We start from the raw sequence: 144,179 nt of genomic DNA, 5'->3' as shown, positions 1-144,179 counted from the left end.
GGGACCTGAACAAGCTTGAGAAGTGAATGAACCTAATAAGGTTCAATAATGTTGAGTCTAAGGTGTTGCTCTTGGATTGAGGCAACCCCCAATATGTGTATAGAATGGGAGAAGAACTCCTTGACAGCAGCCCTGAGGAGAAGAACTTGGAGATCCCAGTGGACAAAAAGCTGAACATGAGCCAGCAGTGTGCTCTTGCAGCCCAGAAGGCCAACAGTATCCTGGGCTGCATCAAAAGAGGGGTGGCAGCAGGGAGATGGAGGGGATTGTCATCCTCTGCTCTTGTAAGGCCCCATTTGGAGTACTGTGTCCAGGTCTGGGACTGCCATTACAGGAAGGATGCAAAGCTGTTGGAGCAGGTCCAGAGGAGGGCCATGAAAATGATCAGAGGGCTGGAGCACCTTGAAAGTTAGCTTAGTGAGTAGCTTAGGTTTGCAAAATGAAATTTTTGTGCTGAAAAGACAGACAAGGAGAAAGTCTGAGGCATGTAGTCCTTGTAAAAGACAGTGGTATACAGTACTAGGTGAAACAGTTAGGGGATGGCTCCCCCCAGAGATTACTGATTGCAGATGCTTTTTTATATGTAAGCAATTATTCTACAGACAGCAGGTCTTTTATTTCTCCAAATAAACCTGACAGCTGCCCCGTCTCTGGAATGCAAGGCAATCAGCTAGAACAGTACACCAAAAGAAATAACAGAGAAGCAGTGGATTGGTGGACAGAGTTGCAGCTGGTGAGACGGCTGGCTAGAGCTAGTCAGCATCTTCCAACTCATACCAGGTCAGGAGTACACTGCGAGGGACACTGCAACCTTTCATCAGAAAAAGACCCCAAATGACCACTGAGAAATACCATGCATGTGTAACAGGACTGGGACCGAGGGTGGAGATCTCATTGTAATAATCCAACCTTTTCTTGGAAATCTAATGCATATGTAAGCCGCTTGTTCTTTAAATATCTGCCTTTCTTGTCATCTGGTGTGCAAGTTAGGAGGAGCGATCCCCCTTGCACCCAGCGTGTGCACAGCGCTGAATAAACATACCTGCTTCGTAACCTTACGTGGGTTATAGAGTTTGATTCTGCACATCAACCTCTCCTACAAAGGCAGGCTGAGGGAGCTGGGATCGTTCAGCCTGAAAAAGAGAAGGCTCTGGGCCTTCCAGTACTTTAATGGAGCTTATAAATCAGAAGGAGACCTACTTTTTATGTGGGAAGATAGTGACATGATAAGGGGAATGGTTTTAAACTAAAACAAGGGAGATTTAGATTAGGTGTCAGGGAGAAAATATTTATTCAGAGGGTGGTAGGATACTGGCATAGTTTGCCCAGAGAAGCTGTGAATGCCCTATCCCTGGAGACATATAAGACCAGGTTGGGTAAGCCCTAAGCAACTTGATCTAGTGCACAGTTCAGTAGTTTGCATCCCTGCTCATGGCATGGAGGCTGGAACTAGATGATCTTTGAGGTCCCTTTCAACCCAAGCCATTCTATGATTATCAGTGGATTCATTACAGAGGGTTTGCATGTTTATCAGTAAACTGTTCTGAATCAGTGAATTGAAAAGTCTGAATCTCACAGACTTAGAAACTTTAGGTGACTTTTGAAATATACATTTGACACACTATATAAAAACAACTTAATCTTAGCATGCTGGGCTTAAATTCTGTAACCATCAGCAATGTAAAAAATCCGGCTATTTCTGGGAACAAAATATTTAAAAGTATAGAAAACTAAGATGTTTTATAGGAATCTGGCTGAGTATTTATTCAGAAAGGTGAAAGGTGCCTTGAAAAAACATTTAACTGCACAGTTCAAACTAAAATTACTTAGAGATGCTAATAAGAAGGAAGGCTGCTGCTACCTGCTGCTTCCTACCCTTAAGATAAGAACATTATTGGTGGAACACTTATAAACGTACCTATAAACATACTAAAATCTTACTGGCCATGATTTTCACCTATGTTTTGCTTTTTAAATAAATTACTTTAAAAACCTCACAGTGGTAGGAACAGATGTGCAGAGAAAATTACTTAGTGATACACTTTAAATTCTTTGTCAATATTTATAAATAACCATAAATAATACTTTTGTGTTCAGGGACATACGTAAGTATTTAGTTCCAAATCAAAATGAATCTTAAAATGAAACTAATAATTATTCAAGTATTACTGTGATGATTTATTATAATGAGCCATACATTTGCAAGGCAAACTCTAGAAAGGTTAATAAGCTACTGCGTATATTATATAAATTTAGTGACGTTAAAGAAGCAAAAATATTAATATAAGTGACTTCTAAAATTTGTTTACCAGACATGTCTTTCATACCTGCTTTGCAATACTGACACATCCCTGAGTTTAAGACCAGAACCCAGATACTGTAAATCTGACCAGAGTCTCAGTATAGTTCCACTATGTTTGATACGTGTGAATATTAAGGATATCTAGATCAGCAATTCTAAAATATTTTAAATCAGCTGCTTTCTTTTTCTTGTAATAACTTGTGAGCCCTCCCTGCTTCTTTAGATTTACTTTGCTTATGACTTCCCTGGCCTCTCTCCCCTGTCCATGTTTTCTTCTCCCCCTGCAGTCAAGATGCAGTCCCACTAAGTGCAGCTCTCCATGGCTTTCCATCTGTCAAGTTTTGGCACTGCTAGCACTAGAAATTTGATTCAGGCTCTAGCCAGTCTATCCCCTACCTGCAGACATCAGCTTTTAAGATTTTTCTGTGCAGCACTTTTCCCATTGCAGGTATATAACAGTACACTTCATTCAGGTTCCTATTAGGGCTAGCTCTTCCCTCTTTAGTCTTCCTCTCCAGTTACCTCTCAGACATTGCCATAAAACCACCTCTCCTTTCTGCAGTCCTATATCCCAAGACCTGGCTCCATGGGCTGTCCGTGAGCAGAAGTGCCCCAGCACCCACTCTGCACAGAGATGGAGAGCAGTCCCTCCAGCTCTTGCAGTGACATTGCATATACAATGGTAAGCCACTTGATCCACAATCTTTGGCTGTATTCCCACACCCTCAAAGGGCTTCTCGCATGGTTGTTCAAGAGCAGAGAGTGTTTGGAAGAAGGAGCAGTGGGGAGAAATGAGGGAGAGAGGAGTGTGAGCAGAGACCTGGAGAGGGGGAAAAAAAGTGAAAATTCCTTACCTAAGAGTGTTTTCCTGGGAAGAGAAGACCTAGTTACAAAAGCTCCTAATGCTAACACCATAAAGTTGCAGCTTGCTAGTAAGATTATACAGAGACATAGACTCTTCTGTGTTTGCATCTAGAAAGCACAGTTTTGTCACTGTATGTGAAAGATCGTCCTGAATTGATAAACATGTTAAAACTGTCTAACATACATAGTAATGACAAAAACAAGGAACTAGAATACATTGTGAGATCAACTTAACATAATTGGGGAAACACCAACACAAAGTCTTGGCCCTGATTTTAATCTTAGTATAGCGTGAACTTTACCATGACTTACAATTGAAATGAGATCCAACTCATTGAAACACAGGAGGTGATCTGTACTCTTAGTTTGCAAAAGTTGCTCAGCACTCAAGAGTTCTAGTCTCGTATAAATACAACATGCACAGAGATTGCTCCTAGGGTAAGAGCTGTATACATACAGCTGAGGTATGGAGGGAACAGAAAGCCAGGATGGAGGCCCATAGGCAGAACTGAATGTGAACCAGAAAAAATGCAGTGCTGAAGTTCAAACCTGAGGCACGCCAGCAGGCTTGGCAGACAGAAGTGGTGATGAACACAGGATGCCTACTCATATGACACTTGACTCAAGCCAAAGCAATTAGTGCTTTCCTTCCATAAACACTAAATTTTCTTATAAGAAGTTCTGTAGAAAAACAAATGTTTTTAAAATTAAACTGTATATTTAAGTTTAAATTGGGGTTAAAAAAAAAAGATTATTTACATAAAACTGTACTCTATGAAAACTCCATGTAAAATTGAACCTGTGAAAGCTAAGCTCTGTGAAATGACTTATTTTCAAAACTGTTAGTACTTCAAACTTCTTTAAAACAACCTATGACAATCTTTATCCAGCAATAATAACTTGAAAATAACTATGTAAGTGGAGAACATTAAACAAATGCACAGCACAACATAACATTTATCCCTGAATAATCTTGTTGTTTGGGAAGTAAATTAAACCCAGCAAAAAAAAAAGCGTTAACGTATCAGACTAGTTAGGGAAGCAATTTAGAAAAAAATAGTGAAATCTATAAATAGCTTTCTCTTCTAACTTATATGCATCTGCCTTGTTTGCCAGATGTCTGGGTATTCTCTGATTAAATAATGTGCGTGTCTTACATCTAAACAGATTTTTAAAAGTGTGTATGTGCTTTTGAGTAGTAGAGATAGTACTTCATGGACTAGCAGATATTTGGGTTTTGCCTATAGCTTCTGTGAGTAAAGAGTTCCAGGGTCTTGTTTTGAGAAGTAGTTCTGATTCTTTCATAGGAAAACAGAAAAATTATAACTTGCTTGTCTATTTGTATTTTCTGTGTGGTAGTTCCTTGTGAGAAATATAAGGGGTCCTCCATTAAACCTAAATAACCAGAGTGAAAACCTCTCCCCACTATGCCCTCCTGAAGAGCCTGTGCCATATGTGCAGTAGGTGTAGATGCCATTGAGCTCCACTGACTCCTACACAGGCTGCAGAATGGCATGTGCAGATCGTGGAGCTGACCTGGATGTGATAATGTGGTGGTATCAAACCTTGTTGGTGTGCTCTGGTCTGACTTTTGGAAGAGAGGGAGAAGCTGTGACACGGAAGAGTACAGATGGCATGACACACCACAATGTACCAAAACAACCTAATGGGTCTCTCAAGTGTGTGAGTATGATTAGACATGCCTTGGAAGGCCTATAAGACAGATGTGGATATAATGCCTTATAGCCAGCCAGCTGGGTGCTCCACTCTGAAGCATCCTGAAGAATAACAGGTGGTTTCTAGAAGAGCCTTCATGTGCCAGAGGAGTTACTGACAGCACCATGGCTCCATCCACCAGTCCTTTAAAATAGTCACATACTTCAAAATGCTCAATTTATGGAAACATCATTTATATTCTAAAGCTTATGCTACATTACTCTTTGAAGGTAATATTTGTGTTAATAATTAATATCCTGAGGGAGATTTTTCTAGTCCATTCCTTACTTTGAATCTAATGTAGAAGCAATAGAAGATACTTCTATGAAATGAGAGGGCCTGAGAGCATTTTATGATCTTCAGTTTCTAAAAAGGTGAACGACAAGACAACTACCACATGAGTAATATGTAGTGTGTAGTGCCAAATACTTCATTGTTTATAAAGTGTGATGCCAGAAAATTTTTCATTATGTTCATTTCTGTTAAAGAAGAAATCCTAAAGACACAACAACTGTGAATCAGGAAGGGAAAATATGAGGTAGACAGGCCTGGAAAAAGTACCTACAGAAGGGACTGCATTCAAAGCATAGATAAATATCATTATTACACCAAAGCCTTCCATTGAAGCTATTTCAGCAATACTGTAGGAGAATGTTATTGGACTAAAGTAAGTCTCAGGATCCTGGACTTTGCTCCTAGCTTTATTTATCACGTATTCTTAGGGGAAGCACTTCAATTTTCTGGTATTAGCTGTTCTCTATATACAATAACAATATTATCTCCTTTATTTTTATTAACCTTTCTGTTTCACAGTGTATAAAATAAAAGGGAAAAAAAAGTATAGAAAATAGAGCAGTGTTAAGAGATCATCTAGTTCAATCTCTCTGAGTAAAGATTAAATAGACCTACGTATTTTCTGATTTAGCAGCCTTAAAGGGCGCAGCTTTCCTAGGAAGGCAAATATAATGTTTACTCACACCAGTCATAAGAAAGATTTTCTTAGACTTTTCCCTAATCTGATTTTATTATAAGTATTGCTTTGTCAAACATCAATATGAAGAATGGATAGTAGTTTCATCCCTCAAAACACATTTATATACACTTAAGATATATCTCCCTCTGTCATGTTTTCTTTTTGAACACAGAAGCCTTTCCTCTCAGTTTTCTGGACTCATGCTCTCCCATGGAATCTCTACAGACAAAAATCTTCTCTGAAGTATACCGAAATATAACTCATCTGAAATTTTTGACACTGGCACACTTTCCATGCACTGATTTGAATCAGCAGTGGAAATGTGGAACAATGCCAGATACAAGATGGATCCTATGAAACCCTCTTCAATTAATTACCTTCTCATTATACAGGGTAATGCCGAATGACAAGAACTCTCCAAATGCAGCTATTCTACCAATTCTTTTTGTCTGCCCTAGTACTGTTCTAGCCAGGCCTTGTTCTGCAAGCCTTTTTATAGTTACTATCACAAGATAAAGTGCCAAAAGACTCTTAGTACTCTAATTTTGACACCTTCTTGTTACAGAGGAAATTACATGGCCTGATCTGATTTGTTCTTAAATCTATATAGTTGTAATATTTTGTTTGTAGTATTCTAGGTGCTTACATACAATAGGTTTGATTACTAGTTCCAGAATTTTTTTCAGGAATTGAAGATAAGCTACCTTCTTCGCAGATTCTTTTAAAAGATAGACCTAATTTTTGCCATCTTCTGCTTTTCTGCTACCTTATTCATCCTCCACAAGCTCTCAAGGATAGCTGAGTGTTTCAAACAGGTCTTTAAACATGCTAATGTTAGTGTTATCTGACACAATCTGAAAATAAGTAAGAAAAAATAAAGAAGAGGTTGAAGAATACTAAGTTGGTGCCTATTCCCTTTGCTCTTGATTTCATTTGATCTTTTAGTTGATCTCGTAGTTGATTTTTATGAGGACTGATATGAACAAAAAAAAGCATAAATAAGCTTCCCAGAAGCCTTTGTCCATAACATTCCCATTCCTTTTGATAACTAAGTACTTCATTTTACTATTAATGAACTTCCAGAACAATTACTTTTTACTCTTCATATCTCTATCTAGGGCCATCTTGCTCTGTGCTTTTCCTCTTCTGATTTCACTTCTTATGGTTATGTTACTATTTTACACCTACTTTTGGTAATTTGATGGAATTAATTCTGAGCTACTAGTTTATTTAAACTTGACATTGAGCTAGAGCTTGCATGTTATGGAGAAAAGATATAGGAAGAGGAATATTTAGCTACAAAGGAGAAAAGAACGACAATTCAAACATCAACATACATGTTACTCCACACACCCTCATATGTATTTTATTTTCACATTCATTTATTTACATTTATTTAATTATAATACTTACATGTGAGTGACTTTACTTAAGCTGTTGAAGGAGTGGGCCTCCAGACTCTGAAGTGTTTCGTCTATGGAGATATAACTAAAAACCAGCAAACAGAAAAAGAAACAAGTTACAGAACTTGACAAGGCGTGGCCAGTGCCCAGCAAGTCACTTTTCCTCTTTCTCCTCATCCTGTGCCACCTGCCATGGGAGGCAGCACTGGTGATGTCAGATGGAGGAACTTTTAACAGGACTTATATTTGCCATACTACCACTAAATCACAGCTGCACAACAATTCAATTAAGCAGCAAATATAAAGAGTTCTCACTTCAGAATTCTTTTTCTTTCCTTTTCCCAATTAATGTCACTTTGGTGACGTGACACAATCTGAAAATAAGTAAGAATAAATAAAGAAGAGGTTGAAGAATACTAAGAAGACCTAGCTGTCAAGTAAAGTGCCAGATTTAGCTATATCCAAGAAAAAAAATGTAAGGTGGACCTTGTGTCATCACTGCAACAACTATCACCAATTCTCTACCATCAGAGCAAATAATACTTATCCATTGTTGAGGGAAAAAAAAAATGCTGTGACATGAATTTGGAAAGAAACATTAGTCACAAAGAGAATGTCATAAAGAGTATAAAGAGCAATGTGGCACCAAAGCAAAGCAAAAAAAAAACAAGCTTGAGAAATACTTATTTATACACGGTTTAGACTGAGTAGCCGTTACACTGATAGTGATCCACTGAATATGATGAGAAACTAGCCCTGCGGAGTCTCCCCATCACCTCTAGGAAGATGATAGTGAAACTAGTCTGTTAAAGGCTTTGAAGTGTGAGTAAAGTTGCAATACAACTAACAAATGCAAATTTCCAGAGTCACACTGACATTAACAATTTGGGTTACACCACCTAATTATGTAATTCAAAATATCTCTTAGTTTGAAAATTGATCAATAACATTTAAATGCCATATTCCTGTACTTTATTTACTTTTTCTAATCATATTTTATATCATATTTGTAATCTATAGATCTTTTAAAATAATAAGTAATTAAAATAGGAAATGTAAATAGAGTCTTAAATCATAAGGACTGTCATGCAAAAAATTACAGATCGGATTTTTTTGTTGTTGCTGAAAGTTTATAGAAGTTAAATTTCAACTTCTTTCAATGGATATTTTAAAAATAACTAAAATGTTTTTAAAAATTGGAAACAATACTTTGTGATCAGCTTGTGCTCTGACAACCAGAAGATGACTAACACTGTTAACTGTTCCAGAGGAGTTTATGTCCTGTCTATACTGGAACTGAGCAGAACTAATTTTAACTTTTCTAACAGGAGATCTACTTTTTATTGGTAATTGAAGATGCACTCAGCAGTGCTTGAAAAGATATCAGAAAAGTAACTAGTAGAGATTGTACAACCAGCAGATTCTCTTTTCTCAGTAATGTTACTTCCAAAAAGCCATTTGGCTCTTCCAAAATGCAGGAAGAAAATAAAAGAGGAATATAATAAAGAAAGTACTTCCAGGCTGTAGCTCTGTGATTGAATATTGCAGAATTAGATGTTTATGTGAGATGCTTTAATTTTGTCATCCTATAAGCATTAAATATCTACTGCTCAAGAAATTGGAGTTCCAATCTTCACAGAAAAAAATTGATTATTTAATTTTAGCAGAGCCTGCATTTTAACATACCAAAAGATAGATTGTGTGTAGCAAACAGCTATATAAAAATCAGCTTGACAGAAAATAAAATGAAAACCAGAGAATGAGCAAGCATCACATCCTCATGCCAAGCAGCTGGTACTGGGAATTAGAGAGCACTTATATATTACTTAGTGTGCCCCATATTACTGATGGGATGGCCCACACCAGGCAGGCAGGGACCTATCTGTCATATGTGAGAGGAGACAGAAGAGAAGCAGAGGGTACTCCTCCTCCCTTCCCTCACCCCTCCAGCCACCATTTCGCACCAGTCCACATTTCCCATTTGTACTGCGCTGGCTGGCTTGGAGCTGCCTGAGTTACTGTTTTACATCTCAAAGCTGCAGGGTGAAAGCGGTAAGGAAACAGCACATTTTCTTGGCGTGTTGACCTCCACTTTCCTGCTTTGTAATTGTATACATTAATTACACAACATCATTACTGATTATATGAGTAGTTTTATTTGCTTTACTATCACCTGAATCAATGCTCAACAAACATGCTCAAATATATTCAATCTCTTCTGAGAAAGAGGCGTTAATGGTGCATAAATATTTACTTGCAACTGTTCAGAATGCTTCTGAACTAGCCAGTGCCTTGGCTAATGAACACATTGTACAACCCATCTGAATATAACAAATAAGAATCACAGCAATCATAACCAGATGTTATACTGGGAAGAGGCAGAAAGTGTGTTTAAAATCCCATTTTGAAGGCATAACTCAGCACTGCCTCCCTGTGCCAGCTGTGTTTTACTTGCAGGATTCCAGAATGCGTCTGACATCCACCATGAATGTAGTCCCAACCTAAACACCAAATTCACAGCTTCTCAAAGGAGAAGTTCTTCTCCAAAAGGAGAAGGCCTGTTTGAAGATAAATAAGTTTTTATCACTGTTGCCATTCAAAAAAAACCTGAGAACACAGGCATTTAAACAGACAGCATGTGGCATTAACCACAAGGACCTCTCACTGTTCTTCCTTCTCCCTTTCCGTCCTGTGCTGCATGGAATCAGTGTGCACAGGATGTGAAACCACACTGTGTTGCATAGAGAAATATAGAGCACAAGGGAAATGTTATGCTTGGTGTAGGGCTGCTACCTTGTATGGAGAAGCTGTGGATCTGCTTGGGAAGGTACATGTCAGGTGTCCATGAGGTACTCACAGATGTGACACAAAGCATCACCAATGTCCATTTCAGCTCCTCAGAGCCAAGGAAAGAGTTCTTTATCTTTGACCTTAAAAGTACTATATGTTCAACCTGTCCGAAGTCAGAAGGGGCAAAGTCCTTCTACTAAGATTTTTCAACTTTAATAAATTTCTATTACATCTAAATACCTTATAAAACATTTTTTTAAATGTTGTTATTGCCAGAATGAAGCATATGCACCTGAGTGCACTGATGCATTTCTGACAGGAATTAGCTTTGCACTTGAGCATTTCATTGAAATGCTTTTTGTTTCATTTCTGTGGCAAAGCAGCAAAGGGAAACTATCTCTACTTCTGACTATCAAGAATAGGAACTCTAAAATTCTTGTTTAAACAGGGTTCATAAAGAGGCCAACTTAAATTCTATTCAGTACAGAGGAGGAAAAAAAAGGTTTATTCATGCAAACTATATAGCAGAAATCATATAGCAAAAGAAAGCAGTATATTTGGAGTAGTAAATACTCTCTATTATCTTACTGAAACTTCAGAACACCAGGCTGGATAAAGCCCTGAGCAATTTGGTTTGACCTCATATTTGGCAGAACGTTGAGCAGGTGGTTGGACTAGAGGATTCCTGAAGTTCCTTCCAAATTACATAATTTTGTTTCTAGGGAGTGAACTGGGAGATATCAGAGAAGTTCCCTGCATCAATTAGAACATATGTTGGATTACAGGCAAGTCACAAAGAGGAACTAACAAACTTGGTACACCTTTGTCTCAGAACCACTGACATCAGCAGCCAGGGCAGATCAAGAACAGGCAGCCACTTGCAACAAAAGTTAATGTGAGGCAAGTATATAGATGATGCTGACTGCATATTTATGGATTGTATCCATATGTGTGTTTATACACAAAAGACATGCAACAACAGAAGTCCTTCTTGCATCACACAAGTACTAGTGTTTTTGTGGAAAGCCATTCCTATTCTAGAAAGGCTACAGGGTCTCCAGTGAAATGAGTTATAAATCATGCAAGACGAAAAAAAAAAAAGTATAGTATGCCATTTGAAATTAAAAAAAAAAAAAAGCCTAGAATGCCTTCCTATAGCCTGTTTAGTTCATTAATAATTCAATGATTACTCGCAGATCTAAACTTTTGATAAAGAGGTAAAAGAATATCAGAAATAGAACTTACATTCTAGAGATGTTGGGGAGATTGGAAAATGCTTCACTTGGAATTGTTTTTAGACGAGTCTCCATAAACCTCCTATAGAAATAAAAGTTCACTGGTTAATATTCTCTGTTAAGTACAATTTAACATTAAAAATTCATACACAACTCCAGCTCTGCTCCAATAATTCTGTTTTTCTCTTCTATTTTCCTAGCTTTTCCATCTTCATATTATTCCTACTCCCATTTTGTTAGGCATCTTGTTTTGCTTGGTGTGCTCCCTCAAACTCAATTAGAACCTTCTGCAACTTCTCTCCTTGGAACTTAGCATTCAGTTGTAATGATGGACTTCCAAAAAACCCAGAGCACTGATGGCAAATATCTGCCCATTGAAGTTAATGAAATATTAAGAATATAATGATTCTTATAACCATTTTAGGCTTTCCACACATGACCCATTCCTGCTTCCAAGCAAGAAATGCCGATACATCAGCTAAAATTCAAGTAGAGAGGAATTGCATGTTATCTCCATAAAATTCCCTATATGCTTTGCAGTAAATACATCACTTTTTTTTCATAAACATCTGATGTGTGGATGGCAGGTATGTTGTTATTTCTTAAGTCCAGTTAAATCTGCACTTCAGGAGAGAATAGAAATACATATCTTACCCATCTGCAGGAGGTTTCAGAAAAACAGGCAATATTTAAAGGAGAGATATATCAACAGCCAAGTTCTTAACAGAATGAATTACTAGCAGATAGACTATTCCAATAAAGAGGAGGAAATGCTTTAGAAAATTAGCCTATAATATCTTTAGACTTAAAGTTACAACTGATCATTGCTGAATGAGATCATTTTTGGTTTCCCAGTACATCTGGGAATATACTTACATTATATATAGTCAGTGAATAGTCTCAAGAATAGCCAAGAACAAATGACAGACATTTCCTATAGCTCCTGCTAAGAACAACTTGATATAAAATAAATGAACAAACATTAATAATGTCTTCTGTTTTCTTCTCATATATGTGACATGCATAAGCAAGGAGAAGCTAAAGGCTATTTATCCAACAGTGGGTTGATGTTTCTCTTAATTTTAGTACCTCAACTTCCACAAGCTCCTGACTAGGGGAACATCTGTTTGTCCAGGGGTATACTGGCCTATGACCCTGCACCCTTAGCACCTTGACACCCATACCAGTACTCCCCCATCCTTCTCCCTCCTCCACTTTGTAAAACTGCTCAGGATCACAGTCCTGGGCAAAATGTTTACAAAGAAAAACCAGCTACAGCCTGCTGACTTTGCTGTTGTGTTTCAACATCTGTCTGTATTTACAGTCCTTTCAGGAAACTGAAAATGATGACTGAGAAATTTCTGTTTGAAATAGATTTTAAGAAGTCTTGAGGATGAACAGTGTGGACAGTTCTCTGCAGCCAGGAGAAATGAGCTGACAGAAATCTCACAAATGTCAGCAAGGTGAAGCATAGAGTCCTGCCTCTGGAGATGAAAAACCCAGGCACCAGTACGTGCTGGGGGCCACCCAGCTTGAAAGTAGTGCTGGAGAAAAAGATTTAGGGGTCCTGGTAAGCACTGAGTTGAGCATGAGCCAGCAGCATGCTCCACAAATAGGGCTAACAGTATCGTGGTCTGCATTGGGAAGCTGTCCTAAGACTTCTCCTGGAGACTGTTAGAACCCAGAAGCTAAGAAAAACATAGGTTAAGCCACTTGCAACTATCCAGGCTTGCTTTTAACCTCTCTTATATCCCTCTGGTCCTCTTCATCTAAAAAATGTTGGCTCGCAACATCATACTCACCTCTCACACCAATCATCGCAGAGATTAGTACTTAACCTGCGATCTCATATCCCAGAAAAGAGTTTAAACATTGTTGTAAGGCTCCTCTTGACCTCCTGCTTTTAAGTCAAATATTCAGCCTCCATCTTTCCCACATAGTGAACTGAGCTGAACATGGGCTAAGTGAGTTCACATTAACCTTTTATTGGCACGCTTGGAATTTACACATCCCATCAGAAAAGCATGGAAATCCTGGGTAACATATATGAATCCATTGCTATCAAAGTTGCTGTAGGATGAAATGGCTCTACACTTACAACTTCCTATATAAGGCTTCTGTTATCTCAAGAATAGCACAATGAAGTAACTTAGCCTTATATTTTAACCGAACAGCTCATAAATTTATTTATAGGTTGGAATTGGAAGTATCATATTTCTTCATATCTATTTGCTAGAATTTAAAAATATACCAACATTCTACAAATATGACAGGAAACTACGGGTGGTGCAGGATGTATTGATAAACAAAGAGAACAGACAGTGAATTATAAGGACCATGAAGTATTAAGAGAAAGAAACCTTAGGCTGATGAAGATAAAAAAGTAGCATGTTTCATGACAGTAACTTAGCTGTGAAGTGAAACAGTTTCAGAGAATGTCAACAAATCTAAAAGAATCCAAGTTATGGAATACACCTACTACCTAAACAATTTGCTAAATTATAGCATATAGAGCATATAGTGACCAAGTAATTGGTGTTAGCTAGCTGCACCTACTCGCAGAGTTAACAGATTGCTGAGTTCATAGTCAGTGCTTATGCAGATCATGAAATGGAGTCAGTGCAATGGCCTTGGGGTTAGGCGTGATTTTTTAAGCCAGCTGTTTTGTATAGCCATCTGCAAAGTCCCAGTTCTTGCTGAAGAACCTGTGCACTGATACATTAAAGCAAATTGTAACCCACTTCCTAATGCAGTTTACAAATTTGCAGTAAAACAGTTAGTCCCTGTTTCCTAGCTGTGAATCTGTGGATTATTGCTGGAGGACTAACAGTAACTTGTGGTGTGTAGAAAGCTGTGAGATGGGTAGTTATTCCCAAGACTGAAAAGAAGACAGGCTGAGAAAACTCTTAACCGGAACAGTCTGTTTTGGATCAAAAAATGACAGAAATTTAAATAGAATAGTTTAGCCCAATCTAACTGCATAAAATGATGATCACAAGCTTACCCAACTGTGCTAATAAGGTCCTCAAGAGGGAGTGACCAGACAGTTTGGAATTTAAAGCCCAGAGCCAGAAATGGAAGGCAGGTAAGGGCTTCTAGCTCCCCAGCCTGCCAGCTTCTGACGCCAGCACCAGTCTTAACATATAGTGTGAGCAGATGATAAATAATTGAGAATTCATTATATTAATTGCCTATGATTCTTCCTGTCTTGAGCACATTGGAAATTTACTTTAAACATGCATGTTTTAATTTACAGTTTAGAAAGTGACTCCAGTATCCAGCAATCTACAAGAGTAAGCATTGTTCAGAATAAAGGAAAAAACTTTAGCAGAAAAATACAAATTACTTTCCCATGTGAGAAAAACTGTAGCAATAAGAACTTACATATTTAATTACAAATTAATTACAAATTTAAACTAATTTAATAAATAATTAATTTAATTTAAATTACAAATTTAAATTAATTACAAATTTAATTACAAATTTATATTTCCTTATATTAAGGAAAAGATGACATACATGAGAATGAAAGATTGTTCTTATGCTAACCTGAGCACTTCCATTTATTTCTACTTTTATTTTCTCATTCAGATTGAAAGCTTCAGTAAATAATAAATCTGGAAAAAGGCTTCAGTTTGTATTCCATATAATCATTCAAAAAGAAGAACCCAAAGTCTGAGGTCGTTTTCATTATAAATAAGCTATCAAGATTTGAAAAGATGCAAAAGCATACAAATCACATTTTTACTAAATGAGCCGGTTTTAAAATAGCAATAAAATATGTCAGTAAACATTTTAAGTTTTATATGATGGTATTTAGTTTGCATTTCTTTTTATCACAGGTCAGAAATCCTGTTGAAGTTTTAAAATTATCTTTCTCCTTTGATATTTGCAGCTAAGTTTATCCTGCATGTCCCTGAAAGGCTTCACATTAAATCTATGAAGAAAATGAAACCTGAACAAAACTCATGAGAAAAACATTAGGCTGCTTGTTCAGAACTTTGCATTTTTGCTTTCCTCTACACCAAACATCTGCCAGCCTAGAATGTAGAGTTTCTTAGTCAAAAATCAAGTACTTCACATATCCAACTAATGACTGAAAAACCTCTCTCTGATTCCTTTCATCTTCCTAAACAGTCTTCAGCAAAATTGTTTCTGAAAGTTATCCTAGTTTCTCTTCAATGAGAAAAAACTGGTATTTGTGGTGTTTTGTTTTTGTTTTGTTTTCTTCTTGTTGTTTTTCTTTTTAAAGTACATGGACTTCAAAATATTTTATACCTGCACAGGATCAACTCTGCTTCTGACTAACAGAAATATAAGTTCAAGGGCTGTGAATAATTCAGACTTATGCATATTTGCTTCATTTTAATGACTGTGCAGTATCAGTGCACAGAACATTATGCAAACATCTAGTGAATGGCAATGTTTCATCTCTCTTAAGCACTGCTCTTCTACTACTACCAGTGAAGATTTATTAACTGTAGGTAAGACAGACTGATCAGACACAGAATTTGGTCAGACGAGCCACATTTTAGACTGAACCATACACCTCTTTTTGTCCTCCCTTGTTCCACCCAAATCCCTTCTCCTGCACGTTGCCTCACAGGTGGTACACTGCCACCAATCCCACCCCACTCTCCCCCCACATTTGCATCTTTATTGGTTATCAAGTCGAGGTCAAGCCCTCTTTGAAGTGATGCCTACAGTTCCTTGATAGACCATCAGTTAGTGTGACTCACTAGACTGGGTTCTTCACATTATTTTGGCATTCTTCTTGTTACTGTTCCTCTGTCAGGTCTAGGTCTCTGTATGTTTTGTTTGCTGCCTACAATCTGCTTTTTGCTCCCATTTGACATTGATCAGGTAAACTTCAGGTAGCAGACACATTCTTTCCTTTCCCATACTCTTACAGGTGACTTGAATAATTGGTCTGCATAATATAAAAATCCAGAATGATTTTTCAGTGTTTTTAAATTTTACATCTCAGAGCCCTTGAACAAAGCAAAACTCTAGTTTTTCGAACTCCTTAATCTACTCCAGCAAAGAAAACTCATCAACTACTGGCTAAAGATAAAATATATTTTGTAATAAAATGGAAATATTTGACTAACTACAAATACTGAACTGTTATTCCTGCATCTATTAGATTGATTCAACACTTGCCCATATTTGAAAATATGGAAGGAAGGGGAAAAAAAAAGTAGGAAATTATACTTACTATCTTCACCTTTCTAAGAAAATTATAGCAAACAATGATCTTACATAGGAGAAATAGCTATGGCAGCTAGGATAGTGGCCAGGTAAACAATTGTACCCACATGAACTTCTACATTTTGTTTGTTTGTTTTATATTCTACTAAATCCAGCACAAGCTAAGCATGCTTAGAAATACAGATTTCTTTTTATTATTCTGAAATAAATTCATAGTAGTCTTCCAGTGGAGCAAAAACAATGATAAAAAGGCAAGTCACATCGTGAAATGCAGTTAGCTGACCAGATGACGGTTACCACCTAGTGTCCAACCCCAGTATTACGTACAACGTGGTAGAACTGATGAAAGACTCGAAGCAAAGTATCGCTAAAAGCAGGAAACCGCTCAGGAATATGGTAGAGGACTGTATAGCTGCTTTCCCACAGTTAAGTAGAAGTCCAAAAGAATGTAATAAACTATTTATCAAAACTGACGCAACCCTAAAAAATTAAAGAAATACTAGAGCCATTCAGAACAGAAGTGTTCATGTCAGAGTTTGGATAGCATTCTGTGTGGAAAATAAGTTCTTATAACTAACACTTCCTCCTCCTACATACTAAGGAGCATAGGGGTGCTGTCAGAGAGACAAGAATTGATTTCAGGTTTCTTACTTACTAATGTTTAGCAAACAGAAAATACCAATTTGTAATTACAGAACATATTCTTGCTCAGTTTGCGATAACTCATTGTTTCTTGCAGGATGTGAATAAATAATGAAGACTTCACAGGAAATGCTGACTCTGTTAAATGTTACTTGCCACTTGCCAGCAAACAAAATGAAATTCAATAACTGTCAGTGCTGAAAATATAATGTGATATAAATGTCTAGAAGACAGAGGTTGAGTTCCAGTTGAGATACTCAAACTACCCAAAAAAGTGGTAAGGAAGGATTCTGTGAGGAACTACACTCACAGAGAAATCTAATGAAAGACATTAGCTGAGTATAAAACCTCTAAAATATGAAGAAAACAAACAAATAGAAAACTATATAATTGCTTTATGTTTTGTTTAGTAAACTTTTCAGTGCTATGTAAAGGTGGCCATACAAGATGTAAATTAGAATTATTCCTTCATAATAAGATGAAGTGAAGATAACATAGTGCAGATAATGCTTACATATGCATATGTAAATTTCTACAGAATATTTAATTAAAATAATACCTTTTCAAGGATGCAGTTTTAAATCCTAAGAGATTATTTTGCTAATTTTAAAGTTACAGTAAAATACTACTGAACTGGGTATGTATTATTATACTTGCTCTCCTTTTTTCCATTTCTTTTTTTCAGATACAAAATATTTTTTTCCGTTTGCCTACACATTTTGCTTTAAAAAGGCATAGCATTCTGTAATCTTACTACCTTAATGAAAATAAGTAAATATAGTAACTTTGCACTGGACAAGAGTAAGTAATAAAAAACATGGTCTAAGAGTTCCTGAAGTTATTTTCCAACTATACAATGCTTTGCAATACATACACATCTCAACTACTAGACAAAGAATAGGAATGAGTGAGAGTAGGTGACAAGAGAGACTAGAATACTCTAAATTTGAAATAAATACATTTTCCTCCCTTTTCTTATCATTCCTTTCATCATTCTTGCATCTTTGCAGCATTTAGACTTCCTTTGTAATGGCATGGAACCACAGCCAGTGCTAGCAAGCATTCAAGTGAAAAACAAAGAGCCATTCCTATTCTGAGTAGAAATAACCATATCTCAGTATGGTTTAATTACATATGTAGTTTGCTTAAGACAAAAGCAGAGAGACTACAAATAATTCTTTTGCAGATATTATGAAGAGGCTTATTTAAATGACAGTGCTGCATATAATTACAAAAGACAAGGGTAATTTGGCTGTAGAAACACATTTTTTTCTTTTCATTGTCTGAAGAGTAAATCAGCTGTGATCATCTCAGTAGGTTTCTACACCTCAGCTTGAAACCTCTAACTTCAGAAAATATTTCAGGAGATGTTTAACAGATTGATTCTGTAAGTGGTACAGTTCACTGAATCTTGAATTGCTGCTGCAGTCGGTTTTCATTACACTGTTTTCTTTTAACATTAAGTTTCCAACCCATTCCTCTTCAGAAGCACACAACAGCTTTCTCCTGAACTGAGAAACAGAATTTATTGATATAAATCTAAAAGGAAAGAAAAAGCTTAAAGATTAGAAAATGCTGTAACTAACTGAGATGTTTACAGAGTATTTTGCAAAAGGCTAAGAATAGTATGTTTTCTGTTGCTATTGGTTAAGAAAGCAACTTTTCACAAATGTGACTTATACGGATGTTTTATGTATTTGCAAAATCAATAAATGTTTGGTATGTTCCTTAATATGCGTTTACAGAATCTGAACACAGTCTAGAAAAAAAAGTAATTTTATTTCGAAAACGGGACCACATCAGGAAGCAGTATAAAGAAATCTAAATGATCTACCTATAATGGAATAATTTCACATGTACTGTAGACAGGCTACTGGCAAGTGCTGATTTACCAAAACAGAAATGAGAAGTACAGCATACAATTTCATTTCCTCCAAATCTTAACTTTAAACATATGTTTTTGTGTTCTCCCAAACTCAGCCCTTGCACATCCTCAATATTTACAGAATACACATTAAAGAGTAACAAAAAAAGAAAAAAACCCTAACAAATTAAATTGGAGGCTTCTAATAGCACAGCAGCTTGTCAGCTACATTTAAGTGTCTCTTTATTTGTACACAACATTTTAAAGAGTACAAAAATATCTTATTTTACTCAAGAAATAAAAATGGTCATATCTGTAAAAAGTCCACTTTATGCCAGTAGATTTTATTCTACTAAAGATTCTGCAGTGCATCTAGGGCCCTAGTACCTTAACCAAGCCAATGAGAAGCAATGATATTTGGGATTCTGCAAAATCCATGGCTCCTAACTGAAGTGAATACAATGATAGCACCTAGAATGAATTTGTTGCAATTTAAAATTCAACATGGATAATGAGCTGGTGGCATATGCTAAAATTCAACCAGTTCTCTCTTGATCTCAAGGCAGTATGTGATCTGCCTGGATCTGAAGAGAGCATCAGTGATTACTTTTACAGAATTCTTTGGAGTTTGTTTTGAAATACAGACAAATGTAACAAAATATGTAACAGTTACCTTTAGTATATCCTCATTTAATGAAAAATGATGCTTTAAATGGCAATCTATAGGAAAGGCTGTGTCACACAGCATAGAAAGTCTGAGCTATTTTCTCTAAAGGATAAGGAGATACTTAAAGTGAATAATGGTTTCCTAAAAGTCCTGGCATATGCTTAATAACATCTGTTCAGAAAGCTTTTTATAGGTCAGCTCATACCCAAATGTTTTGTAAAGTCCAGGATGATTTATTCCAGCCAGCTCTGTAGAGGCTCTGCCTGGCACTGTGCATCCCTCTGCAGCCCACTGCTTCAAAGGGCTCCTTGCCTCACTCCAACTGCACAAGACAACACCAAGTTGGGAGGGAGTGTTGATCTGCCAGAGGGTAGAAAGGCACTACAAACGGGCCTGGCTTGATTGGATCGATGGGCCAAAGTACACCATATGAGTTTCAACAGGGCCAAGTGTCCGTTTGGATGTGGTTCTCAGGGACATGATTTAGCGGTGGGTTGTTAGAGTTAGGGTAGTATGGTTAGGTTGTGGTCGGACTTGATGTTCTTGAAGGTCTTTTTCAACCTGAGCAATTCTATGATTCTATGATTCTGTGACAGAGGACACACTCCAAATGCATTTCTAAAGTATCAAGTTGAGAGTCTATTAATGGCCTCAGAAGAAGTTCACTTGGGAATTTGAAATTTCAGAAAACCTCAGATGAGGTTTATCTCCTAGAAGAAAGAGTGCAAGAACAGGCAGTAATTGCTGGCTACCATTGTTTCTAATTAGAGGACCACTAAGTACCTATAATTGCTGCCAGCTGCTCAGCAGAGGTCAAAAAGGCAAAATGAACGCTGAGAATTATTAAGATAGAAATAAAGAACAAAACAGATATAATTGTTTTGCAACTGTACGGATCCTAACTGGAGATGTAGCATATATAACACCTGAAAAATGATGTTCAGGAGTACATACATATATATGAACCACCAGTTTGTTTCCCCAGATCCTCCTGTTAGCATTAATGGAAGGTATGCATGATGTTTGCCTTTTTCAGACATTATGAACTTCCCTTGCTCACCATGATCTTTAAAAGGTAATAGAAGAGTGGACTCATTATGTCATTCACTGTCTCTCTTGTAAAATAATTCTCAAATTGTTATGCTCTGGGACACTCCAAAGAGTCAGTACAAACAATTTCCCTCAGGAATTAATGAAGTAAGCTACTTTTAACTCAGACCAGTTTAACATAAAGGAAATGCTTACCGAAAGAGTATAAAAAGACTCCATGTTAGAAATGCAGTTGTATCTTTACCCATTTAAGTAGAGAGTTTGCACAGGTAGTAATACAAACTAGAACTATACAAAATATAATTTTCCTGCACAACCTCTCTGCAATGGTGAAATTTCTCTTCCTTCCTCCACCAGGACAGAAGTAAGCTAGGAAAAGTGGAAGTGTATGCCACAGCAAGAGAGTGAACTAAGGCTAAAACAGGAAATAATTTTATTTCCTCTTTATGGCAATTACAAAGAAAATATTATTCAAGGATATCTTCAGAGGCTATCTCCGTTGCAATATTTTGTCATACCTGAACATGGCTCCATGGATGCAGCTGAGGCTGAGGCTCTTCTGATGGCAATTTTGAAATCTGTGTATCTCAGAACAAGATTTTTGTTCCTGATACAATTTTGAACAAGTGCATCTGTTTTGACTGGAAAATCACAACTCTGATCCACAACATTACCTTTTTACTACAGATTCACAAAAAGAGAAAATATTCATACTCTCCACCATAATTATGTCTTCTTTTCTAGTTAGCCTTGCTTTCTCACCATTTGCATATGCTACAGCTTTTATTGTCAGCTTTTTTTCTTGTTCATTTCCTTTTCTTTTCGGACATATGAACTAAAAAGTAGTTAGAGTAAGCTGTATTTCCAATAAAGACCAGTTTTAAATAAATCTTTGTAGGTTTATTTGGGAATAAGGATTGGAATCTGACCAGCTGAGCAAGGATTATAGAACAGCATGCTTTAGTTAATAATTGTATTTCATATGTAACCTAAGAAATTTCTTGCAATTCCATATGAACAAAAAAGCAACATCTGGCTTTGCAAGACAAAGAAAAACTCTGTGCTGAGATCATACGTATAGAAATGAAAGAGGCTTTAAAAATCTTAGAGGCCTTTGTAATCAACTAGAAATACTTCAAAGTTCAGAAAGATCTCTGAAACCCACTTTTTTTTTAACGTACTACAAACATTATAAATACACAGGAAAATGTAAAGAAGTGTCCATTATAATACTATTAAGATTTACCAGAGGACTATTAGAAAAAAAAAAAATTACACTGGAAGTTACTTCAGAACTGTTTGAATTTCCACTGAAAACAAATACAAATAGTAATTTTTGTGATGAAGACCGCAAAAAGTCTAGTGGCATAAAGATGCACAGATTTCTTCTTCTGAGACAAACATTTTATTCCAGTTAGTTGCTCTAGGATAGTTCTGGCACTGTCCTTATGTGCAGTTCAGCGCATCAAAATTAGAAGCCTGAGTTTCTTGGAGTCAATACAGAGAGGTCAGTGCCCCAAGAGTGGTAATTGAAAGTGAAAAATTCAATACCTAAGTGCAGTTCATTACTTTGTTCCACACAACAGTAGCCAAAAACAGGAAAAAAAAAGCATGGATTCTCAACCATTTGAACAAATTTTCAAGGGTTGTATGTGACTATTTTTAATATTATTTTAAAATCAACAATACATGATTTTTCTAAACAAAGAAGCAAACAAAGAAAGGAGCAAGAGCTCTAATATTCTGTAGCTGTTGGGATGTTTTATGATCTTTTTCATGCAGAATATCAGAACCAATGATCTAAAGAGTCCTCTTGGCTTTAAAATCTATGCCTCTATATCTTATTAAAAAAGGAAATCAAACAAAACAAGTACCTAGCATTTTATTATAAAATATTTTAGGATGGGACTGTTCATAGACAGTTTCCCTTACACAATTGTTAGGAAACACCTTTTTGCTACAGTTAAATGGTAGTAGATCATAAGCCATTCATGACTCATTCTTCAATATTAAGATCTTACAGAGATGTTACAAAGCCAGTTTCTAAAAGATGTGGGCAAGAAGCTGCATTTTGAAGGTGGATTAATGCAGATTATCAGTTTCTATGCAATATTCATGCGCGTTATCAATCTCTACAAAGTTAGAACAGTAAACTATAGGTTTCAACCTCCCTATAATTGATCTGCATAATTCCTACTTTAAGGGCAGTTAGGATCTCCCAGGGGGGATAGTAAGACTTCCGTCTTTTCAGCTACCTGAAATTGCTGGTGGTAGGCTATTGCATGGGAACTGCTGAGTCATAGCCTGAACCACTGATTGAGCACCTGGAGGAAAGACCCAGGCAGCCCTGGGAGCACAGGTGAAGGCAATGGCAGGCTCCACCCCTCTTAGGCCTCATTTAAGGGCTGACTGCAGGTGAGGAAGGATCTTCTTCTGGAGATCTCTCTGTGGTGGAAGCTTTTGCATGTGAATCCAGAATCTTCTGATATAGGTGAGCAATCTACTTCCCTTTCTATGTAGCGCCTTGCTATTGTGCCAGTCCTTCCACCTCTCTTTGTAACACCTTTTCTATCACGTTGGTCTTTCTGATCACTACAGCTATCAAGGAGAAACAGCATGATATAAAAATGGTATGAATTTATGGCATCTTGCTCATCAAGACTGTGGGATATCTACATGTACCTTACCAGAACAGTCAGAAGAAACTAGGAGCTGCCTGAATCAAGGAAGAGGCGGCACCACCTACAAGTACTCTGCCCTAGTACTGTCTCTAGTGAAAGAGAAAAGCGCTACCAGCTGTGAGGCTTGGACAGGGATCCCATCTTTACTATACATATCCTGTCACAGTGTGAAGGAGGAGCAGAGCCAAGAACAGACAAGGGCAGAAACAAATAAGGGCCAGGAAGGGGTAATATGGGGCCAGATAAGGCCGGAGTGCTAGCTGTGTGGAGATGTGAAAATATAGCTATCACGAAAGTGCTGATACCTAATTTTATATTATTTAGTGGAGTATTTCAATACTGCTTAGACCTGCTTTCCTACCATAGCATGGTATGGGTATATAATCCTCAACATCATCCAAAGAAGCAAGATTGGTCTGTACTACACATCCAGGAAAAAAAAAGGAAAGAGGAAAACCTTGAAATCTTGTACAGAAAAAAACTAACTCCGAGAAAAATATCTGTGCACTCAGCCACTCTGGAGAAGCACCCCCATCAACTATATTTAGACAAATACATTAAAATCAATTTAAAACCAACACTCTTTCCTGGCTGAAGTTCACAATAATTTTTCACTAGCTGAATTTAGAAATATAAGTGTTTGTGATTTCTTATAAGCATGGCTTGTTTGTTTGTTTTGTATTTTAAACAAAAAAAACTACTCGCACCGCTCACCTAAAGTAGGGCAGAGAAATGAGAACAGTCCCAACTGAATTATTGGAATGAAACTTTAATTGGAGTTTCAAGATCCTGTGCACTGAAAAGAGTTATCGTCTCCAAAAGCTGGCAAAGCATCCCTGGATTCACTACAGTCTCCCAGCTTTACAAACTCTAGAGAAGTGAATAGTAACATGGGAAAACTTTGAAGTAAGCAATCTTGAGATTTCACACGCACTCAGAAGCAAAGCTACTTTAAGTGACTACAGAATATGACACAGTCCCTTAGACTTCAGCCATTCAGATATTAACAGATGGAAAATGTACACACTTGATCCAGTGAGAAAGCTACAAACCAAATTTTAAAAGGCTACTTTTTCTTTGAGAAGAGCTGTGTTTTCCTTATTTCCTTGGATAATTTTCTTATTTTCAAATCAGGATATACATCCCGTGTTCTACCTTTTCTATTACATGTTGTAAAATTACAATTGTTAGCAGAATCATTTTTCTTTTCTTATACTATGTAGGGGGTACACTTCTTGAGAAGCTTGCAAGGGTCGTACCAAATAGTTCAGATGATTAAATCACACCCAAACAATAATTTAAAAAGCTGTTTTAAATCATTTTTTTTCATAGAAATAAGGCTTTCACTGGGAGGTCTTGTTTTTAAACAGCAGCATGTGATCTTAGTGTCACTTAGTGTTTAAACTGGTGATTATATCATTATAACTGCAGCAGCCCACTGGAGCTGTATATAGAGAGGTACTTCTCAGTCCTCAAACCAGCATTTTCAGAGAAAGCATCCAGAAATATGCGAAAGCATATTTCTCCTGTAAACTGAGAAAAATAAAAACACTAAGCAACAACAACACCACTACAAAAAAAAAAAAAACAACCACCCAAAAAGTCATATATAAGCAATGGAAACATCACAAATTAAATATTCTCTGCCTTTTCAGATGAGTGATTAATTTGCTAAGCCTATAATGTTAGGTGTTAAATAATATTGAGAAGCCCCTTCAAATACCTTAATGGCCCATATTTTAAAATAAAGTCCCAAGAATCATTATCAAGACATAAAATGATCAACTTCTTATGGTTTTATCTTGCAGTTAAAGAGTTTGAGTTTATTTCATCAGAAAGTAATTTGCTAACTAATGAACTTCCTCTTGGAGACTAGAAACTTTTTGTGACTTACAAGTAAAAGGCAGACAGCCATTCAGCTGCTTTGCTGTAGATGACTAGCGTCGTTTGTTTCCCCATAGTATCTGTCCCATACACAGATATAAAGCTGACAGATAGGACACATGACATTCTTTGGACTGCCAGCAGGAATCCAGACGTGACGCCTTAAGGTGATGGTAATAGGACTAAACACTACTACTGGGTACCTGAATTGTTCTGAAATGTGTATCACTTTTGCAAGTCCCAAATTTGTTGCAGTATTACATGCTCCACACTTCTGTTCTTCTGAAGTACTTTGTTTTCCAATTGGTATATTGGCATTACTGGTTCCCATGGATTCTTTTTGTCAGGCTTTGACAAGGAAGCTGAAAGTGCACAGAAGCTTTCACAAAACAGTTTGCGAAGTGGTATATACAAGTCCTATACTTTTTGCATTGTAAAACTGTTTGATCTACCCTTCCTCCCCCTCTGTGTATGGGATACACAAAATCCAGTCTTCCCCTCAGTTTGCTCACACACAGTCTGACCATTAGTTTTACCATCTCATACCTAGAACTTTAAAAGCCCAGCAGCCAAGAATCTCTTCATAGCTCTGTAAGGCTTGAGGGGTAATTTTCTTAGGTCTGCCAGGCACATGCAGGTTCTATTCACTGCTGTTCCCACTGTGTTGCACTGCCCAGTTGAGTTACAGCACATTCCCACTTGATGCCTCTCACAGGGCATTTACTCATAGCATCTCCTGCTTGCAAAATAGGAATATTCGCAACAATCTTGTATCTCTCCTAACCCACCGCAACTTACTCACAGGGTCTGAGTGTCTTCTGGAAGGCTGGGAATGAAGTGGATATTCCTGCAGGTAATTTTGTAGTCATCCCAGTCAGAGCACTCACAGAAGGCTGACGGACACCTCTCCTTGCCCTGGCTGCAGAGCACCAGCACCAACTGGAAGGCGGCAGGCAGCCACAGCATCTTCCACCGTCCTCTCCCACTCTGCCCCTCGCTTCCCGTGAAGAGAGGGCACAGCCTACCGAGAGCAGCCGCTCGGGAGAGGCGGCACCTCTGCTGGACAACCCACCCCTTCCCGCAGCGGGACCAGCGGAGGACTCGCAGAACCCTGCGCGCCCGCTGCTTCGGAAAAGCTCCGTCTACTCCGCCCGGCCACCGTGCCCACCCCGCCCCGCAGGGCCCCGGCTCCCCGGCTCCCTCCCGCCGCTCTCCGGTACAGCAGGGCCACCCGCAGCTGCGGGGCTCCGGGGCCACCTGCCGAGGGCGGCAGCTTCTGCCCGGCACGGCAGTGACCGGCAACGGGAGGCCTCGCCGCTTCGCCTTCGCGGCCGGCAGCGGAACGAGCTAGTCGAGCCTCCTTCAAACGCGGCGCAGCGACTTGTGGACACCGCACCGGTTCTCCAGCACCTCTGAAGAAGAGAGGAGGGACGGGGCTGTTCAAAGCAATACCAAGTCACCTGGAACAGCAGCGCGGGCTGGAATGGGTGATTTTAGGGATGTGGTTAGTGGGCATGGTGGCAATGGGTCGACGGTTGGACTAGGTGATCTTAAAGTCTTTTCCAGCCTTAGTAATGAAATAATTCTGTGATCTTTAAGGGTCCCTTCCAACCTAAACCATTTAACGATTCCATGCTCTTCACCAAATAAAAATTAACTATCTGTAAAGTAAATATGTAAATAAAGTAAATATGGTGAAGTGGTTAAAAACAGCATTAAAAATTTGAAAAAGTGATTTTGAAAATTGCATGATAAAAGAGAGCAAAATGGAAAGACAAGCTTTTTTTCAAATTATCAGAAAACATAAAATCCTTTCGCATAAGAAGAGAAAGAAAATACCCAACCTTGAGATAAATAAGGTGGAACCACTGTCATTTCAAATGGTCACTGGCAGGGGCACTGATTTATGAAGTGCATGGTACAGCTCCCACATCACAGGAGTCAGATCTGTGTCTGACAGACATAATGAAAGCTGAAAAGATCTGGTTAATACTCATTTAATTCTTCATACACAAGTAATGCTTTCTAAAAACAAATATTAAATATATATATAATTGTTGAATTTAATGTGGTAGCACAAAAAAAGTTCACTAATATTTTGCCTCAATACTTTCTACTTTTTTTTTTTGTCTAAATGCAAGTCATTTCTCTTTCATGCAGATATTGTGCACAACAAGAAAACTGTCAATAAAATGTCAACAAAAGTGTTTGTAACTCTTTAGGAAGGAGGAAATTGAAAGAAATAACCTGCTTACAGTAAGAAATTAGACATGGTCATAATTTAAGAAAATGAAATACATATTCAACAAAAACCAAACAAGACTAACATTTTAGTGAAGTAGAGCTAGGCTCAGCTTGGGTCCTTTACTCAAAGACAGTAATCAACCTTAGTCAACTTCATCTAATGTTCCATGTGTTATAATATTCAGCATGCTTTAGCTGCTTTCAGGATTTTTTTCTAGAATATCAAACTTCTCTGCTGATTTTCTTGTTCTTACTGCTAAAATAGCCAGCTTGTCCCAGAGACACTGCGTTCTGTATTACCAACAGGACATGAAAATCTCAGTTCCTTTTGACTTAGACAAAAAAAAATACCTTGATTGACACAGTGTCAATGGTTTACGGGCGTTTGGCCTGGTTCCGTGATGAAGGGGATGGGGGATCCACGGGCCCATGCCCTGGGAAAAGGGAAAAGGGAAAAAGGGTAAGGAGATGGCCCTGAGAGCAAAGAACAGTGGCAACAATCTGAGGAGAAACAAACTAATTTACTAAATATCGGAATGCCAAACAACACACTATAATACAATATAATTACAATTTAAGCTGATAAATCCGATACAGAGAGAGAGAATGTCCCAAAATCAAGGTAGGCCTTACTCTACTACCGACGATAAGACAGCTGGAGAGCGAGGTGCTGCCAAGACGAGAGACGGCGGAAAAAAGGGACGAGGTCCTGTGATCTCCAAGTTTTTATACTGTGAGCTTTTATCTTTTCCCTCCGGCTGGAAAATGGTAACAGAGAAGCAAAGTACCATGAGGAATGTAGTAGTCCTTCTCTTCTGAGAACCAGGTACATTCACTACATAATGTTATGATGTGGAATACCAACAACCGAAAATCACAAAGCCATGACAACACAGGCTGATGCAGAGGAAAACAAAATCATCTGGCAAAATGAATAGATCACCAGAGGAATCTCTGTCTTCTCTGGATCAATGCTTTTAGCTGCCTTGAGTCTATTCTACACTTGATTTCCAGGCAGTGAGTAAGAGCCCTACGTGAAAGACATAGTTTTTTTTTGTACAGAAAACATTGCCTGACCCTGCCCAGCAGCAGCTTGTCAACTTTGAGCTGCAGCATTAAATTCCACTTCCAGCTTAATCTCTGTCCTGTAACTACCTTGATGATCCAATACAACTGAGAGCACTGTAGGAGAGTCTGTGTTTTTCACAGCAAACGACTTGGTGAGAGGGGAAGAGACTGGGGACTTGTACTCCCTCTTTAAAGGTAGCACTGCTGGAGTGATATTTTGTAACCTCTTGTGAGCGCTCTCTTGCAAACTGTCCCTCACTTTTATTCTGAGTTCAGTGTTACTTTTTATGTACTACTTTTTGTGGACTAAGCAAAAGAATAATAATTTTATTGGTGGACAGATGAGTACGTCATGATTTGAGTCATTTCAGTAGGTTTGCATAAATCCAATCATACTTACTCATTTTGTGTACGAAAGATACCCTTATGTTACTTACCTTTACTAATAAACTACTCTCTGTTATCTATCCATTGTAATTCTTCTCCAGGCTCTTAAATTTGAGGATGGCTACATTGTTTCATTCCTCTGTCACTAAGGCAAAGTAATTCAAATTACATTTCATCTGGTGGAAAGAAAAGTAAGCAAACAAGAACTGGTACTTGAAACTTCAGTATGTCGCTGCTCCATGGCAACCGCAGTAGTCCAGAAAGTGTTAATGGAAGGAATAAATATCTTCCCAGCTATTACTAATAGATAAAAAGTATCAACTATGAATGACTGTAGGGCAGAGAAATGGCAAAGACGAGGTGGCAAGAAGCCTGTGTGGATGGGCAAGGAACTCATGGATAAACTGAAAGAAAAGAAGGTCCATGAAATGTGGAAAAAGGGCCTGTCCACCTGGGAAGAATGTAGGAATGTTGTCAGGCCCTGTAGAGATCCAACAAGGAAGGGAAAGGCCCTCTAAAAATTAAACCTTGTAAAGGAGGTAAAGGATAACAGGAAAGGGTTTTTTTAGGTATGTCAACAGCAAAAGGAAGACTAGGGAAAATGTGGGTCCCTTACTAAATGAAGTGGGTGCCTTGGTAACAGGGGACACTGAGAAGGCAGAGATTCTGAATGTCTTCTTTGCTGCAGTCTTTATTACTAAGACCAGCCTTCAGGAATCCCAGAGCCTGGAGGTAAGAGGGAGACTTTCCATTGGTTGAGGTGTATCTGGTCAGAGAGCATCTAGCCAAAATCAGTGCACACATATCCATAGGCCCCAATGGGATGCACCAATGTGTGCTGAGAGAACTGGTAGAGGCGACTGCTGAACTGCTCTCTATCATCTTTGAAAGGTCCTGGCAAACAGCAGAGGTGCCTGAAGACTGGAGGATAGCGAATGTCACTCCAGTCTTCAAAAAGGGCAAGAAGGAAAATCCAGGAAACTACAGGTGAATCAGCTACACCTCTGACCCTAGAAAGGTGATGGAACAACTTGTTTTGGACGTCATCTCTAAGCAATTGGAAGTGAAGAAGGTTATCAGGAGTAGTCAACATGGATACACTGAGGGGAAATCATGCTTGAACAACTGGATTGCCTTCTCTGGTGTCAGTCCTGGCTGGATAGTTGGGGAGAGAGCAGTGGATATTGTGTACCTAGACTTCAGCGAGGTGTTTGACAATGTCTCCCACAATATCCTTGTTATGAAACTTAGAAAATGTGGGATAGGTGAGTGGATGGTGATGTGAATTGAGAACTGGCTGACTGGCCGAGCTCAGAGGGTTGTCATCAGTGGTGCAGAGTCTGGTTGGAGGCCTGTAACTAGCAGTGCTCCCAAGGGGTTTGCTTTGGGTCTGTTCTTTTTCAACATCTTCATCAGTGACCTGGATGAAGGGATAGAGTCTGCAGTCAGCAGGTTTGCTGATGATACAAAGCTGGGAGGATTGGCTGACATACCTACATAGCTGTGCTACCACTCAACAAGACCTGGACAGACTGGAGAGTTGGGCAGAGAGGAACCTGATGAGGTTTGACAAGAGCAAGTGTAGAGTCTTGCATCTGGGGAGGAATAACCATATGCATCAGTACAGGTTAGGGGATGATCTGCTAGAGATGAGCTCTGCAGAGAAGACCCTGGGGGTCCTGGTGGACAACAGGTTGGCCATCAGCCAGTAGTGTGCTCTTGTGGCCAAGAAAGCCAATGGTATCCTGGGATGCATTAAAAAGAGTGTAGCCAGTCAGTTGAGGGAGGCAATCTTCCCCCTCTACTCTGCCCTGGTGAAGCCATATTTAGACTACTGTGTGCAATTCTGTGCTCCTCAGTTCAAAAAAGACAGGAATCTCCTAGAAGGAGTCCAGTGGAGGGCCACAAAGGTGATTAAGGACCTGGAGCATCTCCCATGCGAGGAAAGGCTGAGTAATCTGGGTCTGCTCAGCCTGGGGAAAAGAAAACTGAGAGGGAATCTGATAAATGTTTATAAATATCTAAAGGGATGTGGGAGGCAAATGGATGAGGCCAGGCTCTTCTCAGTGGTGTGCAGCGATACAACAAGGAGTAATGGCCTTAAACTTGAACATAGGAAGTTCCATACTAATATGCAGAAGATCTTCTTTACAGTAAGGGTGACAGAGCACTGGAACAGGTTGCCCAGAGGAGTTGTGGAATCTCCTTCTATGGAGATATTCAAGACTCGCCTGGATGCCCACCTGTGCAACCTGTTGTAGGGTACCTGCTTTAGCAGGGGGCTTGGACTTGATGGTCTCTTGAGGTCCCTTTCAACCCCTACAATTCTGTGATTCTGTGAAGGCTGGTACTGAAGTTGTAGATGTTCTGAGTAGATTTCTAGTGCCAGGTACTTTTTAATGTATGGTTTCTGGACTTGAACTCTGACTGTCAGAAGCATTGGATTCCTTTAATTCAAGGCCTGATAGTCTTGGAAAAAAATAGGACAAAAGATGTGATTTCAGCCTCAGGAGAGACCCAAGTCTGGGTGCATTTCTTCCAGGGCCCTGAGACTTGGGCTTCCATGTTCAGAACACTAAGAGTTTTCAGAGAAAAGGACTGTTGCTAACCACAGGGTGATTTCACAGGCACTAGTTTAGCCCTCAGAAAAGTTATGATCTGACTGAAGTGACATTGTAGTCTCTCACATAAGTAGAAGTAAGATGCTTGCCAGCTAGAGGTCTGCAGTCAGAGCTTATTTGTTTCACCCTGTCAGGGCTCTGCCCTGGCCAATCTCTCTGCTTTATCACTGTGCACCCTCTGTGCTGGCCCCAGGGCTCCATGTCAGCACAGGCCTGGGAATCCAAACTTGGGTCTCAGTGAACCAGGCCAGCTATCCAGGCTGATGTCTCATCCTGGCCCAGAAAGTTCTTGCACCCAGGCAGGTGCCTGATGCTTGGGGCTGGGGCTGCCCCTGTGCCCCCAGCTGCCCTGTTCCTGGTTGGAGTGGTGATATTGTCCCTGCTATTGGCCTGCTCTGCTGCTCTGATACCCAGACAAGGGGGATGCACCCTTCCAGCCATGCTCTGACTTCCCCTAGACACATTCTGGTCTTTCTGGCCAGTGTTTTCCTTAACAAGCTGGTGAATGGTGAAACCAAAAGTATGTTTGCAAAGCTACATATGGCCCCAGGGTAGGGAGGTCTGTAAACTCTAGATCATATTTTTAAAATGAATTTGATAGCTTAACCAGAAGAGGAAAATGCAAGTCACTACATGCAAGAAGACACCTTCTGGATGTCCGAAAAAATAAAATATTATGCCATTATTCCTCTTTGCATTTATAGAGTTGTCTTCAGTACTTTATCTGGTTTTGGGCACTAAATGCCAAGACAGAAGTAGAAAAAGTGAGGATTATTCAGTGGATAGTAAAGAAAATTGAAGGTTTTAGAGGCATGATCCATACTAAAGGAATGGTGGAAGAGCACTGTTTAGCTTAGGGAAGACTGCGAGTATTTTAGAATGTAGAAAGGATCAATAATCAGTAGTTTTGACCACACCAGTTCTGAAAACTGATGGCAATTAACACTTCGCATTGACTAGCAACTTGCCATCCCATGTAAAATATAAACAAAAGTTCCCGTCTTCTATACTTAAATAATGTATTAAAAGTATCACCCACACTTGTACACATATACATGTTCAATTATATATATTATATACATATACATACGTATACATATGTACAATTATATACAGAACTCTTGAAACAGACATTCAAAATCCTGTATGCCCTCACTATAAAGAAATGATGAGGTTTTCAACAATGAATCACTGTTCCAATGAATATTGTTCCAATCCTAAAAAATACATGAGACAAAACAATCTCTTGTAAATCTGCAGTATATCGAATTTCTTTTTTTCCTTGTGCTTTTCCAACTCTCTCCTTTCCAGTCCCTGTTACTTTAACCATGACAAACATTGACAAAGAATATGTTCCCACTGTTACAGATGCTCCCTCTAGTGACAGGCATGGTAGCTCATCCTGTGCATATGTCAATACTGCAAGGCTCAGAATTACATTTTTGTGGCAGTGAATTTATTTAAAAATAAGATTACTCTTTATTGCCAGATCTGATACAGTATCTTGGGCATCTTTGCACTCATTATATGGCTTATATGCAAATCAGATAAACCACAACAGGTTCTTCCAAAGAAGCAATTAGCTCTAATTGCTCTACATGTGCATTCTACATGCACTCCCAAAGGGATTACAAAATATCAACAGTTAAATCTTGTAATACATGAATGAGGAAGTACTGAAAATAGGGAGATTATTGAGTAAAGAGTAAAATAAAGACTTTTCCTCTTATTAATCCACACATTCTAGACACATGCAAGGTGTGCCAGATACTACCTGTTTCTAATTTCAGTAACTAAAATAATTATTGTTCCGTCAGAAAAAAAAGAAATACAGTGTTAGAGATGCTGCTTTGACACAGCACCAGTCTCTAGACTGAGTGTCAAATAGCTACACGAAAGTATGTTATTCTAGGTTCTTGAAGATTCATGTGTGTATAACCAATTTATCTCCAACTTTAAGAGCAGGAAGTTATGGAACTTTATGGTTATAGGATTTAAGAAACTTTTGTGTTTCTCCTGTTTCATTATTTCATGGGGAAAAAAAACATATGAAAGAAAAATGAAGCTCTCAGTTGGCTGAAGACTAACTAGGAGGTACTGCTGTGTAAAGCCTGCGGTCTGTCAATTCTAAGAATATTCAGAGAGAATACTGATATGGAGCTATCTCTTGCGTTTGAGCCATTAGTCGAGAACTATGAAAGCTGTGTCTTTGCATTAAGAAAGGACAGCAGAATCACAGAACAATTGAGGTTTGAAGGGATGTCTGGAGGTCACCTGGTCCTACCCACCTGCTCAAGCAGGGAACAAGAACACTAAACAACCAGCCACTAACCTTAAGGAGAGAAAGACCATGCTGGCCTCTCTAAAAGCAATCACTGTAAGGTGACTCTTGGAACACAGAACTCTAGATAACAGAAATGCTGAGATACATATTTTTTATTTCATATAACAATATAAAAATGTTTTGTGCTTGAAAAGTTAAACAACTTCTTTAGCTTAGTATGCACATTTAAATCATTAATTTCTCGCATGTTATCCTCCCAAACTGAAATGGTGTTCTGTAGCAATTCTATGCAGTCGCATTTAACGTCCATGTTATTTCATTTCTCTTAAAGGCTTTTTGGCACAGCAGTCCATGACATTTTGCTCCTTTTCACTGCACACAGGTAGCAGATGCAGCATTTGTGAACAGTGAGGTGCCTGGCTCAAAGACACAAGTGTGAAAAAGTTGAGGGAGAAGGAAGGTTGTGCCTTCCTTGCGAGACACACAGCCTGCTGGCAGCTCACGCACTCATTTGCTCAGTGAATCAGCCAGGCTTCCAGCCTCCTCCTGCACACAATGTACAGAGCATTCACCTGCTTCATCAGAGCCACAGCTTTTGTTTGTTCTCTTTTTGTTTATTTATGTTACGTTTGGCAAACGTAAATGTTTGTAAACGTTAACGTGCATTTTGTAAAGGTGTATCTTTTAAACACTTTTATAAGCACCGCTGTACATCAAGGACTGCACCCTGCCGTAGCGGCTGCCGCCAGAAGCAAGGGGAACCCACTGGGGCCTGCTGCCCGCCGGCTACCCGCTGACACGGCTTCGGCCTCAGAAGAGCCAACGGCTCCCGGAGGGGCGGAGCCTGGCCTCCAGTGATTCCTCCTGTGAGTGTCCGCCGTCCGCCTCGTCCGGCTGCCTCGCAAGGCTTCTTGGGAGTTGAAGTCCTCCGTTCTTCCTTCCCCGCGGCCGGACTGCAACTTGAGGACTACGAGTCCCATGGTAGCTTCGCGGAGTGCCCAGGCTCCCGGAAGGCGGCTCTGACCGTCGGTGTCAAGGCGGCTAGTTCAAGTTGCCATAGCGGCAGGTGAGGAGGGTGGGAAGCTTTCGTGGGGAAGGGGCCAGCTGCGCTCCGGGGAGGTGGGGCTCAGGCGGCGGCGCGGTGAGGGCTGCGGGCTGTGCCTTGTGCTGCTAGTGGCGCGTGGGGGAGGCGCTGCCCTGCGCGGCGATGGGGCGGTTTGCTCCTGTGGGGCCATTGCGGGGCCTGGGGAAGCAGGGCGGCCCGCAGGATTGTAGGGGCACGAGCGGCGCTATGCCCGGCGCTATGCCCGGCGCTGTACTGCAGTGCGTGCGCGGGGCGAGGAGTTAGGGCGGCCGGGGACCCTCAGGGGTGGGATCGAGTATCAGTAAAGCTAGGTTACGTGTGTTTGGTGCGGACGGTATGAAAGAATCGTTCTCGGTGGTGTTGAAGAGTTCAGGGAATATGGTGTCACGTGTTGATTATAAACGTGGCCTGGAAGCACGATGCTCCTTGTGGCATCAGGTATCCGAAAGCTTTTGGCGCAAACAGAAGCACTACAAGAAAAGGTATCGTGCTGTCCTTTTCTGGAACTGCTCTCAGTCCTTATCTGGTTCACCCTTAACTATAAGTCTTCACTTACGGCTTTACCAATCAGTTACCTAGTGATGGACTAGCGTACGTGGGGATAAACAAATAGAAGCGCTTGGGAAGTAGTCAGGCTGTGTGTGCCTAACTCATCTGCTCGCTTGAGGCTGCCAGCTGCGCATCGTGCTGCTGTGCCCTGCGGGTCTCTCAGCAAGAACGTCCCTGGTGGAATAGGCAGGCGCACTGTGTGCTAACCGGGACAGCACCTGCTGAACACTGCTGTGTTTCTTACTGCAAGAAATGTTACGACCTGCCTAGGTAAACTAACCGAACACTAAAAGACCAAAATAAAAAGCAAAACCACCCACAAACGATACTAACTGTCATGTAGGTTGTATGGTTGTGAGCTGCAATCAGCGCAGGTTTTTGGAAAAAGTGATAATACTCTTCTGGTTTAAATTAATACAGCAAACATCCTCACAGAATATTTGTACAAATTTCTACTCTGTATGATTTTATTTTTTACCTAAAATAAAACTTCTATAATTCCTTTAAAAATGAGGATGTTGCTTTATATGAAGTGATACTTCTCCAACTTAAAAGTGCCTACAGTTCCTCTAAGGTTGCTTATGATAACAAGGGGTGAGTAATGCTACTCAACTATAAATGGAAAATTTTCTTCAAGTCTGTGTAGTGTTTCCTGTTAGGTTTCTGTCATTTACTGCCCTTTCTTTAGTACCTTAGCCAGTATGTACCTTAACGAGCTAATTTTGGTCAGCTGAAGACAACCCCATTGATTCTGTTACTGTAAATCTTCATTTCTCTTTTGTTCTCTTCGGTGACGTAGCTGTTCTGATTTTGGATCTTATGATTGAGGCACTTCTCAGAGTTATATTTTCAGCACATCGGTCAATTACTACTTTTCATTACGTTTTATCAATGCCTTTCTCTCTTCTGCCACGAGTTCCCATATTCGTCTAACTAGAGGTACGTATAGAACTGTGTGCAGAGACCCAGTTGCTTTTGATTTTGGGAAAATTCAAATAATTTAGTTCCTATCAGCTGAGATTCAATAACTAACCTTTGGGATTCTGCTGGCTTATCCCATTTGGTCCTATAGTGAATTAGAATGCTGAGCTGATCAAGAGTGTTTTGACATGTTTTCTCTCTATGCAGATATCCTTAAGAAGCCCCTTTTCACTAATGTCAAACTGATAATGTTGTGAAAGTTGCTATTTTTTGGGCTCTTTGGTCTAGAAAGAAATATGACCTCATGGAAGTCAGAGTTAAGCTTAATCTTTCTCTTGGAGCTGTTCAGCTCCCAGACAAGCTGTATAAATTGCATAATGTAAGGTTAGTTTTCTTCAACTCAGGAGATACTTCTGTGTGATATTCTACATACAGAGTAAATGTAATGTTCTTTTCTGCATATTTAGGGAGGAAACGAGAATTTGCTTTCTGTGAACTGCAGTTCTGAAGAATCAAATTTGTTGAAACAACACTTACTATGACTTTGTAGTTGAGATAAAATAAGCCAGGTACAGACCATCAACCATTTGCTATGATTATTAAAAATGAATGTGCTTCAAATGTAAGAAAGATAAGTGAAATACGGTGGTAAAAAGGCCTGTGGACAGATCGAGTAGATTCCCTTGGATTAATGACTCAGGGCTGGGTTTCTGATCTCTTGTAGGGCTGATCTTGTGCTTTATTTTTAGCATGGCCATTAATAGCATCTCTTCATTGCTTGGTGTCTTAAAAATATTTTCACAAACTGCTTTGAAACTGAAAATGTTAATTTGAGGAAACTGGTTGTTGAATCCATTGCTTACTGGGTTTTGAGTGATTGTGCTGCTTCTTGTGTGTAATGGGCAAGAGCAGGAAAAAAAAAAATTAGCCCTGAGAACTGACTGTGCAATTATAGAGAAATTAAGAATTGCTACAAAGTAGGTGATAAATTTTTTTTTTGAGATAAGGTTTTTTTTTTTATGCTTATCAGTGATACAAGTGGTTTGTGTGCTAGATGTGTGTGATGGATTGTGCTGTTGTCTGTGTGAGTTTTCAGTAAAGATTGACGGGGAAAGCACAGCTTAATATAGCGATTAGCGAGACATTACAGTAAAAATTAAAATTATTTCACACTGTTATTACTACCTGTGCTTTATTTCTTTTCTTTTTATCTCTTTGAAATTATCCAGTATTCCCTTTTTCCCAGTGCTCAGTGTTCATGCTTGCTTAGCCTCGTTTAGACTTCATTTCATCTGACTAGAATGAGACGTACTGCAATAGTGATTGCTGATACAGCCAGTAAGAGTGTGCTTTAGTGAGATAAGGGGAGCGAGGATGAGATAAATTCCTCACTTCAGAAAACAGCTGTGAGGAATATTGGTGTACTTAAGCAGAAGCGAGTTACATTGATTTACTCTCCTTTCATGTTCAAAAAGTTTCTATCCAAGTCTAGCAGACACAAATTTATATCCTTTTAAATAAGACTCTGGAGAAACATCAAGTGGCCTGTATCTAAAACACAGCATAAGTGTTAAATCTCATCCATGGTTTCTTTAGGGAACTTCTGTTTTAGTGGCTAGAAGAATAATATTTTACTATGGCTTTTCTTGTATCTACCACAGGACCAAAAGGAATTCAGAAGCTTGTCATTTTTTTTTCTTTTTCCCCACAATACCTACATTCAGACAGATGTTATTAGCACAAGTCTCAGTGATGGTGACTCTACGAACTCTAGGCAAACTGCTGGACTGTGTAATAATTTAAGAAAAAAAGGTCTGTCTTAACCTACTTTTACAGGGTTGCAGTTTTGATCAGTTACTAGTTGACTTTACTACAGCAGTCATTACTGACCCTAGCTTTTAACAATTTCTTCTTCCAATCCTCCCTCCTCTACTCTGCCATTCTTAATCCCCATTCTTTCCTCACAAGCCTTATCTTTTCTACCTCAGATTATTTTTGATTCAAGCAAATTGCCACAACCTCAACACATTAGTAGGGTTATGCTGAATGAAAGCTGGGTAAAAGTAGTAGTATTTCACAGTTTATGAAAGTAGCTTTTTTTTGTCATCTTCTAGGGTGTTGGATTTTCCTTTTTAGAACATTACATCATTGATGCATATTGAACTTGGATTACTATAGCTCCCAAACATTGTTTTATATTCCTCTGTTTCTTCTGCCATCATCTATAAACTTGTGCAAATGTAATAAAGAAATTCCATTCTATTATCAGGTCATTTAAAGAAAATATGTAGTAGATTTACTGTAGGTTCTCACTTGATATTGTTCTATGTGATGCAACTTCTCTATGAGTTCTGATGTTCAACCACTTCATTTCCATTTTATTAAAGCTTAATTTGATTCATGTTTCTTTAGCTTAATTTTGTAAATGTTATGAATGTTTACTGCTTTATTTGTTTAAAAGTTACCGCTACTGCCTCTTCCCTGTTTAACAAACTCTAGTTACTCATTATTAGCTCAACTGATTTGATATCAACTCATACATTGCATTTTTTTTTGAGAAAAGCTATTTTGCTAGAAACTTAAAATAGCCTACTTTAGTCTTTTTTTCTACATATTAAAATTAAGCTTATTAGTGTGTCATTTTTGGCCCCAGTTTTCTCTGCTTTCCCTTCTTTTAAAGACTTTGCATTTGCCTTCTGTCATAATGTCTTGAATTCTTGAGCTGTTAAAGATATTGCTTCTTAGACTTACTTCACACAATCAGTTTTATACTTTGAGCACAGCCAATCTGAATATAGCTTAGAAATTAGTGTGAGGCAAGAGGAGAATGATTCTGATAGAATAGTTTGGTTGAATGGAGCCTACAAAGATCAGTCTCCAACTGCCTGGCCACTTGGGGGCTTCATCCATTGTTCTGCTCTCCTGATGTCTGTATTCTATGTTTTACAGGGAGAATTTGCTTTCAGCTGTGATCTTTGCTTGGGTACTGAATACCTAGCAGTGTTGAGAATACATCCATTCTGTCCAAAAGGGGTCTCCTTCTTGCATGTTGGCCTCTACTTCATGGTGTGATAATAACTGAGGAACAGTTGGTAGATGTGCCTCTGAAGTACATCCTGCTAATGTATAAGTCTGAGTAGTCTATGAAGTTGCTTTGGGAATGTTGTATGGCTTGAATTTGTTCAGTTACAATCAGGATTTGATGTTCATTTTCTGGTCTTGCAACCTAGGTTTCAAGATACTGATGGCAGATTCATCCAGTGATTCAGACAACTTTTTTAGGGCTCGAATTGGAAGGTGGCCGCCTCTGAGGAGGGCATCCCACAACAGAGCTCGGAACTATGGTGCTGAAGAAGTTACAGAGAAGATTCATACGTTAGCAAGCACTTTACAGGTTGCTTACAAAATACTGTTTTAAAGTATATAAACAGTTTGTAAAGAAAAGTAAAATTTTCACTTCTGAAGTTGTGCAATGTATTGTAGTGATGGGAAACATTGCTTTCTGTGTAAACCAAAAGGTTTTATGTAACTGATTGTATTGCCTCTGAGGTGAAATTAGGTGGCTTGATGCTGTGTGGAATAACAACAGTATGAAAGGATAATAGAATATTGTTAGAAACAATGATGTGTTTGACAATACTGTTAATAAAATTAGCAAACTGAATAATGCCAAAAACCTTTTCACATAATTACAAGTGATGTTGAGTTTTGTAGTGCAAAATTCCAGCCTCATCTTTTACAATGTACAATTTCCAAGTTCAAAGTAAAGAAAACAGGTAGGTGGTCTGGTCTATTCCTCATAACAGAGGAAAAAAAACACAAATAACTTCTAGGTATGGAACAGCACAGTGAGAAGCAATATTTATAAACTTAGAATGGATCCACACCTGAGCAGGAAAGAGCGTTCTTCTAATTCCTGCTTCTTCAGTGAAGACAGGAGAGCAGGTTTCTGAATCTATTTTGCATGTAGGAGGAGCTGTTTAACTATCTTGTCATCATATATCACTTGAAGTGATTCACATTCATCAGTATGGAAGAAATAACCTTGTGGTGAGAATCCCTGTTCTAGCCAAAAGTTCTAAGAACTTGGAAGAGGTGGACTTGTGCATTATTGCTTGTGCTTAATTATTGTTTGACCTGCAATAAATAAATAAATATATATACAGATATTTAATACATGAAAAGAGAAAAATTTGTATTCAATAGTGAGTTTAAACTTCAGAGCTTCTTGGCTGAAAAATGATCAGCAAGCTAGAAAGTTATGAGTTAATAAAAATGTAATATGGCAGTATTTTTTTAAACACTCTCTTTGGGATCTTTGTGTTCCAGTCTAACCTCTTTCTAGCTACTCTTCTGGGAATCTGATTTTAAGCTAATGGCTTCTCAGCAGACCTGCCACCTGATCGTCCCATTCTTCATCTGGTTACAGGATTCACTGTGTAGAAAAATTGTGCTGAAGAGGAGGGTAGGACTGCAGCAGTCTGGCTGAAGACATCTTAAGCTGCCATGAAACTGTTATATAAACTAAATGATGGGATTTTGGTCAAGTTGCCCCACAGTAAAGAATACAATATATGTGTCTCGACTCAGTCATCTTTAACTTGGCATTCCTTCCCATTATTGTATAATTTTATGGTTTGTTATAAGCTGTGACAAATGCTATCCATGCTGTAGGTAAAGATAGTCTTGGGGGCTGTGTAATCTTGCAATAAACTTTAAGAAAATATGTATACATTAACAGTTATTGCCTTTTAAATAGGGTGCTGATTTGCTGCCATCAAGAAAATGTCACCTAAGAGCCTTAATAATGTTTTCTTTGACTTCTTCATGAAAGGTTTTAAGTGTGGCTTTAGAGTATCTGCTATATCTCTGCTTTCTCTTGTCTGCTTGGTGAACTTCCTTACCGTAGATAAATATACTGATCTTCAGGAATTTATTTCTCTATTTTGCCAGCAAAATAGAAGTAAGTTACTTTAAGATCTCTGTATAAAAATATTTTTTCTGGTGAGTGGCTGAAAATGTACACTTTTTTTTTTTTTGTCTGAAGCTAAGTCCTTACTGGTGTGCTGTTTAAAAACAAAACAACAACAAAAAAAACCCCACATTGTATTTTGTTCATTTAGCTTCTCTGTTCTTTTTCAGATTCTGACTACTTGAATAGGATTTGGAATTTTTCAATGCTTAGACCCTTTAAGGAAAAAAACTTCTTATTCATAAATCGGGAATAATAAAGACAACAGTAATGTTAGATTGTTGGTGGTTCCTATTTGACTTTTCTTCCTCAAACTTTTTTTTAAGGATACCAACAGAAACCTGAGACATGTTGACCATTTGCTGGGGCAATACAGAGAATACAACAAGGAGCAAACAGAAGCAATAGCAATTGTGAGTAACTTTCAGTTTATCTTATCTTAAATCTTTTTTTCCTGTTCAAAGTTGAAAACTTGGCAGTGATGGGCAGAATTTATCAAGAGTTAAGTAGATGTTGTTAATTTTTCATAGTTATTTGAGCAGTCAAAGCCAAACTACAGTGGTATATTATATAATGAAACTCTAGCAGTTTTTGAAACTTTATTACTTTTCTGGTTTATGGACTCCAAGCAGTTTATGTTGTGGTATGATAGTATGGCAAGTACACTGTGCAAATAGGACATGTACCTTTTTGCGTCAGTAGTTTTTCTGTGATTCTGCAATTGCTTCTTAATCTACCAACCAGCTTTCTCTAAATTTCAGAATAGAAGTTCTCGTAAATACCAGGGTTCTACAAGTTTGTAAGCAGGTGTCTGAACAGAGATTATAAAATAAATTAATCCCAATAGGGCAAGAGGGGTTTATAACTTTGTTTCAAACAAACTGCAACGAGTGCTGCCTTGAAACATAGATTCTAGGCAGTATTATTTCATACAGGGAAGTGAAGGGAAGAGAGGAAGTCCCAGATCTATAGGAAAGAAAGAAAAAAGGCTTCTCCCCTCCCGACAGTTTCTTTCTTGTTCAGTAGGCACAAGGTTTTCATGGAAGCAATTGGGATTATTAAGTTGTCTCTAATAACGTTTTTCTTATTTGAACACTGTGTCTTTATAATCTTTTCTTAGTTATTGAATTTGTAGAATTTCTGGTGGGAACTGAACCCATTTAACATCGTTTTTAATAAATGCTGATTCTAAATCTAGTTCAGTATCATTATTCTGGAAGGGTTTTCTATTAGGAAACATCAATGTGAGACATCACTCAAACATTTTTACTTTTAAGCTTGTTATTCTCTGTTACGTTAGGTGACTTTTGATTTTGACTCAAGTTGAAGAGAAATCTGGGGACTAACTGTCTACTTGTGTTTTAAGTACTAAAGAAAATACCATCTGATTAGTAAAAAATAATATATATATATTTCTCTGAGTTTCTGCTCCCTTTTTGAAGCAGAATTTTCTAATGTGATATATTTGTGTGAAGAACTAGCTGGGATCAGAAAGTACTCTTTCTTCTATTATAGATATTTAAGAAAAAACCTTAATGAATTTCTCATTTGAACGGTGATATGATAGATAAGGGAGTATCAAGGAATAGAGTTCTGATTAGTGACTATAAAGGCTATTTTGTTCAAACTCATGCCTTTTTAGTATCTCTCTTTTACTACCCTCTCTTCATTCTGTTAGTAACTTTTTTTTAAAGTAACACAAGCACCTTGATATGTGTTGATAACAATAAACACCTAGCTTTTTAACCAAAGAATGTTAATTCTTGACACTGTCACTACTTCGTTGTTTTTTTTTTTTTTTTTTTAGATCTCTCTCATTTCATACTGATAAGATGAAAATTAGTGCTGACAGAGTAAAACATGCAAATTAATCACTTGTAGCTTGATTCAGAGTTTATGTATCTTTATTAGAGATCCAAGATTAGTCTGTTTCAGGGTTAGGTTAGATCTGAAGACTGAGTTACTGTTGTTCTTTCTGTGATCCTCTGGCATTTTCATGTATTGGAATTTTTTTAATTGACTTGTTGAATACAAAGGTGATCTTTTGTTATATACTTGCACTGTCTTAATTTTTCCTTCATGAAACCTGTCTTTTTAAGACAGCTTTAAGAGATCCTGTATCCTAAAGTATCTGGCTTTAGCTTATCTTAGATTATGGAGTTCTGATAAAATTATATAATGAAAACATAACACTTTAGAAAGAACCTAAGCAAACTTGAAAAGGTTTGGAGAAGATTTAAAACAGTGTTTTAAGCTTTGGAAAAAAAGTGCCACCCAGAAGGACATCCAACTCTCTTAAGTTCTGGAAGAATAAAGTAGCAATTTAACCACTGTGTATATATATCTCTGTTAGGAGAGGAGAGATGATCCTCTACAAATAAAGTCCACAAAACATCTAAAATAAAGGTGTGATAAAAGTGAGAGGCTTAAAACCAAAGTTGGCTTATAGTAGCCATACTTGTTTTCTTTTGAGTATTCCTGGTGCGTTGCACCTATATTTTAAGAAACTTAATATTTGAAACTGCCAATGTTGAAAACTTGTTTTACTAGAGCTAGGAGAATATTATGTATATGAGATATAGCAGCTTTTCTTGGTTTAGTTCGTGGTGAAACTTGGCTTAAAAAGAGCTCTTATTATCTTAATGACTTAAGATTACTTGCATGCTATTGTATATGTCTTTGTTTATATTTCAGTAAATTGATTTCTTTGCAGTTAAAAGAAACACTGGAACAGTCTATAGGTCAGTTAAAAAGTCAACGACTAGCCCAAAACTCTGGAATGAGAAGTGCTTCTCTCTCAAGCTTATACCCTAGTGATCTGGATGGAGAAACACTGTCAGGTAAAATACTTGAGGTGCTTGAATGTACTTAAATTATGTCATATTGTTATTGTATGGAATGAGGAAATTAGAAATAAAAATATATAAAATATTGACATAAAGAGCTATCATTTGTTTCTTCAAAGAAATTCAGTTTAGAAATTTGAGAGACCTATATTAAGTTTAGCAGTTGTTTACTTGGTAAATGCCTATCGCTTTCCGTTATGTATTTTTTTTTTGGTATCTTGAGAAATCTAAATAATCCATTGATAGCTTCCATGGAGAAAACTGCCTTGTCTGCTGCATGAGTTGTAGGTACATGTAAGCTAAAGTTAGTCCAAAATATTGTAGCTTCTGAAGCTTACTTCACAGCAAAAAGAAAATGTAAATTTTAAATACATCAGATTATGGACATGTAGGTAAAATTATACAAGAATCAGTGGAAAAGGAAAAGGTAATATGATGTACTTTTCTGTAGGTTATACTATTTTTCTTGTACATCTCTCTGAAAATTTATATATATATATATATTTTTTTTTTTTAGGAAAATGTGTATTTGGGTGGAATATGCATTTCAGAAATAGCATTAAATGCATTTTAGGAGAAAACATTAAAATTTCCTTTTTTTCCTCATGTAAACTCTAAAGTAACGTAGTTTGAAGCTTTAGTAAATCCAGGCAGAAGAGAAGCCACTACTTGAACAAATAAAATCTGAGGAAATAATCTACCTACTCCCCCTACCCTTCCTGTGTATGTGTATATACATATACATATATATATGAATATTTTTGGGGTGTATACATCCGTGTATAACAACAATATTTCAACTGTAGAAGAATCCTGGGGACAGCTAAACAAGTATGTCCATGAATTTTAAATAACTTCAGTAGTTTGCCTGTAATGTGATCTGTATTCACAAGATGAAGCACAAGTTTTTCCCAAAGCAAAATTAAACATTTCCTGTACAAAATTTTGTCTTTTCTTTTTCTCCTCATCTTTTATCACGTAAAGGGACCCGCCACTTTATGCCTACTTCTCCTCTCAGGGATTATGGAGACTCACAGGGCAATAGACATCGAAGGTCTAGATCTGCAAGTGTTCGATTTGTCAACGAGGCTGATAATTTGAATCAGGTACTAACGAGAGTTGCTAATGAGAGTGCTTTCCCCAAATAGACAATACGTGGCTATCAGGCTCTTTGAATTTATGGCAAATGAAGTTATTCCGATGGTGAGGCTAAGGATGTTTCAGCAATGAAGTGTTCTCTCTGTGTTCTATGCAGTTTTTTATTAGATGGTAATCTCTTGTATCTATCTGTGTCACGAAGATTTGTACAATTCTGACTTTATAGATTTAAAAAAAACATGGGTGGTGTGATATCAAAAGGGATGAAAATAATTTCTTTACATTGTAGTTTCTGAAAACATCACAGTATTTTGCTTGGTCACTTGCAATTTTACATGTTATCTTTCTTTAGCAGTACATATAACTGGGCAGAACTTTTTCTCATTAGTACTGGCATTTATTAACAGGAAATGTTTGTCCTGACTGACTGTTCAAATCGTTCTATTTACTTTTCATTGAGTTAAAAAGATGATGCAGTGTCAAGGAATTAAAATGAAAGCATAGAAAAAACAAGGTTGGGAAACTGAGTTTAACAAATAATGTACTGAAAATCAAATGTGAATGAGCAAGTGTTGTGAAGGGTTGATAGAATCATAGAATTAGCAAGGTTGGAAAAGACCGACAAGATCATCCAGTCCAGCCATCCACCTACCACCAATATCCCAACTAAACCATGTCTCTCAATGCTATATCTAAATGTTTCTTGAACACTGCCAGGGACAGTGACTACATCTCCTCCCTGGGGAGCCCGTTCCGGCACCTGACCACTCTCTCAGAAAAGTAGTGTTTCCTAATGTCCAGACTAAATCTCCCCTGGCGCAACTTGAGGCCATTCCCCCTCATCCTGTCACTAGTTACAAGAGAGAAGAGGCTGACCCCCAGCTCACTACAACCTCTCTTCAGGTAGTTACAGAGAGTGATAAGATCACCTCTGAGCCTCCTCTTCTCCGGACTGAACAACCCCAGCTCCCTCAGCCGCTCCTCATAAGGCCTGTGCTCCAGACCCCTCACCAGCTTCGTCGCCCTCCTCTGAACACGCTCCTCAATGTCTTTCTTGCAGTGAGGGGCCCAAAACTGGACGCAGTACAGGAGGTGCAGCCTCACCAGTGCTGAGTACAGAGGGACAATTACTTCCCTACTCCTACTGGCAACACTGTTTCTGATAGAAGCACACTAGCTTCATCCAGGCTGATCTGCAATTCATGTAAATTTGTTATTTTTATCTGCTGCTTTCTATTTCATATTTTCTTTTAAAAAGTGTGTATAGATATTTTGGAATATCTCAGATAAAAGTGTTCTTAAGCCTTGGCTTAACTGATGTACTTTAATTTACAGCTGCATTCTTTCCACCAGTCTCTTCGTGATCTCAGTAGTGAACAAATTCGTCTAGGAGATGACATCAGTCGGGAGCTTTCAAGAAGAAATAGGTATAAAGAGAATATAACTTGCATGTGAAGAACAGTGGGGAAAAAGTTGATATGTTTCTAAATAATTTATTATTCATCTGTACATTGTACCAGTACGTCTGCACAACCAGTACTACGGATGGCTTGTTACACATCCTCTAATGCAGTATTACTAAGTGTAAATAGCAAGTATAAGTTCTGATTTGTGTAGAATATCTGGCTTCATTCCCTTCTGTATGTGTAGATGAAAAGAGAAGGATTTGGGAATTTCTGTTAGTAAAACTTTGCTACTTTTTTGTTATTGATACTGGACTTTCATGAGGACAAGCTCTCATTCAGGCCATAATGTTTTGGTTATTTCAGTATGTGCAGTCTCAACATATGATGTTTTTTCTAACAACAATAACAGGAATTAGCACTCTTGTTCTCAGTAAGAACTAGTCCTTTTCAAAAGGATTGTTTTGACATGTTCATAATTTTTGTATTTGTTGACCTGATATCTAGCATTTCAAACTAGAGTACCTAATAATGATTCTATCTATTATCTTCACTAGAGAAATGGATGTTCTTTCTATTGCAAATTTTCCACTTGAAGCTGATCTCCAATTATGCTAGGAATTTAGAAGCTGTAGAATGAATTCAAGTAGCCTAAAACTCCATGAGATTGTTGCTGCTTGAAATGAACAGTTGATCCTTAGTTTTTGCACTGCAGAGTATTAAGACTTACCTGTATTTTTCTGTGTAGGACTGATGCAGAAATGAGAGAGACTCTAGCAGAATTGTCTGAAAAACTCACCCAGTCCCAAAGACAAGAAACGGTGAGTGTGACTAACATGAAAAGATGATGTGTATTTAATATTCTAAGCAGGATGTAGGCTACTGTTTGTTTTGATAGTCAGCAACATGTATTAGTATGTATATCTGAACAGGATCCTTTGTAGGCCAGGCAGGATTGTTATAATATTACCTTCCATAATAAAATTAGCAGAACAAGTGCATTTATCTTGGGTACTTGTGTAAAGTAAAAGTGAATGTTTTATAGATGGGTGTGTAGTGAATTTGTCTCAAAATTCAGTTTTGGAGAAAGCTACTGCTTGAACATTGTTTTGAATACTTTAATAAGTGTGATAGATACCTTTTGAAAGATAGAAATTAGATTTTTCCGTGTTAAAGAAGCTTCTAATACAACCATGAAATCTGAGTTTTTTCCTCTTCCTCCCCCTATCCTTTTCAATCCTTATCTGTGCAGTCTTCTGAAATGGAGGAGTCTCTTGGGAGTACGGTCTTCTCTGAAGGCTTTGTGGCAAATGTAGCAGGGGAGACAGTGCAGCTGTGATAGTCTCTTTTGCCTCTTATGTCTGCTGGAAGGAGACTAATTCTAGTCTCTAGAGATGGAAATCAAAACAGAGTATTGCTGCAGGCACAAGAGAAGCTGAGAACTCCACCACTAGTTAGGAAAATCCTGTAGGTAGTTCTAGACTTAGACTTGAGTCTATGCTTTTTGTGCGTGTTAGTGTGCTATCAGTAGCAACTCTAACTTTTCAGAGCAAGTGTTGAGTTGAGTGTACTTATTTTCTCCTACGTGGCTCATCTTGCTCTAAAACTGCATGAATTAGTACTAAATGATCTGACAAGATCTTCAGTTATGCATTTGTCATTGATACCAGTATTGTAGGCAACAGCAACTTCTTGGCATCAACACTTGTGCAGATGAAATAGGACAGAGATTCATGAGACTAATCTATCAATACTACTTAATATGATGGAATTAATCAGCAGAGGAAGACTTGCCTCTTCAGCCTTCCTAGAAGAATTTAGCAGGGTGTCCTTGTTAGAATGTTAGCTCTGTTTATCTGGTAGGGAATTCTTAGATGCTTGCAAAACTTTTTTGTTGTGGCCTGCTTCTCAGTATGCTTTCTTCCCCCCCTCTAATTTCCCAGGAAATTAACACACTCTTAAGTTTTAAGCAGGACAGTTCACAAGAAAACTGATGCTGCAGCTGACCAGAGTACAGCTGCTCTGTGCCTTCTATAATGAGAGAACCTAACCTTCCTCTTCAATCCTCTGGAATTCTGGCAGCCACTGTCCTTTCATTTTTGAAAGAAATAAACAGTTTTTTGTTTGTGATCTACTATAACAAGTTTTCAGGATTAGAAATCGGATGTTACAGATTCTGAGTGAAACAAAAAGTGAGAGATGTACAGTGTAACAAGGAAGCTTTCTTTAGTTTTTTTTAATGATAAGGGGAATATAAAAAGAAGAGTAATTCTTTTCAAGAATGATAGTTTTTCTCCCAAATAAAGCTTTGAAAGTTGAAATATTTAATGATACACTTCTAATGAAGACAAAAATGATGCATGATTTTCCTGGGGAGGCACTGCCACCCTAGTTTTAAAGGTGATGTTCTTTACTTTGTGCTTTATTGGTGATGGTGGGGGGGCTTCTTAGTAGTCAAATCCATTTTTAGAGATTTTGCTGCTATATGAAAGCCTAACACAGAAGCAGAGCTCTTAGCATTGTGATTATTGTTCAGTTAGTCTGTGGTGCTGAAAAGGCATCTTTAAATCATGTTCTAATATATGGTGAATGTAATAATTTAGTTTTAGCATTTCATGTCATTATGTAGAACCTTCGTGTTCCTTGTACTGTTCTTCAGTGATTCACTTGTCTACACCAAGGCTTTTGATCTAGAAGACAAGATACATACTGTTATGGTAGGAATGTTGTCCTGAATTAAGATCATCTGGGATAAAAGAAGATAAATGAGTTTTAGTTTCTTCTTCATATGATGCTTACTGCTTACTTAATGGCTCTAATCTTTCTTATGTCTTTAGTCCTGTTATTGCATGTCGCGTGTTCTGTGATAAACTAAGGAAGATCAGAAAGGCTACAAAACCAGGAAACACAATTCTTATGGGAGATTACGTGTACACCAGTGTAGACTGGGTAACTGTCATCTTGAAGGAGCTACGTTTTTAGGTGGTATATAGGTACTTTGTGTGGCAAGTAAACAGAAAATGTTGCAGAAGTAAAGACGTTTGTTATAAACCAAGTCCCCTGCATGGCTTTTAATATGTGAGATACTCAAATGGGCAATGAGTAAAGTAAAATACTTCCAGACAATGTGGGTTGATGATTGGACTATGCTGGAAAAATGGTGATTTGTAACTGAGAATTTGCTCTATCAGATAGAAACACCACAAAAAACACTATCTGTTGTCATTTCCATGGAAGTAAATAAGAGGTATTACTTTTGTAGCAACCTATATAGTTGGAATAGCGTGTGTTTTTGCAAATTTTGAATATATGAAATAACGTTATCTGCAGAAAAATCTTCAGTATATGGAGAAAAGGAGTTGGACAAATATCCAAAAATAGTGTATGCAAATTGTCTTAAAGATAAAAAGCTGACAAAATATAGGAAGTTCAGAAAAATATTTATATTTGACTAAATGAGAAGCTCTCAATTTACTTAATGTGCAAAGGGAATGCAGAGAGTAAAAACATTTTGAAATGACCTCATACAGATTAGCTGAGATACTTAACTGTCTGAAGTGATCTTAAAACTGCTGCTGAAGTTTCTTGTTTGCTCTTAGGTATTTAACAGTCAATTTCTGGAAAAATAATCAGTCTATTTTCTCAGTTTTCAATATTTTCCCTTTTGAATATTCCTAGAACAGTTTTTCTAGCTCTCTCTTACAGTTGTGTACAAATACTCCAAAATAGCCATTAATGGTGAACTGATTGTTCATCTTGCTGTGCAAACAAGGAACCTTTTCTAACTGACACATTCCTTTTGTAAAGATAAAAGGACTGTATCAGTCCATGAGCATGTCATTAATTACATTACTTTTGCTACATAGCTGTGTTTTTGTTAAAATTTCCAATCCATACACATGCATATCCATACAATGCTAGTAGAAGCGTGCTTAGTGAGAATTTGTTCACTCTCTCTCTCTCTATATATATATAAGAAACTTGTTGAATGGTATTTTAAATCTTTTTTTAAATCTAGAAATTAAACTGCTTTCTAGTGACTCTTAAATACCATTAGTTTTGAAGTAGGGAGGAAACATTATATAATTATTGTCCTTACTAATCTTCAGCTTAAACTGTATACATTTAATTTACTGCCCACAAGAGGGTGCTGTCTGCTAGCAGCTTGAAAAGCAAAAATAAAGTATTGTGAAGTAAGGATTGTAGCTTAAGGTTGAATTATTGTGTTTTAATAGACATTTCTTTAACAAATGACAGATTTTTATTTGTATTTGTGTGTGAATTGATAAAATAGTGGGAAAAATTCTTAAAGTTATGTAAATATTTTGTGCTACTGCACAGTTATTCTCCTGTACTTAGGTCTTGTTTACTGCTTGTCATTCACGGATTTATGAAAACGAAGCAAATTTTTTTTTGTTTTACAGTCAGGAGATATGAAGGAAGTGACTCTCTAGAGATTAATTAGGCCTGTGGCAGAGAAGCTAAGATTTTTGCATTGTGGCCTCAACTTAGGCTGCACCAAGCTTTGTATCAACGTATTTAGCACTTTATTAGAACCACCACTGTACTGAAAAGTACCATACATGTAAAGGAGGATATTTCTAGCAAGATAGCAATCTGTTTCCCCACTTGAGTACTAAGTACTATAACTCGGGTTATTTTCTATACAGTTCTAAATCTTACTTATTTTATAAAGTTATTTCATTTTCCTTTCTCTCTGCCCCATACTTTCTTTACCATTTTCTCCATTGTTATCTCAGTATGTGGTTAAAATACACCCTAATTTTCTGCAGGTTTTTTTTCCTTTTGAAGGTATCAGCACGAGTAGAGAGAAGACTTCAGGAGATAGAACAAGAAATGCGTGCTGAAAGACAGCTTGTAGAAAGGCGCCAGGACCAACTGGGAGAGATGTCTGTTCAATTACAAGAGGTATGCAAGTGAAAACTTTCTGCATACTCAAGATCAAATGAAAACTCCTGATACTCAGGGTCAAATTGACATTTTGCCGTGTTTGTGACCCTGTGCCTGTGTAAGGCAAAAGTGCTCATATTTATGGCGTACTCTCTTAACTGTATCAAGCTTGCTTCCTCTTGATTTGATGACCAGATAATAAAAAGTACAGTCTGTGTTACTCATGGTACTGCTTTGTCTAGATTTAGACCTTTTTTGGTAGGTGGCACAAACATTCATTAAAAGAAAAGCAACCCTCTTCCCCATAATGTTATCCTTCAAACCCCCCAGAAAGCAAACCAGCTGAGTGTTCTCAAAACATTTTGCATTTTAAAATGCAAATGTTGTTTGCAAAATGAGTGGTTTATTTAATTTATTTCAACAAGCAATCAAATACACTGCACTGGCTTTTCAGTGCTTTTCAAACAGTTTATTTCAAAGCACAAATCTGATGAAGTATAAAACATTGTTTAACAGACAAAAATGTTAATAATTTTCTGTAATTTTAATTCATAATGTAATTTACCATGTAATCCCTGGCAATGTAATAGGAAAGTGTAGTTGAGAAGAAATTCTTAATTCTGATGTTTTTATTTTTAGTGATGGTATATGTACTTTTTTTTTTTGGAAGGCAGTTTTATACTATGCCAGGATATCAAGGGGCCTTAAGGTAGACCTGTGCTTTATATTTCATGCAAGGCTAGAGAGTCATCAGAGGTTGTATTTAAGAAAATAACATATTAGTATTTTTAATTCATATCGAAGTAAAAATGTTTTTAGTATTTCTGCTAATTTTTCAGAATCAGTGCTTCATTATTTTTCCTCTGTCGATATGTTAGTGGGTGAAATGAACTTTTATATGAACTAGAGTGCTTTATTACAGTTTTCAGAGGAGGCAGTATTTCATAGGAATTTTAATATTTAGTACGCCTACATCTATACATCTATTTCTTGATTCTCTGGTTGGGCCTTCAATCTGGTAGCAGCATGCATAATGAAAGGAGTTACTATTGCCTGATAGTGTTATCTGTTGATTGGAAGAATCTTCCTTTGTGCTTTTAAAGGAATAACGACTTTTATCTGTAAAGGAATATTGATACTGTGATTTTTTTCTTTGCAAGGAAAATCTGTTTTCAAGTGTATGAATTCAAGTGTATTTCAAAGAGTTTCATGTCACTGGCAATGTGAATCGCAAGCCTTCAAGCTAGGTACCTTTCTTTCAAACAGCTCATCTTTTGTATTCTATGCAAAATGAATATGAAATGCTAAGTGGTTTCCCTAACCTTCCATTCCCTTAAGCTTTCCAGCTGCATGTGAAAATGTTTTAATCTTTTCTGCAAATTCTATTTTATTCTATGCATATTTTTTATAAGTTATTTTTCCTGAAAAGCCCCTTCCTGTTTAAACAAGATTTTCTGATATAATTGCTCAAAAATTCAGTATTCAGACCTCATCAGATCCTCAGATTTGGGAAGCTCGAAGGAAAGTTCAGCAACTATTAGTTTGCTTGGTAAACTTTCACTATTAGGAAGATTTGCCCAACCCAAGATTCAGAGCCAATCCTGACTGGAACAAGCTTATTCCACACCCAGTATTTCATAATTGCAACTTCTCTGAGGTGAATCTCATTCTTGGTGAATGTCTTCACTCTCTCAGGAAGGGGCTTGTATCTCTGTATATTCCTTCTGGGTGATCTTTTTTCATCATGGCTTCTGGATTGTTTTGACTGGACTCACTATTTGGGAATCCTAATAAAAATTAGATTACTAATGTTGCAGTGAATGGAGGATTTTTTTCAGGTTCTTCTAACCTTTAGTATGAGAAATAGGGTCTGGTGACAAGTATGAAAGGGAGCCTCTTTGATCTGTGATGGATTGCAGAAGAAAAGGGAAACAGTTTAGGCTTTGAAACATAGACTTCCATTACACTCCCAGTAGTAAAGAACAGTATGTCCTCTTCCTGCTACTTATATCGAGGCTATTATGTTCAACCTCCAACCAGAAAATTATGTAAATTCTGGATAGTGTTTGTATTTCTCAGGAACAGTGAAATAGCTGGTTGAGCTCTTCAGCTCACAGATTGGCGGACTGGACCAGGTTGGGCCTCAACTTTGGAATTATTATTTTTTTAAAGAACAAAATAATATGAATTCTGTACATGCTGTAATACTCTGTACAATACAATCCTCTGTGTAATACTAACCTGAGAAACTGTTGTGTGAGAAAGCTTTCTGAGGAAAATTATTTTCTTTTTTTACAGAATATAAATTATGTTGGAAATAGGAATAGGAGAATTTCTAAGGAGGCAACAAATTTAGAACTGATCTAATTTTGAATTGAAAACAAGCAGAGGAAAAAATGCAAGCACCAAAAGGATCTAAGAATTTGAGTTCTTGAACTGATATTTTTTCACTTTTTTTTCCTCTAGTATGAGGAAAAATGACACATGAATAGATTGTTATTTGGTAAACCAAATAGCACGAATAATGAAACCTTTGACTCTGAAGCATTTAAAATTTATGAACAGTCTTATATGACTGTTATTTCAACTGTATCTGTTATTTCAATATAACTGTAAGCTCAGTGGGTACTAGTTGTCTTTTTGTTCTTTTGTTCGCTGCTTGCATTGATTGTTTGTATTGTGCTAAGGTACTTTGTATTTTTCTACAATATAGAAAAATTAAATTTGTCATTCATTCAAAGTCTTTGAGCAAAGTTGTTAGAAAAACTTTTCAGTTTACATAGTTTCTCATGAATTCTTTTACATTCTGTATTTGAAGTAGGCAGTCTTTGTGAGGCCTCAGTCTTGTGGTGACCATTGCATGGATTTAATGCTCTGTTGAAGTCTCTTTTTATCCTTTTTTCTTTCTCCAAGATGCTTTACAAGTAATGTTACAGGAAGGCGGATAAGGTTAGGACTGAGATCTGAAATCCAATCATTCAATATGGTGTGAATAATTTACAAATAAATACTATTTAAAGCATTTGTGGCAATTTAGTGAGACAATTTTTTCATTATTTTGCCAGCTATGCATCTCAAACTAAACAAAATTAACTTTTGGATTTGATCAGCAGCAGTTTTAATTAAGAAATCTGGTGGGGTTTAAATGTTAGACGTTACCTGTAAGGAAAAGTGCAATGCCCATAACTGACCACTACTTGTCAGTATTTTACCATCTTAAGACAGACATCTTCCTAAATCTAAATTATTTAATTATATATTTTCAGAGTTTAACTGAACATGATGATACTTCGCTATTTCTTTTTCTCCATTTGACTTCTTTTTGTCTGCCTTTTTCATGATGTGCAAACTTTTTTATTTGCATTTCATTGTTAGCACTGTGAACTGATAATTAAGCAAGAATATATCTGGTTATATGCTGACTATAAAGAAAACTTGAAATATAAAATTTTACATCTTTAAGTTTGCATTTTTGGACTCTGAGCTCTGTGATATTTCTTGAGCTGGTGTGTATTCTAGGTGTGCTTAAGCACTGTTTATAAAGAAAACCTGAAATTAGTAAGTCATCCATCTTCACTTTCTTCTGTCTGTGATACAAACTTGTTTTTAATTAGAATATAAAATATGTTCATTTTTACAGAGCTACTGACATGTGTATTATATAGGTTACTTTACCAAAATGCATTTTTTGTCTGAATTAAAATTATTTTGAGATTCTTTATTGCTTTGCTTTGAACATGAAGACACCATCCACTTAGTAACACTTGTTTGCGTATATACCTCCATTTTCTAAAGCAAGATCAAATATTCTTAAAAATAGCCTTAAAACAACTTTTATATGTAATGGCTATCCTAGATGACTTCACTAATTCTTATGCTTGTCTTTATGAATTTTGATGAAATGAGAATGTGGTGTTCATAGAATCATAGAATGGCTTAGGTTGGAAGAGATCTTAGCAATCATCTGGTTCCACCTACCCTGCCTTGGGCAGGGTTGCTACCCACTAGATCAGGCTGACCACGGCTCTATTCAGCCTGGCTTTGACTTCCTTCAGGGATGGGGCATCCACAGTTTCTCCGCAACTTATTACATCCTCTGAGTAGAGAATTTTCTTCTAACATCTAACCTAAATCTCTTCACTTGTAGTTTAAAAACATTCCCTTCTTGCCTGTGTAAAAAGTTGGTCTCCCTCCTGCTTATAACCTCCCATCAAGTACTGGAAGTTAGCAATGAGGTCACCCCAGAGCTTTCTCTTCCCCGAGCTGAACAAGCCCACCTCCCTCAGGCTATCTTTGCAGGAGAGGTTCTCCAGCCCTCTGATCATCTTCATGGTCCTCCTCTTGACCTGCTCCAACAGCTCCATGTCTTTCTTGTGCTGGTGGCCTGGATGCAGTAGTACTCCAAATGGGGCCTTGTGAGGACAGACCAGAGGGGGATAATCCCCTCCCGCTCCCTGCTGGTCACCACCCTTTTGATACAGCCTAGGATACGGCTGGCCTTCTGGGCTGCAAGTGCATGCTGCTGGCTTGTGTCCAGTTTTTCGTCCACCAGCACCACAAACTCTCTCCACAGGGCTGCTCTCAAAACAATCTGAGATTGCCTCCACCCAAGTGCAACACCTTGCACTTGGCATTGTTGAACCTCATTAGGTTCTCATGGTCTCACTTTTCAAGTCTGTCCAGGTCCCTCTGGATAGCATCTTTTCCTTTTACTGTGTCAACTGTACCACTCAGCTTGGTGTCATCTACATTTGCTGAGAGTGCACTCAATCCCACTGTCTAGGTCGTTGTTAAAGATGTTGAAGAGCACCGGTCCCAAGACTGACCCCTGGGGGGGACACCACTCGTGATTGGCCTCTAAGTGGGACATAGATCAGTTAACTACCACACTCTGGCTGTGACTATCCAAACTCTGTACTTTACTATAATTCCAGTCTCTGTACTTTAGAAGTAAGGATGTGGTCCCTGACCACATCAAAGGCCTTCTGGAAGCCCAGGTAGACATCAGTTGCTCTTCCTTTCTCCACTAATGCCATCGCTCCATTGTAGAAGGCCACCCAATTGGTCAGACATGATCTGCCCTTGGTGGAGCCATGTTGGCTGTCTTGGAACACCTCCTCATCTCACATGTGCCTTGATATAGCTACCAGGAGGAGCTGCTCTATGATCTTCCCAGGCATAGATGTGAGGCTGACCAGTCTGTAGTTCCCTGAGTCTTCCTTTCTTCCTTTCTTGAAAATGGTAGTGATGTTTCCCTTTTTCCATTTACCTGGGACTTTTCCAGACAACCATGACTTTTCAAATGTGATGGAGGATGGCTTGGCAACCACATCAGCCAATTCCTTCAGGACCTAAGGTTTGCTTTAGGTGAACAGAATCATCTTTATAGAACAGTTTGAACACTGACTATATTAAAGCAATGACTATGGGTATGTCTTCTTACTGCACAAACTGTGAAGTGCAAGAGGCTGGTGGACTTCAAACAGAGAACGGGGTAGAGTGATGGTCAAAAATGTTGAAAATTCTGTTTTTGTATGTCCTTCTCTGTGATCCTTTTAGACAAACGTAAACTTGATCTGTACTCTGAGACATCTGGATGTTTTAATGCATCACTGATATTTGCCCCTTGGCTCTGTGCTATGCCACCTGTGGCTAGTAATTTCTGCTTTGATTGCAGTTTGGGTCTGACTCACTTCTCTGCCTTGGAACATGAGCAGGTCTCATACATATGTCACTGAAATATCTAGGCAAGGCTTTTAAAGAAATAGTAAAATAGTTGGACCAGTGCTAGCTGCTAATGTGGCAGGTTAGAGAAAAAAAATCATTCAGATTAAGTTGAAGTACATGTTTGTTTTATTTGAAAATAAATCATGAAGCTGGTCTGCTTGCGTATTTTGTCTAGCATGACTTTATTTCACTGTTCGGTTTCACTTTGAAAGAGTCAATTTCAGTTTGTGGTCTGTGTGCTACTTTCAAATCTGTTTTTATTTGGAAAAAAAAAAAGTTAGTAGATTTAAATAGAAGTCATACGTTTCTACCCTACAATTTTTTCTAAGTTGGAAAAGATTGCAGAGACCTCTGTAACAACAGTTCTCATACTTTCCCCCATTTATAATAGTAGGAAGTAAATGATTTTCTTATTAATATTGTGGATTTTGGTGCACTGTCTATGGATGAGGTACAGTGAGTGGAGGTGTATTGTATATTGATATTCTAGTACTATCTCATGATAGAGAAGTCTATGAAAAGACCTGTAAAAAATTGTTCCCTTGGGTCAGTTCAAAAGTTCATCTAGTCTGTCAAAGATTATAGCCTGCTTCTGACTGAACAGACTGTGGAACATCTAGATGGTCCATCCTGAAACCAGATGTCTTTACACACAAATTATCTGCTTCCTTGTGGCTGCGTCCAAGGTCTTACAAGTTTACACAACCTCCTTGCTAGCTATCTACTGGCCAGCCTGGACATTAATCCCTTTAAGAGAAGGACCTTGATGGGGGAATTCGAATGACTGCAGACTTATCTCCATTCCTTGGTGCTTTAGTGTTGCTTTGCTAAGCTCCCTGGACCGTGCTTGCCTGTTTTTTGGAAGCTGTCAGGGAGGAGCGTATTGGAACTGCTGTACTCAGCCTCCACTTCCTACTTCTTATTTTTGATCCTTTCATTCCCTTGGTTCCTTCTTTGGAGACAACAAAGAAGGAGAAAAGAAAGCTCAGGGGAGACCTTATTGCTCTTTACAACTACATGAAAGAAAGTTGTGGAGAGATGGGGGTAGGCTTCTTCTTCTGGGTAACTAGTGGTAGGACAACAGGTAAGTTGCACCAGGGGAGGTTCAGGTCAAATGTTATGAAAAATTTATTCTCTGAGAGAGTTGTCAAGTATTGGAACAGGCTGACCTGGGAGGTGGTGGAATTGCTGTCCCTGGGAACACTCAAGAAATGTGTAGATGTGGCACTGAGGGACATGGATTACTGGGTGTGGTGGGGATGGATCGACGGTTGGAATAGATGATCTTAAAGGTCTTTTCCAACCTTAATGATTCTATGAAATGAAATTTTAAAACGTTGGCTCTTTATATGGTGTTTTTTATATTTTTATGTAAGCCTTCATCTCCCAAGATAAACCTTTCTCAGAGAAATCTTTAATGGAGATCAAGAGGGGCATAAGCCAGTAATAGATAATTAGGAAAGAGGGCAAGCATAGAACTATCTTTTACCTACATAGTTTCTGAGTCATTAGTAAAAGCTGCTGCTTGTCTGGTTGTGGATGACCAAATATTTTTGTTTCTTAGTGACATTCTAATTGCTTAACTCGTGGTCTATCTGGCACCTAGTGGAGAAACCTGTGTTTCACAGTTGAAGCAGTGCATGGGTGGTATGTTTCATTTTATTGTATTGTCACATTCTTTTTTTATAGTATTTTAAGTTAGATATATTTGAAGTGTTTTCTCTTAATAATAAATGATTATGGGTGTTTTTAAAAACAATACGCAGAAAATAAAAGTGAACATCGTATTTGTAGTATCAGTGATATGAAAGACTACCTTTTTGTTTGATGTTATTACTGATTAATAGTCTAAATGTCATACAATGATCCCGGTAAGTTGAAATGACGTATTGATTTCTGTGTTTTTTTCTATGAGTTTGGATGTACTAGTGGTGCAGAAATGTACTTTTTGCCTTCAGCAGGGACATCTTTGAAAGTTTTCCTAGTATTTCTAATTCCAGCTCAGCTTTTACTGAGCTACAATTTAGTTCTCCTTAAACTGAGTTTCATTATCTTTATATGCTGACTTTCCTAGCAAAGTCAGCGCATGAAGAAATGTGTTTTTTTACAATTAATTACTAATTTAGTGCCAAAAATAAAATTGGCATACAATTGGCTGTATGTAGCAGAACTTCTAATTTTGCTAGAAAAATGAAACAATTGCAGTTAGTGTGTATCACTTAAAAAATAAAACAACCACCACCTTATGTGCAGTAACAGCATTAGCTGCAGTGTTGATCTTAGGCTTGTTTTTTTCCCTATGCTGTAGCTTTTTGGCAGTTCTTCCTAGAGTCCTTTTGAGCAAAGTGGAAACGTGTCAGATTTGAATGCAACGTTGAGTTATATTGGTAACTTGTAAGGACTGATTTCAATATGTGCTGAGTAGTTAGAAAAATACCTTAGGATACATTACAATCTTGCAGTATCTGATTATGAATCAGTAAAAGGAAACCCTAATTCTTTATGTAGCATAATATTTTCAGTGACATAGTTATAATAAATAGCTTCCACAATCTCATTTTTAGTATAAACTGTTCAAGCAAGTGAGGAAGCCAAAATATACTGAAACCCATAAATTTTACGAGATGGGGATATAAGGTTAAGAGAAACATAGGCATACATTTATTTCTCTACAAAGGTACTTATAAAACTTCTATGGATGAATTTTTAATGAAGTGAAAACTTTCCCCAGTATACATAAAATAGAAAATGTTCAAAATTGCATGAAATTGCACTAATGACAGGAGTCAGTTTCAGGGATATTAGTTTAGGGATATTTGTTTATTCCTTTACTATGTAAAATACAAAAATTCAGAAAGAATAGACTTGAAAAAAAGCTTTTTGTTCTGGACAGGCTATAGATGCATTCACGTTTTTTGATATTGGATCAAAATAAAAGGTGTGTGTTAAGATCTCTAATGGATTGATTTTGTGGCTAGCCTGGAAACTGCTTGGTCTTGTATAGCAAAGAAGTGAGTTTTTGACGCAATTAGTCAAATTCACAGCAAATGAAGTGGATGAGTTTGTTGTGGCTTGTAATACCCAAGCTTGGGTTGCTTATGTTACAAATCTCATGCAATGTCTGCTGCATTTCTTTGCCAGTAATTAGCTATGTTTTGTAAATAATGTTGGTTTATAGAAGGAAAATATTTCAAAATTAGTATTCAAAGCAGTTTTATTTTCATAAGATGCTTTAGAAAATGTATGTTGGTGATTTCAGACACTCAGTTTGGAGCAGGGAAGGAAAAGTCGGTATTGTTTGTCTTTATTTAGTTTTGAAGTAAAGCATGACAGTGTTGAGAACTTTAGATCAGGAATGATTCAGTTAATCCTGATTTAACACCGCAATTCTAAACATCTGTCAGAATTCCAACACAACTTTATAGAAGCGTTTTCCTCACTGCAGTGCATCTATGTCATGTAATTGCACATTCTGTACTGGAGAATATATTCTTCTCATCTGGTATTTTCACAGCTTATCTGTAGGGGATCTCTTCAGCTTCATAGTCCTTCATTTCGCAGTGTTTTGGGTCAGTCTTGGGCATCTGGAGTTCTATACATTGGAAGGATGTTATTGCTAGTTGTTACGTATTTGGCCCAGTTCTGTGTATGTGTGTGTTTATGTATGCATGTGCTTTTTTTTCATAACAATATACATTGACTTCACCTGGAAATTTTAGACATAGTCAGAAAGCACTTGTTTAGATCTTTTCTTAAATATGTCAGGAGATCACTTCATTTTAACGTACTTACAAGGAATATTTATCTAATTTCTTAAATGAAGTTCACAATACATTTTTCACTTTTAAAGGCTTTAAAGAAACAAGATGTTAAAGCAACTGAAACAGAAGAATTTGTGAAAAATAAACTTGCAAAATATGAAAGTGAAAAGAAACAAGTAAGCCTTACTTTTATTCTTCTTTATTTGGTTTAAGTGAGCATATAATGTCATATATTGTAGTATAAGCTTCATCCTTCAGAGAAACCAGCAGGATAAACCTTTATTTACTCTTTAACATAACATGGTGTTGTTTTTTTTATATCAGACAAACAGAATGCAACTACACCAAACTTACGTCTTTCTTACAAAGCTCTTTAGTTACAGTCTCTTTCTTCTGCAACTGCTCCATCTTGCCAGACAGACAAGCTTGTAGATTATCCTTGATTTCTTTTTTTGATTTGTCTCTGAACAGAGTCAAATAGCTGTAGTCAGCTGTCATGTATTTTCAGCAGCCCAATGTTGCAACTTTTCTTCATCCCAGCAATTTATGCTTGTTTCCTTATTTTGCAAACTAGTGATTATTAGTATTTTTCTTTCTGAAATATCTGTTGCTTTTTTTACTGTCTGTAGAAAACAAAATTGCTTATATTTCTTTTATTTTTTGCAGATTGCAAGAGCCATACTGCATTTTTGCAGGCTTTTTCTCCCTCTTTTATCAAGTCTAACCTTCTTGTCAGTACTTTCAAAGTCTATGCTAAACCTCTGTGCTAAACAATCAGTGCAGTATTTTATATTGTTACCCTTTTAATTCCATTAATACTATTCCTGTTTACTTTGCCCATTTGCCAGCCTCGTAGCATTCACAAAAGGGATATTATCTCTGCAATAACAATTTCTGCTTTCAAAAACTATTTGCATTTCCATGTGCATCTTTCCAATCTTTGAGTTATTTTTGACAGAGTTCACAAAATATTTCATAGCTTTTGTTTTCTGTTTCTGGAAATGGTAATCAGTTTGCTGACTACTTCTGATTACACATTCTTAAATTCTCTTGATACAGTATTTTAGGGAAAATTCTAATTGTATGGAAGTCCGGGCTCTTCAATTTTCCAGTTATCTTGTTTCCAGAACAATTGAAATGCGTCTTTGAACACAGCGCAAATAAGCACAGAATTTGAAAGTATGCCACAAATCCTAGCATGTTTTTAAAACTTTTATTACTAGTTTTTTCTTTTGTTTTACTTACAATCCTGTGAGAAGTAGCTTTTATGCTTTTTTGTTTGTTTTGTTTCTTTTTGTTAGTTTGTTTTGGATTATATTTGCCACTTGGTATCTTCATATTATGTAGACAAGTATGCAAAAACTATAGTCTATAAGCTAAACTTTCTTTGTATAATTTAAATATACCTGGGATTTAGTACAAGTGAAAATTTATGTTAATGTTTTGGATAAATAACAACATGGTATATATTATACTTTACTGTAAGTAATAGCTTGTACCAATTAATTTGCACCAGAATTAACTTGTTAAAAAACACTTTTGTACTGTGATGCACACGTAGCTTTTTCTTTTGTTCAACATTTTCTGTAATGAAAGCTTGAGCAAGAATTGGAGCAGTCCCGGAAAAAGCTGAATCAATCAGAAAGCAATAGAGAAGCTCTTTTGCATCAGGTAACAGCTTTGGTGTGTTGGAAATACTAAAGTTTTCATATTTGGATATTTCAGAGTCTTTTTAATTAATCTTCCTATCTCATATTCTGATAACATTATTTTGGAAAGGGAAGAAGGAGATTCAGAAAGAAAGATTTGAGTACAAATATAGACCGTTTCGTATGCATGTTCATTTATTAAAAAGAAAAGTAACAGTAGTTGTGGTACTTTTCAAGTAAACACATTATTTGTAACTGCCCTTCATAGTATGGTCTAGAACAACTGCTATATTAGTGATTATTGTTATGCAAAGTGCATGACTTCATATACACCAGTGGCAGAGCAGTATTTGCTGTATTGCACACTATCATATGAGGAAAAATATTAAGAAAACAAACAATTTTGAAAATGATCCAAAGTGTGTTCTAAATGATGCCTGCTGATGCAGATAAGATTGAATCTTAAGGATGCAGGAATCTCGATTATAGCATTACAAAAAAGTCCTTTTACCTAAACATTTGTAACTGTATATGAGAGAAAGAAAGTAAAAAATGTAAAAGGCTTGTATGTAAAAGGCTTGTATGCTTCTCAAGAATTAGCATATTGTATATTTAATGTGTAGAATTTATATAAAATATGTAACTTTATATAGATATTTTGAATGTAAAAAGACAAAATATATAATAATATTTTGTTTCGAATGGAGAAATTAATGTTCAGCCGTGGTCACCATAACAGCTTTAAATAATCGTTTTCATTTTGATTGAATAAAGAATTTGTGGCTTGTTCCTAGGAACACAACTATCTTTTTTTTGTTTCCCATCTGCAGAACTTTTGAGATTTATTTATTAACTTTGTGTACAATTATTGTTTTTTTTTACGGTTTAATAAAAGCATATTATTTACATTTCCATTCTATTTTATGTCAAATGTCTGATACTTCAATATGTATTTAGATTGAAGATCTTCGTTCCCAACTTCTGAGAGCAGAAGAAGATCGTGCAGAGTTGCAGCGTCAAATTTCGCATGTGGTTATGCGCCATCAGAGCTCCCAGGATGTACAAGAAGATGAAAGGAGAATTAGAACAGGTACAGCTCTCACATTTGGTGCTAGATGCGTATAAATTAGTTAGTCAACCTGGATGTTAATTCTGACTTCGAGGTTTAAGTTCCTCTGCTGTTCCAACTAAAACAACTGATAAAATCCTCACTTTCAAGTTAATAAGTACTGTTACAAATAAATAGCGATTTAGGATATAATACCTTAATTTGCATGGTTAAAACAAATGAAGATTATTAGAGAGAATTCAAGGAAATTGGTTAGTATTTTTACATTATTCCTAAATACTCGTTTTTTAGAAAATTTACATTTCATTACATTTGCAGTTTAAACCCTGTCAACTTGAAAATCATAGCAGAAGTCCATTTCATAGCTGGCTAATAAGGCTGCTGAACTTTTGGTAGAATCCCTTAAGAAGTACCATCATATTCTAGAGTATTTAGGAATATTATCCTTATAATCCAATATCATTCAGTCGTGACTTCTAATTGCAATTTTTAGAATTTTAGGGGTGGAACCATCATATTTAGATGAAAAATATTTTAAACAATTTCAACATGTAACTGTGTACTGAATTATATCTTTAGTGAGGCCTTCACTATATTGGTAGAGAACTATCTTTATTTAAACTTTTCAAATGTAATCAAAATGTATTAGAGAATATCTTTCTCCTCATTAGCAAAGATATGTGGTATTCAGTATTATAGAAGAACAGTTACTCTGAGTCCAGTGTTTTGGAAATGTTTGATTAATTTGGTTAATGACTTTTTATATTTTCATACCTCAGCTATTGAATTATCTTGGTCATGGAAATGTAAATCAGGGAGTCAGATGCCTAAATCTCATACAGGGTACTAGAAAATGATTGTGTTCATGGTTTAGATTCAGACATGTAACACAGGATTGTCATTTTAATAGTTTTTCTTCAGTTACTTCAGTGTTAGAGTACCTGCTTAAAAGGGAACTTCCTTGTAACTATGCTTTTCATGTATAAGAAACCTTTTTTTTTCACTTGTTTTGTAATAATAACAACTGCTGTGAAAACATAGGAAAATGTAGTGGATGTATTAAGATATACAGAGAGGGAGAAGAAATGAAAATTAAAGCAATTATTTTTGTTTACTGCATTATTTCTTTTTCTTGAAAGATATATGCAAACTGAAATTTTCTTTGCCTCTAAAGGCTTTTAGAATTCTGGCCTAGGACATTTATGTCTTATTTTCATCAAGAACTTTTACTGTAGTTGTAGTATTGAGACATAATTCACAGACAGCAATACCTGTCTCAGAACTCACACTCAGGTTGTATAAAATCTTTGGCTTGAAATTTGGAGGGAATTTTCATTTCTTATTTTAGTTTTTTTTTTCTTTCTCCCCATGGGTAGAGAGTGGGGGCACCCCCTAAAATGACTGGATAATAGCCCTGAAACACTACTCTTATTCAGTGGAAGGTTATCATTATAACTACAGCCATTTTTCACAGATTCGTCAATGGCTGTGTAATAGTCACACTTAGAGAATTGCCAGAACTAAACTGAGAAAGATAGCTTTCCACAAGTCCATGTTTCTACTGGGCATATTGTTCTGTTCCCACTGTTTTATAGTAGCTGAAAGATATGAGAGAGAAAAGCAAGAACTGGAGAAACATATTTTGGAGCTTAAAGCAAAGCTGACCCATAACACAGCAATGTCAGAGGTAGAAGAGCTAAAGAGACGCATAGAGCATAAAGACAAGGAGAAAGCACAGCTTTTATTGCACATAAAGGTAAGTTTTCTTTGTAAATCATTTCCCATATGCTTAAGGTATGTTATAAACCAGATTAGAGTGTAATTAAGTGACTGTCATGCTCTACTGAGTTTATTCTACGAGTAAGTTTGAAAGGTGATCTGAGCTTGCAGACCAAAGAATTTACTGTTGCCTGTGAGTTCGTGATTTGTATTACTTGACTTTGTCTCATGTCCAAATAAAAGATGACCTGATTTTTATCTGCTGTTACCACGAATGGTGCAGTTCATGGAGTTACTTTTATAAGTTTAATTTCAGTCAAACTGGAATACCTTGTTCTATGAGATAATGAAGTATGTTGATGAAAATAAATCCTAACTTCTCCTTTCTTCACTAATAGATGTAGTGTAATAATGATGACAATTATTATTGTTAGCATGCTTATTTATGATAAACCCGTGTGATCTATGAGGGTGGATAGATATTAGAACTGATTGCCCAGAGATGTTGTGGATGCCCCCTCCATGGAAGTGCTCAAGGTCAGATTGAATAGGAGCCTAACAACCTGATCTGGTGGAAGATGATGCTGCCTTTGACTGGAGGTTGGAATTAGGTGATCTTTAAATGTCCCTTCCAACCCAAACCATTCTATGATTTGATAGTCCCATAAAACATCCTTTCATCTAAATTGGAGGGACATGGTTTTGATGAATGGACTATTAGGTGGATAAAGAATTGGCTGGTTGGCCACATTCAGAGAGTTGTAACCTATAATTCAGTGTCTGGATGGGGGCCACTGATGAGTGGTGTCCCTCAAGGTTCTATGTTAGTGCTGATACTGTTTGATATCTTCCCTGGTGATATGGATAAAGTGCAGTCTTCCTTTGTAAGTTTGCAGAACACACCAAGCTGAATGGTGCAGTTGGTACTCCAGAGGGTCCTTGACAGATGTTTCAGAAATGTCCTGCATTTTGGTTGGGGCAATGTCAAACACGAATACAGTCTGGGTGATTTATAGATTGAGAGCAGCCTGCAAAAAGGACTTAGAGGTACTCATGGATGAAAAAATGCAACATGAGCGAGCAACATGCACTTGCAGCCTAGAAATCGAATTGTATCCTGGGCTGCATCAAATGAAGTGTGGGCAATAAGCCGAAGGAGGTAACTCTTCCCCTCTAGTCTGTTCTCATGAAACCTCACCTGAAGCACTGCATCTAGTTCTTGGGCTCCCAGTACAAAAGAGAAATGGACCTCTTGGACTGAGTCCGGAGAATGATCAGAAGGCTAGTGCACCTCTTCTGTGAAGACAAACAGAGACAGTTGAGGTTGTTTACCCTGGAGAGGGCTTTGAGAAGTCTTTATATTGCAGCCTTCCAGTACTTAAAGAACAATTACTCTTGTAAAGTGTGGAGAGACTCTTTACTTCTGCTGTATTCTCACCATTCTGTTGTCAACTTCTCTGCTGATTTAAATCAAGCTAATACCTGAAGTTGCATTGGGAAAAATTGAAGTCTCAAAATAAGTTCCGACATGCTGTTTGAAAATTGGCTGTTGAACAGGTTAAAAAAACCTAGGCTGCTCCTGTAAGGGAAAAGGCAAGCAGAATGCATTTCCTGCTGCCTATCACCTGCTGCCCATCAGCATTAGTGTTCTGACTGGGCAATAGATTATTTTAAGCACATTGGTGTGTTTTTTTTTTTTTTGTAGTGCCTGAGAAATTCCAGTTACTCAAGTGGCAGGAGTTAAGGGGGTACAAGCACACAGAAAAATATCTCTTAAAACTTCTTCTCATAGAACATGCTATTTGAATGTCAGAATGATGTTCTAATGCTAATTTCCTGCTCTGTGAAAATACTGATGGAAGAGGACTCGGATAGGGTCATTATCATTTCTGCAAGTTAGAAATCTGACTTCTGTGATTAACTTTACAGAAAATACTTTGTACTTCTTATCTGCTTCCCACTGCCATTCACCTACAGAAGCAGCAACAGGAAAATAGCTAGTGGGGGTTTTTTTGCTATTATTTTAATGAGACATCAAGGAAACAAGGATGTGAATTTCTAAACTTATGTACTAACAAAGCATTTGTCAATCCTGTTCCAACAGCTGCTCTTATCAGATAGTCTGATTCTCAGTTGGAAGTGAGCATTCCTGTTTAAACTGAGTGTAACTTATCTTTGGTTAGTGGAGAGGATGTAACTGTTTGCTTCTGGTCCACATGTGATATAAGAAGTTTCTTGTCATTTATTTAAATGTCATTGTTTTCAAGAATTTGAGTTGTGTTGTACATTTAGTCCCTGTTACCATAAACACACAATGTGATGTAAAATGGAGAGGATGACAAAGATTATAATCATGTTCATAAACTCATCATTAGAAGTGAGTTCTATCTTTAGTTTTTAAATTCTGTAGAGAATTTTAATTTTGATTGCTCTGGCTTACCTAATCTTGTAAATATATGTAATTATTTTAAATATGTTTTTCTTTACGAAATTAAGTAGAAATTGATTCAACCTTACTATTATGTTTAAGGAAACGAAGTACATAAATTGTAAAAGTACAATAAACTAGTTTCTCCCTAAGCATATACAAACTCTTATGCTTGTTAAATAATTTGATTTACTGAAGATTTCTCTAATTCTAATTAGATTTGAATTAGGTTAGTGGGGTCTTATAATATTGTTTATTAGAGTGGAACAGCAGATAGTTGAAAATATTTCAGGTTTCCTGAGAGACATTGATTTGCTTATTTAAGATTAGAATTCTTTCGAAATAAAGATTTTTTAGTCTTAGGAAGATTGAGTGAAGTTTTGAGCCTTGTTAAAATTTATTTTGACTTTTCTTCCACTAAAGATGACAGTGTTAGCCAATTATTTTAATTATGCAGTTCAACTAGGATATCTGAAAATCAATCAGTACAACTTTTATAAATTTAAAAAGTTATTCTTACAAGATATGAGAAATCCATACCTTTACCATAGACCAGCCTGTATCCGTATTATTATGTCAGTGATTTATAAACATTGAAGTAGTGCTCCAGAATCTTTATGAAAGTGACTAGCATATGTACATTTTAAAATGTATCTGAAATCACATATTGAACTTAAATTTTAAGGTGTTTCAGCTGTATCTTTACATTTATATACACTACTACCTATCAGTGCCAGTAGCACTTCATGCTTGGGGAAAATCTGGAGAAGTCAATATACCTTTTAATGAATGAATACATTTCTTGAGGGTATCTCTAGGTAGGTATCTCTAGTTTTTCAATTAACAGAACTTGTGTTTGTATGAAAGGTGTAAACCTTCTGGATCAATGATTCTTCATGGTTAGATAAAACATGAGTTGTAAGAGATTCAGTTCAGACTGTGATGAAATATTTGCAGTTTGTATTCAGTAAAAATTACTTAGGTCACTCTGAAAGCCATGCCTTCTATTTATTTCCATGAAAACTACAGATACGAAGAACACAGTAACACTATTTCATAGAGCAAATTCTCAGCTACAAAATACTTCTTTTTCAACACAGTCACCACCATTAGCTCTGCATTTTTGCCAGTGATGAACAAGGGCCTGCATGCTGCACTTATAAAAATTTGCAGAAGTGGAGATGACCTGCTGTCACCGCTGCTGGAACGTATCACCCACTGACTCACTTTGCTCACATCCACTGTTTGGTGTCCGTAATTGTTCAGCAAGTGTCGAATGTTAATGGGTGCAGTTTTTTCCGCACGGACGAGTTCAGTGACACACCTTTGCTTCATATGCACTTCCGTGTCAGATGTCATTCTATCAGACTGCCTTTCTGCTGCCATCTGTGGCATGGAAACAACATGTAACGGAATATTGGTGTGGAAGGTTCAACCTCTACTGCCATACCACCCATATCCACATCTGATGTTGTGGGCCAACATCATAAAATAGAGGGCATTAATTTCAAAGCAGCCCTTGTACTTTAAGTGACTAACATAGTAAGTGTGGCTGAAGTGAAACATGACTTATTAAATTCTTATTTTAGATTGCTTGCACATAACTGATTTAAAGCATGTCAAATTGTATGAAATGAGGGATCTTTACTTGCATTTTAAATGTTCTTAAATGTTTTAAGGACTATTGCACTGAATATACAATGTGGTTTATTTTCTATTCCTAGAATGGAATTTGGTTTCCTATTTGTGGTGATTAGTTTTAAAAGAGGTTGAAAATGCAGGTCAAATATATGATATGTAGTCAAGCTAGGGTCTGGAAATCTGAACTAATCACATGTTTAGGGCCTATGATAATTAGTTTATATTTCAGATAAGTATCTACTTCTAACTAGAAAATGTTGATCTTTTTCTTTGCCTATGATTTCTTGTTGAAAGTTGGAAGATAAGTTTTATATTGGGATGCTGGATATGTAGTGAGCTAGAATCATAAATACAGAACTGTTTTACTTGGGGTTAATGTTGCATCAGTCTTTCAGTTTCTTAAGCACCCTTCCTTTGCATCATCTCTAGATGGAGTCTGTCCACTGAAGTATTACTGGTGTTGCAGTCTGAGGGCTGATACAAAGTTTAATCAGTTTTGAAAATAACACTTAGGTTCAGATCTCTTGAGCATTAAGTTATTGTACTCCAGGATCAACTAACTAAATATGATAAATTTTTAAGTATTGCTAGAAAACTAGTTCTCTTTTGTAAAAATCCTTAAATATTAATGCGAGGAGGACCATTATTGTCAACTGTGCCGCTAGTGTAGTGGTATCATGCAAGATTCCCATTCTTGCGACCCGGGTTCGATTCCCGGGCGGCACAGAAAGTTTTGATGATCAGAGGGCTGGAGCACCTCTTCTATGAAGAAAGACTGAAGCAGGTTCTAAGACACTAACAGTAAGATTACAACTAAGACAGAAATGATATGTGGTTATGGCGAAGTACAGGAAGGCATCTCATTTGAAATTTGACCGTTTAAGGCTTTGATCCAAAGTGGCTGATCCAGAGTTGCTTCTTATACAAGCAAGTAGTTTCTGAGCATATAGGAGGACATACAGATAAGTGATTCAGTCAAATTCTATTTTAGGACTTATAGCTTTTCTTTGTTGTAGACAAGTCACACTATGTTGATGTGTGCAGACAGATAATAGAAAGTGGCAAAGAGATTACTTAGCTGTAACTGTTATGTTAGAAGTGTTAACTAAACATGTTTACTATGAATCCTCCACCATTTTTCAAAGAATGTCTAGAAATTGAGAATATGTGTTAGAATTTTCCAAGGAACCAAAAGGCAGGACCATAACCTGCACTTTTTATAGACATTTAAGTATGGACAGTGATGTGTGAGGTGTACTACTACAGATACAGATATCTCCAACTAATGCTTGTATATGTCAATTCTTGTAACGTGAATGTATGCATATGCCACGTGAGGAAAGAGGTTTTGGAAAATTATTAGTAACCAATCTCTCTATGTATATGGATAATAAACATCTTTACATAAAAGATTTTTTACTAAATGAATTTTTACATTACTTATGGCCGTGCATATCTGAAAAGTTGTTTATTTAATGTTTTAAATAGGGAAAGTAGGGAAATCTACAAATTTAAATAGGGAAAGTAGGGAAATCTACAAATTGGGTAGAATTTTGACAACTGCATGAATGCTAACATACATGCATAAACATATGGATCTCGTGCATCACAATAGGAATTTGAAAGTACAGGTCTATACATTTGGGAGTCCTATTATAGAAATATGAAAATAAAGGCTGTGGAGAGCTACTGTTTCTCTATTCCCCATGTTTTACAGGGAAAGCTATGTGAAAAGTTGATGTGCTGCAGTTTTCCAGCTTATATCCTCTTTGAAAAGATCTTATTGTCATTAAGAGTAAATTCACATTTATGTCAGTACATCCTTGTCAAAGTTTGTTTTTCCCCCTCCTGCGAGTTAGCTAGTGTTGATAAATTAGTTGTGTTTTAACATAAGCATAAAAAAACCAAATATTTCCATTTTTTTTATTTTACTGTAAATCAATAATTTGGGGACTAAGACTTCTATTAAATGAATGTGTACTATTAATTTAGCATTGCTTTCTGTATTTAATCTTAGTCTCGTATTCCATTAAAGTGTCTGTGAGAATCATAGTTGTATTAATGAAATGTGTTCCCTGGGGGAATTTTGGTTAAGTATATATTTTTTAATGATGCAGAAAATTGAATAGTACGTTGTTTTAGACTGATGTCTTCTGTAGTGTCTCCAGAAAGACAAGAAATGTGAAATGATAATCTGGTTATTTTTTTCTTATCAGTCAGTGTAGTCTACAAGGTTAATCCTGGTGGTAGTTTTGCCTGGTAAACATGTTTAAAAATTAGTGAAACAAATAGTGTATGTCTTGTATGTCTTTTTCCTAGATTTGCAATTCTATGCATCAGAAACTTTCCTGTTTTCATTTTGCCACCTGTGTAATATTACGTACGTCATTACCTATTAAATTAGATGTTTACGTATTTATTATTTATATCTCAGCTGTGTCTAGAGTGAGCATGTTCATCCTACAAGTGAACAACTGATTGGCATCCTACACCAGTTTTACATCATGGGTACAAATATCAAGCTGGACTGATTGTTCTTGCCTGTAGTGGCAATGCGTTCCAGACTGTGGTGTATTCTGTCAGTCCCACAGTCTGTCACATGCTAGTTATCTTGCCCAGACAGTAAATGCTAACCTGAAAAGACTGATAGAATGTATTGCCTCTCTGGAGGAAATGGTCAGACTGGAGATGGGGGGGAAAAGAAACAAACAGACAAAAACTGTGGCAGGACCTTTGCCTAAGCAGTCATTCTTTGTGTGTTTGTAAAGACAGTTATTAATTCCTAGGCAAAATAGTTTTCCTTTGTCCATTCTGAATTGCACTGTTTATTTCAGAGGACAGCTCCCATTTGTTTCAGTTGTTCTGAAATCTAATCCTATTCTCTAAAGTTTTTCCATCCTTTAAAGCTTGACTGAATGGAGCAGGCCTAATAAGTCCATTTAAGTCATTAAAAAAAGTACTGAACAGCATAAAAGCAGTCTAAATAGGTCTGAAATATGGAATACTAATATTATGTTCTACTTCACAATCTTAATAAAATTCAGTTTGGGATAGTGAAGTTTCAGTAACTGATTTTTGAATATGCCCTTGCAGAATGCTTATGGAAAACATTTTTACTAACTTGCTTATGAGACTGTCCAGGGAAATATCACTAGAGCTAAGATAAGCAGCATTTATTATTTTTAAAATACATGTTTTTATTCCTTCCTATTTCATTCCATCTATGAAATTTAATTCAGTATTGAAACAAACTAATGTCTCCAGAATGCTTGCTAATATTATGCTGAAATGCATACTAAAAAAATGTTTAATTTATGCTAGAAGCATCCAGCAAGCTGCTGTATTTTCTTTGTATTCTTCTCTTCCTTTCATAAGACCCTTATTCTATCTGTTGCTCCAGTAAAATTGGATAATATCTAGCTCATATAAAGATTACTTCTGTTGTGATGACTGGTGTTCTTTCCCGGCTAATTTTCTTTTTCCTCTCAATATATTTACGTTATTTTCCTTATATCTTACTTTTTGATTTATTCTGTTTGTCATATCATATCATGTGCATATCCTACTAGGATCTAGGCCACTGATTTCTTCTCAGACTTGAAATGCTAATAACAACATGAACAGCTAGAAGAAGAATAAATGCCAAACGTAAAATATAGGATAAAATAGCCATATATTTCGTATCGAGTGTTGAAATTATTTACCATTGCATAGGGGGAGAGTCTATGAGCTAACAGGGTACTTACTGCGTAATCAGAGAGATCATTTACACAATTCTTATTTTAGATAGAAGTGTGTTTTGAGCATTGCTATATGTTTTTTTTTGTAAGGTTTCATACTGTATATCTTTAGTGTTGAATTTTTTGTATTTTGTTATGATGATTCTAGGCATTAACGTCTGACCTGGAAAACAGGGAGAAGCAGCAGCAAAAAATGCTAGACCAGCTAAAAGAGATGCAGAGTTGCTACAAGGCTAGCGAGAATGGGCGTAGGCAAACTGAACTCCAGTCTGCACAGTTAGCTCATCAAGTCGAAGAGAGTACCAAGGAAGCAGAACGGTACCTTACTGAATTCAAGCATTCAGAGGCACTCAGACTGGAGAATGAGAAAAGAAGAGAAGATTTGAAGGTGAGAGCACAGGAAACCATCCGACAGTGGAAACTGAAGTGTAAGAAACTGGATCGTGAGGTGGAAAAACAAAATGAAGCTATCAGTGAACTGATGGACAAAAATAATCAGGTAAGATAGAGTCTTTATTTGTAACCATCACATTTACTTTCAGAAATGAATATAAGTTTATTTATGCAGGTTGTACCTTAAACTGTCCACCTTCTTAGGTTCTGGGTTGGATTTTCTAATGAACTACAAAACAGCAAAAAGACAGCAAATTCTGTTCTTTAGCCAGTATTGCAGTTTCTTCACTTAATCAAAGCTTTCTTCTTGTAAAGAAGAAAGTTGTGCTATGAATGTTGCTTTTTTTTCTTTTCACATAGCTGTTAATGTAGCTTATTTTTGTAAGATTTTAATCATATAAAAATGATGAAGTTATACATTGTTTCATGTAGTATACTGTGGTCAAGTCTTTGAATATAGTGTTTATTTTCCCTGTGTATGTCAAATTGCTAGTATATCATAATGCTATATGGATTTCGATATTCTAGGCATATTTTTAATTCCATTGTATGTTTAAGCTTTTCTCACACTCTAGGGCTATAGTGATACCTTTTATTGACAATAAAGACTACAGGTTCTGAAATTTTTGCAGAACGAAGCACTTTACTTTTTCCTTAGAAGTTAGTTTCCAACGATTTTCTGTAAGTACTTTAGGTGGCACTGGATTTCTTTTCTTATATTTCCTAGGTCCTCAAGGAAAAAGATGACCTTAGAAATCAACTTCTCTCTGCTATACACCAAATAGAAAACCTTCGGAAAGAGTTGGATGATGTGCTTACAAAAAGAGCCCAGCAGGAAGAACAACTTCATTGCAAAGAGGTAAAACTAAATGAAATGAAGTCTCAACAGATATCTCTGGAAGAAGAAATAAAAGAAGTTAAAGGTACTGTAAATAAATTAGAGAATGAGTTGAAAAAGCAAATCTTTCTACGAAATCAGATGCAAGCTGAAAAGGAACATTTGGAGCAAGAACTTGCAACTAGTAACTCAATTCATGAAAAAGACCAGGAAAGACTCTTAGAAATGCAAGCAGATGTAAAAAGTCTGAGTTCTGTACGTGTGGAGCTAACAAACAGAATAGCAGAAGAAGAAAAAATCAAAAAGGAATTACATAAGAGCCTCTCAGATCTCCAGAAACATCAAGAATCTAAGCATGAAGAGATGAATTCAGCTAATAGGCAATTGAAGATGGAAAGAGAAGTTCACCAACAGGAGTTAGCAGACCTTCGATCGGAGTTACATAATGCTAAAATCAAACATGAACGAAACATTCAAGAGCTTACAAAACTCCTTAAACAAGAAAAGGATGATGCAGATGCTCAGATTAGAATACTAAAGGTATTCTGTATAATTCCAAAAACAAACTGTTTTTTATTTCTTTTGAGGGATGAAAGTAGTAAAATATGTGTTGTAAAACATTTAACACACATATTATTGCAAGTCATCATAAAAACCATACTCTTATAATAGTTTTAGGGCAAAAGCTTTTATTAGTTTGGAAGTAATGACCTAGCTATATCAGTGATCAGAACAGGAGGAGATGTGTAAGGCTGTAACGTTTTAACGTAGTTTGATCCTTTTTGAACTGCTATTTTAACAAGTTATTGTCATGGCTTTACTAGAGAACTTGCTTTATTTCAGGGATGATGCATTTTTGTAAATATATAAATTGCACAATGTTGGAGTATTGTCATTGTATCTAGAAACACTTTCAGAATGTAAACAGTGATCATATAATGCTTAAGATTAATTTTGATAGTTCCTTTTTTTTATGAGTTCTTAGAACTTCTGATTTCTGTACAATTTCTCAAGAAAGTTACTAGTTGTGTAGTAATTAATGAAGTACAGTGTTTCATTCAGTAAGAAACAAGTTAATGTCTTGAGGTCACATCCTTTGGTCCTGTTCAAGGCTATTGCATTGCAAAGAAAGCAACTATTTTAGTGGCTTGAGTGGTCTGGAGAGAATTGAAGAAGTTAAGTTGAAATGGATGCTCTAAACTGCACAGTTAATTATTGACATTTGTATGAAATCTTGGGTATGAGCTACATTTGGACTGTTATTGAAGCAATTTGATTACATGATTGAATATATATGTAAGATAGTACTGTGTTCTATTAGTGTCTTCATATTAGTGGAGGCAGTAGTTTTCAAGGTAGGTTGTAAGTTATTGATGTAATTTGAGTGTGCTTCAGAAGCACTATAAATATACTTTTCCATCAGATATTTTTAATTAAAAATTTGCCATATAAAAATTAAACCAATTTAACCACAAATAGCTATGAAATCCTTAATCAAAACTGTAGTGATTGCTGATGTACTTCATCATAGGTAGTATAAAGAACTTCATTTCTTTTCTCAAAAATACGCAGGGTAGGTTAAAATGCATGTTTTCCACATCTTGGCAGTTACGAATTGACGTTTCTTAGAAAAGCATGGTTAGTTATCATTTGTAGCAGAAATGACAATTTGTTAAGCACTGTATAACATAGCATTTACTGAAGACAGCAATAAAAAAAAAAACACTGGGTAGCTGTTAGTGGAAGGATCATTAGAAATAGAAAATATTTTGACAGGAAATGCTTAATGTTCTGGGAACTTAGTTTATAATGCATCTAGCATTGTTACATAAGTGATCTATCCAAATAAGATCTTTTTTTTGGCAATGAAATTGCAATTAATGTCAAGGGAAATGTATTCTGGATGGTGGTAATCAAAACCTGAGTTGATTGTGACTGTATGATTTCCTTGTATGGATGCTGCTATACTATAGGTCTTGATATTGATCCTGACAGTTGTGTCTTAACAGAACATTAAGAGATTCACTTTCTTTTTTCATTTACAGAGCTTTGAATTTCCTAGAGTTTTTAATCTACATGCAATTTTTTCACAGCTTCAGCACAGATGAGTGGAGAGCTTGAGGGAAATGAATTTTGTAAGATACTTGGGTTGGCAACTGTTTTTAGGAGCACACAATGATAGCAGGCAACAGATTCAAACATAGATTCAAACATTGTAAGAGCAACAAAATAGCTAATCATATTAATTTGTGAGAAGATCTGATAAGGTTTTCATTGTATAGGTGATATAATTTATTTTTGTCTGAACTCACCATTAGATTGTGTTTTTGTTTCACTTTTATGGATAGACTTCTCTTCCAAGTTATGTTAAAATTAGCATGATTTTAAATTCTTTTTTTGTGTTTTTTGTTTGCTTTTTTCCCCCATTGCACCGATAAGTTTTTATGCCCAGTAACCGTGTTTTCCTATCACCTAGATAGTCTTGACTTCATTTATAATCTTTGTCCAACCTTTGTAAGGACGAAATGGTACATAACCCTGTTCAACAGTAGGTAATAGTGAAGTCTGAAATATAAAAGTCAGTTGAGAGGGATGTAGTAGGGATAAAGGCAAATTTAATGCATTTCTTAAGATCCAAAGCCTAATCTGAGGAGGATTTTTGATGTGAAAAGAATTGCTCTTTTATCCTTGACAGTTCTTTCCTCTCTTACATCTTGTGCTTGTTACTTTCTGCTTCACTCTCATCTGATTTGCTGCATTGTTGCATTGGATTGGAAAATTATGGGGTAGTTAAGAAGTTTAGTTTTAATGGAGTGTTAGCACAGGGGTATAATATGTTGCAGTAGTCTGGAGTAGCACATAGCATTTCATATGTGATGTCAGTGTTGAGAAGGATCTTACTGTCTCAGTACAGAGATTCTGGTACTTTAAGCTTATACTTTGGTTTCTGCTAGAACCTCTTAAAGGAGGGTCAGCCAATGTCTCTGTTTTTTTTTTTTTTTTTTTTTGATTTTTAAATGATAGATAAACGAGGCAGAGGAAATGAAGCAGTTTACTTTGCGGTTTCTAACTGCTGCAGAAGCCTTTAAATCTCTTCCCTAATTTTACTATCTGCTCTCATTTGCTTTTCAAAAACGGTCTTGCAATGTTAGAAATACAAAATTTTCTCATGACAGGAGTTTCAAGTATTAATCTTCAAGATTATCATAGAATCATAGAATGGCTTGGGTTGGAAGGAACCTCAACCTTATATAAAGATACATATGTGTATGTAAAAATTTGTGTATATCTCTTTGTTATTGAATTAACTTTTATATGCATTCAACAAATGGGTGTTTTTTTTCTTCCTGAAAATAATCAGAGGCAGAAAATGGATTCAATCCAGATCAGTGAAATTACAAACACATCTGCCATGACCATACTAGAAATTAATAAAAATTAATGTTCTCAATTGTGATTCAAAGGTAACATGATTGAGGAATGTTTCTTGAATTGTTTGCATTTTCATATCCTTTATTATACAGTTACGTTTAGTAGGAATTGAAAAGATAATTGTATAAACATATTAACTGAAAATATTTTAGGTATTGCAGGCTTGTATTTGTGTCCTAAGTCTAAATTAAATCGAAAAAACTTCTTTTTCTTAACCTTCTTCCCAGTATAATGTTTGAGGGCTGCTCAGAAAGTAATGCCTCCTATTTTAATATGTTGGCCCACTGTGTCAGAGGCGGATGTTGGTGGTATGGCAATAGAGGGTGAACCTTCCCACCAATATTCTGTTACATGTTGTTTCCATGCCACAGATGGTAGCAAATGGGCAGTCTGACAAAATAGTGTCTGAAATGGGAGTGTGTGTGAAACAAAAGCGTGTCATTGAATTCTTCCACGTGGAAGAAAATTGCAATACCCATCGATATTCATTGACAGTTGCTGAACATTTATGGAGATCAAACAGTGGATGTGCAAGGTGAAGTAGCGGGTGGAATGTTTCAGCAGTGGTGACACTGGGTCACCTCCGCTGCTGCAGGTTTTTCTGAGCACTGCATGCTGGCTCTTGTTCATCATTGGCAAAAATGCACAGCCAATAGTGGTGACTGTTGAAAACTAGTGTTCTGTAGCTGAGAATTTGCTCTATAAAATAGTGTTATTGTGCTCTTTGCATGTATTGTAGTTTCCATGAAAATAAATGGGAAGTATTATTTTTGGAGCAAGCAACATATATTTATAGTCCTGATTTTCCTCATGAAGGAATTTACTCTGCAGGCGTATTTTTATGTATAACTGCATCTTGCAATTCATCTATTATAAAGCTGATTTTTGGATAATGATATGTTTGTGTAATTTTCTTAGTAGGGTTTTTTTTTTTAATTTACTATCTTTTAAATATTCTGGAGAATTTCTCAAATCAGTCAGTTGATTGAGGAGCACGTCTTTAATTGAGGAAAGGCAGGTCTCATCTTTTCCACTGGAAACTAATATATTTTTTTCACTCAACTACTTTGGGCCCCTAGGTCCCTTATATTTTTTAATTTTTTTTTCTCATTTTCCTCTATAACATCTTTATGAATAGTGTTAAGAACACACAATTCTAGAAATGGAAAAGCCACCAAATCTTTGAAGTTATTTCCCTGCAGATATAAATGCAGTATTCTTACAATGAAATGAGTTTTGGTGTTGGTGAAATGATTGCAGTAATGGAAAATTTGCATAAACAGTGAGCTTCTTTAGGTGATGTCAGCTGATGAGTGTAAGAGACTTAAAATGTAGAGTCTGAGACTTCTATCTACCGCTTTAAAAAAACTATATGGTACTACAGCGTCTTAAAGAAATTTACAATGTACCTAGCATTGGCATTCTTCTTAGCTAAGTGATCTGGTTTTGCAGTTAAATTTGCATTATTGGTAAAGTTCAGAACAACTCTAAATTGTAAAGGAAAAATCTGTATCATTTAACTTTTTGGGGAGCACCAATAAATCATAATAAGAACAATAAAGTCATATTAAGTCACTGCATACAATAATTTTACTTTGACTGTATGAGGTCCTTAATTGATTGTTATCTTTGTGATATATGTTTGCTGTATTTCAATAAGTGATTGCATTTAATATAACTTAAATGTAAAAAATTAGAGATTATTATCATTCTGTGATTATCTTCCATGGTCTTGAAATTCTACTGTCTGAGAATGTTGAAAAGTAGCTCACATAGTGACTTTGTCAACTATTTATCTTTTGCTGCCAGATGGAACTAGTAGAAGAGAAGAGCTTAGTCAAGACTCAGTGTCAACAACTGGAGAAGATAAAAATAGAATGTGATAAATTGACAGAAGAATTAACCCAATGTGGAGAAGAAAACGCAAAACTCAGGCAAAAATTTCAGTTTGTAAAACAAGAATTGGAAAAAAAGGTAAACATAATTAGTCTCTCATCTTTTTTAAATTTCAGATAAATGTCTAAAATAAATGTGAATTATAGAATTAGATACAGAATAGAATATAGAATTAGATATAGAACTATAGAATTAGCAAAAAAAACCACATAGGCACATTCAGTAACACATGCTGTAGTACGTACTTTGTATGTAAGTCAATAGCTTAATTATGAATTGTGTCTTTCCAAAGATACATTGAAACTGCTTATTAGTGAGGTATAATAAAAAATTTATCAGAGTAGGAATATAAGTTCCTTTTTTCTTCTAATATGGATAACCGAGTAACTAACAAATACCTAATTAAACTCTTCCAATTTTCTTCATATTCTGCATATGCAGTTATGAATAATTTAGAGCAAATTTGAGGTAGATAAGGAATGTAATCGTGGGAAAAGTAATTCTAAGTAACTTGCAAAAAATATTTCCTACTTGAATGTTTTAAACACAAGCTTTTTAGAGTAATTTGCATTCTTCTCTTATACTGGTATTGTATTTCTAGAGATGTGTGCTCTCTGCCAGCCATTTATGTTGCTGAATGTTCTCCTTATTAATATTTTCTGTCAAATATCAATTCACATTCTCACAACCTACAATTAGTTAAAAAAAATCTAGTGATAAATCCAGAGATGCTGAATAAAGTTTTATTTTGTAAATTCATTTTCTCTTTTCTTGAGTTTTTTTTGTTTCCATGATTGGTGCCGCATTACTTTTTAATGTTTTTCTTAATGTTAATATATTTTACATGGTCCTGTTTTATATCTTCATTTCTTTTTGCAACGTTGTGATTTCTGTTGAATATTTCTGTATATGAATGAAGTTTTACCTTCTCCAATGCAAAAAGCCTTTTGATTAATTCATATTAAGAAAATACTGAAAATGATTGTTTCTCACCTTTGACAAATTTAAATTGTTTCTAAATTAAAATTCCAGAAAACATAAAAAAGAAAACTGTTTTGCTTCCTACAGGAAATGGCTTATAATTTTTTCAGGATATCTTCACTTTTTAGAAAGTAGATATTTGTCCTGCTAGTTGCTAAGTTCTTACTCTCATGTAAATTCAGCAATTTCTTATTATGAAATTAAATTCTGTGTTATAAGTATTTAGCTTAGCATGATACGGGAGGTTTATTCATTCATTGCACGTGAAATACTGAATTGTTGTCAGATGCTTCAGCTTAGTAGTTTATTTAAATCTGTTAACAGATTCTCATTGATACTGTAGATCCCTTATGTCTTTTCAATTTAAATTTCAACTCATATTTTGTTATGATAAATGAAATACATAATCACTGCTTAAGTGCTGAGTTTAAAATCTAATGAGCTTATTTTGAACATAGATAAGGTAAAGGGATTGTTTGGAAATGTCATTAGTTCCTTTTGTCATATTACTTCTATCTTCAGCCTATGTTAACTCTTTGCTGTGAATACAAGCCCTAAGAGAAGAATATAGGCTTTTTTTCTTTTCTGAAAGTGTGCAATGAAAAAATTCTGACATAGTTCTGTTTGCTTCTTGCCTCTTTTTCATTCTTGTCTCTGAAAGGAATATGAGACTTCTAATATTTGCTAGTAACCTGCCAAATTAAACACTATTTGACTCTATTCATGTATATGCTGTTCATTAGCTGCATCTACTCTTTGGTTGTGATTGCTATGTTTACAAAATTAATGTATTTTGATTTAGGGGTACAATGGCACAGGGTACAATTTCTGTTGTATGTGATAGCATTTTCATAGTTCACTAGTGAAATACCCATGGATTAAAAAAAATGGGGACAGAAGTTTAATTGAATTACTGTGATATTCCAACTTCCTGTAGTTGTCTTTCCCTGCAGATGTTTAGGATTAGTGTTGAATAAAAATGGTTTTCAAAATTTTTTTTTTCGGGGTTGAGATTTTAGTTATTTGATGTATGTTGTTCAGTAAATATGGCTGCAGAAGGGTAGGTAGTCTTCAGAAGGTAGTTGAAAACTAGCTCCAACTTCATGTACTATTGGAAAGATACAGTTTTTAGGCAGAAATGGTCTTCTATCTTTAAAACTTTTTCCTCAGTGCCAGTCACTAGGAGATATTCTTTGAATACCTTTCATTTGAGGACGTACAGACTGCCAATTCAAGTTTCATTTGGGGTCCTGTGTTTGTGACGAGAGATTAGGTGCCTGTTAGAGCTCCAGAACAAAAGATAAAAAGTTAATAAATAAATACATGTATTGTTAGCTATTTTTGTTTTAATTAAAAGTAGATTCATGATAGAATGTATTGTTTTGTCTATGAAATCAGGCTTGATGATCGTTGGGTTTGGATTTAATGCAGTTTCTTCACAACTGATTTCCAGGAGAATTAGGAGAATCAAGAGAGGATCTTGAGTTATATAAAAAGGTGTAATATTCATGGCAAGTAACTGTACTCAGTGCCTGGGTATAGAGTGATTATAATACTGAAAGACAGTTATATAGCTTTTTATGCACATCACATTATTAATGCAATAATTTGTTATTGTTGCTTTTAAACTACAGGATAAACAGATCAGTGATGAAGAAGATCATTTGAGAAGGATGGACAAGGCGAGACTGCAGTTTAAGGTTCAGCTGCATCATTTAGAAATGGAAAAGGAATCCATTCTCACCATGATAGGAACTGAAATTGATGCTGCTTGTGAAATTTTTTCTCGGGACTCCATGGAGAAATTCAAAGTAATTCTAAGTTTTTTAGTATGCTGCATTTCTCATTGTTTTCTTAATGGATGATTGTAGCAGAATCTGTGTGTGCTGAGGCAACATAACCACTCATTTGGTATAGATAATTTAGGGACAGTAGGGCTGGGGATATTTAGCTGAAATAGATAGTTGCTGGGTAATGGATATTTAGGGTTTAAATAGATTTAAATAGAATGAGATAATATGAAGATATCAAGAGATAGCTTTGAATTCATCAGAACTGGTTTTACCTTGTCTCCTGATAGTAAACCATTTACTGGCAAAAGGCTTTCAAAAATATCACCAAACTTTGCTTCTTCTTCCACCCTAACAGTCCAGTGAGTCTCTGTTGAAGGCAGCGTGATCAGCAAGGGACTGCTAGTGTCATGAAATTTAGGAGATGGCACAGTCAAGTTCAGACTGCTCGGGTTAACCTTATGGATGTTCTGTGTGCATGCTACAAGGCACAATGCGACATAGAAACCCTCTTTATCCAAGTACCCTTCACCTTCTGGATCTGCCAAATCCCGTATTTTTCCAAGGATAATATCAGAGAGACCAGACTTCTTAAAATACAATGCAGCTTTGCTTGCCACCACTCTCTGTGTGTATGTTGGATCTGTTTGTAGTAAGTTTCATGCAGTGGAATCCCAGCATAAAACTGCTGGCGGAAAGGGATGAGCGCTGCCATCTTCCTCCCACTGATTTCATAAGGGCATGGTGAATGGCTTGGAGAATAAGCTATATGAGGAATGACTGAAGGAACTGGGGCTGTTCAGTCTGAGGAAGAAGTGGCTGAGGGGAGACCTCATTGCTCTCTTCAAATACCTTTTCAGGTATTATTCAGGTGGTTGCAGTGAGAGCAGGGTTGCTCTCTTCTCACTGGTGACAGGTGACAGGACAAGGGGAAATGGCATCAAGTTGCAGCAGAGGAGGTTTAGTTTGGGTATCAGGAAAAACTTATTTCCAGAAATGGTTGTTAAGCACTGGAATAGGCTCCCCATGTAGGTGACTGAGTTCCTGAATGTGTTTAAAAACCACTTGGATGTGGTGCTCAGGGACATGATTTAGTGATGAGTTGTTAGAGTTGGGGTAGTATGGTTAGGTTGAGGTTGGACTTGATGATCTTGAAGGTCTTTTCCAATCTGAGCAATTCTATGATTCTATAAGATCTGCCCATGCATTAATCATCACTACTTTCTTTTGCCAGTTGTTTTCTTTTTGAGCAATAGTGAGCAGATTGCCTTCTGTCAGCTAGTTTTCAGAGAGGTTTTCCCAGATCTCCTTACAGGGAAATCACCCAGAAAAAAATTATTTAAATACCTGCTAGTTTTTTTTTTTTTTAAATGCTGGAAATGAAGGGAGCTTAACCTCTTTCCTCCTTTTTGTGGAGCAGGCGCTTATTTCCAGAGCTTAAACAGAGTTCCAGCAAACTTGTAACTTGAAGTTGTTTTTTTTTCCCCACTGTTTCACTTACTTCATGAAACCTGTTTTTTCTACCATTTTTTTTTCCCCTTTTATTTGATTCCTTATGGTACAGAACCCTGTCTTTCTCCGGGTGATTCTGTGTAACTAATCCTCTTAAATTGACATTACACATAGCTGGGAATTAAAACAAACAGTCCAGCTGAGCTTGTCCCTGTGCCTGTTGGCATTGTAGAATCATGATCATTTGAGTTGAAAGAGACCTTTAAAGATCATGTTGTTCAACTTGCCTGCAATGAATGGACATCTACAGCTTAATCAGGTTGCTCAGAACCTGGTCCAGCGTGGCCTTGACTGTCTCCAGGGATAGGACATCCACCACCTCTCTGGCAACCTGTTCCGTGCCCTTCTCTACCCTTACTGTAAAAAACCTTTTCCTTATATCCAGTCTAAATCAGCCCTCTTTGAGGTGTGCAGTGAAAGAATGGATAAATACTTCTGAAGTAAACACTAGGCTTAATCTCCCCTAAAGAAAAACGTACTGGATTTTTTATGATCACCATGTACTTGTGTTCTAAACAAGGAATACAAACAATTCCACCTGTATTGCTCAGATTTTTGTTTAAAGAATCTCCCACCTGTAACAACAACACCAGTCATGCTTAAGCTATGAACCAAATACTGCCTTGATTGAATGTGGCGGTAAAGAATGAAGTTTGCTGCCGTGGAAGTCCGAACTTTTGGGTATGTGTTTCTTTGGTTATGGTTAATATGCCTCATGTATTATTGCTTTTCAGCTGTGTCCTTCTACAGTGATAATTTTTGTATGTTAAATAAAACATATACGTCCATCATTTAATGGTATTGCTTAGATTTCTTTAATTAGGTTGATGTTAATAAAGCCCATATAAATACTTATTAAAGAAATATGCTTGTTTCAAAAATTATTAGCTCTTGGAGCAAAAAGTAGGTAAAGACACTGTGAATTTCAAAGTGTGCTGAAAACAAACGGGGGAAAAAAAAGTCTAAGAAACCCACCCAACAATGAAACAAGAAAAGAAACAGATCAAAAACATTTCAAATTAGAGAAAAGCATAATAAGATTACTGTATTGGGCCACCTGAGATAAAGAATGAGCTGGAGAAAAGGTTGATAGTCAGCTTCATTTTAGTTTTCAGTTCAGAGAGATGCGTATAAGACTTTTTTCCCCTTGTCTTCCAACTTATAAGATGACAAAGTCCATTGTCACTACCTTTTTAGTAATACAGAAAATGTATAACAGTGTCTTTTTGAAAAACTTTTTGTCATTTACCCTTTTTCATTTTGTGATCAGTCATTTATTGTGTTGCATGTAGCATTTCTGTAGATGTACTGATAACAAGTCAATTGGTTATGCTACTTGTGAAAATACTGTACTGTTCTACAGAACGGAGGGATGAATAGTTGACTTACTTTAAAGTTCTCTTTTTCCTAAGAATTAGACACTTAAAAGCAGAGTTTGATTGTATATTTTGGAAATACAGCATTTTCAAAAAAGGATGTGTATAGTTTCAAACTGGGAATATACACCTTGATCCAGAGAGATGTTTGGAAGATGTTCAGAACACACAACATTTTAATGATTGTTAGGAGAAAAATATATGGAGTTAAAATATAACCACTTTAATTTTGCCATACCTCAGTTAATTCTACCTTAAAGTAAATGTGTGTCAGTGAGATTACATAATTTACTTTAAAATGTGGCTAGCTTATAGATAAACAGTTCTATCGAACCATTTACAGATATGACTTCCAAGCTGGACTTTGTAGCAAGGAATATTTAGCTGATGATTTTTCGGTAAGCTGGAAAGAATATTTTCCCTTTTTTTCTGTCTAATACCCTTTTTTAATGCATATTTCTTTCTCTCTCCCTACTCTACAGGCAATATCACTTACACCAACAGTGCTGAATGATCCTCATCGCTGGTTAGCAGAGACAAAGGTAATAGTCAAGTTGTCTGAATTCTTGCTGAGCAATCTAATATCCAGCATTCATAATCATTTAGTAGAAAGTGTGTTTGAAAAGGCTGTTAAAAGAGGAAAAAATGCAAAAGCATTCCTTTGTCAGCAGTTATGATATTCCCAGACTGTTTTTTCAGCTGATAACATAATTTTACAGATTTTACTATCAACAAGAAGCACATATCTCTATAGCCAAATAAACAACAATTTGCAAAAAAATGTATGGAAATAGCTGCAGTGATCTGGCTTTCCCGCTATATCAGTTATTTTGAGATAGCAGATTATTCTACAGGATTATATTTAAGGAGACAAGAAATAATTTGAAATAAGGCTCTTCTTTGTTAAATCTAAAGGTTATTAGATTGGATTCCTGGAATTTTTCTTCCACCTTTGTTTAAAGCTTCTGAATTCTATAATGTAGATACATTCATGCTTCAAAACTGTTTTGAAGTGATGACTGGTAAATTAGAACCGTTGCTTTTCATTTGGCAGCTTCTCTTCTGTTCCCTCAAGACATGCTTCTTATCCAGTATCTTTTAAAAGGATTCAGCTTTTAATGATCAAAGTAGATCATAAGAATTTGTGGAATACATAAAAAATTTCTGCCTAGTGTAAAGTGAAAGTAAAAAAATGGATGGTGTGCCTGTAATATAATTTGAGGTTATTGGTGATATATGGTCTATGTAGTACTTGTAGACCAGGAGAGACTGACGCTATCAATAATAGAGATAAAATCAAGGAAGAAATGTTATGTACTTTCATTATTTTAAAAAGTGATACTGACATATTGAATAGTTCTTTCAAAGTGCACCTAATAATTATTTGCACGTGTTTCTCTTGTAAATGTCTTTAGCTACTAGGGGGCAGACTAGAAAGAATGAGAACTTGAAGTGTCATCCCCCTCATCCCCCTCTTCTTTTTTCATTTTTTTTTTTAAAATAAGTGATAAAATTATTTGTTAAAAGCAAAATTAAAAAAAGATAATATAAATCTGGGACTATCTTGCCATCATGGTTAGCCACATTTCCATTTCTGCATAATTGCAACTGCTTATGTGTATTCAAAACTTGAAGTCTTCTGATTTTTTTCCTAAATTTCTGAAAGTGAAATTGTTTACATTGAGTCCAAGGAGTGACAAAATTTGTTTGTGATAATAATGGCCTTGGAACTGGTATTTTTGGTAGTATAGTTAAATATTGTACTCACTTTTTCAACTACTGCTGAACAGCTCCTTTTTGAGAATTGATTTTGTTTTTCTCTTCTGGCTTTTGATTTTTCTCTAGATTACTGCAGTCTCTAGAAAGTGCAAATTTGCTTCAGAAAAATATTATTGAGACGTGATTTCTGAACCTTAATGTTAAATATAGAGTTTGTTTCCTGCATTTTTCTTAAAATTTCCTGTTTGTAGGTAAAATTGTTTAAAAACGTAGTTTTGAATGTATTAGGGACATCTATTTTAACTTTTCATTAAAATATTTTTTTTCACTGATTTCCATTTTTTATGTAGTGCTGTGTATGTTTCCAGTGTTCCATACTTCCACTGAGGAAAATTTTATTGGAATGAATAGTAGAATGCATTAATAGCTCTGCAGAAATTTCTCGAGGCTAGATGGAAATGACAGAGGTAGATCTTGTGTGGAGTTAGAAAGCTCTCTATGTGAAGCTCTACCTATTGTGGCTGACCTCCTTGAAGAAGGGTGATTTAACAAAGGTGTTGGGAAGAGCATTTTATATTAACTGAAAAATTGAATACACATTATTAATGTTAAGCTCAGGAGCAGCTCTTGGTGTCTATATAAAGCTCTAAGTAAATGTGAATTTCCTTACTTAACTACAATAAAAAATATCTGTATATTGCTTCTGCGCATACAATTATCAGCCTAAACGTATCTCTGTTGAGATACCTTGTGGGTCTTTTTAATATATCTGGGTGTTTCCTTCTATTATTGTTATGCATTAATAGCTACAAATGTGTAAGCTGTGATTCCAAAGATAATTTGTACAATTAAACTTTGTCCTAGTATTTTTGCTAGAATTCTGTAATTATCTCCATTTTTTTAATGCAGACTAAGCTGCAGTGGCTGTGTGAGGAAGTGAAGGAGAGAGAAAGTAAGGAAAAAAAGCTGCGACGCTACTTACTGCAGAGCCAACAACATCTCGAGCACTTTACACAGCTGAAGGAGTCTGAACATCAGTCTCTCTTTAAACAGATAAAAAAGCAAGAACAACTTTTGGAGGAAGTTCACAGAGAGAAGAGAGGTATGCTGCTAGTTGTCTTTTTGTTAAAAGGAAGATTTAAAAAAGATACTAGTTATTATTTCTGTGCATTCAGATGTAATAACTAGTTGATAAAATATAAATCCTTCTGTATTGCCCAACAGAGTAAGACAAGCTTTGATTCTAATTAAAGTGAATGACATTATATATAGAATACTACATATGAATAGTTTTCTCCCTCTATTCGGTTTTAATTCTTACTCTGGAGCATGACAGGATTGGTGCTAGCATCCATACCATCTGTGTTTATAGTGAAAGGAAAACACAAATCAAATTTTACTGATTGTTGTAAATTTCTGGTGAGAATGCACCTCACTATCTCAAGCCAAGTGCCAGTTTTAAGTCTCAGTTTCAGTACTTGTAGCTTTCTATTTTATCGTTTTCTTGGAGATTGACTTTGAGCAGTATGCTTTTAGGAGTAGATAAACATACTTTCAGCATGAGCTCCCTTCTTGTGCCGAGTGCTTCATGAAAACAAGGAAATCTTAGTCTTTCATCATCCTGCTTTTCATATGCATGCAAGCTCACTTACACTTACTTGTAAGTTAATGAAACGTATTTATTCAGTGAAGGGTATTCTGATAGTAAACCAGAATATTACAGCAAACTCAGAACATAAATCTTGTACAGTGCACCTTTATTTTCATCTTCAAAAACAGTTTATTTCACTATCAGAATACTTTGGTAGTTACAAAGAATGTAAAAGTAGATTTTTGTTATACCAAAACTTAGGTGAAATGTAAAATTCTGAAGCATAGTCTTGGTCAATAATAAACCATATATTGCTGAGTTGAGCCTGTAGGTTTTATAGACACTTCCTAATTTGTGAAAGTTTTTCTAAAGATATTTGTTATTTACTGTCATGACTGCTTTTAAAAGAGAACTCCATGTCTTCATTTTTTTATCAGAAACTTGGAAAATTAACTAGAAATTACACCCTGTCTGCATACTCATACATCATGGATGTGGACAAAACCAGAATCAACCATTAAGAATGCATGCTTCCATAGGAGGCTCAGGAAAAACCTTATCACTCTCTACAATCACCTGAAAGAAGGGTATAGCAAGGTGGAAGTCAGCCTCTTCTCCCAGGTAACTAGTGACAGGACGAGCCTTAAGTTGTTCTAGGGGAGATTCAGGTTGGATATTAGAAAACGTTTCTTCTCAGAAAGGGTGGTAATGAATTGGAACCGGCTTCCCAGGAAAGTGATGGAGTGACCATCCCTTGGAAGTGTTCAAGAAACGTGTGGATGTGGCCCTTAGGGAGTTCGTTTAGCGGTGATGAATTGATGGTTGGACTAGATGATCTTAGTGATCTTTTCCAACCTTAGAGATTCTATCATTCCACTAATAACTGGTAATAATTTTCTGTACCTAGATACCATTATCTAAAAGAATAATGGTCAAGTAAAAAGCATAATGTAGCTGATGAAAGGAATACAGTAACAAAGGAATTGGAGCAAGAAGTTTTTGTATGGGAAGAAGACACGGAGTGAATCTCTTATGAAGAAATTAATTTCAACCATTAAGGCTTAATGTTATCACAGAATTACCAAGGTTGGAAAAGACCTCCAAGATCATCCAGCCCAACCATCCACCTACTATCAATATTTCTCCACTAAACCATGTCCCTTAGTGCAACATCTAAACATTTCTTGAACACCTCCAGGAATGGTGACTCAACTACCTCCCTGGGCAGCCCATTCCAGTGCCTGACCACCCTTTCAGAGAAGGAATTTTTCCTAAAATCCTATCTGAATCTCCCCTGGCACAGCTTGAGGCCATTTCCTCTAGTCCTATTGCTAGTTACATGAGAGAAGAGGCCAAATCCCACCTTGCCACAACCTCCTTTCAGGTAGTTGTAGAGAGCAGTAAGGTCTTCCCTGAGCCTCCTCTTTTCCAGACTAAACAATCCCAGTACCCTCAGCTGCTTCTTGTAAGGCTTGTGCTACAGAATCCTCACCGGCTTTGTTGCCTTCGTTATCTCAAGGCTTGTGCTGAACGTTTTGAGAATAGTAATTCTCTTCTGTGTGTGCATGTGTATATTTGCTCTCTCTTTCCAAGGTACTATCCCAGCAGAAGAGCAAGTCTCTGAAGGCATCAGAAAAATATGGATAGCTGGGTATCTTTCTAGCAGAGCTAGGAGGAAAATGATTAAAGAAAAAAGAAATGGTCTCCATAAAAGAAAAAAAAGGCAAACAGAGAAGCCAATGCATGTAAATGATCACTGAGAAAACAGGCTAGTTGACAAAGGTTTCAGGGATCAGAATTTCCATATTGAAAAAGATTTTTTTCATATGTTTTCTTTTAAAATTTTGTTCTGGCCTTTATTCAGAACTCAGTACTAATAATGACAAGCCAGTTATTTTGTCAAAATACTATATTTTGTTTTTTTAGTCATTTTGTATTTAGATTTGATGTAGATTCACATCAGAGTCAGCTTTTAAGTAAGTTTATTTACAGCTTCTGGTGGCTGTCTTAATTATTGTTGAAAACGTTTTGTGAAATACTGAAACAAAAATAAAACAATAGCAAAAAACCAGTAACAGTAACAAATAAAAGCAAAGCATTTTTTGTAAATATTTTGTAGAAAGATACAGATTATTTTCTTTACAGGAGCAGTAAGATCCTGTCAGGATTTTCCACCTCCGCTTACAGAGAACACTGATAGAGAACATGCTTTGATCTTTCAGGCTTGAATGTTTCCATTGTTGTCCTTCATTGCATTAAAATGTTATTTCCAAGACACTGACATAATATTAATACAGTTTTGGTGCTCTTTTGAATAATTATCTGCTAAGATGATCTCCCTCAGGCCTTATCATAATTTTTGATTTAAGTGCATAGTAAGATAAAGAAAACCTTATTTACTTTTAAATTCTGTTGTACTTATTTTATTCAGGTTTTCTCGAAAATTCATATCCCGCATTTTAATTTTAAGCTATAAGCAAAGCTAGAAGTAAATACTGAACTGACAAGAGCGGTCAAAATTAATGCTATTCAATAAGCACAAAATATAGTATGTAATCTTATGCTTTCCATTTATAGAGAGCATTCATTTCTTCCTTGCAAATATGCACAATCCAAATTGAGAAGAGATCAGGGAACTAACTTGTTTTGGCTGCTTTAATAGATTTTACCTAATCATCCCCCTTGAAATCTTCATTTAAAAGGATTCCTAAAATATTATTTTTTTTTATGTGTTTAAAGATAATGGAGCTTTTAAAGTTTGGTTATTCTGCTTATAGGAAAATGATCAAGACTGCTTGTTGGTAAATAGAAGCTACTTTGTTGATTCATTACAATTGTTTTCTTGAGATATAATTTGATTCCAGGTTGTCTGAGATGTTTCTTAAGTTCTGAAACTTTGCTTTTGTGGTTTATTGGTTTTGTGGTTTGTTTGTTTTTGTTTTTTTTATGTGGTTTTTGGACAATGCCACAAAACCTGTGTTGGAGGATTGGAAGAGGGAAGCAGTAATTTCCATTTACAAAGCCAATTAATTAGGTTCACTTTAAGCATAGTCTTCGTGAGTGCAAATTTGATTTATTTAATCATATTCTAATTTGATTTGGTCTAATAGGCAACGAGCTTCATAAATACAGATTAAGATATGATTTTGCCTAGTAGCAATGTATTTATGTAGTTTTAGCCGCTGTAGTGTCACAGGCCTTCCAGTAGCAGGTCCTCCACTTTTAATAGTATTCAATGCTTTAGAATAAACCTATAGAATGAATAATTAGAAACATGGAATTAAAATACAACAGAGAGTTACCACAGGTAATCTGAGACCAGCTTCCTAATATTTCTTTCATTTGATGAGGCAGCTGGTGGTTACTAAGCTAACTGATAATTTTAGTAGATAACAGCCTGTATTACACTCACCTATGTAGGAAATTATTAAATAAAAGAACTATGAATTAGATTAAGGAACATGCTACTCTGAGGGACAGATGGGTAGCTGATGAAAGGGATGGTTAGTTAGTCCTCCTTTGTAGTTGTTGGTCTGTGTACTCATTTTTTGTCATCAATGAGTTTAGAATGAAGAGCTAATAATAGGATAATAAAACTTGGAGCCTTAGAAGATTTGCTGATACATAGAGGAAGTGCATCATGGGATGACTTAACTTCTTTTACCTGGTGCCTAAGAAGGACATTGCATTTATTGCTTATTTGTACCTTTATTTATATCAATTTTGAATTTGAATCACTGCGCTACAGATTTTTAATAACAGTGCATGTGACAGTGTATGCAAGAATAATGGACTTACCATCTCCACGTGAATTTAATTTGCCTGTTTCAAAGTCTTTTCAACATAGTCTTTTTTTTAATTTGGATGACTGACTTTCATTCAACAAATCAATTATTTTAAGTTGGTAGAAGATAGAGAAATAATAGAATTCATGTATGTTAATGTGAGATCCAAAAACATGATTCACGAAGTGAAGCATTTAAATGTTTAGAAAGTGTTCTTTTTTTCCTCTAACTATGTTCTAAGACAAAGTATGGCTATTTAAAATTCAAATACTTTTACAAAAAGCCCAGTTTTTAACCGTGTTGCAGCTAATAGAGTGTGAACTTCTAGATATAAGTAACTTGGAAAAGAAAACTGGAAAAGCTGTTTTCCCAAAGAAGGAGAACGCAATGGTTAGAGAAAATAAATAAAATAATGGAAGAAGTCATTCTTAGGGAATACAAAGACAGTCAGTAGTGACGCTATGGGTAAAGCCCAGATGCAGGCGTAAAGCAAATGCATTTACTCTAATTGTTAAGAAGGCTCTCTGTTCTTTTCTGTTAAAACTATTTTGAATACGTAGTCTTTTGTCTTTTCCCTTCTTCACTGAGGCATTTATAAAATGAGGGGGAGCAGAGGGGCAGGCGCTGATCTCTCTTTGATGACCAATGATATAACTTGAGGGAATGGCATGAACCCGTGACAGGGGTGGTTCAAGTTGGATATCAGGAAAAGTTCTAAACCAAGAGGCTGGTCAGGCCTCTCTCTGTTTGAGAGCTATTATCTATCAACATATCTGTTTCTTTTAAAAATTGTGTATATGTATTTATTAGGTGAATAGAATTGACTGTAGATTTCAGACCCTGGTGCTGTTTATCTCTGTCCTCTTGTGATCTTTCCATTTTATTGTTTCTGAGATTTTACTAGCTTTGGTCATATTTGTCAGTGTGCTAGAGTACTTATAATCTTGAGTTTAGTTCTGAAAACAGCAAATCCTGTAGATGTCATGTTGTTAAAGTAGGTGATTAAAAGAAAAGGCATCTTTTTTGGGGGGGGGGGACTTTGAGCAACCTGGTCTAGAGGGAGGTGTTCCTGCCTATAGCAGAGAGGTTGAAACTAGATGACCTTAAAGGTCTCTTCCAACACAAACCACTCTATGATTCTGTCGCAAAGATTTTGTTAAATAAATAGACTCTGAAGCAAGGCCTCCATTTTAATGCTTGAGGATTTATATATATACTTAGTTATGTCTATCTAGGATGGTTTTTGATTTAACTACTGTGGAAAATGGAGATTCAAAGAGGCCATTACATTAAAGCAGACTCAAAATGTATATGAAACTTTACTTTGGCAAAGTGTTCTGCTCCAAATTATTATGATGTTTTTTTTAAGTCAGTAAGTGCAATTTATTTTAAGCTTGGAACACTAAAGCAGAAAGTGTAAACCGTTCAAAATAAAGAGATAATGCAATCCAGTGCAAATGTACTGATGATGAACAATCTCTTGCCTAAACTGAGAAAAAGTAGAAAATTGAATAGATTGTGCTTGTTGCTTGGAAAAAAGTTATAATTTTCAAAGAATCATTTATAATAAAGCCACTTTTACTACTATATAACAATGAACACTTTTCATCCTTATGGTGACTGATGATCAATGGCATGTCTGTACCAATATGATTGTACAATTTCTGTGTTCTAAACTGATATCATAAGAATTGGAGCTAATGTAAAATATTTTTAGTTGACAAATTTGTGATTTCTTATTTCCACAAATGGTAAACTGTGGAACTAAGATATAATTTGGTGCATGTTTTATTTGTTCTTATACATCTAGTTTTTGAAAATAATTTCTTTCTTTTGTTTTCTTTTCATTGGTTAATCTAGGAATTGATTATGATTTGCTGGCTTCTAATAAAGTAACTTACATGAGTTATACCACTATAGTATTGGACAGATCCAAGAACCACTCATGCTGCATTTAGTTTTGAAAGAAAGATCAACTATAATAATATCAGTTCACTGATGTAGGAACCAGCTGTAAGAAGGGCACATTGATAAGCTCTGACCTTCAGTATTTGTGTAGCTTCTTCCTTTATCTGAATCACCAATGTGACTGTAGAGTTTTAAGTCTCTGGGTTGAGATAAAGTTGTGTCAGGTCTTTTGTGCTTTAAGTTTGGTTGCATATATTTGGTACTTTTTCTGGTGTAGTGCATGTGTGGACTGGCTTCGAGTTGCATATCTCACATTATTATTTTTCCCAAACGTTACTCTTTATATTGGGCCTGTAACAATTTGTTTGTTTTGGATTAAGTGAATAGCTTTAAAGGCATCTTTGCACTGTCTCAGCATAGCCAATAAGATCCAACAGAAACAGATTTTATTCCAGAAGGTTCTAATTCTGTTGTTCTTCAGCCTAAATTTCCTAAAATACTAAGAAAGTTGGCTATAAGACACATTTGCAATATCAAACAGTTCTTATTCAATGGCAAAGATCTCAATAATTGATCAAGTTAGTTAGTAAAGAATAGGGCTGGAGGAGATGCTGCTGTAAAACTTGTTTCTGAAAAGCAAAACCAACTTTACATTTTCCTTACTTTCTTGTTTTTTTGAAAAAGGCTTAGAACCATATTTTTCTCCATTTTCATGACTCATGGAATCCAGAATTCCAAGTCTGAAAGAAATTCCCTGGTAGAAATGTTTTGTGAACAGAAGACTCATCTGACAAGTCTATTGACTGCATTGTGCTCTCACTTCTAAAATAAGGTGTCAATATTACAGATACCCTTTGGGCAGTTATTAGCGGAATTCTATGTAGTGTTCAATAGTTCAATATCCATAGCAATGTGATTTTAAATGCTCTTTTTCAGAGAGCTAGATTGTTTGTTTATGAATGATGGCACAAATAAATACAAAAGGTTTTGGAGATGCATATTTCTGTAAAAGGCAAGAACATATCACCTTACTGAACTGTCATTAGCTACATCCTTTAAATGCATGCTTCTCACCTATGTGTTCTGATCCCTTTCATTTGGAGCTAATGCAAATTTTACTAGCTCTTGGAAAATTGTATACTGTATTAAACTTCATTGCTCACTTTATAAACTGCATGATAAAGCTTTGATCTTCACTCAGATTCTGATTATAAGCATATAATTTTAACTTATTTCAATAACTGGGCTATTTACATAATAGAATCACAGTGCAAAACATTATTGGAGAGTTAAAGCTTAAACCTTTACTTTAGGCTCAGGCGCGTTAATGTGTTTTTGTGTGTTGTCTTACACAATGTAAAAAACACAAGGGAAGACAAATTTGGCAGTTTATTAAGATTGGTAAGGGATATCAACACCTTACATAAATAGTATGAATTTTCAGCACTTTATTGCAGAAATTCAGAAAGTAGTTTCCTGTAGCGAGATTGCAGGTGACAAGACCAGATCAACATATATTTTAATATATATGTCATAACAGTTACATGCTTTAAGGGCATACGCAGTGGGCAACACTTAATATCTGCATGGTCTCTATCTGTCACTCTTCATTCCTGATACTGTTCAGAATTCATTACTGACCTAGGAGATGTGCCACCTATTAAAGCCACTTTATTTTTTGTTGGTTTATTTTTTGTTGGGTTTTTGTTGGTCAGTGTACTTTACAAAGTGTGTTTTAAGAGGCATTCATAATAAAATATCAAGCATTTTATCAGCCTTGCAGACTTCTGTGCATTCCTACCATTTTGTTGAGACTAAAGCAAACATAATGCAACCATGATGTAAATAGAAGAATTAGATGTATGGGATGTACAGTGTGCTCTCCTCTCCTTACTTACAGGGGCATTTTTATAGGATTGTGACAGATTGTGTGCCACTTCTTTGTTAAATGATAATTGAATGTCTCTACCTGTAGAAATTACAAAGCACTGGGAGAATGGGAAAACAATTCTCAAATAAACACAGCCATTTTGCATCTCTTGTAACTCTTGTAATATTTTCCATGTCTGTCTGTGAGAAAAATGATTTTACTATAAGTTTATACTGCTCATACTAGATAGTCATTTTTCCATGTAATCTCCATTCTGAGAGCAGTAACCTCTTACCTTTTTACTCTGAGAAAAACAGCTGCATATTTTTTTATGAAATCTACTTATTAAATGCTTTTCTCAGAAAAATTTATTAAAAATTTGTAGTATAGCCTTTTCCTTATGATAGCATGGAAAGAATAATACATTATTGCATTTTGAATTTTCAAAATAGGGTTTTCGATAAAAAGTGAATTGTCACCAGTTAAAATATTTTCCAGTTGAGTTGGTTTCCATGTGTTTCCATGTGACAGTATAACAACAGGATTGTCTGAGCAAGGAAAAACATTAAAGCCAAGCTAGAGCTGAGAATTTAGGAATTCCTGAGGGTTACGGTTAAGGCTTTCTTTCTAATTGCCAGTTTACAGCTTCTTTCTCTAAATCTCATGTTGGGAGCTAAGGTGCTATGTAACTGCTAGTTGGATTAATTGTGTTAGCTGATGGTTATTTAATTATGACGAAGGAACTTCTATGAATTTTGGAAAGTTCTCTGTGTTGGTGGGACTCAGTGACTTCTGTGTGTGTTGAAGTAAATGTTTTCTTAGAAGATCCTTGGGACATATTGATAACGTTGGGCCACCAAGTAGAATTAACAGCTTTGTTTCAGTATTTGTCAAGGACAGAGTCTCATAAAGCTGTACATTTTTGTGTGGGCTGTGAATTAAATTGCCCAGGCAGCTAAAATGTCTCAATTTTTCTGAGATGGTAGGGAAATTTAATGTTAGGATCAACACCTTTGGGCTTTGTATCTTACTTGCTGTCCTCTGCTGAAAATGTTGTAAAGGACTTGTTTGTTCTTCAAACAGCTCACTGAAGAAATACCTTTCTAAGCTCCAGTCATTTACTCGTCTCAAGTAACAACTGTCCTCAGCTAGAAAACCTTTCTGTGTTGCAGCTGTTTGCCTTCCTCAGTTTGCCCAGTTCCTGCAATTCGTGTGATTTATGCTAGCTGCTTGAGAAAACTTGTTACCTTTGCTTGACTTGCCCTTAGCTGTTAGATCCAAGATCAGTTCTCTGTATTTTTGGGTATTAAAATATGCAGCTGCCTTTCAAATGTAGCCAAAAGGAAATTTGCTGATATGCATAAATATGTTTGGGATAATAAACATCAGAAAAAGAAAAACCTAGGATATTAAGTCAGAGAACTCACTCAAGAAAGTGGCATTCAATTTCCTGTTTTGTCATTTATATATGCCATACCATAATTTTTATGTAGCTGTCTATAAACATATCAGCATAATTTTCTAAAACAAGAAATGACAAATTATCTTTTCATGCTTGCACTTGTGAATGAAAACAAATTAAGTTTCTGTTTCTTTCTGTGCACTTCAAGGAGGTTTTATTCATCATCAGAAAGGAGATGTTTCTGCATTCAGGAGAGAATTGTAAAAATTATGTACTATATGCAGTGACAAAAAAGAATGTTCAACTGTATTTTCTGCCTAAAACAGCAACAATTCTGATGACTTGACTTTGAGAATATTTCTTATCATATTTTGTTTTATGTAATGCTGATTTTTTTTTTTCCTCTGAGGACAGTTTAATATGTTTTCTAATAAAAAATATGCAGAAAAAAAGGCCATTGATCAGTTAGCCTGGGTAGCTCTGCATTGTATCCAGAGGCATGATAGCAGCTCATACACTAAAGTCTAAAATAATCATGAGTTAGAATCATAGAATGGCTCAGGTTGAAAGGGACGTTAAATATCATCTAGTTCCAATACCACTGCAATGGGCAGGGACATCCCTCACTAGATCGAAAGTTAGTGGGTCAGACTACAGTATCACATTCAGCTAGGCCAGTAATGTCTTGCTGCAGACAAAAAGCTAAATTCTTCCTTCCCTATCACTCCTACTGATATTACTTACTCCTTCCCTTGTTTTGTGTTTGCTTATCATGCAGCTCCTTTGCAGCCATTTTTTCCCCCAGTATAAACTGTTCCTGTTGTAATAAACTTGATTGCCCCTTGTGAATGTCCAGTGAATATTACAGCCAGGACGAAGTATGTTTAAGAAATGCAGGACGAGAAGCAGAGAGCAAAGAGACCTCCATGCCTTTTAGCAAATGCAGTTTATGATGGAATCTGGCTACATAATGTAGAACTGGAGCACTTAGTACCAGCAGCACTTCAGCTGAGTTTACAGTAGCTTCTGTTCTACACAATAGAGTCAAGTCATTATTGAAACACTGGCATTAAGGTTTTAGAAGCATGGATAATATTCACAAAGTATTTAGTGATAGTAATTCTGCAAGGAAATGGTATCTGCATTTACTTACAATTCAGTGATTCACATGTCAACAAGTGGTTGCTGAATGGAAAGGCAAAACCTAGTATGTTTATTCACATCATTTTTGCTAGTACTTTTTGTGGTGTATGGAAGATCGCATTTACCTCATCACAGAGATAACCTGTGGCTAAATGTGTTTTTTAAAAGAGTGTCTATGCTTTCTCAGAAAGAAACTTGAAATCTGTGCAGTTGATGCTATTCAAGTTACCAAAACCAAATATAAAAATATGGACTTTCCATGAAGTGCTGGTGGTTATCTTGACTGATATATTTTTATTTCATCTTCTAGTGGAGATTCTGCTTTTAAAATGTTGTCAAATTCACACTCCTGCAAACCTGTAGAAGAAAATTACAGCTATTCATCAGTCTTTTATAGAGTTGAATATATCAGTGTGATTTCTAACAACTATTTACTAACTTGATTTACAGCATCTTTACCTAACATGCTTTTAAAGCAATGGAAATATCCCTTTTTTAACCTTTGCAGGGTCAGAAAACTTGTGTGAGAGTGGCCTTATGTGAAGGACGTCTGTGCTCGCCCAAATTAAAAAAAAAAAAAAAAAAAGGCTAGTAACTGCTTCAGGTCAAGTTACTATTATTCTTTCCTTTACAGTAACCTTGGGACACCAGTATCAAAGAGATCTCTCTTACTTCTCTTTTACTGTGATAAGTCCTATTTGACATTTTCTTTGATTACTTCAGCCAATAATTTGTGTATTTCAGCCATTGCAAAAAATCAGTTAAGCAGGATATTTCCCATTTACTTTGACATTTTCAGTGTGACTTATGTTGCCTTTAAGTTTCTTGGATGTCAAAGTAATTCTAAATTCAGTTGACCTTCATGTCCTCCTTTGTTTGTCGTCCTCCTTTTTTCTCTAATGAGAAGTTCTGCATAGTTTCAAGTGAGAAGACAGTTTTGTGACTTTAGTCAGAAATTGCCAGCATAAGGAGATGAAAGAGTTGGAGACTTTACTTTGTATTTTGATATGCATTTCAGTAAAGATCCGAAATAAAAGCGTTGCAACTTCAAATTGGGTATTTCTTATTAAATATATGTGTATGTATTAATGTGTGTTCTGTTGTGGACATGTATCCTTGGTAATAAGCAAGGTGAAGTTTGGAACTCCTTTCCCTGGTAGTGAAATTCAAATAATATTTTAATATATTTAATGATGCTAAGAATTTTTTCCCATGAAGAAAGTTCATTGTTTGAGGTTTGGATTTTGCGTTGATTAAATGTTGAAGTGCAGTTACAGAATAATATTCCTAGCTAAGGCTCCCATCAGAGGGGAGGACATGGACAGCAGCAGTACTGTTTTTCCTGCTTTATTCTGTCAATTTTACATACTTACCTTGAGCATTTCAAGACAACCATATTTGGCTTGTAAAAGTGATAACATCAATTTCACATAATGTTCTGTATACTGAAAATGTGTATGTGAAAAATCTAAAGTTTAGCATTCAGATACTAGTACTATGAACTTTGCTTACGGCAGGAGACATCTTCACTGTTTTGTAATGCATTGAAATTTTGTATGGATTCTTAAAGTATTAACTAGCACTTGTGAATTCTAAGTTAGACACCGTAATAGTTCAGAAAAAGGTAGATACAGAGAGGTTAGAAGTAACGAGAATAGCTTATTGGGACAAACGAAAGTTTTTTGTACAAATAGGGAAATACAGGGCAGGACAGCACTGGAGATGTGATCATGGAAAAGGTGCATTAAAAAAAAAAAAAAAAAACAGAAAAACTCCCTAAGCCTCAGGGAGTAGGGAATCTGAACTTGTCTCTCAAATTCAGGTGCCTTTTTTCCTCTCTCTGTTATGATTGTGGGTATTGTTTCAGGTTCATGCAAACGAACACACCATTGTAGATTTAAGAAACTACTTTCAAGTTCCTTAGCAAAAATAATAGTGTTTAATGAAAAATGAATTCATTAAAAAAAAAAGCCACCAAATTTTCTGTCATGTATATTCCTTTCCTAATACTCTATTACTAAAGACTACAGCAGCTAATACTTTGCTAGAGTTTATTAAGGCACAGAATTTAGCAAAAGCGAATGCCTTTTCTTATACTGGTACTCCATGTTTATGACGGTGCTGTTGATCTAGATACAGATAAACAGTTAATTCATCCATGCTGATTATGAGCACTGCAGTCATTGCAGTGGTGGTATCTGAATTATAATATTTAAAGACTGTGTAATGTGATCAGTGTTAATGTAACCATTTGCTCATATGTTAGAAAGCTGATACAAGTATTAAAATTCACTTGAGGCTTTTCAAGTTTAGCAGAGCTGCACATAAAAAACCCAATCAAATGCAGTGACCATTGAGTTTGGCCATGACTACTACTAACCTTCTGAAAATAATATATGTTAAAATTTGTCCCTGCTTCATCTTCATTCACAAGTTAAATATATCACTGTAATTTTTTTTGTTCATCAGTTCAATATTCTTAAAAATGTGCAATACCTAGATGAAATAGGGAATTTTTGCATTAAAAAAAATCTATGTTCATAAACAGTGTGCAGCTGGAAAAGCTGTTAAAAGGTCATTTATATTTCAAGGAATATTTTTTCATTTATTATTACTGTAATATGTTCTGCAAATGTTCTAAAATAATTTATGACCTGAAGACCGCACAGCCTAAATACTGAAAAAAGGGGAAAGTATACGATAGCTGAGAGACTGTAGTCGGGAGATCTGGAGAATCTAGTGGGAGTGTGATATTTCATTTTTATTCTGTTTACCTTTTAATTTCATACTTGTATTTATTATTTAGATTTATATTAAACCTGTGAATATGATGGGGATGTACTAGCAGAATAGCAATACTTTATATTTTGGAAGTACTGTATTTTGTAGTCAAGTGATAGTTTTGTAAAAGAATATCTCACTTAAGTTTATACAAGCACATTACGGAATGCTTTTAATTTATGGGCCTTGTTCTTTACTAGCAAAAATTAAGTTTCTAATAAATACATATTTCTGTAGAGTTCTTTTAAGATGATGTTTTTATATAGAAATCCCCTTGGTGGTTTACATGCACTATTTCAGTTAGTCATTTGAAGCGAGTCTCAATACTGTTTTATGTCTCAGTTGTATTCAGTGCCAGGATGATTTGTAGTGTCCAGCTTGACTGCGCAGATGTCCAGACTTGCTGTAACACCTTCTAGTATCCAGTGTTCTTGGGTCTGTGTCAGGATACTGTGAAGCCATTCACCAGAACCATTCTAACACAGGTACAGGGCAAAACTGCAGATCTGCCTGGGCTAGCCATAAACATATGTATTGTGAATTTTTTTTTTTTAAATAATTCACTTAGAAACAGCTTAATTCACCCCCCTCCCCCCCAAAATAGTCCCTTAATGTCAGAATCATTGTGAGAAGGGAAGACCTTGTAAGTGGCATAATATATGATTAAACTTTGCTCTGTAGTTATATTCTAGATAAGTAATTCTTAATTGAGAGAAACTGGTTTATGCAGGTGCTTGAAAATTCCCTCATGCTTGATGAAAATCTGCTTGGCTGCCTGGTGCACTTGCAGGAATGTTGCAGCATCCGTTCAGCAGCTCTCTGGGAAACGTATCTGAATGATGATTGAAAACCACAGGGTGTGTATTTGAAGTCAAAACGATTAGAAAGACTTGAAATAAATCTATTGCAAGTTTTGATAAAAGTAATTTTAAAAGGTATCTGCTTAAGTGATTTCTCAAGAGCTTGTCCATAAGTTTGTGAAAAGTAAAGTACAAGTTTTCAAGGTTGCAAACCTGGGGAAATCAAAAATAGCTTTATTACTGTATAACAAATTCCTGACGTGTTTTGCGGAAGAGCTCATTTTAGCTTGATGGAACAAAAATGTGTGTTGACACTACTCTCCAAACTGCTGTTAATTTCTCGCAATAACCTAGGTTCCTTGTTCTGATGCCACATTGTAGAAGTATTGAGTCCTTTGAGTACCATAACATGGTTTTGCAAAGCTTGCGTAATGGCCTTCCTCATTGATTGACCCAGCTAATTTTGAAGTCTGTTTCTTTAAAACATGCAGTTATGTTCTTTTAAATATGCAGTTTGTTAAAAATGCTTAACATTGTATTTAGAAAGTTTTTATTTTTCAAATAAAATTATAGTTTCACTAGGTAGCTAATTACGTGCTTTCAATTTCACAGGTGGTAGAACTAACTCAGAGAATCAAATTCCTAATATACAATATATACGTTCCTATTATTATTACACCAGAGATAAATTTTACTCAGGGAAATTAGTGGTGAGATTCATTTTGAAATTGCTATCTAAATGGAGGTGGCTACATTTAAGCTACTTGGCTGAAATCCCATTACAGTCAGTCAAAATCTAGTGGGGCTTAGGAAGCTATTCTGCCAACCACAGTGGCTCACAGACAGATGTTTTTAGTGCTATATGAACCCATACAGCTTCCTGTGTAATGTGTAGCTTTTTCAGAGGGCTGAGAGTATCTTGCTTAGCTTACAGTATCTTAGCTATGTATGAGGAATGGAATTGAAGTGCAAATGTCAAATTCAGTGTAAACAAGTCTTACATGTTTTAGAGTCCTTGGACTCTACAGCTATATACTTGTGTCTATAAGAAGAACTAATTTTGTATACACATCTGTATTTGTGATGCCTTCTTTGGTGAGACAGACTGTGAATTGGCAGATACCAAATCATAATTTGTTCAGTGTCTTTCTGAAATAAACCTCTTATTTTTAATTCAAATTTGTCAGGATGTTGCTCGAGGTTGTATAGAGTCAATATCTTGTTTCCCAGCGTATTTCTCCCAGGGTAGGGGTAAAGGAGTTGAACTACTTTTTTCCCATTTTAGACTGAGTTCTAAATAACAGCAAATCTTAACTTACAGAATATATTTAATAGTGTCTAGTTTAATATTTGCAAAATTTTGCAACGTATTATGTTTCTGTATCGGACAGACTGTGAAAGGTGGTCATTGCTATGGAATGTTTTAAATCATGACTTTTGTATTTCCTGGAATTTTGATTGGATAAATCGAAAGCGCTGTGGTGTAATGTCAAGGATCTCAGCCTGTGTTCACTGATGCCAGAGCTAACTGAGAGATAAACCTTAGATGATTTGTCGTTTAACCATTGTTAATAATTTTGTAGAATTATACAAAAGTATGATCCTTAATTTTTCACACAATATTCTGAATCAGCTCTCAATTTTGAGTGTTATTAATACAACTGATATATATTTGATTTTTTGGAATCGTTTTAGCTTATAACTCATTGTAGGATTATGTACTTCTTATTCAGCTAAAAACAAAAATGGAAATATGTTGATAAATATATTCATTTGTAAAAGCCATTTCTCTTGTCTTTTTCCATTCTGGGGAAGAACCATCGATGCCTGAGGCAGCATTTTTAGTGCTTTTCCCTTATTGCTGATTCTTCCAGACAATCTATAAATTGATGCTCTGTGCTCCATGAAAATGAAGATATATTACTTACAACCTTGTGGTTACCTTAGACCTTTTCATTGTAATGTTATTTTCTGAAACTGAATATCTAAAGCTTTTTTACATAAGAATTTAAATATGGGAAATATTTTACAATTTTTAAATCAACAGAACTTTTGAGGTCAAGTAGGCAAAAATATATTGTCATTAAGAGTAGGCATATTTAAAAGAACGCTGAAGTGTGCTGCATTTTTAAGTAACTCTTTTGCAAAGCTACTTAATATACGTTGCTTTAATATCTATTTTTTTTCTTTAGCTTTGTTTTTTTTTCAGATGAGGCATTAAACGGAATCATGAGTTTTGATGCAAAATTGTTTCTTAAATATATGGTCATAAATGGCAGCTGTATAAAGTAGGAATATACTACCAGTTAAATTGCATCACTTCAATACCTATCTGTCCTTCTGGTGCAGATTTTTGTGAAGTATTCTGCAGGATAGACAGTTTAGGCAATGGTGCAGTATAGGAAATTTATTCTGGAGATAGCTAATTTCAGATAGAGACCTTTCAAGTCTAGAGACCGTTAGCAGAAGTTATTTCAGTTTAAGTTTTATAAAACTTCTTCAAAAATAACCTTGTAATAACATCCTTTTTGCTTAGAACAATAATGTCATTATGATGGAATGTCAAATAGTGCACTATAATTAAAATAAAGCAAAGTTGAGTATATGAATCTTTTTTTGGTCACATGGATTGCAGGGAGGAATCTTCTATTTCACACACCTTTTACACAAATGTATTCCTCCTTTTTTTTTAAAGCTAGTACTACAATATTAATTTTTACCAATTCAATTACAATACTGAAATATACTCAAGGAAGTCTTACAAGGCCGCCACTTTTCAAACCCACATTCTGTCACTAACTAATGTTGATGGCAGTACATTTAGCTACAGTAATTTACATGGCAGTTGAATCTTGTACTGAAAAGCATACCAGAGGATATAATAAAGAAAAACATGAACACGCCAAAGAAAAGTGAACAAAGTTATTTTATTAAAGAAAGGATTTGAAAGCACTGCACAGAAGCTAGGAAGAAAAAAGGCAACAGGCCTATCTCTCCAGTTGTGAAAAAAAATAATTAATTTTTTGTGTTATCCACACCCCTCTTAAAGGTCTGCTTTTTGAAAGCAAGTATCAGATAACCTGTCTGTAGTCAGAAATGAGCTATGAGAATAAAGGTAAGGGGTTTGGATGTTCAAGAAGAGGCATCATAGTGAGGGAAAGAAAAACAAAGATAAGAGAAGTAAAGAATAGAAGGCAAATCTATGTTAGAAGAATGTTTTAAGTAGCTATTATTGACCTTATCGCCAATAACTAAACTATATGCATTTATTGGCAGTCTTTACTTCCTAAGTACTTTCAGTTGGATGCTGAAGGAATTATCAGTCAGAATTCTGCAGAGTGAATTTCTTCACTTTCTTCAATTCAAATCTATAAATACTAAAACAGTGATTTAACTATATGGAAGTAAGTCCTGTAATTAATTAATCAAACTATCATTTTTTTGAGTGTTTAGTAGTGCCCCCAACAGCCCATGCTTGGAAATCACTGTATCACTGATACACTTCATCAATTAGTGTAATCAGGTTAAAAGGAATGTTGTGCCAAACAAAACACCTCACTGACTATTTTACATAGAACTTTTTCTGTCAGACTATAAGACTAAGACAAGAAGGTAAATTTATGGGTTCCATTTTTTATTTTACAGAGCTACTAGAGAAGTTGCTCAGAAGAGAGGAAGAAATGAGAGCTCTCCAGGTACACCTATAATATAATTAAGTAGCTTATTAATTTGAAGGGCAATGAAAAATATAGCTGTATCTTGTATCTTAAATTCAGCATGGGGAATGCATGCACTAAACACAGATCTGATAGCTAATAAGACTCATAGTTGAGTTTCTCCCCACAATTAAGTTGCACATTAGAGAAGATTAAAGTACTTAGCATTCTTCAATTAATCAATAAATCTAGTCTTTCTGTGAAGAGAATGGTTCTTTTATGTCACAGCATATACTGAAGTTGTTCTGTTCTGTCTTACTGTTGGATTCACTGAAACTACATGGAAATAGCTGTGGTGCAACTCTGAAATGCTTTAAATTCTACTTCATTGGTTGAGTTAGATTCTCCGAGTATGTTGCTTTCTTCTGAATCTCCAGATAAAACTGGAAGTAAAAGATTTGAAGTAAGTGTTTCAAATCTCTGAAACAGTCAGTGTTCATCATTACCTTCATGACGAAGAAAAGATCAGTTGATATATGCTAGAGCTTGATACAATATATTAAATCCTCATTGCATAGCATCTGTCACGTTTACTTTACATTTGTGCTTACACAGTGAGAGTCCAGGCTCAGCTCTGGAATAGTATTTAAGCGCTACAGTCAAAGAAAACATATACTCCTTTGAAATGAAAATGGCTAGGAACGCAAAACCAAACTGGAATGTCTCAGTAGTGAGACTTGGGAAGTTATAGGGGTAATACATGTTTTCTTCAGGATGCAGAGGGAAGAAAAAAAATTTAACAAAAAAACTTCAGCAAACAACACCCAGTGTGAGTATAAGAAAGCTTATACACAACATGAAGAATGTATCGGTGGGGGAGGATTCTTTAAGTGTAGTGGGAACAGAATGTTTATGAGGAAACTGAATGACTGTTAAGGAAAATGAAGTATGTATTGACCTGAGTTTTGACCATAGGAGTTTGAAGGTATGCTGACTCTGCTCGTATAATAAATATAATGCGTTTTGAGGGCTAGAAATATCAAAAGATTTGAGTAGAAACAGCTTGATCCAGTAAAAAGAGACAAGTTGCAAGGCCCAAAAATTACACAACACACCAATCCAGCTGTTTCCTGCTCAAGCAAAAAATTTGGCTTAGCTTTCTGGCAGCTCAAGTTCAACAGGGCTAAGAGCTTGTCTGCGCAAGCAGTTTACACAGGTGCATATCTAGTTACATCAATGTAAAAAGATCTCCTTTCATGTGAAGCAATTCTGTATCTGCTTTCCTGTGAAGCACTATAGTTGACAAATTGTTCTAATTATGTTCTTTCCGACTGAATAAGGAGTAATGTTATACTGGAGAAACATTGCATCAAATTAGTGTCTTTTGTGCTTGTATGTACTTGTGTGTATTTCTGATGGTCTGTCACATGCCTGACCAGACTGCTCCATGCCCTTCATTAACTGGCCATTCTGTTTAGGTGCGTCACTTCTACTGCTCTGGCTGCTGTATTTGTACTTTTTTTTTTAATTCTTCAAATGCACATGCTTTCACAAAGTACAAGCAAGAACATCAATTATTTTTCTAGATAGTAATTTGTTTGGAATTGTCAATATGTTTCAGAATGGTTCCAGTCTGGAGTGCTCCATTCTCTTATATTCTAATCTTGTAGTGGTGAAATATGTACAGCTTTGCTAGCAAACAGTTGTAAAAAACAGCTCATGTCACAACTAAACATCCTGGGGGCCCCCAGCACAAGAAGGGTGTGAAGCTGCTGGAGTGGGTTGAGAGGAGGGCCACGAAGATGATCAAAGGGCTGGAGCGCCTCTACTAGGAAGAAAGACTGAAGGAGTTGGGTTTGTTTAGCCTGGGGAAGAGAAGGCTCAGGGGAGACCTCATTGTGGCCTTCCAGTACTCAAAGGGAACTTATTAAAAAAGAAGAAAAAAAAAGATGGAGGCCAATTTTTTACATGGGCAGATAGTGATACAACAAGGGGAAATGGTTTAAAACCTGGAGTCTCCTCTTAAGGAGATTTAGATTCAATATTTAGAGAAAATTTTTTATTTCGGTGAGTTAGGTGCAGGAGCAGGCTGCCCAGAGAAGCTGTGGATGCCTTATTCCCGAAGGTGTTCAAGACCAGGCTGGATGGGGCTCTGGGCAGCCTGATGTCATGGGTGGCAACCTGGCTCACAGCCGGCATTTGGAACTAGATGATCTTTAAGATCCATCCCAAACCATTATATGATTATCTTCTATAATCCTTATGCTAGTCACCTCAGTATACGAAGCACAGGAAGTGGATGGTGAGAGTTTCTTTAACTGTAGCATTTCCTAGAGCTGAAACTTGCACTCTTGTTGACCAGGTGGCATGGCTCTTTTTTCATTCCTGAGTCCCAGTTCAGAAAAACATATGTTTAGTTGGTTAATGTATGAAAGCTTTAATTGAAGTAGACTGCTAGAAGGTAATTATTTCACATACTAATGACCACTAGCATATAAATAATGCTCTTGCCCCAGAGGTTTACAGCCTCCTTGAATAGGATTCCTCAGATACTACAGCCTGATCAGTTAGTTCTGTGCTAGGAGACTGCTGATGTCTTTTTGTGTACAGTTCCTAGGGTTCTGTTTTAATAAGCATCTTATGTATACAGAGAATTGTATGAAGTATATAAATTCTTTATGCATTTTCTTTGCGGTCTAAATAGATCGTATGTAAAAAGTATGTTCAGGAAGCAGGTAGGCAGAAAGATTCTTTTATGCTATGGACAAACAACTGAAAGTAGTCAGGTTATCATGGCTGAGGGAGTTATTTCTTGATACTTGAACCTTGGACAGTGACCATGGTCATAGAAAAGCTAGAGATGTAAGGAAATCTATAAGAAATCTGTGCATTGCTGTGGGCAAATGAGGACCAGGGATGACTTGAAGTTCATTGCAATGTCCCTGCATCAATTACCAAGAATATTCCTCAGAGTTAGAGATGTGTTTTTTATTGTATTTTTAATTTACTCATTTTTGAGGGGACGCGAGCATCACCTTTTTTAAAAAATAATTGTAATGAAGCTTAACATGTTCTAAGTAAATAGAATTCATTTTATCCCCAGTGAAGATTTTCTTTTGAGGAAGTGATACGTTTACAGTTACCCAAAGATTCAGAAAATAACCAATATTTCTCATTCAAATACAGATAAGTAAAATTAGTGCTTCTGCAATGCCCTCAGCTGACAGTGAGAAAGGAATAATTTTATTAAGATTCTTGGACATATAATTTTCACGTCTTCCTCTACTTAGGCAATATGTTGGATTGCAACTTGGCATGGCAAAGGCAAATTAATACTTTGTAAAGCAGAAGATACGAATCTTTATATATTTCTATATGGACCTAACTATGCTCTTATATTATGTGGTGAGGATGGAATTTATATGTAAATATATGCTGTTCTTTGATACAGAGCTTTTTAGGAGCTAGGAGACTGATACACGAATACATCACTGTATTCGTTATTTTGGATCTTGATTTTTTTCATATTTTTTTTTAGAGTTTGTGTTATACACAAATTTGGGTGAGTTTATATAATTAGATATGAAAATATCTATGCTCTCATTATGTATATGCTTGCTCTGTTGTTGCATGTACTCTCGTAATCATAATATATATTTTTTTCTTGAGAGGAGTCTGGAACATTTTTAATATTCTCACTTTCAAATATAACCTCACTTCTTTTATTATCTCATTGGAGGGTAAAGCCCCTGATTTCAAGTTTTTCACCTTCCTTTTTTGTGAAAACTGTTCCATGATACAAACTATGGTTTTCTTAAAAGTAATGTACTATGCACGATTGGAATATTCAACTGCATGCATGTTCTCTGTGAAAAAAGTTGCAAACCATTTTAATTTACTTTGAAATTATTGACACACTAATATAAATATAAAAATTTAAAAACAAAATAGAGACATATAAATACACTGATAATGCATAAATAATTTGTGGTAAATTTCCAAATATGTTACATGGAGGTTTAGAAAATCTGCTGAGATTCTAAGAATTTATTCAGTTTTTAGAATTTTGGCAGCTAGATCATATGCCTCAAAAGTCATTTTGAAAACTAAATTTCTTTCTCTTGAATCATCCTATTAATGCCACGCTGACTCTAAAATTTTTTTATTCAGCTAGTCCTTGTTAACTGAAAACATTTATATCTGAATTGCTGTACTATCACCACAAATTTGAGATCTGTAAATGCCAGGTTTTTTATAGTAATTTGTTTTTTTTTCCAGAATCTTTAAATAAATGTGTTTGCAATGCTCAATGCATTTTTGTGAAGAAACAAGCATCTCAAAATTAGTTATCTATAGTTTTTCAATTAATATTTTTTATCATAATTTTTTTGTCTGTCTTTGGATGTTAGAGGAATTAATCCGGATTATTATAATAATTTTTGCCTGCTAGGAGGAAAAGAATAGGAAAAATTCTAAAGATTCTAATCTTAATCCATTCAAAGGAAAAAAAAAAATCTCCCATACTTTCGTAAGATAGTATTTAAACAAAGTAAGAATTCCTGTGATGTCTTAATGATCACATTTTCAACCAAATTGTCAGGTGAGCTCAACTAAACATTTAAATATATTTCTTCTCAAATTCCTTAAAATACAATATTTAATCAGGAGATAGTGACAGAGTAAATTATCTTGATTTTAATAGCTTAGTATCTCTCTTAAAGGCACTTTTCAATGGGAAATAGGATGTTAAAATACATATAAGTTCTATCTTCTGCATATTTTGTTCTAGAGCTGGCACAAACTCATTTTACTATTTTATTTTTGTCTGATATTAGGCTTTGTTTAATCAGTAACAAGATGTTATTAGTTGTTCTTCAAAGCTATTTCTGGTAACAGAATAATGCTATGGAACTTATATTTTGCTATTCTAAATAAATACCTCAAAGAAAACTAAAGAAAATTAAAACAGATGCTACCTGTGGCGTAAACTCCAAAACATTCTAGGTTTACAGCCACAGATGATCAAAAAGGGAAACCAAACTTTGGGATGTGTGAGAAAAATCAACAATATTGAAAATCAAGCAGTACTACTTGAAAAAAAAAATATTAGTGTAAATATACATTTTTTCAAATTCTTTCTTCTTTTCTGGGAAATTTCTTTTAATTTTCTTCCGTGCAGATTTTTAAGTGAGATAGTTTGATAAATGGGTCAGAGGTAAAGTTAGGTATAGCATTTTCTCTATAAGTGACAATTTCACAAAACAATAAAAGAAGAAGCATTTCATTCTTGTTCGACTTATGTTCCATTTATATTCTTAGCTTTCTAACTTATCTTCTACTTTATTTGTAGGAACGAATTATGTCCTTAGAAATGGTAAGTTTCTTAAATTTATTTTCAAGCCAATCATCATGAGACTACTGATGATTAAAAATGTGATTTTTATGTATTTATTTTTTTTAAAAAAAGGTTGCCATTTGAGGTCTTTTTTTATCGCCATTGAAGTCACATGATGGTTTTTACACTGCACTTTTCTACTTAGATTTTCATTACAGTATTTTGAGCACCAGCTGTATAAAATACAATGTAATCTACTTTCCTCTAAAGTTCATTTCACATCTGTCAGAAGTGAAATGTAGTAGATTTGAGTCATACTGAGGCTGAACTGAGAAGTTCAACTGTTGGCCAGATGGTTGAGGTACATGTGATACATCTAAGCTTTCTAGTGACTTTTACATGCCATTGTACGTTTACCCTGAAAGGTGCAGATAGAACCACATCTCCCTCCACCGGAACTAAAGTTAAGGAGAGATATCATTTTGAAATACTAAATTGAAAGTACAAAAACCTTAATGCTTGTACATGCCATGAATACAGCTGGACTGATTATCTGGATCACTCAAGGTAATAAGTCTACAAAGTGGACAAGGTGGGATGGATTTGAACCATGCTTCTTTTCTCCTCAATAGGCATGTCCAATAAGATATCATACAATAGTTTCTTTCTATCAGAAATCCAGAAATTTTCATATAAAGAAATTAGCGCTGACTCAACATCCAGTTTACAAATATAAATATTTAGAATCTGAAATGCTTTAAGATCCTTTGTAAATCACAATGCAGTACTGGAACTCCTGCCTTGTAGCAATAGGGAGTTAATGCTCAAAGTGAGAGTCCTGATGCTTCACATAGTGCTGTGTGAATTAGTTCTGTTCGGAAGTGTCTCTTAATCATGGTTTGCTTACATGACAATTAGGCAGGCTTGTATCCACTGCCACCCATTTCTCATGAACTGAGTTAAGCTGCCCGCAAATGCCTTGTCCTTTGTGCTCCCAGAGCAGTTTTGTCGCAGGTGGAAAGTTGTTTGCAAATAGCAAAATTTCATGCAAATTCAATCCATGGTTGGTGACAATGTTTGTTTCTATTTCTTCTGAAGTCTCCTAAAATAAAAGAAGGAATATTTCATATTATGTTATTGTTCAGGTAGAATAAGTAGACTATTATTATCAGTAAAATAAAATTTTCTTTCTTATTGCAAATTGAGAGGTAACATCTGAATGCAAATTTGTGATATTAAATCCTAGTGCTTGAAGTCAATCACTTCTTTTGTTATTGCCAGCGTAGGAAGATGTATAATGTTAAACTTTGAAATTGTAGACAGCAAAAACATGGTTGACGTTAAGACTATTCAGTGCTCCCAAGGCACTGATTTGACTTTATGCCAAAAGTTCCTTTGTGATATCAGGCACATCATTTGTATTTTGTTTGAATCTTTTTTCTTTTTTTTTGGTTTAATACTGTTTAATACACCGACTTTAATTATCATATAGCTATTAACAAGAAGTTTTCTGGATTGGTAAGCAATTATGTAATCTGTTGTTTTGCTAGAACGAGTATGATTTATCTTCAGGTAAATTATGGCTTAGTAAAATGTGCCTTCTTGAGTGTATCTTTGTTTTTACATATAGAATTTAGTCCTATATTACTTACAGGCAAAGGTGCATGATTTTCCTAGAAAAAAAAATCTGCAGTCTGCATTATATTCCCAGATCTCGCCACAGTGGGAAGAACGTTTACTTCTCATGATTAGATCATGGTACATTTAGTAGTTGCTTGTTGCTACTGTGTGGTGCTTGTGACTTCAGCAGCTTTTGGTAAACTACACAATCTTTGTCAGACTCCTCCACCTTGGTAGAGACTGAGAAATTGAATTTGAAATCAACCAGTTATTCCAGTGAATATATGCCTTATATATTATTTGATAGTAAGACAACTTGCTGTTTTCAGTAGGGAACCCAAAAGTGAGGTTATCACGTGCATAGATTATTTGGATCAGACTTTTCTGGATGTTATTCAGCTTCTTGTTACAATGTCATGAAATGAGAATAAATCCAGTAATGTTGTAAGTATTCTGCAAGATTGTTTTTCAATTAGATTTCCTTTCCAGTATGAACATCTAAGTGTTTTAATTTAACGTGTATTTTATGTTAATGAAATTAAGGTTTTGAATAACAGGAAAACAAATTTCTGTTTGCACACCCTCAGCAATGTGCAAGATTGCACATCTAGATTCCTGTACTGTAGTAGCAGACTCAAAGTTGCATCGGTTTTCTGATTTTTTCACCCATTTTAGAAGAAGAATTGAAAGGGTGACAATGCCCAATGCAGAGAGATTACGTGTCTGCCTGACACTGTCCACATTAGGGCTCTTTTTCTTTCTTTCTCTGTGGCTTCTATCAATAAGCAAACACTGCAAATCAGTCTTGTGACTGTTTCGTGGCTGTTGCACTTTGCATGCATGAATTTTTAGTTTTTTTTTAATCTAAGGGTTAATATTTTCTTCTGTCCTTGGTTTGCTTCTCTAGTGTCTTGCCAAGACTACCACTACATCAAAGTGCTTCTGATCCTCCCAGAACACAGCAGCTCTTTGATCTTATACAAACGCCTGGGAGAGGAGCAGCACCATCCTGCCCGCCTCTCCCTTTCCTTTCCTTTCATCAGAAAGCCAGTGTGTCACTTCCTTTCACTGGGGGTACAGAACTTTCCCAAGGGTCTCCAGTTCCTTCTGCTCACTCCCACCAAGTAACTTTTGCCGCCTGATAATGCTCATAGCCAGGTGTATCTTTTCTCCTGACACTCTTCTTACCTTCTTCCTTGCTGCTGTCTGCTCCTCTGATGTAGTTATTGCACTTGCTATTTAGCCATCCTCTGCTCCCTGCTGTTTGATATTTTACTTATTCTTTTTTTTGCTAATATTGCCACCTTAAGTTTTTCTTCACAAACATTTTATATCTTTTTATTCTGTTAAAGAACACATTTTTCTGTTAAGAATACAATTTATTTTTTGCACTCCTCTCCCATTTATACTTATTTCTCACCTCTTGCCTAGTTCTTGAATTTAGAGTAGGAATCAAAAATATTAGAACTCACAACTTTCTAACTTGCAGATTCCAATTAGGGCTGTATACCTGCATGAATTCCACAAGATGAAGATGTGTGTGTATGTTTCTAATGTTATCTTATCATTGCTCTTCCCTCAGAAACTGATAGAATTATCTTTAAAATGACTCCTTACTAAAACTTTTCTTCACTATTTTGAAAGAAATGAGTTATTAATTTAAGGCATAACATTATTAGAAAAATTATACTTGTGTTGAGACTTTAAATACAAAAATTGTATATAAGCATGACAAAGAATATCTTAATGTATATTTTTAAACAAATGTTTAAAATATTGATGCATGTATATATTGCTAAAGTTCCTTAAAGAAAGAGACACACTGCAAAATGTCGATAATTCTGTAAACTTTATTAAACTGCTCTGTTTTTGGAAGTCAGAATGACTTGTTCCATATTTACTGACCTCCTCCTGTTTCATATTTACTTATTCATATATAGTTTTTGTGCATGGCTTGCAACTTGATCTAATAACTTTATGTTTTGCCATGGTGATATTAATAGTATAATACTTTGCAGAATCGTGAAACAGTTGAGGTTGGAAGGGATCTCTGGAGGTCATCTTGCCCAACCATTCTGCTCAAGCAGGGCAACCCTAGAGCGGGACCATGTCAGGTAGCTTTTGAACATCTCCCAGGAGGAAGCTCTATAACTCTTGGCTCTTGGCAATCTGTGCCAGAGCTCAGCCACCCACACAGTACAAAATTGTTCTTGATGGTGAGACAGAATTACTGGAGTTCCAGTTTGTACCCATTATCTCTTGTCTTGTAAATGGGCACCACTGAAAAGAGCCTCACTCCGTCTTCTTTACACCCTTTCTGTGGATATTTGTACACATTGTTGACATCCCTTCTGAGATTTCTCTTCCATGGGCTGAACAGTCCCAACTCTCTCAGCCTTTCTTCATAGGAGGGATGCTTCAGTCCCTTAAGCAATGTTAGTTGCCCTTTGTTGGACTCTCTATGATATGATCATGTCTCTTATGTTCTGGGAAGCGTATAACTGGACTCAGCATTCTAGATGCGTCTCATCAGTGCTGAGTGTAGGAGAAGGATCATGTCATCTTATTTTTATTCCTACTCATTTATTCCTATTCTTTTATTCCTATTCTATTTAACCTGCTGTCAATACTCCTCCTAAAACAGCCTTTAGATTTTTTGGACAGAAAGCTCCTTTTGATATTGTGATGTTAGTGTAACATTTTCTACATATTGAAAATTTTGAACATTTTTGCCATATTTTAATAAAGCAAAATAAGCTTGATTTTCTATTAGAGAAAGTAAAAATCTTTATCACAAGAGACTAATTTTTTTTAGGTATTGGAAGTTATTTCTTTTAGTTTACTGAGGATTGTTGATATGCAGTGGTCATTACCAAAGACATTTTTAACATAGTGTGAATATAAATGCAAGTAAATATAATTTTAAAGACAGATTTGTGTATTCTGTTTTAAAATGTTGACTTTTCATGAAGAATTCTTCTGCAGAATATATGATCCTTATTATATAAGATAGAAATATGTGGTATAGCACTCATTCTCTCATTTAATATATCACAGAACAAATTAAAATTATGATTGACTACAGACTTGACTAGAATGTTTCTAATATTCTGCTAATTCCTTCACTTTGGGTTTGAATTTTTTCCGTTCTGTCAAATTGTAACCTTAGGAACACAGACATTCATTAGAACTTTCAGTGCTACCGTAGTTGTTGGGTTTTTTTTAATTCTGTCATTGTCATTCAACTTTTGATTAAAATGAGGAAATCTATATACCAAATTCCTACTTTTTTGTATTCTGACACTAATTTGGTTAAAACACTTCTCTTTGTATTCCAGTTTTTCTCAGCTGTAAGAGCGAGCACTATTCCTTCTTTCCTGTGAAGGCTCTGTGATTTAATTTTTTGTAATGCATTCAGAAAGGCTTAATGAAATAATGTTAGGGACAAAAAATAAATTAAATTACGTGTAAATGTACATGTTTAGCTTGCTAAGCTTCAGAAAATTGAGATTAGCATTACAAATGACAAGGAAGCCCTTTTACCTTTTTAAGAATGTATACCTACTAACATTACGTTACGCACACTGCCTCGTGTTATATTTCTTATAATTTCCTGTAATGATTCCTGGATGTCTTTTGATAAAATCTTAGTAAATGATAAGGAATAGATTCTCAAAAACTTCTTCTGTTTACCTCTGGTAGTACTCAGAACCCTTGTTGATGATTCACAGAGAGTCGGCTTGCCAAAAGATTTCATTCACTACCTCCTCCACATTTCCAGCTGCTAGTATGCATCAAACAACAGAAAATTCATGAAATACTTTCCTAATACTTTTCCATGTAAACAATTCCTGTAGTTACCATAGGGATGATGTGTGATCGTGAATGTGAAAATGATGGTCTGTGTCCCTGTGAATGGGAAAGGAAGCATCCATGAAACTCTCTTAATTAAATGTTGTCCACCCTCTGCAAAAACATCTGGAGTCTGAATTCAAAGTTCAGTTACTTTGACATTTGCAATGCTTTCTTAGCAAAGACTTGCTGGTTTTGATTAGTATAAGTGCAGTTTTTGCTTAAAAAAATCTTAGTACTTTGAACCTCAATGAAACAATGTAGTTTAATGAAAACCAATTGAACTTGCATGTTGTGTAACCAAGTTTTATATGTTTATCTTTGTAAAGGTAAATTTATTTCTTAATGTGCTGAAATCACCAAAATAATGGCATAATTAAGAAGTGATAAAATGATACAAAATACATATTTCCCTCTGTATGGAAAATATACTAAGTCACAGAATATCCCAGTTAAAGTGAAATTTTCCTCGCGTATAGAGGTCAACAATGAATCTTGCAGCTCTTATAGAGTACCGCACTCTGTGTTAAAAGGTCTTGAGATGTATTATCAGTATAGTGCTGGAGATGGAAGCTAACAATGCACAGTTTTGTAGAAACTTACAAGGAAATCAAAAGATATCTTTAAACATGCTGGAAGCATCCTACTCTTTCTATTTAGGTATTCAAGTTGCAAAGTTGATTTAAGAATACAACATCATAGGTCACCTTTAACATTACATGTTTCATTTGAATTGTGTGTAATTCCCTGATGAAATACATTACAGTCAGTTAAAATTACAGTTGCACTTAATCTTTTTATGGATATTCCTTGGGGATTGGCTGAATGTTACTTAAGTCAGATCTAATTTTCAAAAATATCTGTGTTATACAAATATACATTTATTTTTACCTACCTCAGAAAAGAAACAGACACTGTAATGTGAAAGTTAGTGAAATTTGGTTTCTGGTTTGTGCGTGTGTTTTCAATATATTGACTATAAAGCTAAACTTTACGAGAACTATACACAAATCTGCTTTGATTTATTTGAGTTTAGCATTGCAGCTTTGAGACTAAAAATAATACATGTATCTGATCTTGATTTAGATCTGTCTCTTGAGACAGTGTGCGACATTTACATCAGTATTGGAGGATTAGCTGTTCACATGCAGTGTAAATATAAAAGTGTTTGTATGGTGTCATGGAAAATGAGTAATTTGTTTTATTATTCTTCAAGATTATGAAATGCCTCTTTTCAAAACAAATAGCCTTTATTTTAAAAACACAAAGATTAATAGCATGCACTCTATGGAGGAGTCTGCTGTTAAATAAAATATCACAAATACAGCTTCACTCAATACAATTGGTATTCTTCTTATCAGTACACTCAGTGTACTGTATCAGTACCTTTTGTTCCCCTTTAAATAATGAGCAGACAGATGCATTTGCTTTGTTTAGGAATATTTGTATGTATTAGGGCATATAGCTTTCTAGTTGCTTGGAAAAAATGCTTAATTGCCTTCTGTGTCAGGTGCATCCAGTATCCTTTTTTACATTTTATCTTGTGTGGCTAAATCCTTCTCTCAAATAGAATAGAGTGTAGTCATTAATGATACAAGTGTGGCATTTAATCCAAGCTGAAGAGATTGCTGTGCATTTCCCTAAATTGCTGGACTAATTTCTGTGGGCCAGCTAAAAGCTGTTTCATTACCTCTCCCTCTTATCTCTCAAAATGTTATTTTGTTGCCTTCTTCTTCACTGAAGTTCCCCTAAGAAATTTTGATTTTTCTTTTTCCGTTTTTGTTTGTTCGTTGCCACTGTTCTATTCATTAGTTTTATGAAAAAGGAACACGTTTTTGCCTCTGAATATGCCATTGTATGTTATCCTGATCATAGAATTGCTCAGGTTGGAAAAGACTCTCAAGATCATTGGGTATTTTAGAAAGAAAATGCAGGCAAAGTACAACAATTACCAAAATATAACGCTTAGGGAATTGTGTATCTACAGGAGCAGCATATATTTTGTTTTCTGTTCACTCATTCAGTCAGATTGCAGCCATTCAAAGGTCAGTGGGGTTTCTTAGTCATGAACTGACCCAAATTCTTTTAAAACCCGTATAAACATTTCTATCATTATGTGATTTGGGATTTTAAGCAAATTCGCCATTTCTCCCTTCAGATATCTAACTGCTGAAGAATCCTGCTCTATTGAATGTTTCTATTTATTCACTCCTTGCATGGAAAAAGCATTCAATTGTTTTTATCATTTTTGTTGTTCTTCTCTGAGCTTTTTCCATTTTTATTTCTCTTCTGACACAAATTCCCACCTCTGTACTCGGTAGGCAAGATGTTGCAAGCACACAGTGAATTAATAATTTGCAGTGATTATGTTCTCTGGCTTTTTGCTTTTCTTTTTAATTATGATCAGTGTTGATTTATCTTTTCTGATTGTTATTGAGTGCTGAATTAGCAAATTATTAAAACTGTATATCATTTACCTCATGGTCTGGATCCTGATCGGTAGTGGTTCACTCAAAGCCAATCATTTTGTAGGAATCCAATCAGAAATTCAAGCTGCATTTATTGTCCCTTATTCACATGACTTTTGGTAAGACCCAGAAATACAAGTGAAGTGGTTGATACTTACAAGAGGGAAACATCAGAGTGATAGATATCTCTAGGCAATTTCACTTTGAAGTGGAGAGGTATAGTAACATTTGGGGAGAACAAATAGGGATTTTACAGCTATAAAGACAATTATATGCCATAATCTGTGAAACCACTTTAATGCTACATTTAGTCCTCCTGCCTGATTTTACCATTTTAAACACTGATTGTTCAAATATATGTGAAAATTCTATAATTCTTTTTTGTAAAGAACCAGCTGTGTTACAGGAAAAGTAAAATTCTTTTCCTTAATAAGATCTCTGTAGGTGAGTTTTGTAAGTTTTGTAATTTGAAAAATTGCTTATAAATTATAGTAGCAATAGCATGTTTAGTTCAGTGTTGATTATTTATTTTTAATGTTTTTTCTTGTGTTCTCTTCTTTAGAGTACTCGAGTAGCTTTAGATCATCTGGAGTCTGTTCCTGAGAAACTGAGCCTCTTAGAAGACTTCAAAGATAATGGAGTGAGAAAGATATCACTTGACTCTTTCAGTAGTTCTAAATTATTTCAGTTAACTAATGTCAACCCCGTATGTATAGATAAGACTGTTAATAAGATATATAAAATTACATATGATGAAAATGTACAATAAGCCTTTTTTTTCTGAATATGGCTTTACTGAGGTCACAAATTTAGTCCTAATTAGTAATACAGCTGAGATGTCCCATAATGCAAGCAAACATTTAGTACATATGTAGGTTGCTCAGAAAGTAATGCCTCCTGTTTATTTCCATGGAAACTACAACAGATACAAAGAGCACAATAACACTGTTTGGTAGACGAAATTCTCAGCTACAAAACAGTATTTTAAAACATAGTTACCACTATTAGCTATGCATTTTTGCCAGCAATGAACAAGAGCCTGCATGCCATACTAGTAAAAATCTGCAGCAGCAGAAATGACCCGCTATTTCACAGCTGCCATGATGGCATGTTGCTAGGAAAATGTTGCCCATGCAACATTTCATGTTTCACCTACCCAAATAAATGGAAGTCACAGTGTATAGTGGACATGGTAGGACTGTCCAGCCAAGATTGCCAATGTGCGGTATGGTCTTCAAACTGATATGGGGCCTGGTGTTATCATGTTGCGAGAAAAAACTTCTTCTCTGGCCTGACTCTGGAAGTTTGAGGTTTCAGCTTAGTCAGCTTCATGGTGCAGCAGAGAGAGCTGATAGTTTGTCCAGGTTCCTTGAAATCCAGAAGGATCACCCCTTTCCTAGGCAGTGCACATCACTTTACCCCCTTATGGCTGTTTCTTGAACATTTTCTTCAATGGGAAATTCACACATTGCCACTCCATGGACTGCTGGTTTGTCTTCAGCTCGTAGCAGTGATACCACGTTTCATCACTGGTAATGACGTGATTCAGGAAACTGTCACCTTTAGCTTCATATCTGTTCAATAGGTTGTGACAAACTTGCATACAGTGTTCTTTCTATTCTTCTGTGAGGTCAAAGCCTAATTACCAACTCAGAATATGCATATTGAGTGTTGAATTATGATATTCATTAGAATTAGAAGACTTATCTTAAAACATTTTTTCCTAAAGAATTGAAATTAATTTTTCTACATTGTAAAATTCCTTTGTTAGAAGCTATGATATTATCAAATTTTGGAAAGAGTTACAAGATATCAATCACCAATTATGGATAACTTTTTAACCTGTCTTCATTTTAACGTTACTCTTTTGTACATAACATCGTACTTGCATATGGCCCCTGTATTTCAGCCTCTGAAAGTTAGTGATTCACTCACCTGAGCTGCATGGAAAATCCTGGGTGATACCCATGTTTACAATAGCCAGCCAACTTTAACTAACTGCTTTTTAAATTACAGTTTAATTGAAATTTAGACATTTCAATGCATTTCTAGGAGTCCCTTTGCAGGAGGGAGATGATTGAGGAGAGGTATACAAAGTATAAAGAAATAGTGACTTCTCTACAGCAGCAGCTGGAAGGTTCAAAACAAAGAGCCCAACAATTCAAGGTAAGTGTGTGCACTACACTTTGATTTTGTGGTTACTTTCAGTCAGCAACATAAGGTTATTTAATGTATATTAGCTCATACTACAAACACAGACTAAAATTGTATGTGAATGTTGCTGTTTCTGTCCTGGACTGGCAAAGTTTTATGTAATTGCTATGGCAGTTGTAAAATTTGGTGACATTCTGTTGTCTTTGTTATAAACTGAAATATTCCAAAAAAATCTTAAAAATTCCATGGAAAAGTGCGTCTGTATTTTACTGCTCTCAAGTCTTAGCTTGTGCCACTGCTTTGTCAAATTCTGTCAGCAATTTTTTGATTGGTTTGTTCACGTTTCCCTTGTCCTTTCAGGTTGAAGAGAAATATTGAAACCCATTGTTCCATTAAGAGAAAGATTAATTTGTAGATTGCATATAGATTTTTCAGTAGTTCATCTCTGTACTCTTTATAATCATGTCTATTTCATACATAAAATTGAGGCAAACAGAGGAGAATTGATTTGCTAAAGGTCACTAGTAGCAGAGCTAAGCATAATTTCCTAACTCCTGGAAATACAAATCCGATGCTCTTAGTTTAGAAATAATATCTGTAATGAGTCCACCTTTCCAGCTGTTAACATTTCTTTCTATTTGTATAGTCTTATTCCTTATCATATTACTTCTCACTGCATGTCCTAATGATAGCAGCTTACCTTGGCACAACTGCAACAATTTTTATGGTGCAGAATCAAGTAGTGTTAAAACAAATGTTCAGAACTGAGGATTGTACTAGATTTTCTGCTTTTGCAATCAGGATTCATTGGCAGTGTCATGTGTGTCTCTCAGCAATTGACCTCCCAGTATAGGATCATGCACCATGTTACAAAAAACTTCCAGCTGTTTGTGTTCATCACCTCCTCCACACCAGTCTTCTGTCTCTAAAACATTAACCCACTTAACAGTAGGTTTTCTAACAAGTGGAAAAGATAAAAAATAAAGATGGAGTATTTTAGCTTAGTAGGTTGCTGCTGTAAGAAAACAGTGTGAAGCTACCTTAGCCATGTTCCTCTGTAAGAAAAGAACAGGGCAGATTCACTTTCAGACTATTGCTACTAATAGTCTTCAATTTCTGGAATTTCTTTTGCCTTCATGCAAGAGGTACTAATTCAGTGGCCACTGGAATTTGGAAAATATTGAAAATCTAAGTGGAATGCAATAAACTGAGAACAGAATATAGTGCTGCCCTAAGATGACTGAGCTTACTGACCTCATGTGATTGGAACTATGTGTTCACAATCTATGAAAGGCTGATTCCAAAATGATGTTTCCTCTTTCTTTAGATGAGAAGGAGCATTTAATGGCTTCCTTTTAGTCAGTCTTAATTGTTTTTTTTTGCATGACATACAGTCCTCTTGGCTGTCACATCTGTTACAAATAGAACAGAATGTTCAAAAACAAGTAACAGACGGGTGCTAATCTGATTGCAGTGATCAGGCAGGCTTAGTCTAAAAAATCCATTTTTAATGCTTGCCTTTCTTACCCTCCCTTGGAACTGACTCAAATGCATTGTTGTTTCATTTTTTAAAAAATGTTTACTGTTAGTTAGTAGGGACTCTTTAAAATTGATTGGTGGAAGAGTGTTGTCTGGAGGACATCAAAGTTCATTGTTTGTGATGGTTTTGATTCATGCTCTATACACAAAGTTGTGCTTCTGTATAAAGTTGACAGATATTTGGTAGATAATGTTGCTTGAAGACGCTAATCTCAGAGAGGTATTAGTTAATCCCATATCTAGCCTCTTTTCAATTTAAGGACCAAAAAGGAAAATCAAGTGAAAGTTGCCCTAAAAGCAGTTATGCTTCCTTCCCTATGGTTACATTTGTACTCACTCTGTCTTTACCTTCTCAGTAGTCTTTTCAGGTGGCTGTGAAATACCTGTTGCTTAGAACGCCAGCAAAATCATAATTCTCATTTGTAGAGGTTAAAGTGTAATGTTTCAGCTAATAAAGGAAGTCAGATGTTGAGGGGGATTTTTCAATTAAAGGGCTAAGTGATAGTAGCTAAAAAAGAAATTGGGGAAAAATGAGGTAAATATAACCAATAATAATAAAAAAGTAATAGAGAATACCAACTAAAGCAAAATCAAAAGAAAAATCTAGAAGAGACCTAAAGATAAATGTTATGTTGGATAGATTTAAATACTTTAGGACTATTTCCCTGCTAAAAGCAACTCACCACCTAGTTAAATTCATCTATAAGTGTAAAAAAAAAAAAAAAAAAAAGTATGTGAGAAAGATATTATGTAAATGCAAATTTCTGTAAAGAAAAAGCCATTGTGATTGCAGATGCTGGTGTACATGCCTTTTTTCTTTAAAAAGCTCTACTCTAACAAAGCATTTCAGGAAGCAGAATGGAAAGACTAAATTTTTATTTTCTTTTAAAGTTGTTGTGCTGTGTACATTTTAGGTATTAAGTCTCTCATCAGCACATAAGGAGATTAATATGTATAATTCCTATTACTCTTAATAGGAGTAAATACCTCTTCACTGATGGGACAAAAGCTTATTGTATCTCTGAATTAACGTTAAAATTTATTTTGTTTCCTGTTTAGTTTTCAAATCTTAGCATTAGCATTAACAGTATGTTGCAAGCTGTTTTAACAAAATTCCCTCGAGGTGTTTATCAAAGAATTCAGAAGCAAAATTGTATCGTTTATATATTGATGCATTTGTGCGTTAATATATTTCCTCATTTTAAGAAACTGAGTAATTAGGATACCAAGACAAGCTTTTAATCATATTTTGGAAGCTATTGATTATAACTGTGGACTACTTGCTTCACTGGTAATAAAGATTTAGAGAGTTTTTTGTTTAAATGGCTTTTAAAAAATACCTTCTTTTCCTAGTTTGCAAACCAAATTACTTTTTTTAACTAAAAAGCTATGTTGTATGGATCGAGCCATAAATAATAACTTTGTTCTTCAAACTTTATTTAATGGTTAAAAGAAAAAAAGTGAAAAAAACATTTTCCAGTGGAGTTTCCTCAGTGGCAGGGAAAATTGACTTAATTTTTATTGTTACTAAATTGTTGAAGTTAAGTAAATTAATGTAGACCATTCATTGATGGAAACTTTATTATTTGCTGATGCCTGTCTTGCCAATATGCTTTGCCTTGCACTGTGGATGTGATATAGATGGGGAAAAGAACGTTATTGCAACCGATTATAATAACAACAACAGTGCTCCCAATGGTTTTCTGAACTAAAGATTTTCATAGATTTTGCAGTGGTAAAGGGGCATGGAATTCAAAAGCAAATACCTTTTGCAACACTTACTCCGAGAATTCAAATCAGTATTTTCCTGACTGTGTGTAATCATAGCATATATATGTGCAACTGCATGTATTTTGTTAAGGTTTACAGCTTAATGATATGAAATATTATTTTGTTTCATTGGCTGCCATAGGATGTGGAAATGGATGCTGAAATTGCTGGTATACACGTGGCTGCTTCCTCTTCTAGTTGGCGAACTCAAAACAACTTTTTGTCCAGCTCACTGCTCTCTGATTCTAGTTGTAAGTATTGTTTCACAGGAAAAAAAATCCACAGCAGATAATACATTTTCCTCTTTTAAAGCTGTTTTACTTGAAAGAGTAAGTGTATCGACAAAAAGTGCTAGAACTGTCTGAAGAGTTCTGCTATATTTCAGCATAAGGTACCAGATGGATGCCTTTGTCTATGAATATCTTTGTAACAGCACAGCGATACTTTTAACTGGAAATTAAAATATTTGTGTTTGTCACCCAAACCTCACCAAAGATTCAGACTGCATTTGGTTTCACAATCTCTACGTGAACAATCATGCATGTGTAAGCTGTGCATCTTAACAGAGACTAAAGACACATCCTCAAAGAATTCTGTTCCGCATCTGTTGTTTGTACTGATTAGTCTCATGGTTGTGCAGCATAACAATAAGAGTTGAGTTCACTAATTCTGCTTCTATTTCAAAAGTTTTTAACAATTCTTTCTAGTGTATGTGTACAACTTGTGGTCATTAGAGGTTACGTGATCTCTGATACAGCTGGGAACTGCTCAATAAAAGATAGGATATGTTAATCTTTCTCTGGTGCAAGAATACCTTTCCATGAGTATCAGAAATGATTTAGAAAAAATTGAGTATACAGAGAAGAAAACACATATAGATATTTATATGTGTGTGTGTAAACAGACAATTCTCAGCATACCAGATATCGGCACATGGATGTCAAAAACTTTTATTCAAAAAGATATTACCTTCCATTTCCTTTCAATATAACCAGTTTGTGTTTTTGGCAACCTAGTGCATTCTGTGTAATGGAAAGTCCTATTTCAGGCTTCACTGCACTTCCAAATCTCTTTGTCATGGAATGAATACTGCAGTAAAAATCACTGCTCACCAACAGTAAGTCCTGAGTTGATCTGGTAAGGTTAAAGATAGTTGCTTTCTTTTCCTCTCAAAATCTGTAGCTTGTGATTAGATAACATTTTGCAGAACTTACTAAATAACAACAATGGGAACAAAGCATATGGGTGAAAGCCTTGATCTCATCTGTGCTTCAGGAATATTTTCACCTGCCTCAGTTGTTATCCCATTTTTCTTTCATACCTGTCAATGTCTTTCCAAGTTAAAGTACAGCTCATTTATTAAGGGTGTGTTTGAAAAAAAAGAACAACCCATAACTTGCAGGCATGTTGAACTAGTTCATCTCCAGAAGATCTACGTCAGCAGAGCCCTGATTCTGTAATTCTGCTGCGAAAACTTATTGCAATTTAAAGATGCAATATAAATGCTGATAAAATATTAGAAATATATTTATATTACTTAACCTGAATGAAACTTGATTGGACTTCAGTACTTTTAAATTAAATTTAGGCTGGATCTCAGTTTTTGCTCTTCCACTTATGGGAGGAGGAAGAATGCAGAATGTATGGGGAAACTCCATGTGTTGCACCTGGGGTGCACTTAATGAGAACATGGTAGATGAAGGAGCATTGTTGTAAAAGTGCAATTTGTAAGAATTGAGGTGCTGGATGAGGTGCGGTAAGCTCCATGCAAGACATTTCTAACATGGTCATATTAGTCATTTAAGGAATAGTGGTGTTATAAAACTAATCTTTATTTTCTATATAGCTGATCAGTTAAAAGAATGTATTGAATATAGAAAAATAATTTTAATTTCAACTGAGGCTGTTCTATTCTACTCAGTTCTACTTTATTCTGTTTCAATTTTCTGCCAGCAAAGAGCATTAGATTTGATAGAATTGATGCAAGTGACTTATAAATGCTAAAGATGATCAACCTCACAAAGGAGTGGCAGGATGGTGGGTTACAGTTTTAAAACTGAAACAGATATTTGGATAAAACATATATTATTTTTCTCAGGCATTTTCTTAACACAGTATACAGTATTATTATCAAGAACAGGAATGCTGCTATGGGTTGAACACTGTAGTGTATGCAGTCAATTCATTATTATTTTGCCTAAGTATTATTTTCTTTCAAATGTTAAAAGTAATCACAATTACCCATGTTGCTTTTATAGCTTTAGTGGGACTTAATGCTAACCAGCAGAGGCCTAGTAGTAGGATTAAAACTTTTTTCTCTCTTATTCTATAGATAAAGTGCTCCTACCAAACTCTTACAGTTGCAGTACTTGTGAGCATTCTTGGGAAAGACATAAATTGAAAAAGCCCTTGAAAGAGATATTGTCTAATATTTCTACTTCAGGGGAGGAAAGAGGAGAGCTCCAGGTCTGATAGAGAATATATGGGAAACCTGAATACCAATCTAGCAAACCAGTTTGGGATAATTTTTCTATCCTTCAAGTGGAAAAGTTTTCTGGAGATGAAAAATCATGAAAGAAAAATAGTAGTGATTATTTCTTCTGGAAGGTATTTTCTAAATCATAAATTAAGCAGATCTTCATATTTCATATATTTGAAATTTCAGAATGGTGCTGGAAAGAGTTCTTTGTTATTTTTGCTGAGGTGTTGGAAGTTATTTTAAAAAAGGCAAAAATTAAGAGCAAATGTGTTTTACCTTTTTCTATTAATTTTTAAGGGAAAGAAACTGGTTACAAAAATCCTTGGAGTTTTATTTCCTCATTTGCATTCTATTAAAAATCCATTTGTCAGATTTTCTGAGGCTAAAACCAGGAAGTAGTCTAAAGATAGATATTTCTTTCCCTGATTTTATTTGATTCTGATAGAATGAAAGTGTTTTTAATTTCTCACTTTGCTGGTTCTTTTCAGGTAAGTGCTATTATATGTTCTTTATGCTTAATTACTAAGTAGGAGAGCAAGTCAGGTGCTTGTTGAAGATATCTCACGTCATTTTAGATGTCCTAGAGTATGCTTCCACTTGTTGCAAGAAGGCATAGGTTTCCCATTGGTCTCATCACATATTTTGCATCCCTTTGTGATGCCTTAGAGCACTAATGCATTTGAGTTACTCCCTGAACATTGGTTAGTGACTCAATGTTTTATGCTGAATCTGTTCTCCACCAGTCAAATTTTAAAGTGTATTTTAAAGTTGCTATAGTTTCAAGTGAAAATTCTGCAGCGGTTTTAACATTTGGCAGCTTTTCTTGTAATTACTAGTGAGTGTTAAATGATAAAATCACATACATCACTCATGTTAGTCACATAAACTCCATGAACTTTTAATTTCAGTAATGATATTAATTAATTATAACTTGAGACTTCGACAGTGAAGTCTAGCTCGAGGTCTTTTGCCCCCAAATCTCCTGTAGCTTTTAATAAATCTACCTACAAGTGTTATCACCTATTTGCTATGACTAATTCATTGTATTTCAGAAATAGAAGACCTTTCTTTTTAATTCATTTTCCAGAGCAGTTTGCAAGCCTTTGTGATATAGTGTATCCCCACTCTCTTAGACTCATGAAAACTTACAGATTATAGTCAATAGCTAGTACAAAAAAGTCCCTTCCTAATATGGGTCTTCTGTGACATTTAAAGACCATCAGGGTGTAGAGCAGATGCATCTGAGGTACTTTAGTTTATCTGTGGAGGGAAACCTGGGATTTAGGTTCAAAATTGGTTGAAGAAAGCGAGAAAAAAATATGAAAGAATAAATAAGGAAAAATTCTGCATCTCTCTCTATGTATGTAGCACAAATTTACCAATGCAGCATGCAGATGAAAGGAAAAGTAATTAGCATTCTCTTTTGTTTGGTCTACATTTTCCTACCTGAAGAATTTCTACAATTATAATGACTTTTCTGTTAAAAAAAAGGCTATTTTAAAGATGTTATGGAAATTAGCTTTTATATCTATACTCGAGATCTTAGGAAGGAAGATGTGTAACCTACAACATTATTTATACAAGGAACTGTTCATTAGATACAGCTTGCAGTCTGCAATATTATCAGACTACACAATTGGTCTAAAAACTCACTACTGGTTGTTATCTAAAGAACAATCCTCAGAAACTGTTTTTCATGACCACTGTAGTTTTCTATAATTTTATATTATGAAGGTCCCAAGAGTTACAGATGCTTTGCATTAGTTTTGAAAGTTGGTTCCTGCCTTTCTCTTTGTATAGCTCATCACTTCAAGGCTTTAGCCTGGATAGTTTCCCGGCAGCCACATGTCTTTCTGACTGTCTGTTGTTTTCGGGAATTCATGTTCCAGGGCTTCATAAGCTATGACTTTATGGAGAAGAAAATAGCCACCAGTTTTCCCAATCTGTAACTAGAATCACAGTCCTCTCTGACCCTTTGGATGTGGTGATAAACAACCCTCTTGTTTTGACATGGTGTAATAGTAGGAATGATATCATGGTTGAATAAAATCAATCTGTCCTAAACGTTGATTTTTATTGCCATGACAATTAACTCCTGCAATGTGTGCTGATGTCTATCTTTATCCCTCTCTGTATACTTTTTCATAAGCTTTTAAGACAATTTGAATTGAGATTTATAAAAAAGTAGCTTAATTAAAATTAAAAAAGGCATTATAATGTCATAATGCGGTAGGACAGTGTTCTAGAGCAAAATCTTGTGTTGCTCAGCGGTAAGAAACTGGAATGGTTGGAAATTGTAAAATGCAAATTCATTTAGTACAGCAATTAATTCTGTGTATGATTTTTCATTTTTTCTTTAATTTGAAAGAGCATACAGTTGTATAATTGTGGAGAAACGCTGAAAATTTAGTGCTGAAAAATGGTTACTTGCTGTTCTACTGATATCTCAAACACAGTGATTTTATTTTCCTTCTGGCAATGAAAACATCTCACTCCTCCTAATTAAAGTATGAGGACGTGATCCCAACTAAATGGTTATATATGTCTACAATTTTACTGCACTCTTCAATGATTGTCCTTTTGGTATTTATAATAAACAATCAAGAAGTACCACTTTTCATACATTCATATGATATAAGGGAGGCGATTAGAAGAAAGGTGTATTGTATACAATATCTACTTTGTTCCCCTTCATTTCTACCTTTGTCAAATAACTGCTAGATGTCTGGGTATTTGGATTTTTTCCTCCAGCACTTTATTATAAGATGATCTCTCAATTTATATTGTCTAGATTTTGATACAATATAATATAAAATGCTTATTTCTAAATACATGTGACCAATTGCAAAAGAATCTATGTGGTATGGCATCCTATGAATGTCTGTTCAGTGTCGCTTATTGCCTTTAGTCTATGCTATTGAATATGACATTTCCTCAGGAATTTTCTGAGTGGTTTGTTTTGTCTTATATAAACGAAAGTGCTGCAAAATTAGATGGAAATGAATGTTAGTGAAATTTCTGAATTTCAGAAAATACAGAAGTTTGTTTCTTCTATATACGAAATCTGTTGTCCGCATCCAGATTAAACAGCTTTGAATTGTATTCCTCTGTAAAAATGACTTCTTTTCAATTTAGCATTACTAATATTGAATACTTATTAATGACGTATTTTCTGCTCTGTAAATTATTATATCATGAAACATAGTCATGCTCGGTCAGCAAAATATATGCCTTTTTCTGAAGATGTTTAATTGTTTTTTTGTTTTGTTTTTCTCTGATTTTTTAGCACATATGCAAAGGATAGTTCCTTTTGATACAAGTGCCACCAAGGAAGATTCCATTAATGTTGCCATCAATGAAATGAAGCTGCAAGGAGAAAGAGGGAAGCAGTAGAACATTTTACAAAAACTCAGAAGATTTTTTGAACTGTGGTGATTCCATCTGCTGTAGGAGGAAACATCCTTAATGATTCAGTGATTGCCAAACACTTAAATGAATAGCCCCGGAAGAGACTCTGATCAGCTCCTGTAACCTGTGCACCAAAGGTTTTCTGAGACTACGATGTTCTCACATTTTTTTTCTGCAGTTCTAGACGAAATTTACTGCATCCCAGAAATATTGTGAATTTAAAGAACTCTGACATTACTCTTTGATATGAGCTTATTTACCCATGGACAGGAATTGTGTTGACATGTGTTATTTAAAAAGATTTAATAATATTAATAATCAAAAATATTCATTAAAAATGTTTTTCCTAATATTTATTTGAGTCATTATACAGTGTTACAAAGCACATTCATGACTTTAAGTACTTGACTTTGCAGCTATCAATTAAGAAAGAAGCAATAAATATTAAAATCTAATTTCCAAAAAATCAGTGGAAGTTCATGTCATTACTTCAAGCTCAGCATATGTCGCGTATAAGCTGTTTAGAATTATTCTTCTGATCAGAATAGTTTTATCAGATGATGTGGCAAATATGATGTTGTGTGACATTTAGTAAAGCACTTCATAGCACCAGAATCTCACTCATCTGTATCAACCATACGGAAGGGCATTGGTATGTGGCTGTGAAATTTTTGCTAGCAGGGCTTAATGATCTCTTATTTATTCTGTTTTCTTCTCAATTAGAAAAGATGCGTCGCACTGAATTTAAAATGTTATGGAAATATAGTATTGCATGGTTGTATTTTTTTGGATAAGTCTATTTTAAACAGTAATGGTAAAATTCTGCATTACTGCAATCTCAAACAGCACATCACAGCAGAATCTGCTGTTGAAAGAAAAAGCAGTGCTTCTGATGGTCCTGATTTTATTTTCCTTTTTATAGTGCTTCTGATTGAATCACTGCTGATGTGCCTTAAAAATGTGCTAAATCTGTTAGAGTACTGTAGTAACATGAACACCATTGCAATAATTGTTTTGTATGATTCTTTCGTACTTAGGAAGTGTTTCTCTAAAACACTGTTTTTTAGCACCATAGGTATCTCAGGTCATTATGTGCCACCTGAAAACAGGACTTCTTTTCAAGTTTCTGGAGAAGTTTTCTGCCATCCCAGTGGGCTCTATAGGCTTAACAGAGTCCGTATGTGTTCTGTCTGTTTGAAACAGAACTTGCTGAGAACATCAAAATTGTACAATGAAATGAGGAAAAAAAATCAATTTTGCTTTCATTTTCTTGATTCACTTGATTTTTTTTTCTTATTTAGTTTGAAAAGTTTTCTTTACCTTCTGTATGTGTATAATGCTATGCATTCTAGCGCTGTAATTGGCTTTTTGTACATCTGTTAGTTCAGAAGGTCCAGAAAGCAAAACAGTCACATCCCATCTTTTCTCATCTCAACAGCAATGGAAGGACAGGACAAACACATAACCAAATAAACTCTTCCGGAGAGGGCAGGGAAAGTAGAATCCTATTTCTGTCATGGTCTACAAAGACTATGGACGTAATGAGGTAGTGCTTACCTCAGGCCACAGTTACCATAAACTAAACTGAGTGTATAATGTATTTTTTAATTAGATCAGACAAAATCACCCCAGCTAGAAATGGGGTGTTTAAAATGTTTTAAGAGGTTTTTCTGTTAAAACATTAGAAAACTGCAAGAAAGTCACCAGCTTGGAGATTTTATAGTACCTAAAAGTTATGACAAAAATATAAAAAGATCATTTAAAAATATATTTAAAAGCATGATTTACTGCTTTATAAGTCTGAGGGATGGTTTGAAAGTAAAGCTTCCTATTTTATTATGTTGGCCTGCAATGTCAGAGGGAGATATTGGTGGTATGGCAGTAGAGGTTGAACCTTCACATCAGTATTCCATTCCATGTTATTGCCATGTGACAGATGGCAGCAGAGGTGCAGTCTGACAGAATGGTATCTTACATGGAAGTGCAGATGAAACAAAGGGATGTCATGGAATTCCTCCATACGGAAAAAACTGCATCTACTCATATTCATGGATGCTTCCTGAATGCTGATGAAGACCAAACAGTGAATGTGAGCACAGTGAGGTGGTGGGTGGTGTGTTTCAGCAGTGGTAACAGTGACTGTGAGTCACCTCCACTGGTGGAGGCTTTTATGAGTGTGGCATGCAGGCTCTTGTTCGTTGCTGACGAAAATGCAGAGCTAATGGTGGTGACTATGTTGAAAAATATTATTCTGTAGCTGAGAATTTGCTCTATGAAGTAGTGTTATTCTGCTCTTTGTATCTGTTGTCATTTACATGGACATAAATAGGAGGCATTACTTTTGGAGTAACCTATGTATATCATTTTGGAAAGAGTCTAGTCTGATGGATAAAAATGTATGCCCTATTCACTTCACTGAAGCTGAAATGTTTTTTTGAAGTAAATCACTTGCTGGAAAATGATTGGAACTTAGATGAGAAGCAATATGTTGAAAAATAACATCCTCTCTTTTTCCTAAGGTATTTGTAAAAATCTGAATATTCATTATTTTTACCATTTTATATATTTATACGTTGTTCCTCACTTGTAACTCAGAAATCTGGTGTCTTTCCTTAAAACAGCATCACTACTGCTTTATAGTGTATGACGATGATGGATAAGCAGTCTGATCTCCCTTGCTATTACATAAAGTACTGAAGTATTTTTTTTAAAAGTGCAGGTGAATAAATTTAGTAAGTTCAGTGCTTGGTGTATTTGCCTTTGGCTGTGTGATTTGGTTTACAGAAGAGTTCTTTTTTCCTTCTTTAACATTTTCTAAAAGGGCTGAGAGAAGAGAAGAGGTCAAACCATACACACACACACACACGCACAAAGAAAAAAAAAAAAGGAATTTTTAATGAGTGGTCTTATGGTTTCCAAAGCCAGGAAATTGTTTCTTAAATTTACCCTCTTGGCATGGCAGTCCAGATAACATGTAATATTTGTCTCTCTTCCACCTTGGATAGAGGTTCATATTACAAAGTGAATTTTGTTTCCTTTTTACAGAAGGCTAAAGTTCCTTTCATGACATTATGTGAAACTGTCCCTTTGTGGTTTAAGAAATATTATTTTTTCCATATTGGCCTGAAATAATATACCTCTGACCAGTTTTATTTTTTAAAGTAGAAAACCAGATTATTTTTGTATAAAGTGTTCTGTATATGTCATATCTTAAAAATTACTGTCCTTTCTGGTTATCAGAATGGATTTTAACCCTTCAGTGACCTGTTCCTTCATACTTGCCTAAAGCAGTAGTTTCCAATAATGAAAAATTTGTACCCCACCTAAATGGGTATTTTATTTCTTTGTTCTGTTCAGTATTTGGTAAATCAGGAGACTTTGTATGTATATACGAAATAGGGGCTATAATAAGCTAAGACCAGGTATCCATGTTTTTAAAGCTGTTCTGGAATACAATGGTTCAATATAGGTCTTTCAGAAATGCATTGGGCATTTATTTTGGCATCAAATAATTGTTACCTGAATAACCTTCCAATTTTGTAATGTCCTTCAGTTTTCTAATAATATACAGGAAATATAAGAGTATTTATTTTAATTACTTTTGAGAGGGTAATTACTAAATATTCAAAAGAGTAGATTTGTAATATATAAACTTCAAATTGAAAATCTCAGTGTAGCAAAGCGTATCCATCCCTTGTGGAGTGGAGTAGAGCAGGACCAAATCACGAGGCAAAACAAAGTAATTTTCTTATTTTTCTCAAAATTTTCATGAAAGCCAGGTTTTGGTGATGGTGAAAGTATTCCTTGAATATTCAAAGCTCAGTCATGTTATTAGTCTCTCTTTTCATCTGTCTCACCAATGTAAATAAAGGTGATTCCATAGAACAATGAAAATACTATTCTTATATTCTCCAAAATCCATTTGTGAGCTAAGGAATCTACTTATCAGTTCATCTCTGGCTTACAGGCATAGCGGCTGCACTGTGGGGCACTGGATATATTCTTCATGAATGAAAATGCCAGTACTACCATTAGAATGAAGAACTAGCTATTTTTGTAACACTGACACCGATTGCTTGTTGCAGTCAAATGTTACCATGGTTCTCTAAAGCTCCTCACTTTCAAACTGCATTCCTAATATATCTGCGCCTCTTTAAGCCCTCTTTTCACCCCCCAGTACTGAAGTCAGTGAGAGCTGCAGGAGCTCCAGAATCTGGGAATGCAGGAGAACGCAGCACAGATTCCTGTGTTTTTTGATCTAACTGTAGAATTTAGAAACAGATGTAGAGAAAACCTAGTAAGAGGAATAGGAAAAAACTTCTGATTAAATTTAAATTTCAGAACGGTATTTTTTTTGGAAATGGCTTTAGAGTTGGTATTTCCATCTAAATCAAAACAATCCCTAAATAAGAGCCCATCTTGGATATTATTTATTTTTTAAATTTTTTTTTACATATCAAAGTATTTTCCACTCTAGCAGAAGTCATTGCAGCTCTTTACTGGAAGCACAACTGGGCTGATAGGAGTATGAACTTAATTGCTTTTCTGTGTAAATTTAGATTTTCAATCTGAAATGCCTATTAGTACTGTATACAGAAGTACAGCAGAACAGAATGTGATAACCTCGGTCTTTCAAAAATCTGTAACCTAATGCCTCTGGGAATGTAGACAACAAAAATGAATGAGGTTACTGTGGTTAAACTACAACAACATCCAGCATTTATCATTTGTACTAGCAACAATAGCAACCATGTTTCCAAACCTAAAGTTGCATATCTGTCCTTACTCAGCCTGTAAGAAGGAGATAGTTGTTTTCTTGCCTTAGTACTGGCAGAATTCTTGATATCATATGCTGTGAGAAAATACGCGGTGATGATTTTTTATTTCACTGTGTTTAGGCAGCTCCTTGGTACTATTTAGAGCTAAGTATTATTGGAAACCAGTTATTAACAAATTTTCACTAAGGTTCTGTATTTAAATACAAAAACTGCATAAGTAAGCCTCTTTTAGGTTTAGTACTGCTATCTTTATTTGGGCAATGGCCGTTCAGTGTGTGTTTTGCTTCAGTAGGTACAGTGATTCTTTCTTGGTTGTCTGTTTTCATCTGTCTTCAGATCAGAATTGTTTTTATCTTACACTGCTTTTCTCATCTGTCATCTACGTTGCACTAGGGTGTCAAAAAACATTTCTACCCTTACTTCAAATTAATAATTTTGGTAGTTGATATGCCCAGTGAATGACAGTAATTATGAAGGCAGCTGTTGCCGCTAACACAATCTCTTTTAATGTGAATTCTTCCACTCTTGTTTATTAGAATAAAACCAACTTGCTAAGCTACCCTCAAATCACATAGTGCCTAATTGTAATGATTATTCCTCAGGCAAAAGCAAATTTATCTTACTAAGTTTGTTGAGATGTTTTAATTGCTATTGCTCAATCTACTGTCAGACTGTAGTGGAAAGTAATAAAGTATAAATATTATTACAGTAATGCTGAAATATTATTAAATTCAGGCAGAAGAAAAGGCTACAGACTGATTTAGGAGATCTGCTGAAGTATGCAGTAGAACCAAAAAATCAAGTATTACAAAGTATATTTCTTAAAATTAAACCTCAGTAGAAACAGTTGCTAACATCTAAAATATTTCTGAGAAGTAATACTGAAATTTGTTAGAGATGGTCACATGGTATCATTCTGATAACGTGGATTTCTGTGTCACTCACCTTGTTAAATAAGCACTGAACTGGGAAGTCAGCCCAAATTACGTCCTGGCAATAGACTTTTCACAGAAACTACCAGTAACCCAGTTTTGGACTTACTGTGGAAAAAGATGAGCATCAGCTGTGTTTTACTGCTGGCCAAGAGAACAGTTTGCATCTGTGGCATAAGCTATTTCATCTATGGAGCTCAATGTGTGCACCATTTTTAAAGAGACCTTCGGTGCTAGGTCCAGCCCAGACAACACAATATCATCCAAACAGCTTTGACTATGGAGTTGGCAGAATTTTTTCATGTGTTTTGACTATCAGAATATCAGTAAATTCATCAGAAACCATGGAGTTGTTTGTTTTGTCATCACCAGGGAGATAAGTAAAAAAATCTCTGTGAAGACAGAAAAATCAAGTATAAGTATCAAAGTCAAGAAACTCTTCGTTTTTCCAGAATGAGAGTCATTTCTGAAACTTTCGAGAGTGACTACCCTATATAGACCATCTTTGAAGCCCCTGAAAAAATCAACATGTCCCATTTCAAGTCATCTCTTATTGTGAGACTTGCTTACTTTTGTCCTGTACTTTGGAAATTCTCTTATGTGCGATATAGACTGAGTATCAGATTTGAAATAATTTCATATGTTGTGCTGGCTGGTGTGATGCATTTTAACAGATATATCAGATGTTCAAATTTCAACCTTGCTGTTACCTTAGCGGAAGAAAGTGACAAATAGGCATTTAGCTTGTAGGTAATGCAAGGGAGTCCATTCTGTGTAACGCTGTTTTTGAAGGTGAATCTCTTTTGAAGCTGAATTTTCTGTATGTGCTTACTAGTAAATGCTGTTGGTGGTTTTTTTTTTTTTTTTTTTTTTTTTTCCCCTGGGAGTGTGAGAAAAAATCGGTCTACTGGAGTTCTGTTTTATCATTTCATGCTGCCAGTTCCTGCTTAATTCAGGGATAACTAAAAAAGCAGCAAATCCCAATACCTCATTAAAAGCATTCCTAATTAAGTTAATTACTGCATGAGTCATTTTTATCCAGATATTTTATTTTTATTGAATTCAAATAAAACACAGTGCCTTTCCCAGTTAGCATTCTAAAACTGAAACAAAGTGGATTTTGTAATGTAACATTTTGATTGGGAAATACTCAAACTCGGGTTGCCTTGGCATCTAGCACATGTGACAGTGGACATATTGCATCACATTTCCCAGTTCACTGTTGCTGCTGCAGTTCACTGTAAAATGACTTTACAAAAATCTCAGATTTCCAATGAATTGAATGTGTGCAAGATGCTCTGTACTTGCTTAAAGTCAGAAAGGTCACTTTGATATCTCTAAACCTCCTACCTGTAAATGTAATGGAGACTGGTATACTGGAATGAAATTCCTCAGCGTGTGATTATTTCCTGACATTAAGTCTTGAAAGACCTTTGCCAGCAGTTCAGCAAAGAGTCCATCAGTCCATCCCCTGACTTAATGTAAAAGGTTCGTTGACCACACTCCCATACAAATTCATTTCTCAGCAGAGTATTAGGAGCATCTGTGTGAAAAAAATGTGTATCTATCTTTTCTTATTTATCCTGCCTCATAGGTTTTATTCCATGTGTCTGTATATATATGTTGATACTTTTCATTCCTCTAAAATGTACCAGAGGCAGCTTGCTGAATCTGATACTGCTGAAGAAACCAGAGATGTTCGGATTGATTACCGAATTGTAAAGGTGTGTTCAGACTTTTAATGGCTGTATAGACATCATGTATCGTTCTGTTCACATAATTACGTACATATCTTACAGTCACAGACATGCATAAGCATGTACAGTCATACACTGTAAAACCTTACTGATCTGAAAGAAAATTAACCCTTTGTGCTTTGAAATCCAGACTTGACTGAAGCTAACTGTAGCATTCTCTCTAATATCAGTGAAGTTAGAATTTGATGATGAGTTTGAGGAAAGAACAAGGAAATATTTTCTCAAGGTGTATTTTCACTTCATTTTGTAGATCTCCAACTGTATTACATGTGTTGACCTAGTGAGCAGACAAATACATACTAACAAATACATATTTTATTAAAATATTTCCTTAGTGGACTAAATGTTTGGAATACTTCAGCATTATCTCTTTTTCTTTTTTCTAAACTAGAACTTTCCTCATAAAATCTCAGAAATCGGAATTGAGGTTTATTTGGCCTCTTGTATATGTACTGTCATCTTCAGGCTTGTATTGGTTTAATAGGTCCTGACAAACTTAGATATGGTGTTCTTTCTGTTTCTGTGTGAACATTTGTAGGACCCACCTGAAACAAACTTTGGCTTATTCCAATGTTGCCACTATTGTTTCCAACACACTGAAGATGATGTTCACCTCCATACACAGTTCCCTGGTTGTAATTCAACACTTCTCCTGGAATGAGCTGATTGAGACTCTCTTCATTCCATGGTGTGACGGCTGTGCATGGCTGTCCAGAATGTGGTTTGTCTTTCACATTGCTGTGTCCATTGCTGAAACACACCACCCACCACCTCACTGTGCTCACATCTGCTGTTTGGTCACCATAAACATTCAGCAAGCAACAAGTGCTTTTCTTCGCAAGCACTTCCATGTCAGAGGCCATTTTGTCAGACTGTCCCTGAAGGAGTCATTACTCTTGGAGTAACTCACATATAATGAAAACTAGTGAACTTAAAATAGCCTTAGTACAAACTTATGAAACTTGAGGAATTCAGAGGTTTTTTTTGCCTCTTTGGTCTACTCCAATGTTGACTATTATGGTGTTTTCAAATCATGAAACCTTCTGAAAGTGCAGGATGGTTCACCTGTTAAGTTGTATCAGCTGTATTTTACGCTTACTGCTAAAGTTTTGATTCACATTAGTTTTTCAACAAAATCATGTACTTAATAAAGTACCTAAAATGAGAATTTTCATATACGTAGGCAGAAGCTCATTGTATCTTAAATCTAAATAACAACATGATTGATTTTCTTCTTTAAAAAAAAACATTGAGACTTGCAGCTTTGACTACTTGTCAGACATTCTCTAACTTCAGCAGCTGTAGCTTTTTTATTTGTATGACAGTTTCATTCCAAGGTAACTTACCAAGATGTTTTCATTCCATTTTTTTTTCATTAGCTGCCATCTTTCATGAAGAAAGAAAAATATCGTTTTAAGAACTACATAATGAATTACGCTTGGCTGTAACTTTTGTGAATTGTGTGGATACACATACAACTGAGTCTACAATTCGCATTTTCAGAAAATCTCTCACACATCTAGAAACAAAGTTTTTGTGAAGTATAAAAATTTCTTCCCACGATATTCCTGAGCATGGATCCTTGTCAATCTGCGAAATTTGTGCTGCTGTAACATGCATAATGTTTGACTCACGTCACACAAGCATGCCAATCTTACTGCATCTCTGTATTGACTTCAGCAGGCCTATGTCTAATTTTTACCAATGTGAAGTAAGAATCAACTCTTGCTTTGAATACCAGTCAGAATACTAAATGCTGACATCATCTGAATTACAAAGTATATGAAAGCAATATATTGTGCTTTGTGTATGTTGCTGCAAAATGATGCCTTGACATTGAGTTTGAAGGTATGTTTATGTATAAGTTTGGTTAAGGCTCTGCCTGGAAAGTTCATTTGTTAATTCAATGTCAACATTTGTACTTACTGTCTACAGTCAGAATATAAAATATTAACAGTACTAACAATATCAATCATTACTTTTTGCTGACTTGGGACTTATTCCAAGGTATTAATGAAAGTAAGATCTCAAGTTTATCACATCTCAGGAGATAGTATCTTTCCAGGTAACATAAAATGTCATTTTTGTAAGCTAACTAAATAAATTATTTTTCCAAGCAGTGCATAGCATCTGTATTTATTTGCCTGACACTACCATTTTTCTGTAAAGTCCTGTTTAATGTAATAGATCTCTTTTGTTTTGTGTGAAGGCTATGTGCTTGATGTTATTTTTTTTTTTTTGGTCCAGTTGTGCTTTTTAGCCTGTTTCTGAGAACAACAAAGACGCTCTTGGATTTTGTATTTGTTTTCTTTCTCCTATTATAAAACTTGTTAAAAACTAAAATGGTGTTTTGAGGTGAAACTTAATAGTTTTCATCAAAAGTGTGTGTTTAAAGCACATATTTAGGTAGAAGATTTATTTACTTTTATTGACCAAAAAAAATAAATCTGGCAAGGTACTACAGTCTTACAATAGGAATGGATATTTTTGTTGGCCATTAATCACTGAATGTTTTTAGAGGTGTCCTTGAATGAATTGGACAGGCCCTCTAGCAAGTGTGAATGAGGTTCATTTGACTAAATTTGGGTTTGTGCAGGGTACGTGCCTCCATCTAAACAAACCTACATCTGTAGTCAATATGGGTCCCAGGTTCTCTATCAAGATTCATTTTGCCCCAGAGTAAATACCTAAGGTTTGATCAAATGAATTGTTGCCAACTGTACTAACTCTATTGACTGGATCCCCATTTGGGGATAAAAGAGGAAACCAGGTGACTACCTCCCTTTCATAGGCCTGCATTATAGGTACTTGAGTTAGGCAGGATTCACCATGTCCACCTGCAGGAGTGTTTCGTCTCAATTCCAGGGTAAATCCTTTATTGTCTTAAATAATCTCTGCAAGCACTGCTGAGGAACAACTAGAACACTGGTGTTCTATCAATGTTATTCCCATCCTAAATCCTCAATGCAGCACCATACCAGCTACTAGGAGGAAAATTAACTTTGCTCCAGTGGAAACCAGAACAATTTTCAAATATAAAGTTAAAAAAAAGTTAATAGTTATTGCATCATTCTATACAAAGAAAACTTTTCATGACAAGATGGCCAAAATACAGTTACTTAATATCCCAAGAAATCAGTCATTGAAAGCCTGTAATTACTTTACTAATTCAGTTCTCAACTGTGTATTCCCTTGCCTGCTGGAGTTACAAGCTTTTGCATGTCTTTTACATGGTTGTGATCTGTGGGGTTTCTCATGACAAACATCTTGCTTGCTTCTCAACCACTTTTTGTCTATCATCAGTATGTCAGTTCTAATTTTATCTGTAAAAATAAGGTAACATTAAAAACAAAGTTATTACTTCATTATGTTCTTTGTGGTATTTACTGAAATTATAAATTTACAAGTTTTCATGTGTATGAGCTGTACAACAATAGGAGTAGTCACAGAAGCAGCATGGCAGACACATTTTACTGTGAATGTTTTGGAGTTTTTTTGAGCAGATAGATGCTATTTTACAGCAATGTATTTTTAAAACATTCTTGCATTAAAAATAAAGTTTCAAAGGAACATTTAGTAACTTACATTAACTAAGGGCATCTTTTAATTGAATGCAAAAAAGTGACTTCTGGCTGCTGCTATCCACTGCTAGTCCAATTTTATGGAGCTCTAGGGGTGGGTTGGGCCTAGGTGTTGAGCTGGAATGACTCTCAGCTGAGATTATAAAAAAAAAATAAATCCCTTTTCTTTACAGGCTTCTCTACAGTTTTCACCAGTTTCTAAGATTTAACCTGTAAGCTCTGAATAAATTCTGATTTAATTTGCTGTGTATTTTTTGTCTACCCTCTGGCATTTCTCTGGGATAACAAATTCTGTCTTATTATTTATATAATATTTTTTGTACTATTGTTCTCTGTGGGAGAAAGATAAGCTTAAAGGTGATCAGGCCGGGAAAATGCAACAGAAAATCTGAGTGATACAGACTTAGAGCTGTCCTATGCCCTATATACCTGACACAAGTATATAATTTTTTACATCTCACAGAACTGATTTCTGAAGCACATGGCCATTAATTTGGTTATAAAACTGTAATGTTGACACCTATTACTATATGCATAATCTATAATAAAATCCATAATTATATCTGTTGGGTCACATTTTAATCACATTACTTATATATAAATTATATGGTCTTACAGATATGGAGAAGAAGCTGAGGGCATTGCAGTTCAACTGTAAAGCATCGAGCTGTAGGTTTCAACGGTTTACGGGCGTTCGGCCCGGTTCCATGACGAATGGGACAGGGGACCCACGGGCCCATGCCCCAGGAAAAGGGAAAAGGGGAAAAGGGTAAGGAGATGGCCCTGAGAGCAAAGAACAATGGCAACAATCCGAGGAGAAACAAACTAATTTACTAAATAAGATATTGGAATGCAAAGCAACACATTACAATACAATATAATTACAATTTAAGCTGATAAATCCAATACAGAGAGAGAGAATGTCCCAAAATCAAGGTAGGCCTTACTCTACTACCGACGATAAGACGGCTGGAGAGCGAGGTGCTGCCAGGACGAGAGACGGGCGGAAAAAGGGACGAGGTCTCATGATCTGCAAGTTTTTATCTTTTCCCTCTGGCCAGAAATGGTAACAGAGGAGCAAAGTGCCTTGGGGAATGTAGTAGTCCTTCTCTTCTGAGAACCAGGTACATCCACTACATGATGTTATGATGTGGAATACCAATAACTGAAAATCATAAAACCATGACAGTAGGAAACTTGACTTTATTAATTCCAGAACCGCCTGGATTTTTTTAGAATATTTTCCCTAATATTAATTTGTAGTTGGTAATGAACGTGTGAGCATGAACATGTTTTTAAGTGGCTGTAAAGAAGAGAGGAAAAAACATTACCCAAATAATTATTTTCAAAATCTTCCCAGTTCTTCTGAAAGTCAGATTTCAAGTACAAATCTGTTTTGTTTTTGTTTTATGTAATGTACATTGTCTGGTATTTTTACTTTGCAGTGGAGCAAGAAACAGCTTCAGTGTTCCGATACTCAGTTATGTCAGGTATTTTTAAAAAGATAAAAGTTAAAAAATGTTATTGTTACATGTTCCCTCCATATGCACTGTAACTTCTTAAATGTTGTGTGCTTACTCTGCTTATCCATTTCTTGGTGGTGTTTAATTCCAGTGGATGTTTCAGGCATGTGCCTATCATCTGGAGCATTCCCTATTTCCATCTACAGCTTCTAATGTACATGTTGAGAGCAAAGCAGTTACATTACATTTTAAAATACTGTTTAAGATCAGTACTTAGTTGAAGTCACAGGTACTTCAGAGAGCATGATGAAATTTTATTGGCACTTTATAAGAAGAAATGGTTACAAAAAGAATAATAAATAATTCAGGAGACCACAATGGGAAGAAAAAAAAAAAAAGAAAGAGAAATGAAATACTAGGAGCATCCCATTATGCAGTGTTTACATTGTTAAATCACTTAGTTAGGAGCTGGACTCACATCATATTAAATATCGTGAATAGAAGAAAGCTTACTATAGCTGTCTTTAAAAAGCTTTCAAAAGTAGAAATATATTTCCAAATTTTGTATTAATTTGTTTCAGCTCAACTTTCTTATAGTATAGTTTATAGGATTCTCCCAGCTGTCAACAGGTATGGAAGAAAGGTTGTCAGATCTACTGGCAGTTTTTTGATTTTTGCATTAATTGGGGCAGTCTTGTGTGACTGCTCTGTAGCACTGAGGAGTGGCCTCATGTACTGTCCTAAAGTAATGAGATGTCTCTGCCTC

General features: G+C 35.8%; 2 protein-coding genes and 1 non-coding gene across 12 annotated transcripts in view; 2 read left to right on the top strand and 1 right to left on the bottom strand.

Moving 5' to 3' along the window:
• Window positions 1–27,971, bottom strand: part of TSHR (thyroid stimulating hormone receptor) — a 56,605-nt gene extending 28,634 nt beyond the window's left edge. The window contains exons 1-3 of the mRNA XM_021403104.1: window positions 26,085–27,971; window positions 11,294–11,365; window positions 7,269–7,343 (exon numbers count right to left, since the gene is read on the bottom strand). Coding sequence (XP_021258779.1) covers window positions 7,269–7,343; window positions 11,294–11,365; window positions 26,085–26,248 — 311 coding nt within the window. The 5' untranslated portion in view covers window positions 26,249–27,971. The remainder of the gene's footprint in view (window positions 1–7,268; window positions 7,344–11,293; window positions 11,366–26,084) is intronic.
• CEP128 (centrosomal protein 128) lies at window positions 34,822–131,357 on the top strand. 10 transcript variants are annotated; one of them, XM_021402506.1, is made up of 24 exons: window positions 34,822–34,952; window positions 39,671–39,834; window positions 41,739–41,825; window positions 44,126–44,252; window positions 45,243–45,364; window positions 46,692–46,783; window positions 47,508–47,580; window positions 51,572–51,688; window positions 61,248–61,334; window positions 62,755–62,829; window positions 63,765–63,897; window positions 65,475–65,632; window positions 73,553–73,903; window positions 74,525–75,175; window positions 79,877–80,041; window positions 82,579–82,755; window positions 86,105–86,164; window positions 88,251–88,443; window positions 106,267–106,316; window positions 111,628–111,651; window positions 120,115–120,192; window positions 121,605–121,718; window positions 125,158–125,266; window positions 130,781–131,357. In XM_021402506.1, exons 2-24 carry the CDS (start codon window positions 39,685–39,687, stop codon window positions 130,885–130,887), a joined length of 3,300 nt encoding a protein of 1,099 aa, XP_021258181.1. In that variant the 5' UTR covers window positions 34,822–34,952; window positions 39,671–39,684; the 3' UTR covers window positions 130,888–131,357. The 10 variants fall into 10 exon arrangements, 8 of the variants coding, with proteins under 8 accessions (XP_021258181.1, XP_021258178.1, XP_021258185.1 ...); XM_021402503.1 differs by having other exon boundaries at window positions 65,472–65,632; XM_021402505.1 differs by lacking the exon at window positions 34,822–34,952 and adding an exon at window positions 34,959–35,452 and having other exon boundaries at window positions 65,472–65,632.
• Window positions 70,320–70,390, top strand: TRNAG-CCC. Its single transcript has one exon. It is a non-coding gene; the product is annotated as a tRNA-Gly (tRNA).

The sequence above is a fragment of the Numida meleagris genome, chromosome 6, assembly GCF_002078875.1.
Source record: "Numida meleagris isolate 19003 breed g44 Domestic line chromosome 6, NumMel1.0, whole genome shotgun sequence".
Taxonomy (NCBI): Eukaryota; Metazoa; Chordata; class Aves; order Galliformes; family Numididae; genus Numida; species Numida meleagris.
The sequence above is the reverse complement of the archived record's forward strand: the minus strand, read 5'-3'. Positions and strand labels throughout refer to the sequence as shown.

Bases quoted from the DNA above. Each gene is read 5' to 3' on its own strand.
- CEP128 (XM_021402503.1), top strand. From the start codon at position 39,685: ATGGCAGATTCATCCAGTGATTCAGACAACTTTTTTAGGGCTCGAATT. The intron at 63,898-65,471 runs GTACAGCTCTCA...ACTGTTTTATAG, and splicing joins TGAAAGGAGAATTAGAACAG to TAGCTGAAAGATATGAGAGA. The intron at 125,267-130,780 runs GTAAGTATTGTT...CTGATTTTTTAG, and splicing joins ACTGCTCTCTGATTCTAGTT to CACATATGCAAAGGATAGTT.